At 46.4% G+C, this 144,179-nt stretch overlaps 1 protein-coding gene across 1 annotated transcript; it reads right to left on the reverse strand.

The window, feature by feature from the left end:
- Nucleotides 1-6,822: 6,822 nt before the first annotated feature.
- On the reverse strand, nt 6,823-90,337 carry TP63 (tumor protein p63). Its single transcript, XM_037407541.1, has 12 exons — nt 90,170-90,337; nt 59,576-59,830; nt 29,834-30,020; nt 27,973-28,088; nt 27,537-27,646; nt 27,119-27,255; nt 25,998-26,080; nt 24,890-25,026; nt 13,190-13,347; nt 12,117-12,261; nt 11,130-11,223; nt 6,823-9,880 (listed from the first exon to the last, which is right to left on the reverse strand). The coding sequence occupies exons 1-12, from the start codon at nt 90,179-90,181 to the stop codon at nt 9,584-9,586; spliced, it is 1,731 nt and encodes a 576-aa protein (XP_037263438.1). The 5' UTR covers nt 90,182-90,337; the 3' UTR covers nt 6,823-9,583.
- Nucleotides 90,338-144,179: the final 53,842 nt, after the last annotated feature.

The raw sequence follows: 144,179 nt of genomic DNA on the forward strand, positions 1-144,179 counted from the left end.
CTTCAATGCACAGAACAAACCCGCCTGCTGATACCTCCTAAACACTGACATCCTTCTGTTGAAGTCACTAATTAAGCAGCAATAAAGGCTAGAATATAAACTATAATAGAAGTAACTGTCTTGCTACCCATCACACTTCAAGCTGGAAGAAAACTTTTTTTATAGGGAGGGCAAACCGAGATCTGCATCCTCCAGCTATCACTTTCAGCGGCAGGCACGCACCGTCACAGGCTGCTCCTCTAGAAAACAGGAGCCCTGCTCAGGACTTTCAAAGGATTTTGCTGGTTTGAGGCTCAGTCCAGAGCCTAAATGCCAGAAGGGAAGGGACGAGCTCACACGGGCTGATGCTCAGGGCTGGGTATTTTGGGTATTTGCTCAGCATGCAGGAGCTCTGCATTAGCCTTCAGAGGGCCAAATACTGGCCTGGGGGAAGGGTGCTGGACACGGCTCTGGGGCCCAGCTTTGTACACAGAGGCATTACAGCCCCTTCTAGGCACATCGTGCTGGAGGTGACCTGTTGCCTCCACCTCCGTGAAAATACTTGTGTTCACCTTCAGGTTGGTAACTCTCTCCAGGTTGAATGTGGGCTACTTGACCATGTCCTTGGAATAAGAAATTGATGCATTCATCTCACATTTCACCATGGCGCGTGGAGAATTTGATGCAATTGTGTAGCCACCCACACCTTTAATTAATCAGAGTTTTTCACACAGCACTGTGCAATATTTTGTTTCCTAACACCCCTGCTACAGAGTATTAGGATCTGTTGTAATATTTCTTACCCAATTCCAGCACCAAGGGCTACACAGCCAAGAAAAAGATGGATTGCATGTGTAGAAATCTTGAGCATTGTCTCCAGAGGCGATTTCCAAGGAATCAGAAGCTGAATCAATCAGACACTCACAGAGGGATTTTGGAAAACAAAACTAAACTAAAAAAGAACCAGCCAACAAACAAAAACAATCTCAGGAAGAAAACAGCAAGAAGTCAGCATGTTCACCGGGGTGCCATTTACGAAGCTCAGGAAAAACCGGAGGAAAATCAGAGGCTGTTCTAGAAAACTAGGAAACCTCTTGCCAGAATTCACTGTTCTAGAACAGAGCTGAAATTCCCTTCCTAGGGACCAAGGGGTCATCCCCACATCTTTCCCTCCAAAACTGCTCTTGCCCAGCTTCATGTTGCAGCTACTGATGGGGGAAAGCAAAGTGCAAGCAAAGACCGTAGATGGCCAGGTAGGGGAGCGCTTGGAAACGCTTCAGCTGAATGCTAAATACCTGAAAAGAAATGCCTGACAAACACTTGTCCACACCTGAGAGCCGAGCACCCAGTGAACACCTCTGTGTGCTAAGAGTGCTTTGGGCACTCTCCCCTCTGGGCTCCCTGGAGACCATGGTGACCACAGCCAGGAAAGCTGGGCTGGGACCTGGAGGCCAGGGCAGGGGTGAGCAACCAGGGCACCTCGCTGTCAAGCAGCCCGTGTGGGCAGAGCACAGCCCTGGAGCCCAAATCTCACGCGAGCACTGCCCATGGCTGCCAGCGTGGCCCACCCCTCCCCACCTGCCAGCCAAGGTGGGTGCCATCCTCTCCAGCTTCTGCTTGGGAGCCGCAAACTGCCTCCGTGGCACAGCCCTGAACTGCAGTGGGTACCTGCCTGGTGCTGGGGGCTGCTCTCATGTTTGGCCTCCCCTGGGGCAGAACCACATGTGGGCCAAACGAGCAGGGCGAGCTTTTAAAAGCATGCACCAGCAAACTGAGCTGGAGCCAGCTCATGGCATTGGAGCCAACAGCCCACGGGGAGCCCCAGGGGAGACCCCCCCCGCCGAATGCAGCGCCCAGCAGAGCTGCGCAGGTGCACAGCAGGGTGCTGGGTGCTGCAGGCGGGTCGGTCCTGGCAGGGTGCCGGGCTCCCCACCCAGACTGGCTGAGCTGGCTGCCCTCACGGCGTGGGAGCCCGGAGCCGGCCGCCGGTGCTCCAGCCAGGTGCTGCTGTGGGAGTTCCTGGCTGCGGTGTGTGCTCCCTGCAAAATACCTGGTGGTATTTTCTCAGCTGGAAGAAGAGATGCGTATCGCTTTGGCAGCGAGGGCTTTCACAGCCAAGGCTCTGTGTGTGTGTGGAGGGAAGGTGGAGCACCTCTCATGCCCTTGGGCAGGGCACGCACGGTGCTGGCAGCCCGCGGTGCTGCTGCACGCCGGCTGTGGCTGCAGGGTGTTGCTGCACAGGGTAACCGTGCAGGGCTCCTTGCCTCCAATGCACCTCCAACCAGCCTCCTGGGGCAGGGAGGTTCTGGCTCTGGGGACATCTCTGGGCAAAAGTTCACCAAGTGAAGGCACGGCTTCAGGCTTTTTGCACCCAAGAGCTGCTTGGGGTGAGAGCAGTTGTCTTTCCTGGTTTGGCAGGTGACGGGTTTTGTTCTTCTTCTGAATTCCTCATTTGCACTGGTGTTGGTTGTCATGGGCATGGCACAGGATTCCCTGGGTGCACAGAGAGCAGCAGCTTTCCCAAGAGGCAGCTACAGCACAAGTTGCTCTAAAACACCAATAGGTCACTTGCTTATTCACCTCATGCAAAACAAACAAGAGCCGCTTGCCGCAGCTCTTGCATGCGGGATGCGAGGGGAACGGCGTTGAAAAAGGCAGTTTTATAAAACTCACGCGCACGCTGCGGGCACGGGAGCCGTTTGCGGGGCTGAGGGGGACGCAGGCTCAGCAATCCAGGTGGCGCCCACCTGTGCAGGCGGAGGGCTGGCCGGCACCGTGAGCCTTCACCCGCAGCCCCCCGGTCTGCAGCGAGCCCGGACCCCCCGCGCCAGGCCCCGCTAGAGGGCAGCGGCTGCCCGGGCAGCGCCGCACGGCTCCGGCCGCGCCGCTCCGCTGCGCTGGGCCGGGGGCGCTGGGCCGGGGGCGCCGCTGCACCGCGGGGTTTGCTCTTCTTTCTGTTTTACCGCGACAGCAATACAAATCCCCTTGACAGAGGAACCATCGCGCGTGGAGAAGATAAACTCGGAAGCGCCTTGGCTTTAGTGCAGCCAGACCTCCCGTTGCCTCAACTTCTAATTCTATTTTTTTTTTTAATGCCAGCTTGCATTTGTACATTCTTTCTTCCTCCCTTTCCTTTCTTCTTTTTATGCTGCTGCTAGACACTCATTTTGAGAGTAATGGCCATTAAAACAGAAAAGGAAAAGCACCAGCTCTTCCCCAGATCTGCCGAATTTTTGTTTCCATTTTCCCCTTTTACTCTGCAGACCCTGCATGAGTTTCTTTGCTGCGCGCAGAGCTCTGCAGCTGGATTCACATGGCTGTGCCATGAGACTGTCTTTCACAGTGTGGCCACAAGCCTTAGGAACTCATCAAAGCTGATCGCATGGACAGGGCTGTCCTGCTTAATAGTAACAAACAAGCTTAGTCTTCCCTTGGCCTTGATGAAGGCAATAATGAGACCACATCTTCCAGGGCATGATTCAGAGTGGGAAGCTAATATGCTTTGAATGGCTCCCCAGGGACTTTCTTGCCACTGATGATGCAGAGAGCCTAATCTCCTACCCTAGGCAGTTGGGAGAGACAATGTAAGCATCTCCCTTGCATGCTGTAATGGTTGGTATCAGCCCAGCTGCCTGTGAGTAATTGCTGAGCATGCCAGAAGGCACCCACCTCCTGTTGGAGCACGTATCCCCATCGTCTAGAGAAGTGGCACAGCCAAAAAAGCCACCGGCTGCCATGCTCACATTATCACTGCATGCAAAGGCAGTGCACTGCAATGGCTGTGAGAAAAGCAGCTGAATGGTGCATGGAGACCCTCACTAAACACCCAATCTCAAAGCTATCGAGCTGAAATCCAGTTGCCCACAGGCCTGTGTCTGATGTTGCTGGGGGAGCAGAGCAAGGTGTGGTACTGCTATGACTGCAGCCACCAAGGCAGAAACATGCTGGGTATAAGCAACATCCTCAGGTGCAGTTGGGACCTTTCAGCCCTTGGCTTCAATGCTCAAGGCATAGTCACTGCATGCTGTCCCCAAAGATGCCCCTTGGTGCTTGCCCGTGCTCTGGGGCTGCAGCCTCCTTGTCCCACCCCAAATCCTCTGTCTCCTGCTCCCCCAATCCCACATAGCCTTGCCTTTACTCACCGGTGGTCCCAGGCATCTGGCTTGCTTCATGAAGGTAGGGCTGATGATTCCTAAGAACAAAACATATGACATTGTAGGAGTGTTTACAAGGAAGCCAAAGCATTTAACAAAACCATCTGATCCTCCCACCTCACCAAAAAAGGACTTTGACCAGTTTAAGCCAAGGGAGCACACGGTCACACTCACCCAGCAGCAGGGCATGGCTGCAATGAGTAGCCCTGCAACAGACAGGCAGATGGAGTGGGCTGCAGAGGGGCTCTGACTCCTCCCTGACTGAAAGGCACCTACCAATAGTAATACACATACAAAACTACAAACACCTGGTTCCACAGCACTGGTGTTAAGACCTTGTGCTGAAGGGTTGGTATATACAGCTGGGAGAGGCTGGGCATATATAGAAAAGGGATCAGTCTGTGGGGCCCAGATCAGGAGAGCAAAGCTGTAGCAAAGGGCAGCTGCCATATACCTCTGAGTAAAATTTTGGCTCCTTCATCTTAGGGAAGCAAGCTGGCAGAAAGTTACAGCCAGTCCTTGCCAACAGAGCATAAAGATTAGCTTCCTCCAAGTTTATTTGACCTCCATGGCCAGTGTATCCAAGAATCAACAATAAGGCTCCAAAACTCCAGCCTCCACCCTTTGCTATACGCCCAGGAAGACAATTCACTGCTGTCATGGGTTGCAGAGAGCCAGAACATCTCGGGACCCAGAAACCACCAGGCTGAGCCTGGCAGAGAGGTGAGGCTGTTTGCCAGACCTACCTGGTGAAGCCCACGCTCCACGTGTGGGTAGTGGCTGTGCACTGGTGCCCCACAGAGCAGACCACGCAGGGAGCTCTGCATGGCCTGGCATAGCTCCTCGCTAACCTTCACACAGCGGCTGATGTAAGCTACACATTTTATAGCTCAGTACATCAGGGTCAAACAGCCCTAGGTCCACTTGGTGCTAGGGCTGGGCTGCCCGCATGGTTTTCCCACTGAGAAACAACTTGCAAAGAGGCAGACGGGGAGGCCGGGTCCTGCAGTCCTCCCACCACAGTGCAGGCAGCCACTTTGCCATCAGGGAGGAAGGGGTTTCTGCTAAGCCATAAAGGACAGGAAGAACGTGATGAGCAGAACACCCTTCACAGGCTCCACTCGGATGTTTGCCAAGTTTTGTTGTGTCCGCATAAGTTTCATTCCAGGGAACTGCTAGGTTCAGCACACTTAAAACCAACAGCATGGAAGGGCATGCACGTCTTCAGAGGTCCACCCAGGCTTGCAAAGCCTGGAAGCTTGTGATGGATCCCTGCCCTGAAAACTTCATGCCTGCATATGAAGCATCCCAATATCCAAAGACAAAATTCCAATGGGTACGGGCGGAGGGCAAAAGGGAGCGTGCCAGTTTGGGATTCCTCAGCACTGAAACCCTTGCTGTAACATAAGCAATGAAGAAGTTCCCTGTGCCTGCAGTGGATCACAGCGGATAGCAACTGCAACCATCAGCAAACTTATTTCAAGCCTACCTACTTAATGGAAACTGAAATTCTATTTTACATGATCCAATTTGCTCGTCTAGAGGCAAAGAGTCCATAAGCTGAAAACAGCAAATTCTTGCAGCCATTGTAGTAGCATGTCTCTCTTTGAGGGCAACATGCTAGTTTTTAACACCACATTCAAGCAATCCCTGACTGCCAGAGTGCAACCAGGGGACTGATGCCTCTGGATATTGATATCCAGAGACAACTGCTTCTCTAATCCTTCAGCAAAAGGGAAGAGAAACAGCGACCAGAATCAAAGAAATCAGGCAGGCATTCCCTGCCCTAATGGCAAATGTGAAAGTTCACTTCTACAGAAAGTCATGGCCTTTTCTTCTTACGAGATCTTTGTGGGGTTTTTTTGGACACTCGCTCTTCCTGAGCATCCTCCCCCAAGCATAACCCAGGAAACCTGTAGGAGACAGGGACCCCACATAGAAGCAACTGATGAAGTTGGGCTATTAATGTGGTGGTCCATGGATAGACTGAAGCCCCCAGCTGATGGAAGCCACTCCGCCACTTTCGGAACAGCTACCCCACTGGCTCTGAGCTGCTCTTCTTTCAAATCCTTGGAAGAACTGAGATGCAAAAGAAAAGAAAAAAGGTTTTGGTAGGAGAGAGGGTGTATGAGGTGATGCAGAAAAATTTTGGTGCGAGTTAAATAAGAAGGACAACCCCCCCAAGCTCTGAGGTGAATGGCGGAGGTGGCCATGCAAGGCTATTTCACAAGTGTGGAGGTGGGAGAGGGCAGCACTGACCATGCACTTTGAGCAGGCAGATTCCCTCCCCCCAGCTAGTGCATATAGCAGTCACAGCCCCGTTGTGTTTGAGCAGGACACTGAACACGGGGCATGTCCCAGTGTCCTGCTCAGAGACAGAATAAAGAAGCCCGATGAAAGGCCAAAAAAAGAGCCATGCAAATGATGCAAAACCCAGAAGATCTCGCAGTTCAGCAAGAGGCTTACAGGAGCTAACCCATTTGATCTGGCAGAAAGAAGGCAGATGGGTGCATGATGGCACCTTATAACACATGGATGGCGTGGGGATGAGAAAACTGCACATGTGGGCAAAGGCGACACTAAGCCCCATCTGCTCAGAGGAGGAAGCAGTAGAAAAGACTCCTGCTCATTTCCAAGAAGGCGCACAGGCAAGAAAATTTGTTTGGGAATTCAGTGTCATTTTCAGTTTGGCTTTTATTTTCATTGACTTCAACAACAAGGTGTTCCAAAACACACACAGGTCTTGGTGCAGGCAACACTGTCATTGCTACAAGCATTGGCAGATTCTCAGCTCAATTAACCCACATGCTTTGATGTATCAAAACAAGACAAAACAAAACAAAACAAAAAATCACAGCTCTACAGGGGAGGGTAAAAGCTACAGCAGTTCAAACTCACTTGAAGATTCCAGTTATACAGAAGTGGGCTCCACAGTGGTATACAGTAGAAAGAAGGTTTTCACAGCATATATTTTAAATCATTAGTGATACAGCAGAAAAGCTCCATCTCACTGCTGAACTGAAAAGCAGATACTGAAGCTCTTGCACCCAGACTCTGGGCACAGCATTAACTGCATTAACCTTTATAGTCAGAAGCTTTCTAGTTCCTAAAATGACGGTATTTTTTGCATCAATATTTGTACAATACTGAAGCAGCTCAGAAGGATTACACAATGGAGATGCAAAACCTTGGAGGTGAGAAGGGAACAGCCTAATTCACCTCCAGGAATTTGCAAAGTACCTGCACTAACACTTTCCCCGCACTAACGCTGCCCCGCTGAATTAATTCTTGCATCGAGTCAAGAGCAGGATGACTCGCTTCTTTTGTAGCATATAGGAAAAAAAAAAGAAGAAGAAAAAAAAAAAAAGACATGTAAGTTTTCACACTGAGCATGTTAAATACTTTGAAATCTAGGACACTGCTCTTTGAAGTGTTACAAAATAAAATGATAAAACAGGCTTTCAGTACCAGCCCCCTCCCCCCTCAACTGCAAAGTAACACCAGGATCTCAGTATGAAAAATACAAATATATTTGTCCAGTGGTGACTCATTTGTTACAAGGTATACTGTAAGCATTCTGCATAAAAATAATAATTAAAAAAAACCAGAAAAACAAACAACATTTTATTGTGGTTCTGTCAGACCCGGTAGCCCAAGAAGAAATAAAAATTGGCATGTTATGCTGTAGGAAACAAAAATTACACATACAAAAAAATATGTATATACATACACTTTACAGGGTAACCATCTTGCAGTACCATTTAGAGCTATCCAGAAGAGGCTTGCACAGTTAACGGAAGGCAGTCTTTGAATGCAACATAGACCTGGCGCAACAGACAGATGGAGGAAGATGCTAACAATATAGGACCCTAAATGAAATACGTGGCACACAGCAGGGCCCAGAAAACAGCCGCTGCATTGAAACAAGATTATTTGGTTGTAGCAAGGTAGAACGACAACTCATTTAAGCTGCTTTTTTTCATTTTTCTCCAGCCAAGGAAAAAAAAAAAAAAAAAAAGTCAGGCTTACTGTTAAAATGAGCAAGCCAACTTGAAAGCAGCTGTGCTGAGCCGAGCTCCTCAGTTTAGGTTTGTTTTGTATACGTTGAAGTCTCACTACCCTGGCCAAGATAAATGTGAAAACACACACTCTGTTCAGTTACTTGTCCACAGGATCACTGGCAGTCAGAGGAAATGCCTCAGAGCACAGCTGCTGTAGAACCAATAAAGAAAAAACAGAGAAAAATCAATTTCTCATGTAAACATGACTTATTACCAGGAACTGGTCCTTGTTCCAAGGCAATTGGAAATTTCTTTCTTTTTTTTACTCCCCACTTCTAGTTGCTCATCACTTAGTCTGTAGTCACCAGCAAGAAACTCCTACAGGCTCCAGCCTATTACAGGTATATCTAAAGACAGTTCTAGAAACCAGTCTAGCATGGTCTAAATAAAAGATTGTCTGGGTTTAGGATAACTGAATCCCTACAAATCAGTGTGCATCTCTCAGTCGGTCCTCTGTTCAACTGGAGGCTAGGCAGGCAAATCCTTGTGCTAAACTAACCAGGCTGCATATGTGGCAAAGCCTAATTCTCTAGCTTAAATGTCAGTAGTAGAACAGAACGGCTAAAGGTTGGGTGGGGGGCAGAATTCAGGAGTGACCAGTGGCTGTATTTATGTTTATATAATGAAACAAGCAAACCAGGACATACACATGAATGTAAATTCAGAACAAGAAGAGACAGCAGGCTTGGTTTTTCCCAGAGAAGGTGAGGGAGAAGGAAAAAAGTGGGTTGCAGGTGACCCTAAGCGCTGGCCTGCCCAGCAAAGTGCATGTGCTGTCTCCGCTGGAGAGTATTACACATGAACAGAGCACTCAGCTCCGTGGGAAGAGGCTGTTTTAAGTGCAACGTTCAGCAGACCGATTCCCATTTATTTTTCAGATGAATTGCCAGTTCAGGGTTTGGTAGCTTTGGGGTTTTTTGCATATGGTTTTGGAGTTAGGGGTTTTTTTGGCTGTTTGTTTTTTTTTTTTTTTCTTTTTAAACATTTATTTTAACCTTCCTGCTTTTCAAAGCAGAATCGCTAGATGAGAGAAACAAATTTACAGGTCAGGACACCCACAAGGTGTGTGAGGATTCAAAAGTCAAGAAAAGAAGCCCTCTCCCCAAAGGAAAATACGAAACAAGAACGCCTTCTTGAGAAGGTCAACGGCTTTCAAGGAAATACCACCCGCTTTCCCCCTTTGCTCAGCTCTTCCCCTTGCAAGAGCTGGGGTGGAGGTCGTGTGGTCCAGGAGTATGACCTAGACAGCATCAAGGGCAAAACCTAGCATGGGTGAGCAAGAAGGTTCCCTCTGCCCTTCGTCCAGGGGTGCAGTACCAAGCAGAAGGCAGGCAAATGAGGGGCTGAGCAGTTTGTGGCCGAGGCGGGGTGGAGCAGGGTCCGCAGGGCTCACTCCCCTTCCTCCTTGATGCGTTGCTGTTTGTTGCGCCGGGCATCCATGTCGAAGTTGAAGTCGTTCCACTCGTCACGGGGAGGGAAGGAAATGGTCTGCCGGAGTGTGAAGCGGACCGCGTCGATGACCCGCTCCCCCCGGGTTTCACTGGAGCCCACGCTGACGGTGGAAGCGCCGCTGGGGGTGCGCAGGAGGTGGGGAGGGGAGGAGAAGTCATGGAGCTGCCGGTGGTCCAGGATGCCCTTCCAGATGGCATGGCGGAACTGCTCCGGGATCTTGAGGCTCACCAGATCCTGCAAGGCAAGGTAGAGGGCTTAACAGGCAAGCCCCTGGGCAAGCTGGGCTCTAGGAGTAGAAGCAGCTTCTGGGTCACCCTGCCAATGCCTATTAACCAACAAAGCTGCCAAAATCCAGGTGGCCATGACGCACTGTAGAAGACAAGCTACTAATGCTGAACAAGCATGTGTAGCCATGAGGCAGCAAGGACTAATGACACAAGGGGTGTTTTGAAGTTACACAAAACACACATCCATGCGTAAGATATGGTGACCTAAAGCTAGATGTTTAACTGGACTGCAAGACCTCCAAGACAACCTCAGGGAGATCTGATTGTCTGTGGTGGGGGATGCTGGGTGGCAGAAGTTCAACAGCTTTGAAAATTCCTGTGTTTATTTCAAAGCCTGCAAAAGGATTTTAGTATCCAAGTCTGAGCTCCAGTATTCAAAGGTCTGGGTTTGACTCTGTAGGAACTGCCTTAATTACTTGAACACAACCAAAATTTAAGAACAGACACATAACCTTAGAAAACTTGGACTTTGAGGCCCCATCATCTCTGGAACAGAATCTGAGGGTAGCATTACCTAAATTCTGGGAAATGCAATATCAGCTTCTGAAAAAATCAGCAACCAGCTTTGGTTAATTTGGGTCAGCTTTTCTAATCAGAGCAGCAGCAGAAGGAAGGCAGCCCACGCTAGGAAGCAAAGGCACCACAGCCTTGCAAAGTCTCGGGGCAAAAAAAATGGGACAGCCAGCTCAGAGGAGAGCAATGGTGCAGGAGAGGAAGCAGCAACCCTGCAGCAAAAGCCATGCAAAAGAAAAAAAACCACCCCAAATAGGGCTGAGATACCAATGGCAAGGGAAGATCATTAAGGTAAGGCCAGAAAACAGAAGCAGGGGGGGAGGGGGGGGGGGCCGGGAAATGCAGACCACTTCTGGACAGCCTACTTGCCTGCAGGCGAGTAAGGTGTTTCAGAGCAGTGTAAACTGAAACTAAGCCTGCGGAATTAGCAGGCGTGCCACTTTGGGGGTTAAAACACCGTGGTGGTGAGGGGAAGACAGTCTTGCTCTGTACCAGGCAAGGCAGTTATGATGCTGGCCCTGCATCTAGCCTCTCTTCACCTCACAACGAGTCTTCTTTGTGTGCAACAGCCTTAAATCAAACTAATCATACAAAAATAAAAATATATTGAGTCTGGGATTTCTGACCCATTCCTAAAGCAGGGCCAGGAGTGCAAACAAAGGAAATGGTGAGGAGTTACTTACATCCATGGAGTAATGCTCAATCTGATAGATGGTGGTCAGCCCCTGGGTCGTGAAATAATCCACACAGGATGAGCAGCCCAACCTCGCTAAGAAGCTGCAGAGGAGGAAGGAAGGAAGGAGAGAGAAAAAAGGATCACCCTGGCTGCAACAGCCCAAACCACAGAAAAACCAAACACTCAGCCAACCTACAGCAACAGGAAACAAAGCTTTCACCCTTGGCTTGACCTTCTCCAAGACATTCCAGGCCAGCAAGCCACATCACTGCCACATCAAACAAGTGAGGGAGTCCTTTAGCTCAGCACCTAGCAGACAACCCTTGTGGCAGCACCTTGCTTTAGTCAAAAGCTGGTGCTACACAGCCTGGATCTTGGGGCAGAAAGGCTCACATGGACCCTCCTGCCAGGTCACTTCACCCAGAAGGTGGCTGAGCTCATGGCAGCCTGCTGCATGGACAGAGGGCGTCAGCAAGGCAGTGGGTCTGGGGCTCAGAAATATGCACACAAAATACTTCAAATCAGCACATTCCTCCCTAAACGTAAAGGATTCTTCTTTTATGGGCAGCATCTTTCAACCTATTTGACCTCACGGAGGGCAGAAGGACTTCTGACCCCAGCCATGGGTTGTTGAGTGACCAAAGGGGAAAAAACCACAACAAACCAAAGAAAAAAAAAAACAACCAACCAGAAAAAAAGAGACAAGAAATGTTTGCAAGAGTGCCTGGCACCCTCAGCTCCACCAGTCCAACAGATGCTGCATCCCCTGGCTTTCTTGCAGTCCTAATGTCCCTATTTCTCTCAGCTGCTCAGAGGTGGGGGTTTGAGGCTCAGTGCCCAGAGGGTGCCAGCCCTAGGACTGCCAAGACCCACTGGGATCCAGTGCTCCAGGAGAACGGGGCAAGGGACCTGGCAGGACCCTTCAGGCTCCCAGCATGAGGTCTCCACTCCCTGTGGGTGGGAAACGTGCGCCAGGCAGCCTGCTCCAGCTCACCTGACGATGCTGCAGTCTGTGGGGTACGGAGGAGGGGGGGTGCAGTGGGACGTTGAAGGCATGGAGAGGGGAGGAGGCAGCGCCTGCGTGGGGCTGAGGCCATTCATGTCACCCGTCATGGCCATGTGGGTGCCCATCATGGGAACTGGAGGAGAGAAGAAGGAGGAGTACATTGTTACCCAGGCATCCCCAGACCCCCGCTTCGCCCCCAGCATGGCACTGAAGGACAGCACCCGCAGCTGAAGCAGCCTTCAACCCCCTGCAAAGCCCTGCATGGAGCAAGCTCACGGGGAATTTCAGGCAGGGCTGCAATGACTGCACAAGGACCAGATGACAGACAGTCCTCCAGGCGCTCTCCCCTTACTGGAGCAACTGTCGGCAGCGCCACCGCGTCACCTTCCTTTACAGACAGGCTCGGTAGAAACCTAAGCAAGCCTCGTCTCTGCTTTCCCTGCCACGGGAGAGCAGGAGGACAGAGCCAGCAGAGTAACCCAATACAGAAGCCAAACAGCTTTGTTTTCAGAGACACCGAGAACACCCGAAGGGGATCAGCAACAGGTGTGGGCAAAAGTCCAGTGCTTTTGAAATAATAAAAAAAAAAAAAACCAACCAAAAAAAGAAAACCAACAAAACTCAGCCCCAGAACCATGTCTGTCATCCTGGATTTACAGGGCTGCTGGGCACTCTTCAGGAAGCAGGTTACAGAGCTGTGAGGTGCAGATATTTCCTTTGAAACTAAGAAGTGTCTTAATTGAACGGAGGGAAAAAAAACTTTGCCAACATTTGCATCTCCTCTGCTGGGAAAGGAAGAAGAAACAAATCTTGAAAGACAGATGACAGTGCAGCCAGCCAGACCAGCAGCAAGAAGTAGCTCTGTTCACCCCTCTGAGCTCAGAGCAGGATGCTGAAGCCTTGCCCCATGGCACAGCAGTGAGCAATATTCAGTTCTGCAGCCAGCAAATGACTCCGGGCTCCTCAGCCTAACACTAGCCACTTGGTGATGCCAAGTCTCCTTGCCTAGACTAGCGGGGAGCACACATGGAAGAGGAGAAGAAGGAGCAAGGGTTTCTTACTGTTAGTTCCCATGCCGTCAGGGATGGTGGTTGGGGTCAGGGCATTGCGCTGCTGAGGGTTAATTAGCTGGCTGACCGAGGGCAGCTTGTTCATGCTGTTCATTTTGCTGAGAGGTGGAGAGTTGGAGCCGTAGGATGACTGTGACTGCATGGAGGTCCTGCAAACCAAAGAGATGTTAGGACAGTAATCATAGCAATTGGTTATTAAGAGTTAAGCATCCAAGGAACTATGTTTTCTGCTTGTGGTAGTGGTGAGCTACTGCTAGTGAAATCACTGATGCCATGGGAGCATCACAGATAAAAGTTCACTGGAGAGAGAGTCAACAGGAAGTAAGACGTTTCCCAGATATTCTGGGCATTTAAAAAAACAAATGGTGAAATACCAGTAAGAGGAAGCTTCACTTTTGGTTCAAATGCTTTATTTACGGAAAAGTTTCTATGTACGTTTTCAGTTGAAAAGAACATACACAAAGCCAGCAAACAGCTGCCAAAACTCAAAAGGAGTATTTTTAAGTTAAGCTCTCCTTGTGGTCAAAGACTTTTTTCATAAGAACAAGAACTGAGGAAGCTCTCTCAAACCATCTTAACTACTTCTAAAACCTGACTGCAGAAACAATTTCCAGATCAGGTCATACTTACGACCTTGGTTTCTCAAAAATTCCTGGTTACTCATATAATCAGGTTATCATCAGGTGTATATATAATAGCCAGAGGCTCTTTGCTCCAGACAGACTCCGTACACCTTAGGGACCAGTACTACTGAGATGGACAGAGCTGCCTGCGACGCCGACATGCAGCTCTTGCTGGTGTTAAGAAGAACCTGGTATCCAAACCCCGCAGGCCACTTGCAAAGAGTATCAGATTCCTACTACCACTTGACAGCAACACTAGCCTCCCTCAAGTCCAGACAGCCCCAAACTCCATCCAACATATCCATGAACTGGGCCAGAGAAGCTTGCTGGTGAGCTCCCCCCTGCCCAGCCCCAAGGGTCCCAGCTGCAACCCTGCCTCGTAAGTGATCCAGTGTGCGAAGACCAGACCGCTTCTGAACAGCAGCCCAGTTCTCAGATCGAGTTACGGCTGTGGCATCCCATCTGGAGTGGGGTCTTATTTGGGATATGCAGAAAATGATCATTAAAGTGGGTCCAACAGCACAATTGGCAGAGCACCGCCATGCCACGAGACAGCAGGTTTTTCTCTCTCTGACACCAGGAGGATTTGCAAGACTGGGCAAAGGCGCTGGGGAAGCGGGCATGCTTCCCGGACACAACGTACCCTCGCAAGCCATGCTCGGCCAGCAGAGTGAGCAGAGGTTGCCTGGCTTGCCACGGAGCCTGGCACTCGTTTGGCCATATCATGGTGACCCCACAGTGAATGTGTAAGGGCACATTCCCACCTTATTTCCCATTGGGAAACTTGTTAGTCTGGGTATAACTGGTCACACCAATTCCCGGGAACTGGCTTTCCTTCTATGCAAAGAGAATAGTTATTACTTCAAATAAGCAAAGTGTAAAAGGAAAGAAAAGGCTTATTCCTAGATAATTTATTAAAACCTTCAGCACTCAAGGTCAAGTTTCATACAATTACATTGTCTCCAGCTTCCTGCACTTTTAAGACTTGCAGTGCTGGGTGGAGAAAACATCTATGCTAACAGGCTAGAGTATCTAAGGCCCCGAAGAAATGTTACCTAATTACACAATTACAGGAGGTACAGAAGGGTGTGAACTGTCCTTTGGCAGTGAAGGTGCAGGACAAGATCCAGCAAACTTCATAGACTCAAGGAAGTGGAAAGCACAAGAAGCTTCACAAATTAATATTAACGATGGCAGCAACTCCCAAGGGGAAGTGAAACCGAGCCATGAAGCTCAGACCCAACTTTGCAGGGTGAAGGGAATGATTCAGACCTGAGGTTTCAATTCACCAATTATGAAAGTTGAGGTCAGCCATGAAATTCAAGTCAGGTTGACACCACCCTTAACTTAAAGAGGCTTCTGGGTTTAGGACCAAAATTAATGTTTCTACTTTACAGGTTTGGGCACCTATCTTAACTAAGCCTCAGCTGAAATTAATACACGTTATTAAGACTGAGTAGTCTTTTAGGGCAAAATCTGCACAATTTGCAAGTGAGTAGGCCACCACATACACAATGAAATTCCAAATGAAATCAGCAAAGACTTCCCCAAGAAGATTTAGTTGCATTGTTTAAGCCCACGACAGATTTTGTTAAAAACTCATGACTTTCAACTTATTTTTAAAAGGATGACCGTTGCTATGAAACAAGGGTCTCCGAGGAGGTCAGTAGTGGGCCTAACTTTGCCCTCTCCACCACCAACAGTGATCTCAGCAAAGGTAGTTAGGAGAATACAAAATACTTCAGGGATTAAAGAAAAAAAAAGCAGCAAGCAAACACAAGCCAACCCAAAGCAACCTACATTATAGAAAACAAATGCAAACTTTAACATATAGCTTAAGGACTCCATTCTTATCTCATTCATACAAGAATCAAGACTAAGACAATCAAGCTCAAGTGAATAAAACAGGAAACAAAAGTATTTTTCTTCATACCCATAGCTCTTTCAACTAAACTATTCCATCACATGAGTGGATTTATAAAAGGTCTAGAGAAAGTCATCTAGCCAAAGAAAAGTCCCAAGATAAACGAAGATGCAAAATTTTATTGAAAATTAATGTCACACATCAACATAGCCACAGCCTCAGAAACACAAGAAAATGGTTTTGGTATTAAACACACAGACTACATGGTTTTTGAGGATTCATTTAAAATATATTGCTTTTTTTCTCATTTTTTTTAAAAAACAGGTATAAGAGTGTCATGCACAGTGGTTTTCATTAAAATTATATTTACTATGTCTCAAGAAAGATTAGAAGTAGGAGCATTAACATTTCTTTGATATCAATGCCAATGAAATGCATTTTAATATCAAGGTATAAGGACTTCAATTAAGAGACTATTATACTTCTTGGAACAGTCTGATATGAAAGGCACTGAGTCACATTCTGCAACTGATTTTTCTCTCTTCAAGAGACTATGTAATTATTTAGCCAATAACATCTGTAGTTATGCAAGCTCAGATGAGGGCAATCACCTCTCATGCTTCAAGGCATATACTGATCATCTGAGGAGGTCAGGAAGGAACTTCCTTCCTCTCCCACATATGAAGCACAGTTCAGGTCACAGGTTACCTTGTATAAATTCCGTGCTTTCCCAGCTCGCTGGGTATCAGCCCTTCACCAGAGGTAGGAAACTGCTTGGATAGACCAATTACCTGATTCAGTAGACAAGTCCCAGAGTCCTCATTCACATTAGATGAGCACACCGTCATGTAAGCAGCCTTAATGCAAATGACATCAAAGGTTCATTAAGTGCAAGAATAGGGCAGCTCAGGCTCAGAGAGTTTTAGATTGCACCCAAGCCCTTTGCACCGACATTTTGCTATCCCTGAATACTCCCTAGAGCTAGTCACAATGCAGAGACCCGGTGGAATCAAAGCCATCCAGTTCCGGGCTGCCTTTCCTTACTGTAGCCACAGCAAGTGCAGCAAGGATACATCCCAAGTTCACACATGGTCAGCGTGCCCATTGGCAATGTTTTTTCAGTTAAGGTTGCCCACTGGGCTGCATAACACTGAGATGTCACTGATGTAGTCTAGTAATGGCACACAAATGACATAGATGATGCTCAGTTGCACTCATCCACTTTGAAGGCCCATGAAGTGGGACACTAAATAGCAGAGAGATACCCTTGCTCTCCATATCTCAAAGAGCTGCTATTCTATAGCAAGCAATAGTGCATCTTCTCAACCACAGAAATGGTATGTAGGCTTGGTAACTAACTGGGAGCAGGGAAAGGGGAAGCTCTGACAGGCATGAGGCAGACAGCAACTACAGCACGGGGATAAGGATGGCAATAACAACTCCCCTTAGATTTCAGGTATGGGAATTTCCCAAGGCACGCAGTGGATGCAATCTGCTCTCCAGGGAATGGAGCTATAATATGGCAAGTGGATATACATGAACTAGTTGACATAGATTGATATGACCTGACTGATAAGGCTCAATTAGTCCACCCGGTATTCCTTGAAAGGAAAAGGCTTACTTTGAAGCCCCAGAGATGACAAAGAAGCAATCAAAAGACAGCTGGAAAAAGGTTTTCTTCTTTTATCTGCAGAGGATAGGCTATGAAGCAGCTCAAATTGCTTCCAGCTCTAAGTTATTTGATAAAAAAATAAGAATATGCACCTTATAGCTGAAGAGCAAACCAAGTGACCATTAAAGACCAGTTTCACAATCATCATCCTCTTACAGGTAAGGAGGACAAACAGGAAAGCCTTTCCAGAGGACAGCTGGATCCAAATAATTTATATTCTTGTTTGGTGGAAGTCCCAGGTGCTGCATTGCCCATCACAGTACAAGAGATTTCTTAGAGGTTGGACCAGTTGACCAACTGTAGCATGGGCTGGAATCTCCCAGTGCAGGCTGCCGATGTCTTGTATTATCTGGTGGGCTGCCTCCTCAAACTTGCTCGTGAATAGGCCCTGAAGCAGAGCTCTAGACACAGATTAGTGTGTCCCAGTATTGCCATCCACAAGGAGACAAGACCAAGATCCAGGAATAAACCTTCACTGGAAGGACAGACTGACAGCGCAAAGTATAATCCTGTGCCTGGGCTGCCTTTGCAGTTTCAGATGCCCACCTCTCAGAGGGAAAGAAATAGCATTGCCTTTCTTCTCCCAAATAAGGTGGCACAGAGCAATAGTTGTCTGCTTTGTGATCTCCAAGTGCTTCCTGAAATTTCCAGGCAAAGTAAAGAGGCACTTGATTTGGTTAGCTTTACACAAGGAATGATGGTAGAGCTGCAACTGTATGAAATAGTTACTGCTAGCATTTAATTAGCTATTATTTATACTTAATCACAATTTTGGGGGCTCTTTTCCATCAGTCCTCCCCCATACTGCTATGGTAGAACAAGTCTTGCTAAGACAATGAAGGAGATATCCAGCGATGGGATACGGCTCTTAAAGGAGATGTTAGTACAAGTCATCACCTGCTCGGATCGCAGCTCTGCTGCCTGGAAGCGGATGGTGTGATGTTCAGAGATAAGAGTCTTCTCCCACTGCATCAGGCTTTTATCCTTGGTGGGTGGCCAGGAGGCCCGCTCTGCATTTGGGAGGCAGCGTCTCTTCAGGCTGTGCCTAACCACAAGTGTGTCAGAGCTGGGTATGTACCTGCCCCAGATAAATCCAGCATGGACTGCACTGCAGGCACACAGGTCCCCATCAGTACTGATCCAACCCCCTGTGTCTCTTGGGGGCTGCTGATCACTGGCATTTGCCATCGAGCTCTGCTCCCCAACCATGGCTGATATGGGCAGACACCAGCCCTCAGGGAGCAGCATTCCTGACGGACCTTCAGTAATTCCTTCACATTTCTGTTTCTTGCAGCCATCGACATCAGAGGGTTCCTCGGGAGAGATGACACTGCCTGAGGGCATAGGTTGCAAGACACTTCTCTACCAGTATTAGGGGCTGTTCTTCATGTAAGGATGTTTGGGCACCTCTCAGTGGGAAGAGCCACAGCAGGCATCATGCCCACCCTCAACTGGCTCCTCCCTCATTACCAGTATCCACACCCAGTGCCATGTTCAGCAATGCCAGGTTAATTCCACAGCATGTTACTTGCCTGTTCCTCCTCTGTGCTGGTCTGGGCTTGACACTTAGAGATGAACTTTCCAAACGATTCAAATCCTCCTTGTCAAGCCCCATACAAATGGCTTTCAGAGGTAGCGTTTGATAGAAGTAGTGTAAGGATTTACAAGTCCTTGCTAAGAAAATCTTCTGTGCAGGAATTGCTAAGCCAGGATGCGCTTCATGGACACAATAAGCAAAAGCCACTGGTCGCAGGATTAATGGACAAGGTGGGCATGGCCTGAGGCCACTTGGCCAAGTCAACTGCAACATATGCTGGCACTGCTGTCCTTTGAACTATGAGGTTTGGAGTGATGGGCTAAAACGTAGTAGGGCTGATGAAAACTCTAAGGCAACATCTAATAACTGCTAAACATCTGCAAGGAAAGGAGCAAGCTCTGACCCCTTTCCACAGGCTGGGCAATGAGCAGTTTTGTACACTCTGGCCTTTACAAGCTCAGCTGCAAAGGGATAGGGATACTGAGCACACACGGATGTCATTATACAGAAAGACTTCAACCTCACATTCAACTTGTGCAGCTCAGCCCACCATTTAGATCAAGCCCACAGTCAGGAAGGACCTTCGTAAGTTCAGCAAAACTGGATTAATGCCAGCGGTGCTGGTGCAAAGTCAGAGTCACCCCGTCTTTCCTACAATTTTAGATGTATTTTTGGATCAGACCCTTTAAGATTAAAAATGAGGGGAAACAATTCATGAAGCCAAATTAGTGGGCACTTCTACAGAAAAAAATAAAATCGACTTCTTACCAGTGCCAATTGATATAATTATTACCTCCCTCTGTCCAGCAGTACAAATACTTCAGCTACTTGCACTATTGCTGCATGACCAGCATTCAACAGGCCAAATTTACTATCACATACTCTTTAAACACCCCCTTTCATCCCTCCCAGCCCATGAACACGTTTTAATTTAAACAAGACAAGAAGCATTTTAAAATTGAGACCTGCTCAGAGAAACCCTGCTGATTTTCACACATACAGAAGAGGAAAGAGTATCAACATGTTACAAAAACAGGAAGAAAATGTTACACCAAAACGGACGACATCATGGTTCCCAACCTCCCAATGCTACGGGCTATGGTTAAGAGGTCTGTTGAAGTGTCTGTTGTTTTTGCAAAGTTTGAGTCCCTTCGGAAGATTACTCTCACTATTTACTCTGTCGCTATCAGGCTGTATATTTGCCCCACTGTTCCTAGTCCCGCCAGCTGGACAAAGTGACCCCACCAGCTCTGTTTATGGATATACTGATGGGTTTGGGGGGCTGGAATGTTTTAGGATGGCATCGGTCTGTTTGGGAGGGTCTCTCCTTGAGTCCGTGAGTTCACTCCTGAAGCAGGCCGAAAGGAGACTGTAGAGAAGGAACCAGAGAAAAGAAAAAGATGAATGTACAGGACCCTGTGCCAACCACCGAGAGAGAAACAGTCACTTTCCACCTTCATGATCACAGTATGGGCTTTGAAAGAGGGGAAAAGCAGATGTCTTAGCACCTACAGTGAGGTTATGTGACAGGAGATTTAGAAAGCTGGAAAGCTTGAGGAACAAGCAAGTGCTTGGCAAGGAAGAGAAAACAACTAGGTGGGAATAAAATCTGATTTCTATGTTCCAGTCTCATACTGCAAATGGTGCCCCAATACTGTTTCCAGTGGCAAATACAAGAGGAAATAAAATAAAGCACCCAGTTAAAAGGGGAAAAGGAGAGAAGCAGCTTCCACTGACCCCGCTTCAAACTTCAGTTATTTAAAACCCAGAAGCTGGTGTTAGGGAGAAGGGATGGTGCCTACTGTGAAAGGGCCATAATAGTTACATCTCAACTACTCCCCTTTTCATAGCCGGGGGACCCTCTGCACTAAAGCAGAGGGGTCCCTGGGGCTGCCAGCTGATGCAGAAGGCACTGCACCCTTGCAGCCAGCGAAGCCAATGCAGCACATCTTCACATACCTAATCCCACTTGTTTTCTCACTTACTTTCACGTCGGCCATTCTCTGGTGAGAACTCTATCCAAGTGCCTGGAGCTCACAACACATGCAAGCAAGCGCTACAGAGCCAAACCAAGCCATGCAATAGTCTAGCTTCCACACCAAAAATGAGAAAAACTAGGTGGATGTATGAAGAATACCTTCCCCCCCAGCCCCCTACCCACGACAGCAAGCATAGGGATCCTTGCAATTCCCATCTCAGCTGGAGCACTCCAGGCACTGGATAGTTTGGCTCTGTCATACATCACTTACGGGGTTAATTCCTTCTCATTTGGATAAAGAGCTGTGCTGCTCACTAGTTTGAGAAAGGCAGCCAGTGGGCTGGTAGGCTGCAGCCCTGCTGATGTGAGAGGAACATTTGTTGAGATAAGATACTGCTCGAACACAAAAGTCCTCTTCTTGCTAGCCATTGAAAGACTTTGTGAAAATCCTTCAGTCATGGGAGTTGGACTCTATGATTCTTATGGGTCCTTTCCAACTTGAGATATTCTGTGATTCTATGCTACGTCCAATTGAAAAAAGACTGTTCTGAAAACAGTGCTCAGCAGGGTGAAACCCACCACAGGAAATTTTGCTGAACTTGAAAACCTGTTTTCTAGTGAAACCCTTAAAGACCGTGCAGATACTCCCTGGGAATGTTGATGGTAAAAGTATTGCACAGCAGAGTATCAAAGAAACCTTCCCTCCTAAACAAAGCACAGGCTACCTCTGGTATCCCTGGCAGCAGGGGTCTTCTGGCAAATCCATGTTCTAAATGGTGACAGACCACAAAAAGGAAGTATTCTTAATAAATTTGTGTTCTGCTGGTCAAATATAGACCCCAGGATCTGGCAGTGAAAAAGGAAGAATAGAAAATGCAGCACCCCCACCCCACCCCCCCCACTTCCCACCTGTGATCATGAAGGTATTTGGCATAACAGTAAATAAGAGAAAACCATGCACAAAGGAGCAAACAGAGAGGAGATGAGACAGAGAAAGATTGTGGTCTGGCACAACGTGGAGCATTGCAGTATTTTAGTCATCTTGTGGGACACACAGCTTTCTGATTGTCACCAGATTTGTCCTTTTTATTCCAGAACAGTAAGGCAGTTACCTCTGCTGGCCTACCAAATGCAATGCTGGTCTGTATGTGCACAAAGAGTAACTATACAGTTTTTTTCCAAAATGACAGATTTATATTTTTAAAACCACCTTTCACCATGCTAATCTCATCCTTGCTTTTCCTACTCTTCAAAAAAAAGCTGAAGCTTTCCATGTTGGAGGAATGAAAGGAAAACTTCTTCCCACACACCTAGATAGCTTTTCTATGTTAGCCATTGCTCAGGCAAGTAAACTGTAAAATCAAGCAATTCCTCTACCAAGGCTTGACTGTGGAGCACATATGGATGATGCAGCTCTACTTTGAGAAGAGAGAGCCAAAGGCAACTCACCAACACTCCAGCTCCACAGAGCCCTGCTGGGACCCTACAGCTTCCTGCACATTCGAACTTGGTCACTGCATATGCACTTTCCTAGCTCCCGGTTTTAACATATACTTTGAACAAAAGCAGAGACAGAGTTTTGAAAGTACATCCCTACCTTACAAAGTTAAAGGCATTTTCTTTTAAAGCCAGAACAGACTCGCAAAGGAGTCACAGTGCTGCTGAGTTTGGACAGCCTGACAAGGGAGCAGTGGCAGGACATCCCCCAGCAACCTACCCACCTGGCAAGGCTGCTTTTACCCAAACCAGCTCCTACAAATTCTCACATTGAGACCTGAAGCTCAAGACCATTGAGCTCCTTTACAATTTTTTGGGGTGCAATTGCATCTATGGTCTTTTCAGCCTAAATGCCCCTTTGCCCTGAACACATTCCTTCAGGAATTAAGTCATACCCTGGATTACTGAGGAAAAAGCACCAGAACCCAACTGCACCTAAGAAACTATTGCCTGACCACACGTTTCAGCACAGAGGACACCCTGTGGATGGCAGGCTGTCGGCAGAGACAACTGCAGCAGCTCTGGACAAACACTGTAAGTTATTTTTCTCCCTGCTCCTGGTATCCTTGAAAGTTCCTAATCTTTCTCCTCAGTATCTGAGCACACTCAGCAGCTGAGAAAAATGAGTTTATAACTGGAAAAGCGCCATGAGACATGCCAAAAGAAGTTTCATTAAATTAAATGGCCGGACTTATACATGCTGGTCTTAAAGGTAACACAAATACCAACCTCAGTTGCCAGGAACCCATCCTATTGATATAGGAAGAATGAAAACAGTAATTATGGCAAAGCAACTGTCAGCACCAAGTGAAAGCTGTCATCTGCTGCCGTCCATTTCTGCTTACAAAACCATTTCTCAACTGAAATGGCTGTAGTTCAGGTGGAGCTTTGAAGACACGCAGCTGAATGCACAAAGACCGCAAAGCCTAGGAGCTAGTAAATACAAGCTATAGTATATACAAACAGTGTAGATGACTGATAAAAATAAATAGTAATAATAATGAGAATTTTAAGTGCCCTCCAAAAGAGTCCGGAGCCCCTGGATGCTCCAGCCATTTTGGCACAAGGCTTCTTTCACACCTCCACAAGACTCCAGCTGACACTAAAAACACACAAGTTGAAATGTGAACACATGCAGAGATCTGGCAAAAAGCCACGGTATTGCAGAAGTCCTGAGACAAGGCCAAGGCACCGAAATAAATCCCTACAGGCTCAAGTGGGACTTATGTGGTGCCTTGGCCTCGTGCTAACCTCTGCAGAGGAATGAGTTATACCAGCAGCCTCTTGATGCGTGAGCTTACCAGCAGGAACGCGTGAGATCCTAAGCACTACCGCTGGTGGCTACCTACAGCCCGGGGGGCTATTTTCTGTCACCCGATACAGCAGGTGAAGCAATGCATGCCCATGAATGACACCGCTTACACTCCGTCTGGGAAGTCAAGCTCTGACTCAGTCCCTGTTACTGCAAAGCTTTGGGAACAGAGGGGAAAATGGAAACCAGACACTTATTTGGCCCTTCTTCTCCTCGTCCTCCTGGCACTTACACCACCCAAAGCAATCCTGGCACAGCCCTGCCAGCTGAGTTCAGATAGGGACTATGCCTGCCCAGATGGAAAGTTTCTTGTGTGCAATGTGGAGAGTCAGTGACAAAGTACAGATTTTAAAAACACTTTAAAAGGGCAGGCATAGAGTCTGTCTTTGAAGCACCCACTGGTCACAAAGGAATTCTTACTTGTTTCATCTTCACTCATGACTTTCATCTTCACGTTTTAAAGCTGTGGAACCTATGGTATTTATATCCCACTGAAACACCAGCCTTCCAACAGCACCAGAGATGCGCAGTAGTAGAGTCTAAGCACTTGGTTGAGCTGGTGCTGACAGCCCCAGCTCCACAAGTTCTTGACAAGATGCTCAGATGGATACCCTGGAGAAGGCAGAAGGCATGGAGATGGCTCCACGCTTGCTGCCCTTCCCACAGAGCAGAGGGGAGCAGAGCGCACCCACCCTGTGGCCCCCAGGTCGGGCACGCACATGCAGCAGGTTTCTGCCTGCAGGCTGTGCAATGGCACTGCCTGGCTGCGCTACGCCCTGGGCTCCGGCTGGAAGTCAGAAACAAGGGACCGAGCCTGTCCTCATTCATCCTCTGAGGCCAAAAGGTGAACTGTGTGAGATGAGGGGGACCTTGCAAGCAGTCAGGACGTGTGCTTGGCGAAGGACTGCTTTGTCCCATTGCACAGGTCATGAAATGTGGATCTCAAACTCAAGAGTCTTTCAAGTTCTGTACAGAAACTTGGCTGTGGCCAAACTCCTGACATCGATTTCTGCCAGCTTTGACCATGGGGTCAAACAGGTGCGCTGTTGGAAAGGATTTTGCCAATGCAGTACTCTACAAGTGCTTGGCTCTTGGTTGAGCACCATATCCCTATGAACAACTGTGCAGAAGCCTTCTGTGTCTCTCTCCTCTCTCCCCTTCCCCATCATCCTCACTGCACAGGTCGCTGCAAGCATACTCATACTCACTGCTTCTGGAGCAAGTGCTGGTGCTGCTGCTGCTGCTGCTGCCGGTAGGTCTCAATTGTGTGCTGGGGAAGGTACTGCATCAGTTCCAGGGACTCTTTGATCTTTAGTAGCATTTCATACGTCTCCCGTCCCCTCACCTGGATCATGGGAAGAGGGGGAAAAGAAAAGCCTTAAAGAACTGCTTCTATGGTCCTTAGTGACGGCCACCTTAGCAACTTTTAGATAAAGTAAATGACCTGAGTAGCATGTAAATGCTCTGTTTATACACTGCATATGCAATAAAACGGCTAAGCCTTGTGCTAGAGGTACAGCAGATAATGTTAAAGAGCAATAATCTGACACTGCAGGCTAGTGAACATCTTGAGGTTGTCATCTGGCTCGATGTAAATCTCTGCCAGCCAAAAGCAATATTCTGATCCAATCTGTTAGACAGGCAATGGCATTATCTGCCTCTGAATAAGCAGATCTGGTGCTGAATCTTACATGCCTTGGGTGGAGGGTGGCGGGAGGGGCAAGGACTAAAAAGAGTACTTAAATTTGGGTGTTAGGTTTGGATCTCCCTTCTCCTCTAGAGCACACCATGGTTTGTGATTTATTCAGCTAAGTGTGGCTCATGGGGAAGCAGCTAAATGGCCAGTTATGGATACTTCTTGCCCTTTCTAATCCAAACACTTAATACAGTGTATATCACTTCTATCACTACATTACACTGGTAATACATCTAAAAGCCACAGGAGCATCCACCTTTGTCAGTAAGGCAACACCCATTATCTCCAGAGAAAGCTAAAGTGCCACAGGCCCAGAAATGACAGACGAGGGAAACTCAGTCTCCAGGACAACATTTCCACCAGGACAGACAGATCCCTTGGGATATTCTCATGTGCCTTGCACAAGCCACTCTCAGTCAGCAGCTAATGGGATATTTCATATTTTCCCTCTGCAATTTGTATTTAAAATAGGTAGCTCTGGGGATTAAAAAAATAAAAAAATAAAAAATCCCACATCCCATCCCCAGGTCTCTCTGAGGTCTAGGTGAGCAGCTGACTTGCCTCAAGTCATGGAAGAAGATACTAAACATAAGGTAAATGCAAAGATGGAGAAAACTCACCGGCAAGTATAAGAGCTCATCATCTGGGGAACGTCTTTTTTTGATAGATGTCATCTGTATGCCATGCGTTCCTTGTCGAAAAGCTAGAAGAGAAATCCCAAAAGCATCCCATTAAAAAATAAAAAGGTGGGGGGGTGGTGTGTGTGCGAGTGGAAGAAAGAAAAATAAGAAAAAAAGAGATACACACAGAGACATGAAGTGCATGGCCAGCTCAGCTCATATCTGCAGCGCTCTGAAAGGGTCTGTGCCTGAGCCCCTCCAGAACTGTGCTTGCAGCTCCTGGCTCCACAAGGCAGACATGACTCTGCAGATGTTGTGTGGCCATACTGCTTGGGGAAACACATCAGCCGAGGAGTGCTGGATATACGGCACAACCCCAACAAATTCTGTACCTAGAATCAGCACCGGCTTTTTGCAGGGAAGATTGAGAGCTTTAGTTTAACAGTGCTCACGAGCTGTTGGTGGATCAGTGATCCAGGAAGGCAAGGCAAGAGGCAGGGAGCGTGCAGAATTCACTGCAAAAATGAAGCTCCGTTACAATCTGCCTCCTGTTGAAACCTGCTTCCCTGCTGCTCAGCCTTGTGCCATCACTGAGTGTACGGGGGAAACGAATGCTGGGTTTCCACATCTTGCATATCTGATGAGTACACTGCGCTCTTTAGAGCACAGAGAGAGGCTACCTGTCAGAGTACCTCCGATGCACAGCAGGATCTATGTGCACTCTTAATCTAGATTCCCCGTAGCTGGAAGACATATGCCACAGCCCAAGACACTGGCTATAAGGAGCAGAGAATGACAGCGCAGTCCTAACCAAGCAGTAAAGGTTCAAAAAGTGGTTACAGAGTCCCAGACATGTACCTTGAGGATGGCAAGTAAACACCCCCTCCAGCCAGGCAAGGCTAATCAACACAGGCAGCACTGCAAGGGAGCCCACAAACCCAGCTTGTGAACACCAGCTCATTTTTGAGGCTCATTCACCCTGGGAGAACAAACGTCTAAGGCCCTTCTGCCTCCAAGCCCATGCACAGCACCGCTCGGTCCCCATGGCACAAGCGGTGGGGTCACACCTGCGCCCTGTGACAGCACAATTTGCAATCTGCCCAGCTCTGCCAGCTACTTACGGCGCTTCGTACCATCACCATTCTTTGTGCTGTCAGACACTTGCTGCTTGCGGATGCTGTCCTCATCTGCTTTGCGATCTCTGCCTGGGCAAGCACAAATGCGGGCTTCAAAACATCGGCGGCCCAAGACTTGCCCACTGGGAAGAGAGGTGAGAGGAAGTGTCAGCTGGCAGCTCAGATGTGGGTCAGCAGCATCCCTCAGCTTCACACCAGACCATGCACAGACAGACTCAAACCTCCCATTTCCCAGTCAAGATGTCCCAGATGTTGGGAAACTCCCAACTGCAACGATTTGAAAAACATTCTGTGGCCCCTTAGATCAAACTGTCCCTAAGGATATGCAATGCTGCCCTGAGCAGAAGAGGGGCCAGAAGGCCACCTCTCAAGCAAAGGGCTACACTCATGATGTGCTACTTACTCTCTGGTTTCCAGTGTCACAATGATGAGGATTGGGCGACGGTTCATCCCTCCCACGCAGCTACTGTTACACATGAAGTTGTACAAGACTGTTGTGAACTCCGTACCAACCTGGATGAGACAAAGGGGATGAACAGAGGAGATGGTGGATGGAAAGCTCTGCTTTTTCCAGGCTCCCTTCTTGTACTTCTACAGCTGTGCTGCAATCAGTCTAGCACGACATAGGCCCCAGCACAAGGCTTCCTTAAAAGACATGAAGAACTCCTGCTCTCATGGGATAAAGAGGGTGTTTAAAAGCTCATATCTGACAAAGAGGAAGAAAGGATTCATTGTGATGAGGATGGGGAAAGCACAAGACCCTGACTCCTTTGACTAGGGTTACACAATCCCAATCCCTTTGTGTGCTGGGATGCCACCACCCTGAGTTCACAACGTACCTGGGGTGGCTCGTAGGGGACCAGCACACTCTGCCTCCCAGTGATGGGGTCTTCTACATACTGAGCATGGCTGTTCCCTTCCACCCTGATCAGATGGCTGGGAGGCGCAATCTGCCCTGCGAGGAAAAAGAGGCAAAAAGCAAGAGACACCATTCAGTGAAGCAAGGTCACACACAGGGCAGCAAGATCTTCCACCAAGGAAAACCCCTGCACATAGCCCCAGAGGTCTATCAGAGCACACATGTGCCTCCCAGCCCTCAAAGCATCCCCTTTCCAAGGTCCCTGCTGCCAGACACCAAAGGCAACACAGACTTCCTTAAGCTCATGCTGGACACCTGTGAGTAAACTTGAACACGGGCTTCCCAAGATCCCAGACTAAATGAGCCCAAATGTGAGCTTAATCGCAGTTCACAGTAACTCTTCCAGCAGGTAACCCCACGCGGATTTTCACAGCAGCTGAAAGCCTTTCTTTTCCTCCCCCTAATGCATACACAAAGTGAATTCCTTGAGGTCTCAATTGCTACTCTTCCCTATCAGTTGCTAGTCCTCTTCTGTTCCCTCCCATCAATCTTGATCCTACAGAGCTAAAAAAGATTCAAGCAGCAAAAGAAATATGCATTTAATTAATGGTCAACTTGAAAAATCATGCTTGCTTGCCGCAGCAGCAGAACGGAACATATCTTCTTTGTTTCTAGGACCCTTCCCAATAATTAATAAAAAAAATAATAGTTTCCTTCCTGCAAATTTTCTTCAGCGTTTCTAGAACATACAACTAAGTTCTGAGAAAAGCAGCCTGTAATGGATTCATCTCAAGAGTTTGTTTTGTGTTTGAACTGTTAATTTCTTATGAATATGATATTCATATTCTTATGAATACACTCAAAGTATTGTGTACTTCTTATTCTGAAATAATTATTTTTCTAGAACTTACACTTTTAGGTTTTTGTTACTTAAAATGCCACTATTGAACCAGGTAACAACCCTAAAAAAAATCCAGTTCTGTCAGAAAAGCACCTTCTGATACAAAAAACTATTCTGAAGAACTGTCTCACTTCACTCCGAGTCCTTCCTTATTTTTGGGCTTGTCTAGCCGGGTACACTGCAACCAGCAAAGGGATCCAGCTCCTAAGACATCCTGATAACTGACACCAATCGGGTTTTTTTACAGTAGGAGATAAATAATGCACGTAGAATAAAACAGATGCTCATGTGAACTTATGTGAACTTAAGTGGCCAAGGCAAAATGGAGCCCAGCCCATGAGTTTGCAGAAAACTCCAGGACATTTCTAAAACAGCTGCCACTTCACTAACATGAGGAGAAGCAAGTAAAAGATTAAAACATTAATACTGAACTGATAGCATTAAATGTACAGGAAGGCTGCCTACAGCTGATGCTGGCACTTAGTGTTATCCTGCTAGAGATAAACAGCCTCTCCGTCTTTGAGGCACGGATTAAGGACTGGAGATGATATTGCATCCTGTTACTAGATCCCTGTCCCAGCGACGTGGAAGCTCATTCCTGAGCACAAGGACAGCTGCTTCGCATCACAGGAGCAAAAGTAGAGTGGGGAAATGCTGCCAGCAGGGCACTGCCTGCCATGGGGACACATATCCATCCAGCCTGGGCAGGCGTGAAGTTTATTTCAGTACTGTCTTCCCAAGGACGTGCTTGCACAGGGACAGTTAAGGTATAGTATGAAGCTTCCTGCTAAGCATGGGAAATAAAAAGCTGGACAAGATGTTGCAGGGAGGTCTGCTTCTAGCAGGTTTGCTGTGAAGCTGCCACCAAATCCCTGCACTGGCCACCCATCTGCCTGGCAGCTTCAGAGAGGGACTGCCAGCAAACCACTGCCCTCCTTACCCTCGTTGAACTCCCGGCTCAGCTCGTGGTTCGGGCAGCGCTTGACCACTTCGGTGACATGTTCAGCTTTCTTGTAGACTGGCATAGCCCTGATGACAGCTCCCTGAGGTGGTGGGGTCATCACTTTAATCTGGATGGGACATGTCTTGGCGATCTGGCAGTACAGCTTTTTCAGTTCAGTGGAATACTGGATGGGGAAAAAGAGCAAGAGAGAGTCAGGATGTTCAGCTAGAAATGGAGGCATGAGGAGGACAGAGATGGGTTTGCACATGTAACTGAATGCACCAGCTCCAGCATGCGCATTGCATTTGTTGATGCAGCAGCCACACTTCCACACAAGCAGCAAAACCCCTAGACCTTTACTGTTTTAAAATAGCAGAGTATAAATCTACATTTTAGCTTTCCCAAAGGCAAAAATCTTTAGATAAAGAGTACTGCTTTTACAAGAACAAATACAGCCTTTATTTCTCCTGGGCACACACCCCCTCTTCCAAGGGGTGCATATTACCCACCTAACAAAACAGACACTATTCTTTTCAAAGCACTCTATAATCCTGGAAGCTACACACGTAAAGTGTTTCATCCTGTTTTGTAAGAAGCCCTCCTACCTTTGCAGAGGGATGAAATAAAAGCATGAGCTTTGGAATTGAACAGTAATTGAAAGCAAGACCCTAACCTGTTTGGGAGTTGTACCAAATCTGACACTTCAGTTATCTTTTAAAAGCATCTCACACCTCTGCTGACCACCTCTGCAGCAATCTCCACACTTCTAAATGCAAAGGGTTACATCCATGATAGAGGTAAAAAATAGTATATATATAAAAAAAATAATCAAAGGTCAGAAGCACCGAACAGCCCAAAAAGCAGGTCCATGATGACACCTAGAGCACAACCCAGCAGCTGATTCTAAAAAGGGAGAGTGTGACTGTGCAATGAACACCTGGAGCAGAACAAGATGCTCTTATTCACTGTGCTAATTTGGAGCATATTAGATCTCCTCTTTTAAGATGTTCCCTACTAAAACAGTAACACTGGTGAAGCATTTTCCTGAAGAGCGTTCCCATCTGGAAACCTTTCCTCAGCAAAACACCAAGGTGTTGGTTTCTGTTTAAAAATCCTCACTAAAATAAGGACATGTGCTTAGCAGGAGTGGTGCAAGGAAACTCTTACGTAGTTCAGTGCAGTATAACCTGAATCTATTTTTCTGGATGTCCCCCATGAAGGAGACTCTCCAGCCTCCTCTGCTGCACAAGGTTGTTCTAAAATACAGCAGTTTTTGTCAGCACCCCGCTCCGGAGGCATCCAGTTTTCTCCTGGTGCTCAGACATTCACAAGCGCAGAGCTCTCCCAGTAACTCTAACCACGCAACCCACAGGAATTACTGGCATTTCCCCACTTCCATCTCTTTGGTTCTTGCAGAGAAAGAAAAGTGAAAGCCCCAAGGTGGTTGTTTTCCTCAAAAAAAAAAAGTCTCCAGCAGCCGTGGCTGATACCGCCCCAGTCCCAAGTGTTCAAACAAGGCACAGAGACAGGTCCATACTGGTCGAGAGCACAACATGGCCATCCACCCCGCTGGGATGGGAAGAGCTGGCACATGCATGGGTGGGTGGAGGGTGACGTGGCAGCATAAGGATTAGCCAGTGATATTTGGGGATTATTTGCATTTTGAAGCATACACATTGCTAACACAGGAAAAACCAAAGTTGGGAGAGACACTTGGGAGGAGAGAGGGATTAAAAATAAGCCAAGCCAGTCCCTTCCCTCCTCACTCAACGCCACCCTGCCACATGGCAGAGAAAATGCTACAGGTATTTAAGCTAAGGTGGGGGGGAAAAATCATCTTTAAAATGCAAAGGCCAAGTTGTGCAATGTATTTTATGTGCCTGCAGGCTAGAGATTAAACCCACAAAGGATTTACCCAGCCCGCGGAAACGGGGAACATGCCAAACAATTACAAAAAAAAAAAGTTGCGAAAGATCTAGATGGTGATTTATATCATACATCTCTTTAACCTGAAATTCCTTATTGTTTTTTAATTAAAAAGCAATTCCTTAGTGAAGGTAAGAGTGAGCTCACTATGTTGTCTTTTCATCTCAAGAGGCAGGAAAAGAATCACTTCTATGTGAAGAGGAAGAAAATTTAGAAAGCATTGTTTCCTTCAACACAACGGTTTGCTAATAGCATTGTGAAGGTTTCAAGGACAGAAAACCTTAAATATCTCAAAAAGCCAACTAATTGCTTGGATGCCTTAACATCATTGAAGCATAAAGAAATTGGGCACCCAAAGACGATGGGCTGAAATGAAAGCATAAATATGGAAGCGCAATGGCGCAGAGAGGGCACAGCACACGCCAGAAGCCAACGTGTCCGGTGTCTGCAGGCATTCGGAGAATTGAACAAATGGAAGGAGATATACGCCCCGTGGTCACGGATCAGAAGTGTTGGTGTTGACTGTAATTTTATGTGTAATAGCTTCAAAGACAGAAAGATGGGGTTACAAGAAGGAAAAAAATATTGAAAACATTAAAAAATCACTGCTTTCAGAAGAACAGGAGAGGTGCCTGACACCAGCACGAATACCAAGGCTCCAGGTCAACCAGCATGGCCCTCCTGCCAGCAAAGGAAGGGATCGGCTCCTCACCCACCCTTCAGCACCCCAACTGCCAGAAGCCTTTGACTACAACCAGCAAGGCAGGCACTGGGCCTGCAGCTGAAGTTCATAGAAAGCAAACAGCCACGGGCTAACGGGTTATGATGAACAAGCCTGTCCAACAAAGAAATACAAATATAACGTCCCCAAAACACAGGGCAGACTCAAGAGCTCCAGAGACTAGCCAACACCTTGAACCTGGCTTGTTGGAGAAGGAGGGTGATCAGGAGCCCACCTCTGCTTCAGGACACGGTCAGGGCACAGGCAGGCAAGCAGCAGCACTCAGCACAGAGGCAGACGAGACGGCAAAAGGGCTCTGCTGCCTTTTTGTTGTCAAGTTGCAAGAGGAGTTCAGTCCTCACAGGCAATACACAGGGCTCAGGGACATGGCACGCAGCCACGATTTCACATCTACCCCAGGCACAGCCGCCCGTGAGCGTGTAATCACTGAGCGGCTGGTCATTTAACACCGGTGTAAATCTGTCCACGGGGTACCTGCTGTCAGACAGTAAGGGGCTTGAGTTTCCCACCCTGCCAACTTTGCTGCAACCATGGGTAACCTGACGCCCGGCCATCTATTGGCATAAATAGATGCAAACAACTAGGTCATGGTGACTGGGTACTGGATCAGTGATAATAGCTATATCCACAGAGCAAGACAGGATATTGTATATAGATTTCAAAGCAAATAAGCCTCAGGAAAAAGTTCTGAGGAAGGAGCTGTCTGTGTTCAGAGAGTGCCTGCAAGCAAGGTGCCTCTCCCCAGCGGTCCCCAAATGACCCCACCTTGCAGGGGTCACAGTCCCCCTGCCCACCATTCTGCTATGGGAACTGACAGACGCCCACTGTATGAGGGGTCAGACCACAGGGTGAGCAATTCCCGGAAATGCAGAGCATGACTGTTAATCAGTGTGCTTCTGTTACCTGCTTGAGGAAGAAAACTAAATTAAGAGCAAAAAAAACCAAAAATGAGCTTGGCCCAGTCAACAAGCCTATCACTTAGCAAGACTACGAATCACCTAGCAGCAGGCACAGAAGTTGTGCCAACAGCCCGAGAAGCACAAACACTGCTTCTACCAGATGTATGGACCAGAAAGTTATTTAAAACAAGACAGTAGAGCTGGCAACGTGTTACCCATTCAAGAGGGTGAGGAAAGAGCTTTAGCTCTGACTTTTCTTCGGGGTTCAAGTGCTGCATGTAGCACTTCATAAGTAGACTTCAAGAGATTAAGTACAACAGTGAATTTAGCTTTTTGCTTAATAATACGTTTTAAAAGGAAAGAAGAAAACATTCCAGTGCCTGCAGCTCTGCCCTCCCCACCTGCCTGTGCAGACATACCGTATTACCCACTCTTGGCACCCTGGCTGGTAATTCAGTATCACAATACACACACGCCAGCTACCATCAGGCAACACCTGTCTGATTTCTTAGCAAGCCTCTTCTCCGGAAGGTGTGTCAACAAAGGGTTTAAAGGACAAAACAAAACACTTTTTAACCTCTCAAATGGAGAATTTTTGTTAGAAAGGACAGAAGTCTCCTGGAAATAAGTGTTCCGTGCAATACAAGCTGCAATGGTTTTTCACTGAGAATTCAATTCCCCTGCAAAATACCGATACAGCAAAATCCCCCAAACACTACGTTGGAAATCTACCTCTAATATCTGTTTTACCATCTGATCTAGCTGAGGGATTATGGTCCCAAAGTCTTTAAAAGGAGCGGGGTTTGGTGAGCTCTACGAATGCTGATGGATGTCAATTTGAAGGTGATCCCAGAGGTTGGCTTATAGCATGACAGCTCCCTGAGCCCCTTCTGCTCAGATCAACAGGTCTTTCAAATCTTTCGCAAATTTCTTTCAAGTAGTCATGTTTTAGTCAACTCAGTTACATTACATTCATTTTCAAAAGCTGTTGGCCTGCTATGCTTTCTCCCCTACTTAAGTAACTCCAAGAAGGGGAAAAAAAGAACAGCTTAGCAGAGCAGGAAAGCAACATTTACTTGCACCAAAGTATTCACAGATGAGAACAAGCAGACTCACAAAGAAATAGAAAAATCACCTGCATAAGCTTTATTCATTTAAGAGGGGAAAAAAAAAAAAAAAAAAAGCTAGTGGAAGGAAAGGAAGGTACCTACTAAAAATAAAAATCAAGATTTATGCATGTACCTTAAATGTCTCTGCTTTGATGAACAGTGATTTAAATTTTCATTCAAGAAAAATCCCACAACTGCTGGGGGCATGGGGGACACACACCAGATAAGAGTGTGTGTGCATATACGCACACACACACACACACTTTTGGAACTAGTGTGTACCCAGAGGATGCTCACAGCAGGGAAGTGCAAGAAGAGCTCTTCCCAGAGCGCTGCAGACATGGATGTCTCCTGCTAGATTTAACTTTAATCAGCGTAACCTTAACCCCACTGCTCACTAGCTGACATGTTGCAGCTCCAGTTTGAGGTTCTCTGTCTCACCAGGCTCCAGAGAAAAGCAGAAATCTTGCTGCTAGCAGACGTAGCTGACGTTCAACCCGTGGGCACAACTGACAGGTCAGCGATAGATCAGGCCCTACAGATCCACCACAGGCGACGACAGCCCCCAGACTCGCAGCCCACTGCACCAGTGAGACACACCTGCGAGCATCACCCATCTGCAGGAGAAACCACTGTGCTACGGCCAGAGAGGATGGGAGCAGAGGGGATGCTGACACAGCCCTCACCAGTGCTTTGCAGACATCTACCAAACTTCTCCACCCCGGGGCAAAGGAAAAACCACATCGCCCTGTTTTTCCTCCTGAGGATGGGCAGCGATTCATGCAAGGGCGTCTGTCTTTGCAGGGACTTAAAGTTCACGTTCCCCTTGAGCCCCTCTGCCCCTGCCCGCGCCCCGCACGCAGGGTGCCGATGAGCCATTAAAACCCTTCCTCCCAGCGCTTCTCCCCGGGAGCCGCAGCCAAAGGCCGCCTGTTGCCACCTGTCAGTCGCAGGGATTAATTACCTGTGCCGGGCTGGGAGCGGCACATTCCTCCCCGGCCTCACCCTCCGAGATGTTGACATCAGGCAGGTGGGCCCCGCGTCCCCCGGCCGGCAGCGCGCAGGGGACGGCGCAGGGGCGTGGGGACGGGCAGCGCCGCCGCAACCGCAGGAGCGAGGGGAGAAGCGTGTCGGAGCGTGTGGGCGCAGCCCCGGGGCAGGCGGCACCCCCCCGCCCGCCGCTGGTGCCGGCCTCGGAAACCGTAGTGGGGGAAAAAAATTAATAAACGAATACCTATACGTGCGTTGAGCTGCTTAGGTAAACGGGGAAGAGGAGGGGTGGCAGGGAGGGGAAGGGAGAAACGTAGCCCGCGGGCAAGGATTCAGCGGGACGGTGCCTGGCGCGCCCGGTCCCCTGCGTGCGGGCCGTGGGGTGGGCTGCCCCCTGCCCACCGCCCCCCGGCTCAGCCCAGGGGCAGGGACCCGGGGAAAGCAGCGCTGCCCACATGCCGGTGGCAAGGGATGCTTGCGCTCGGCCGCGCTGTCGCACGATGCGCGGACAGAAGCCGCTTCCCCGCCCCCCCCCCCCCCCCCGGGCAGATGCGGAGCTGCGTGCTCAGCCACCTACTCACCGCGGCACAGAGCGCCGGCTGCGTGCTCCCCCCTCCACGTAGAACCCCCTGCGATTTCCTCCACGCTGCACCCCCGGCCAGCCCCCCCCTACCACCGCCCTGCAAACACCCAGCCACGCACCCCATCTCGGAGGGCGGCGCTGAAGCAGGCCAAAAAGTCTGCGCAGGGACAGGCGCAAGTGGTCATGCTGTAGGACACCCCCCTGAAAATCCCCAAATCATTGCATCTGGAGCATCTGCTGGGTTCTCCCATCTTTAGGAAAATGAGATCATTCATTCATGTGACAATACTTCAGCACCTCCCTTGAGGCTCCCCAGAGATTTTAATTCAAAATTACCTTGATCAGGATGTACTATCTGCTTTAGGAATACTCCTACCTAACACTGCCAGCAAAGTCATAATGATAACAGAAATAACACTGATGTTTTCGCATATTACCTTTGCACTGTGAAACAGCTGTAAATTAGAAAACTTTACATTCAAGGGCTTTTACATTGCAGTTTCATATCTACAGAACTATTTCATCAACAAATGAAGACCTCGAGGTTTGGCTTGAAAACACTTTAAACGAACAACAAATAAAAAATTAATTGAAAAGTATCCTGTTTCAAGAGGAAAAAAACCCCAACCAACCCAAAACTGATGGAAAACTTCAGAGGCAAGCTGGGAAATATTTTACATATGTTTTCTGATACAAACTGACGGCTGTGAAGCAAGGCTTCACTATTTTATTTTGCTAGTTCTCTTCCTTTGCTGTTCTATTTTTTTAAAAATCTTTTTGAAATAACTTCTTTTAAAACTAAAATAGTAAGTCTCCTGCAGTCAAATGACCTTACCTTGCATACCCAGCTCACACTCTACTTGTGTATCATATCCAGTTTCTAAAGTGAAACTTCAGCAGTACCAAATAAGCTTCGGATGCTAAAAATGTCTAGTAATTTGCATTTCTGACAGACTACTTTGCACTAGAAATTTTGCAAGTGAGGTGGAGGTATGAAATAATAGAAAATGTGCTGAAAAGCCAAAGCTGAGCCAATGCTTAACAACACCTTCCCCCGTGGGTCGCAGTAAGCGCGCACTGATGGCGAGATCCCACGTTACAAAACATGGACATTTTCAGTGAATGGAGTAGCTTCCACAGGAAGCATTTTATTTTATGTTATTCCCCAAAGCCTGAGGTACACTCTCAGATACCTTCTTGCAAACACAATTTTACACAAATGCACAAAACACCTGAGAATTATCCTGCCTGCAGCACGGTTCCCTCTGATGCAACAGAACTGGCCAAAGCACACGGACTTTGAAACTGTACCGGGCTCCAGATGCTGTGCTGATTTCACTGATCGGATCAGTGTCTCCCGCATGTCCCTGTGATGCTATTTTCATAGGCTCTGCATTGCCAATTTACAGGTCACCAGTAAAACACTGTGTGGTATTTTCTTCCTCAAAGGACTTTTCTTTAGGATAATTTCACAAATAAATCTTCCCATGCATGGGGCCACATGCTGCATTGTTACGCTTAAAGCACTGGGGTCTGGGTGGTAGGGGTTTTTTTTGTTTTGGTGGGGGTTTTTTTGTGTGCTGGTTTTGGTTTGATTTTTGTCTGTAAGGGCTGGGCACAGGCTCTGTTTATACTGTTCAACTCTTAGCCTCTCAAACTGATACCTAATTCTCCCAGTGACTCCTGTATTACAAATGCACAACATAAGCAACCTGTTTAATTACCAAAGAAGATGCAACACTAAGAAACATACACTGCAAGAAGCCCACTCTCACATTACCCAATCTCACTTAAAGGCTATGAAGTGTTAAAATTTGGCAGAATAGTGAGGAGCAAAAAAAGTTAGGTTAAAAAATTAGTTAAAATTGGATTTGAAAAACATGCCCTTCAATTACTGAATGTTAATTGGTAAACCAATAAAACTTGACAGCAAGATTTCTTATCATTACAGTGAATGCAGAAGGTGGTCCATGAATGACTCCATTGCATTTCTTCCCTCCTCTCAGAGCTCCACTATCCTGAGACACCTGGCTGCTTCACACCCTCCTAGCAGGACGGGAACCCACTGCAAACAAAGTGCTACACTGAAGTTACAAGTATTTGCACCTATACAAGATACACACACCTGCTTGCAGGTAATCCAAGCGAGTGTACAGTATATATATGACCATGTGTTTGCTTACATGAAACTAAGTTGATTAGTATGACACCAAGTGTCACACCAGCTAGAAACTGTGACAGTGACATAACCAGCAATAGTCCTTCCAAGCAATTGTACTCATTACACCAGAATGTATACCCCAAAGCTGCAGGTAAAAAGCCTTGATTTAGCAAGAAAACTTCAGTACATGCTTAACTTCTGGCAGTGCTTTAACCACCTCCTGCCTAAGTCGGTATGCCTCTGCATAAGGGCATTTATGAAGCCAAACCTAGACCTAAGGTGGTCTGATTCAATTTGTATTTTAAAGCAAGTGAAGATTTTCTTGTAAAGGACTCCAAAAATGAACTGGAAAGAACATATTCAGGCTCCTGAGAGCAAACCCACCCCACCACCATACTGATTCTGACTCATGTGCCTCAGCCTCAGATACTGAGCACCAGAACCTGTTCTGTTCATGCACTGCTTTAAGGAAAGCCCAGGCTGGCCATTTCAAACCTCCTCCTAGCTTGGCGTGGGGGATTAAACCTTCTTACAATCATCTGTCTTGGGTTCAGCCAAAGAGGAAGGCTGTTGTTTGTTTCCTATTAGCCTCCCAGATCTCACTTGTTTCAAGTCCGCATGTTCCAGCATGCTTCATCCTACCAGTCAAACTCCAAGAACTCTAACCAGCCAGAGGAAACATTGCCTGGAATAATCAGATGCCAGCTTTTAATGCATGTTCCAGTCACTTTTGTCCCCTGCTGGAAGTCAAAGGGTGATTAACTCGGCCATAAGGAGGGAAGAACCAAAGCAGCACATAAAGGTTGTCACTACTGATTGTTCCTGTGCATGCTCAATTATAAAAAGCAAACAGCCAAAAGCAAAACAAAATCCTAAAGCTCTCCAAAATAAGCCTGCTCCCACCGAATCTAACCTGGTTTCATCAACATGAGTCATTTGTAAGAGTCCCAGACAAGCAGGTCAAGCCTTGCAGCCCCCTACAGAGTAGACATAGGCTTTGGATCCTCAGCAATGCAGGATATAGTCACAGGTTCAGATAGCTCCACACCAGCTGAAGATCAACAGGATGAAGCACGGTACAAGGTAATGCCAAGTGTAAGACCTAACTCCAAAACTCTTTTTAGTTCCCTCATCTGCAAATCAGGGGTTTTCATAAATATCTCAGAGGGAAGTAAATGAGTCATTAGTATAGTATCTGCTACAGCAGAGGGGAAGCCATGGTGGACAAGAGAACACATTTAAAAACAGAAACAAACAAACAAAAAACACGCACAAAAAAATGAAACAAAAAAACCCAACCCAAAACAAAATGAAAAAAACCAAGCCACCATACAATGAAGTTGTTCTGGCAACATAGTCTTTTCAATCAGCAACATCCCAAGACTGTGATTTAGGGGCAGAATCATGCCCAGAGGTATCGGGCACTCTGCTACAGACTGCACCAGCTATTCAACACCCTAGAAAGCAGGACACTTTGCTAGATGGTGACATGGTTCCACTACAATTCTGGCTCATGTCAAAGGGCTGACCTACTTGTAAAATGCTACAGGGTCAGTATATTGCAAGGGTAAGAGTTTGAGTGTCAAATATGGGCACATCTTCCTAGCTGGGTCACTGACAGGTTCAGAGGAGATGCAAGCTGGTTGCCTTTACACACTCTTATACTGATAGGTGGCTAAAGGAGAGAAAACTCCAGCAATTCAAAGCTAAAACCAAGTTTAATGTCTTATTGTAGAGGAATGAAGGCAGTGGGTTGATTAGCATTGATAACGTGCAGCTGTGGCCTTGCCTCAGAGGCAGTGGGTTGATTGACATGGACGATGTGCAGCTGTAGCTCGTTCCCACTAAGTGGTTAAATAGCCCCGAGGATGGTGGGAGAGGGGGTTGGATGGAGGAGGAGCAGTGTGGTCTGACCTCTGGAGGAAGGAGATACAGCACAGACAGTAGAATCTGACCAACAGTAAAGCCTTGTTGCAGCCTGCTGGTTTGTTTGTGCTGCAACATCTTCTGACCTCTCATACGTAATTCCTTTGCCCAGACACATTTTCTTCCCTGTTCACTCTTTCTTGACTTAGGGTTTAGAATCAATGGACTCTACTTAGAGGACAAATAACCCCTGATGAAATTCACGTAGGGATGATTTGTACTTTTTCCTTGCCTTCCTAAAGTGTTACTGAAGACATAGTTGGACTTCTGTTACCTGCTAAGCCTCGTGCAAATGACCCTAAGAGATTCCTCTTCCATTCCTCCCACAACCCACATGGAGGATCAGCTTCCCTACCCATTCCAGATGGCCCCACAACAGCCCTCCTGCTGGCAAGTGCGTTACTGACACAAGCTGCAGGACATCTCCACATAGTGTAGTTCAGTGCAAGCGAGGGATGCCAGATTTATTTCAGAGGGGGCAGCTTTCAGCAACATTCTTCCAGAGGGAAAGCTGGCAGGTCTGGATGAACACTCCTGCCTCCTCAGATAGTGCAACACACCTCCAAGATCCTGCATTTCTGCATGTGACAGCTCAGGGCTCTCCCACAGCAGCCCTCCGTAGCTCTTCATCCAAAGCTTCCATCCAAAGAGACAGGTCAGACACAGCCAGTGCAAGAGCTCTGTGACACCACAGCCCAGACAAGCACAGAAAACACAAAAACCTTTGAGACAAACCCCATGTTTCACAGGGGGTGATTACCTATACTGAAATCCACAGGCAAAACACATTAGGTCTTTCCTGAGCAGAGGGCAGGACACCTCTGCCTCTACAGCCGACTAAGCAGCTTGAGCAGGTTGATGACTGTGTGGGTGTTTTCTTGGCTGGGCAAGCCTACTTCAATGCCATGCTGTGACTAAGTGCAGGAATGGTCCCTGGCTGTCTCCCGAGCAGAGAACCAGCCACTGGACCCCACGGAGCAGGGCTGGTAGCTAACTGGGAGTCCAAGGATCTCAGCTCTGAACCAGAGTGCTGCAACAGAACCAGGGGCCACCAGCCAAGTCAGTCAGTGAGCACTCTTCCATATGCGTGCTCTCAACAAAGACTGAATGGCTCCAATGGAGAAAGGCAACCCCCTTTCTCTCCTACTTGCCTTCCTTCCCCCCTCTCCGTTTGTTCCACCTGAGGGGAAGTACAGATACCTCTCCACTTCATCCTTCTAATAAAGTAATAATCGCACCTATGGGAGGCGATGGAAGGAAAGACAGAAAGTATTAAATCTGACAGGCTCTCAAAGCGGCAGTGCCAGTGAAATGCATCATTAAGGTGAGTAATTTTCCTGTTTACTTCATAGGCTCTAAGCCCCCCCCCCTCCTTCCTCTCCACCTAAGATGTGGGCAGGACCCATCAAGGCAAAGCTTTGGAAGCAAGCAGCAGCGTCCCCAATTTCTACATAAATGCTGCAGGCCAAAGAGCAAAGGCAAGTTCCAACTGAGCCCTTGACAGTAATCAAGCATTGCGGCGCCTCTGGTCTTGTCTTGTGCATACCTTGCAAGTAGCATCATGTCTTCCCGCTGAGATTTCACTGGCAGTGCACACAAGTGCCTTGTTCCTTGGCTTCTATCTCAGAAAAAGAAAGTCCTGAACACACACACACACACACGCCCCTGCCTTTCTGCTCTGAGGGAGACCATTTCCCTCTAAATCTTCAGCATACTGTGAGCAGCCCTTTCAGAACAGATTTCTGAATCTGCAAAAAATCTCTTTTGTTCCTGTGCAGAAGGTGAGCACCAGTCCCTTGCCAAAAGGGCACTGAGTTTTCTCTATTAACATCCAGGAAACTTTCCTGAGTCAGATCTTATTACATTTGAAACAAAGTGCAGGTACCAGCAAGTCTCTTCCATGATAACAGCCAGGGCCTGTCCCATTTCCTGATCACATTACGCTCAATTTCCAGAATTACATCTATGCAAATATTGTTCCCCTGCTTGCAGAGCATTTCATTGATAATTAAAGTGAAAAGCCAGCAAAGCTCTTCTGGCCAGGATGCCAAGTGAGGCAACAAACTAACCCACAGGCAAATATTCTTCCTCTGTATGAAGACCACCTGATAAAGGCCCTCTCCTACTCCTAAAGGACCAAACCATTTCTATAAAAGTCCCTCTGTCTTCTGGATTTACTGACCCAACGAGGCCATTCTCTAGTTCTGAGTCACAGAGAGAACGTAAGGATTAGGAAAGACAAAAATCACACCTAACTGAGCAAGTAGTAGTTTTACTGAGGACATAAAGATGTAGTAACTCAGCGCTAAGCTAGATCAATAAAGCGTGACAGCAGCTCCAGCATACTTAGGATGAATGGTGACTAAGTCAAACCTTTAAACCTTTTATTCATACAATTAAGCTTTGGGGATGAATAGCAAGAAAGTCAGACAAGAACATCATCACTAGCTATTACCAGCATTTGCAAGGTTCTTGGATCTGTATTTTACCCAGATCTTCCCCTTTCTCAGCGCTCTCCTTCCATCCTCAATGACTTAGCTAAGCACAGTCCTTGAGTCAACTCATGTGGTTTCTCCTGAGCCTACTTTCAAAGTCAAGACATGATTCAGCAAGGTGTTTAAGCAGATGCCTACCTTTAAGGATGGGAGCAGCCTTGCTGACTCCAACAGAACCAATAGATTTCACAGGGAATATTCACGTGCTAGAGGTTATGCACTCACTCAAGCGCCTTACTGAACAGAGACCTTGATTTTCCTACATACCGTGGGAAACAGCTTGTCAAGAACTACACTGAGGAATGCAGCAGCATTGCTGCTGCAGCCATCAGGCCATTGAGACATCCCCAAGTCCAGAACGCAGCACCTCACCCCCAGGCAGATAGCGAAGTCAATCCTGTGGCATCTTCTTTGCTAGGAAGTGCAACAAGCCCATCCCAGGCTAGGGGTATTCCTCCAGCTTTTCGTTATGCTCTCCAGCAGCCCCGAAGCTATGCAACTGCAGCAGCTAAGGGAAGACAGCCATTCTGCAGGGCAGGATTTAGAAAGGGCTTGCAATGGGGAATGTTAGCAGCAGTCCTTCCTATCCCTCTTAAAGAAATCAAAATCTTCAGTTTCGCATCTCCTGCCCTCCAAGAGAAGAATGAAAAACCACATCCCAGTTGGTATGCAGGCCAAAGGAAGATGTGCAGTAATACGTCACATGAGAAATGGAAGGCTTGAACACAGCATAGTTCACACCTGATTTAGCCAATATCTTGTTGCTTGATAATCTCAGCAAGAATGTGCAAGTGCATAAAGCAAGCTTGCATAGACCTGGATGCACTTTACACGCAAATCTAGAAGCCTGCTAGGTAAACTCATCAGGAATAATTGTCCAAATGCTCTATGACATAGTTACAGATCTATAAATTATTGAAAACAGATTACAGCAAATCTCTCAATACCCAGCAATTTATTTCACTGTGTAAATGAAAGGTAATAATGTCATCTGCATGACCTAACTGGAAACTTAACAGGAACGAATGTGGATTTAGATGCAAATCCTCATGACCACAATTTGAAGATGGCTTTCCAAGAAAAACACCAAACAGCTCTTTGTCCCTGCAGACCTCCTACCTCTGTACTGCTCCATTTGCAAACTGCAACTTCTGAAGACCCCAAGCCATGGATGCTTTGTGAGAAGACCTACCCCATTCAAAGCAAGACTGCTTTCCCAAACAAAAAGCAGTCTTTGTTACTGAATAACAATGAGAACAGGAATAGTTCCCTGGGAAACATAATTTTAAAGTCAGATTTCCTAACTAACCACACCCAATTAGTAAGTAATGCCATGTTTCTGAGCAATTATGGAATCCCTGCAGATTTTTCACTAGTTGCAAGTTTGCGATTTCCTCCATCTTCCCAACAAAAAAGGCAAAGACAACACCCACCCACCCCCTCATATAGATAGGAGGTAATTAAAGGCAAGCTCCTTTCTCCCTAAAAAGAAATAAAACAAAAAGGATCAAAACAAGACAGCGTTGCAACATCAGAAGTTATTGGCTCACACTGTCCGGCACTCCCGTTTTCCTTACAGCTCATACACGATGCATCAGAGAAAGGCGCAAAACCTCTATGGACAGAATGTGCTGTTACCCTGTGCGATGCTCTGCAGGTGAATTCCTGCCCTTGCAACAAGCAAGCTTCATCCTGAGACAGCTACCACGGGTCTCATAAGCTTGCACCACTGCAAGTGCTATCAAAGGTAAGACTTAAAACCAGCCCCTTAGCAGCTCTGAATCAAACGCTATCCAAAATGAGAAGACAGAGAGAGGGCTGGGACTAACGCTGGTAAGCCATTTGCAAGCGTAGCCTATTGAAGACAATCAGCTGGCACCAAAGAAAGCAAGGACTTCAAAACTGCAGAAGCTAACTACCCCTCCAGAATTTTATCAGCCACCACTATGCAGAGAAAGACACCATTAAACTATCAGTATAACCCCAAAAACCTCTTTCCATTGACCAGCATCACAACTGAATAACAGAAAAGGCCCCATAGGAAAACAAGTATTCATCTCTCCAGTTGCAGACAGCAAAGTGCCAGGATGCAACCCCCCCTCTAAATAGGATCAGAGATATGACAAAACACACTACAAGGATACAACCATGCTACTGCTATGATGGACAGCAAGATCATTATTATTTAAGGTGGCTCGCAAGGCTCCTTTGCACAAAACACCAGGTGAGAAGAAATAAACTGGGTTTTACAAAGCATGGAGGCAACAGATTGACACAACCCAGAGGGAGGCACTTTGGAAGAAGCAAACTGGTGAGGGAGAAGAAACCCTCGTCACAACACACCAGCTACCTGGTCCTGGAGGACAGCAAACGATAGAGGCCTAGCTAGACTGTAACTGTTGCCACATATTTCTTATTTAAATGCAATTTGTTTAATCTCAAGTTGGATTCAACCATCAAAGGCTCTCTTCTGTAGCACACTGACAGTTCACTCTAAATCTCTGCACCTTTAATCCTTTAATTAGCCAAGAAAAATGTGATCTCAACTCTTCCACCAGCCTAAGCTAATTTTCTGCATGGAGCTTCCAACTCCTGTAGGTTACAGGTTTTAGCTGCTCATATAGCCAAGGGGAAAAAACAAAACAAAACACTGCCGCCCTCCCCCCCCCCCCCCCCCCCCCCATTCCCACACAGGCTGATGTATGCTTCTCCATGTGCTGCCTCTCCAAAGAGCAAGGTCCTGAAAAGTCCTTGCAAGAGGGACCCATTTTCACATTGCAGTAGTGGGCTGAGAGGCTTAATTACATCACAAAATTCAGAGAAAGAGTGAGAAGAGGTTTTGATGTGTGGTACCAGAGTGGCTGGAGGGATTTGGGGACAAGGCAAAGTTTGTACAGGAGAGACATAAAACCTGAAAGTTAAGCCAGCACTTGAAGAAGAGAGTGTCATTCCCACCATGTGGCTCTGGCCACCTTCCTCAATGATTTTGAGATGGGAGCTCTAAAACAAGGAAACAAACCCCTGAATAGCCAACCATTCTGGAAGCTCTCTCCAAAAAAAAAGATTTCTCCAGAGATGAGCTCTGCTATTGCTCAAGAACTTCACAGCAACCCAGCTCTGAAGGCAGAAAAGAAAGACTGCATGAGTCACCAGCGCATCGGGACAGACATCCATTCGGGTAGCTTGAATTACGCATCAGGCTTTTCATGCAGTCCAGCAGAGCAAACTCAAGGAAGGATGAGAGAGCCACCTAAAGCCCTCTTGACTGAAAGCCCTAAGCAGAGGGAGTGAGGTACAACCTGCACCTGAACACAGCTCTGACTACCTCTCTAGGTCAGGATGCCTCCTGCAGGGCAAGACAAAAGCAACCAGTGTTCTTGCTCAATGCCTGCTAAAGGCATGCCCATAGTGCAGCTGCGGGGACTGCTGGCTTGCCACATGCTAACTCAGTGTGTGACAGGCAGGAGGAGTTCAGCCATGGCCAAGTCATCTCGGCAGAGCCCCCAGAATGTCACACTCAAGTTGCAACGTGCCAGAGGTAATGAACCTGACCCATTTCTGCAGCACCACACAGACACAGCAGCTCTCTTTCTAGGCACAGCATGACGAGTCCATGCAGCATGGCATGGAGCCTAAGGCTATCCCTAGCATGGGTGTCTACCTGCTGAGAACGGACAAGCTGTAGGAGGCCTTCCTGGTAGCTGGCCAGGGAACACAGTCACTAGGGACTTGACAAATGCATAAAAACACAAGAGTAAGAAGAGTAACCTCACTCTGATGAGCAAGTGCGCAATGGAAGAGCCCTGTCTACATCAAAGGCAGAGGACAGGCATTTCTGCATCTTGCACTTCCATAATTCACTTGTGTGTTGGGGCCTTGAAGAATGTTAGCACATGACCAGGGCTGCCTCACTTCGGCAAGCACTTTTGGTAAAGTCACAGCAGAATCTGGTGCGTGGCAAAGGGAGAAAAAAAGAAAAAAACAAACCCAAGAAAAAAAAAATTATAGCCTGCTGATCTTAAGCACTGGCAAAATACTACCCAAGTAGTATTACAACTCCATCTATGTAGAACAAAGCACTTTGAATGCACGCCCCTTTCCTCTGGTAGGATTTTAGAGGCAGTGTGTTCACATTCTTCACCTTATTCAGCCCAAATTAGTTACCCCCAGCTTTCCAGAAAGGAATCTAGCCCACAAGACAAGGAAAAAAAAGATCTGAGCAACAGTAGCTATACTCCACCGGTAATAGATTCTAGTCACACAGTTTGCACATTCAAAACTCACATTAATTTTATGTGCAAACCAGAAATATAGCTGCACGTGCATCTCGGGGGTCAGCTTAAAAAATAATAAATAAAACTGCAAATCTCAGTATGATAATGAGAACCCATCAGTGTGATGATATGAGAACCTCTATTACCAGCCTCACCACTTCAGCTGCTCCTGAGTCATATAACTGTTCTACACTGCCACAGGCCTAGAGAAAGAGGCATTTCAAGGTACAATTAAAGGCAGGCAAACGAGCTCTGCAAACTGCAGTTGGTAGATGTTCATTCCACATTCGGCTCTTACAGAACAAAGAGGATGGGAGTAGCTGGCAAGGAGCACTTGACTGGGAAGCTGTATTCTGGTGTCCAGGCAGTCAGCCTGGTAACTGGATCTCTGCACACTCTTTGATCGATGTATTAAAGAACATCCTTCCACCGACAGTCCTCAGGGTGGGTACACAAAGGTAGCGAACGCTTACCAGATTTGCTCCAGGCCAGAAAGCAAGCTCATTTTGCAGCACTAAGATGAGTAGTGTTTTTTCCTCTTTTCTTTTAAGAAAGAAAGAAAAAAAGGGGGGATTCTACAGTGCTCTGAAAACAGCTAATCAAATCATTAAAGTGCTTAAAAGTTTAATGAAGAAATCAAAGCTATTAAGCAAACATTCAGCTTGATGTCTCTTTCCCTTCTTACCCACCCTTCCTCAATGCATTCAAAACCTCTTTTTGCTGTGCTAAAACATGTTTGAACAGGTACTGAGATACAAACAAGTCTTGGCCCCATCTCATACAGAATGGATTGGTTGCAGATGTTCTCCTGCAAGCTACATCTTGTCTCCTGCAAGAGCATTCATCTCCAAAACACATCATTTCACCTACTTTGCCTGAAGCCAAAACTCAAAGGTTATTTAATTTTTAATATTTTTTTTTTATTAACTCTAACATACCTACAGCTGTGCAAGCAAAACCCCATCTGGTTTTTCAAGGCACAAAGAGGCAAGCGACTAAGTTTAGATAAATGTAACAAAGTTGGGGCAGTCATCTTTCTGTTCACCTCTGCAGCAGCCAACAGCAATGTCAGGGGTGCAATAAAACAAAAACCTGATATATTTCAGAGAAGCCTGACATATTTCACTATCTTCCTAGGACAAGTCAGACATGAGCTCATACAGTGGCAGGTGAGTCAGTGACGAGTCAGACAAGAGCCTCTTAATTAAGCTTTAGGGGTAGATGATCCCTGGAAGGTGTAATCAGATTGGTATGGCCAGTGGAAAAAGAAGAAAGAAAAAAAAAAAGCAAAAAAAAGCTGAGTGAACTGTTACACCCTTGCTGAGCCATGCCAGGCAGGCTGAAGGCAGCACGCTGCAGAGAGTTGGAGAGCCCCCAGCACACAGGAATACCTGACCATCCTGCACCACTCCCTGGCAGGCAGCGCCTGCTTGCGTGCTCAGCCCTGCTTCTCCTGGAGTAGAGAAATGCTGACTTCCCCAGTGAGCAGGTTATGCTGGGGTCATACTGTGGACTCTGCATGATCTGGGGGGTCCAGGGTAAGGTGCACCCCAGGAGTTCAAGTTTCAGAGGCAAGGGGACAGTTGGCAACAGCTCAGACCTGCATGGTGGAGAGGGAAGTGATCATTCCCAATCCATAACCAACAGAGTCAATCTTGGCCATGTGCATTATCAACCTTTAGAATGCTACCAAGCCACCCCACTTAAGAGAAAGACCCTGCGAGTTCTGCGTTTAGGAAGCTTCCCTGAAATAAGCTGCAAAACATGCATCAGAATATCAGTGTACTGAAACAAAACAGCCCCATTAAACAGATAGCGATCAGCAGGGTGACTAACAGCGTCAGAGCGTTTTTGTGCTCATGAAGTCAGATGTGCAGCATAGAAACTGTTTTCTTGCAACGTGTGTCCCTACAAATTCAACCTGGAACCTGGTTTGCCCACAGAGCTGCTCTTCCCGCCGGCCAGGGACCGTGCTATGGTGCTCCCTCTGAACACCAGCTGCACCAGTGCAACCCAGTTCTCCCCATCTTTATCTTGCATGGATCAGTCTGCCAAAAAACAAACCCAGAAAGACTCCAACCTCTGTAGCTTTTTGGAGAGGCTTGACAAAGGCAGGCAAAAATGACTCATCAGAGAAGTCACACACAAAGGGGATGCCAAATAAAGGCCAAATTCATTAATTCTGTATAGAAACTGTATGGCAAAACAAGTGGTCCACATGCTTTGTCTTTGTTAAATCTTACAGAACTAAATTGGGACTCTTCTGAAGCTTTTCCTAGGGGTCTCTTGCTTTGTGACTGCCAGTACTGTATGAAATTTTAGTAGGATATCTAGAAATGCACAGACTGTTTTTTGTTGGAGTCCCCTTTCCGCATACGCCTACAAGAACACAACCAAGGATGGGTCAAATAAAAAAAAAAAAGTGACTAAGAATGAGTAATATGAGCGGTCTGCAGCCAAAGAGACAGGAGACAAGGAACTCATCAGAAAACCAGCCACCACCTCGCTGATTAATGAACAGGTGTCATTCAGTGCTCAGCCACCTGACAAACATCTCACAGGAAGACTTTTTCTCTCCCACCCATGGTGATGCTGACACTCAAATGCAAGCGGAGCAGGTGGGCTGCCTGCCCTGCAAACACCCTCCAGGCTGGGCACCGAGGCCAGCAGCACTGCTCCTGTCCCTTCCCTGTGGGCACCCCCTCCAGCCCCACATTTTAAACCGTGTCCAAGGAACTGTGGGTGCAGGTTTCATTGCAAACCTGGGCTCTCTCTGGTTCCATTGCAAGGTCAGGAGCAAGTCAGCTCCCAGCCATGGCTCACGTGGATGAACTAATAAGCCCTGACAAGTGGCAGGGTGAGTTTGCCAAGGCTCTGCACCACAGCTAACACAGCAGTGCTGCTATAGCATCATGCTCTGGCTACATAACAGGAAGAGGCTTTCCCTCGTGCTGTAGCCCTCAAATGGCCTCTGCAGCAGTAATTTTCACACCTGGCAGGCCTGATGCTGGTAAAGCTGGAGATCTCAAGCAGGGGAAGCAATAAGCCAACTAACACCCAGGTAGTTTCAAGCTTTAGCCTGGAGATATGCTTTGGTTCCTTCAAAATTTAGTTTGTAAAAAGGCTGATGTCCTGTAAACAAGTCAAAATAAGAGGCTTGAAAGCTAAGTCTAGTGATACCAGACACACAGCAAGCAGCAGTCCCCCGCTGTCCCCCCGGGCATTTCGCATCAGGGGTCTAAGCGCTTTACAACACAGCATCATGGTGACACAGTCCCAAAGTTGAGGATGGGTATGTGGAAAGGGGGAAGAGAAGGGAACAGAGGCAGAGGGATGACTTGCACAACATCACCCTGATTACATCTAAATCACAGAGCAGGAGCAGCTCTCAGGCTGGGCTCGAGCCAAATCTGCTGCTCGTCCATGCTGCTCCCTAAGCACGGCATCTGCGGGCGGCACGGCTTCTCTGCCCAGGAGGGGAGCGTGGGGCACCCCGGGGCACACAGCAGGCAGGGGGGAGAGCCCCAATACAGCCATCGTGGCCAATGGGGAAAACAGCAGAGCCACAAAGTTTAAACCCAAGTCCCACCTCATTTGTTCAGGAAATACAGGTCAGCCTCGAGTGCTGCTTTCCTGCATTTTTCAGCTTTCTGTAAAGCTGAATTTAGATTAATTTCAGCAGGTAACATATATCAGCAGATAGTAAACCACTCCTTTTTATCAGACAAGTAATATTTTGCTCTCCTCAAAGAAAACGCTCTTCTAAAATACAGGGAGAAGTAGCACTCTCCTCCAGTGGCTCCACCGAGTTTTGCTCCGATGTTTAAGTGTTATCTTTAACAACTGGAAATGATAAAGTTTGTATCAATACTCGGTTATGTTTGCAAGAGGATCTAAGCTCTTATTTGGGTAACTATCCTACTGTGTTTACAATATCAAATCTGACACACCTGCACATAGTAAAACCTCATGAAAAGATTTCCATTGCATAATAAAGTTCATGCTCTGTCTATACAGAAGCCATCCCTACCCAGCACACTACTTTTTTAAACAAAGTAGGAATTTCTTCACAGCGTATGATCTGCCAAGCACTGGAGCTGAACCCTCAGCATACAGAGCACCACACACACAACACACACAATATTCTGCTTGCTTCAGCACGCTGCCAAACTGCTGCTTGTTCTGTATCAATTTGGCAGGGAAAGAGTATTTATGACAATTGCCGTACTTCAGCCGACCTGGGGAAAAGGAATGATCAGCTCCAAGGTCAGTCTGTCTGCAAGGTGAGCAATATCTCTTGCACCAGTCTACCTGAAAACCTTTACCCAAAAGTAACTTAAACCAGTTATTGGTATATTTTCTGCACAAATTTTTGTACTATTGAAATATCTTTTAACAGTGCTCAGTTGATACAGTTTAAAGTTACGCGGCTTAATGGTATGGGGGAAACTGGCAACCTTTGTAGGAAACCCTCCTTGCCCCAGAGCAGGCTGCCTTCCTTCTGGCCCAGCTTGCCATGACCCTTGGAGAGGTAAGGAGGTGACTCCGCTGATGCCTCATTCAAGCTCTGCCGGGCGGCTTTGTATGCTTAGCACTTGTGAAACCCAGGAGAGCACAGCAGCTTTCACAAGGCAGCCTAGAGGCAGTCCCCATGCTGAACACTACAAAAAACCCAAAGCATCCAAAAAAACCCCCCCCCCCAACAAAAACCCAACCACCACGCAAAAAACCTCAGAAAGGCAAACACCTCACTCCAAAAAAAACTACTAGTTGGAAAACTCTGGCACTTCTGGTGCTTTGGTTTCCCTTCTCTAAAATGGCGACTACACTCCTGATTTGCCTAGCAAGCAAAGGTGTTTGCCGATGAGGAAAGTAATGTTTGTGCAGCACTTTGAAGATTTAAAGTACTACATTAATCCTACATGTTGTTCTTAGTAGAAGCCAATTTTCAACTAAGAGGAAAGGGGGGGAAGGGTAATTTAAATAGTGACCCTCCCCTACTTCAAGATGTTCACTCATCTCCCAACATCAGCTATTCTTATCTGTAAATGTTTTTTTAACCCTTCCTTCTCATAGTTCTCAGAAACCACAAGTCTCATTCAGCTTTTATTTGAAAAATGGCTTCTTTCCAGGCTGTGGCTGTTTCTTGTAAAGTTAATTCCTTTGGTAATATTGCTGGAGGCGCATTGGTATGTTTGGTGTGTGTATATACACATATATATTTTCCCCCTTTTCATACGGTGTTGTTTTTATATATGTGTAGTGAAAGATACCTAATCCAGGATTATGATTCTCTTTATTCCTTTCTCATGAAAGTAGGTGGGGCTTTTTTGTGCAAGTTGCGTTGATGAAAATTATGTTTAATTAACACTTTTTTCTCTCCACATAGACAAAAAAAAAATTCTCATTAAAAACCAAAGAAAGTTTCTTGCACTTAATTCTCCTCTGAATTTTTCTTCAAAAATAACTAAAACCTTAAAGCACATTTTCTAAAGGGGGGGGGAGGGGGAAGTGTGATGCACATACAACTAGAAATTGCTTGTGTGAAACAGCTGAGGGATCTTCTGCCCCTGTGGAGGACACGACCCCTCCCAATGACTTTCCTCTCCATCCTCCTGTGTCTGATCCTAATGTCTCAGTGTTTTTCACTTACAGATCCTGGGGCACCTGTAGCAAGCTCTAACTGGTTTCCTGTTACACTGGGAGAGAATCAGCTGCTAACAGCAACCAAGAGGCTAAATCTTAGTTGAAAGAGAGGGACATCCATACCATCTGAAGCCTGCTGGGTGCCCAACACCAACTATGTGAAGAGCAAAGCACATGCCATTGCAAGGCAGGAGACCCAAGTTTTCCATTCCCAGTGCTGGCAGATAGCAATTCATACAATAAGTAAATAACTTCCCTTCTCATCCCTCCTGGGCATCGCTAGCTGCATGGGGTACAGGCTGCCCCCCACTGCGCGGTCTTACACCACAGCGCAGCTCTGTCATCATGGAAGGCACTGGTCTAATAGGGAGCATATGGCAAATACCCAGTTCATGTAGGGAGGCTATATTCCCTTGGTAGGATTTACAAAACAATACCGGATACAAAAAGGAAAATGAAAAAACGAACCAAGACAGCTCATATCGTAAGACATTTTCTGGAAACTATTATACAGATCTCTATGGCTGCTTGTAAAGAGTAACAGAAGAAGATAACTGCTCATAAAAACAAATATACATGACAATGATATTAAGGGGAAAAAGCACAATTACATTCTAATGGGAACCTAATGCACTCAGATCTCCTTTTACTCAAGCATAAAAACCCAAACAGAAGCCAGCAGGCCCCTCCTGGCTGGTTCTCACAGGTGAACTGGTTCTTCCCAGCTTCGCTAGCTTGAAAACACCTCCCTGCCGTGAGAAAGGAACCTCCTTCAAAGACAAGCCCGACTCCTCTGTTTCCAGGTAGATGACACCTAGGACAAGTTACATATGCCTCAGCAACCTTAGCGTTAGGCTTTGTAATGTCAGAGAGGGAAACACAATTCACAAGCTGTTCAAGCAGGGAAGCGTGATCACAACCTCCCTGTGCAGGAGAACAATGGTGGCAATCAACACCCTCCCTGCCTCCCTGGCTGCTCTGGGCCAGGAGGCAGCACACGATGATGGAAACAGCCTCTCCAGGCAGGCAGGCTGCAGGAAGCTTGAGGAAGCCAAACCTTAACCCTTCTCACCCGAGACAAATGCCCAAATACAGAAGCCTCCTGCTTTGCCACCAGCAGCCACCAGCCAGGCTCTGAGCTCACACCATTGCATCAGCTCCCCCAGCCCCCAGTGTGCACATCCACTGACTGCAACCCCATCTCCTCCTCCACTGCCTTCTCCTTCCAGATCGCTTCTCTCCCTTTGGATTACCCCTTTGGCTTTCCCTTCCTCACTCCTGCTGTAACAAGTGGTGTCATCACCAGCACAATCAGTTTTGCTGGGCAACGCTGGGCTGAAGAGAAAGCCTACGTTTAGAGGCATGAGAAGGTTAGCAGAGTGGCCGGCAGGCTCCCAATTTCAGTGCTCGGTGAAGACTCCAGACCCTCTGCACAAATGAGTTTCTTAGAAGGACCCTTCTCAGCTGCCCAGTGAATACCGCTAAAGCCTACATCATTGCTGACTGGGAGCCTCTGAGGGCAGGGAAATTCAAAATCCTGTAACAAGACCACTTCCACTCCCTTTCTCCTGACAGCTTTAAACATAACATTGAAGGGTGAAACTGGAAAGCTCTGATTGCACTGACCAACACATCACCATGGAGTAAGAAAGCAAAGATTTCACATGAACACTTAGCACAGCCCCACAAGCGTGTTCACTGGGAGAGTCACCAGCCTTCAAATAAAAAGTTCTCATGTATGATGCAGAAAGATAATCAACAGCCAGGACAATAGTGGACATTACCAGTTCTATTAAAGCAATGCACTGTTTGAACAGATTATTTAAGAGAACACTGAACACCTAATTAAGGGCTGTTGAGTCAAGGCGGTGCGCACATCTAATTACCCTCTCACTACTTCACTATGCTTGTGCATGGTCCTCTAATTCATTTTATAGAGATTAGGAAAAAAATTCCCAATTTTACCAGGTGGTTCAGGACACAGAATATATATATAAAATGGAATAAATCAATCTGAAATAAAAAGGCTGAGATAGCCCAGCCAAGGAATCTGTACTCTCAACCACAGAAACCTGTTATTGCTCGCGTGGACTAATTTAAGTGCATTCCTTTCACCTTCCTTAAAATGCAGCTTTTCCAAATAAACTAACCCCAGCCAGCACAATCCTTTACTTGCTTTCATGCATGTTGCACAGGCTGTTATCCAGCTTTGCTAGCAAAAAGAGTCCAAAATTTGAGCATTTTCTTATAGCTGTAGGTACAGTAGAGTTTATTGAGAACAAGGAGCCTGGCTGGAGCACAGGTTGCAGCTTTGCAGAGCTCTGTGTTTCATAACAAAGCCCTGAAAGGACCAACCCAGCTTAGCTTCAGCCTACTGCAGGGCATGAGAATAAACTGGAAAACTCTGGTATTGCCAACACCTGAATTATGCAAGTCTTGCAGGGCTGGGTGTCTGTCTTCAGCAGAATCAAAAATTTGCAAGTAAATTTCAGTTTTCATTTAAAAACTTAAAGCAATTTCTACCTCCTTTTTCCTTAACCCTCGTGACTACCAAGAAAAGCTTGGAAAAGATTTAGTAGATGCACCCTAAAGGTTCAAAAACCTGGGGGAGAATAAGAAGAACCTGTTTGTCTTTTTAAAAGTCTCATGACTTATAAGGTGGTATCTTGCTTATGGGGATGGGTGGATCCGATTCATTTTTTGATAGCTTGCATTTGGCAGTACTGTTAACTTTTACTTACCTTGACATACAATTTTAATTTTTACTTTCCTACTGCAATCATGTTCTTCCCCATGTAACAGGTTCTGCTAGTGACAGGTGATTGCCAAATCTTTTTTTGGGGGGGAAGCCAGTGCAGTTGTTTGTTTATTTATTTGTGCTCAGAGTGGGTGGGGAAGATTGGCACACAACTTACTTCCACAAAAAAAAAAAAAAAAAAAAAAAATCTGAGGTGGCACACTTTTGAAATGCCTTGTTTTCTTCTGCTGCAGAAACAGGAGGAGATATTGCAGGCATGGGAATATGGGAATTCTTGCAGGGGAAATATCCCGCAATAAATGAGACACAGTTGTGCATAAGGTCTTACTGCACCCAATTCATAGGGCTTCTCGCTCATCCTCAACAACCTACTCTCTATCTCAGCATTACAAACGATAACTGCTTGTTCCTTTGTAGCATGGTTTTCAAGGTTTTATCATACTATGAGTATGCATGTGAGAAACTTTGTTCAATTTAGACTACTATGGCTTTTGTTTTTAAACACTTCAGTAGAATTTCCATTGTTAAAGATTTTCCTTCTGAAAAGACTGATTAACCTGCTTATATTCTTTCTTGTGTTCTCAGGTCATTAATTAAAAAAAATAATCAAGGATGCTTATAAAGTCCTCTGCAATCCAATCTCAATTTGTCATCATTAATTAGTTCAACATTGCATACAAATGAAGACCTAACCTGATTAGACAGCATGTTTTACTGGAATTCCTACTTAAGGTCATGAAAGACTTCAGAGAGAAAAATCTGTAATATTTTCAAAGTGAACTGCTCATACATATGAAATCGTCCTCTCACCTAGCAGCAGCTAGTGTTTCTCTCTGAAATTTTTGGGCATTTACTTTTCTCTCCCCACCCCCCCTTTAATCAGGAGCCCATCGTGAACCTAAGCAAAGAAGTAGTCCTGATGTTAGACTCATCTCCCTCCCAGCCTACCCTATACAAATCCTGATGATTTGGCACTGTCCTAGGACAATAAACCTGCCCCATAGAAGAGTCTGCAGAACTTGAAGGGAGGAGCAGAGATAGTTTTAGGAAAAAATATGATTCCAGGGCTGTTTTCAGAGACGTGGCATTTACGTACGCTGCGAGTACCCTCTCTCCTTTCCCCCACTTCCAACAGAAGTAACCTTTGGATTCACACATGGTTCCAGATTATTGCCTCCAAACCACTCAGATTGGGAGCTAAATGCACAAAGTGGCTGAGAAACCTGGAGGAGCATCTTCACAGGTCTCTCGTCCTCCCATGAAAGCAGCTCTAGCTTTTTAAAGAAATAACCCAGTCCTCTTACCAAGCCCACAGCCTTCACTCCCATGACCTAATCTGACATGACTCAACCCAGAAGCTCAGAGGAGCTCCAGTGAAATGCACTGTCAGCCAGGACAGCAGGTCCCCTGCTGTCACCACCAAGCTTTCCCAGCAGGGCAAGGTGGGTCAGCCTGGCTCATCCTCCCCCAAACAGGGGAAAGTGCGATACAATGGATTTCTTTACTTAATACTGTTACCCTGGGGAACAGCAAGAGGGGAAAAAAAAGAACTAAGAAACAAGGCTTTCAAGTTTTGGACTCTTAATAAGGGTGGGGCCACCAAGTAATTAAACTTTTAATAGGTCACTGCAGTGGAAGAAACTCTTCCAGTTGGGTAAGTTCCTAATCCATCATTAAAAAAAAAAAAGACGACAGGCATTAATCAAAGCACATGAAGTCACATGGGGGGGATGAGCAACTCCGAGAACTTGCTCTTGCTAAGAGGATGGGGCAATCACTCCTCCTTTCATCAACATTTCATGCATGTTTCCACATTTCTCAGGATGGCAGCGGGAAAGAGAGCCTTCACGTCCTTCCCCACCCACCCCACTGATAAAGCTGTCGAACGCATATTACCAACCACTCAAGAGCCCATGTGAAATGAGTTGGTGGATTAATTAGCAGAAGGGCAGAGCTCCGAAGATGGAAAGATGCTCTACTGTAAAAGGCGTATTGATTGAAGGTCCCCAGCCACCACCGCAAGACCGTCATCATCCACTGTGAACATACAGTACACTGCCAGCTCCTGCACAAGCAGCTAAAACTAGGTCACTTGGCTCAGCACAGGGACACCTGGACCACACTCAGTCTTCCCTGATCAGAGAGCTGTTTGGATGCCCATTCCTCTAGGAAAATATAAGGACTTACACCTAGACAGACTGCAACAGTTACGGGGAGCACACCTTCATCTGTTGATAGTGTGGTCCACAAAAGGGCAAAAGAAAAGGAGGGGAGGCTAAACATGCCTTCTCCCAGGCTGCACATGTTTGGTGACTGTAGTCACCAAGGAGTAATTTTATTTATCTTTTAAAGCCAGCATGTAATCTGACCTTTAACTGCTACCCAGATCCACTTCAAAACCCAGCTTCCACTTCTACCCTAGAAAGCCACTATCACTGCAGGGAAACATCTCAAGTGCTGGCTTAACTTTAAGCTTGTGAGTAGTTCGCTCGTCTTCAGCTCTGCCAACAGCCTACTCCACACATTCAAACCGCATTTCAAAAGACCGCTTTTAGTAGTGGAAAGGACAGCATCAAACACTTTGCTTCCCTCCAGCTGCACTAGATGATTCTTTGTACCATAGGTAACAAAACAGAATGTCTTTTCATAGCTCCTTTAAAGGACCCTCTCCAGAACAGCCTGCAAAAATCCAAGGGTAGAATTTGCTTGCTCTGAGAAACAGAAAGTAGAGCTAACCAATGGTTTCCTTACCTGAAGGGAAGTGAAAATAAATAGTGTGTGTAGTGTAAGAGGAGAAACCTGGACATGAACACAAGTGTAAACTACAGCAGGGCATCACTCCCAGTGCAGATAAGGAAAGGTGCGATTTCGACCTCACTTAAAAACCCTTCACTCTTTTATACATAAACAAATGAGAAGTGCAGTTTTGAGCAGAGATATCACATTTTAACTCCCTTTATCATAATACTCTGAACAAAGTTTTTCTTATGAGTTTTAGAGAAATTTTACTGGGAAAGGCTTTTAAAATATAAGTATGTGAAGTTACTGTGATTTATTGTTACATGGCATCTTTTTCTAGAGTGGAGCACACTGGCTCTACTGCTTTGCTGGCAGGAGTTTGTTAGTTGCAATTCCAGCTAGATTGTATTTAAATTTGAGATTGAAGTAGTTAATCAGATTAAAAAGGATTAAAAAGGAAAAAAACCCCACACTATTTTAATGGTCTTAGCTTTAGGTAAAAAGTGTATCTGTTTTGCTTAAAAAAAACCCCAAAACATCCCAACGAAAATTGAGTCCCTGCTTCTATTCAGGTATCATGGAATAGGACATTATTCAGTGCACCTACTCCAAGTGCTTGAAGGAGAGGAAGGCAAATATAGAACAACTTTAAGACAGCAATATTCTCCACGGCAAACATCTCTGCTCCAGAGCCCTGAACCACAGCAGATGTACATCTCCAGCAGTTCTGTGTCCTGGGCTACAAAGATTCCAGAGCTTGAACAATCAAGCCAGCTCCACCAAAAATCAAGTTTGGTTTCAAGCTCCATCCATCAGGTTTGGGTTTTGTTTGGGTTTGGAGTGTTTTGGGTTTGTTTGTTTTTGGTTTTTTCCTTTTATAAGAAGAAAGGTACTATTCTGACAGCAAGAATAAAAACGTTAAGTAAAAAAATTAAAATAATATACACACAAACAAGCCAAGTACTTCAGGGCTGACCTGAGCTGGTGACGCTGGGGTTCCCACATCAGCTCCAAGAAGGGAAGGACATAGACAAGAAGAAAGCCCTGCACTCCATGGGTCGGAGCAAGCAGAACCATCTCTGTGCTGCTGGCATGGCCCTGCATGCCAAACCTCACATGAACCCATGGATGCTGAAGCCAGCCCGGGGAAGTGCTGAAGACATACTTATGCCCACCCCATGCTTTACACCAGTGTACCTGCTCGACCCAAGTGGAGAGCCACTGTTTTATCACACGTGGTCTTTAGGCGACTGGTTTTTTTGCAAGGCATTTTATTCATTTGGGATTTAGTGATATTATTGAGGGTTAAATTCCCACCACACCCTCCCAGAGCAGCCAAGATAAATTTCTCCCTCTTGTGTGACATGTCATGCACTGAAGAGGACACAGGTCACACTGCTCTTGCACAAGCCTGGGTATGTATCATATGAATAATGTTACTACTGGCATTGGGACAGAAGCCAGAGGAGCAAAGCAATGCTGCGTCCTTACCGTCCACGTTGCTGACTTTGCTGTGCTGGACTGCTGAAATGATACATCAAAGCTGTGAGGTCCTGGGTAGTCTGTGTTGGAAGGGATGGCTGGGGAGGGCGAGAGGGCGTCAAAAGTTGAGCTGGGCTGGGCATAAGGCGAGGGGGCTGTGACGCTGTTCTGCGCGTGCTCCGTGTTGTAGGGGCTGGTGGAGGAAGAGCCATTCTGGATCTGCTGGTCCATGCTGTTCAGGAGCCCCAGGTTCGTGTACTGCGGCTAGAGGCAAAGAGATGCACAGGAATGTTACAGAAGCAACATTAGCACAGGCTGGCTAGCCACAGCATAGCCTTCATGATCGGGGATGCACAGCATGACCTCAGCACACGTGTCACACCAGAAGGAAAGAGATTTGTGAAGAATAGACCCCTTCACATTGGTGACTGAAACCGAAAGAAGCTTCTCAGTCATATAGTAGATCAACAGCCGAGCTGGGAAGAAGACCTTACACATAACAAGGATGTGATTCACAGGGTGGCAAGCTGTCTCGAAGAGACAGGCTGCCTATGTCTAGAACACCCAGACCTAGACCTTTTTAGAAGGGCTGCTATAACCCGATAAAAATCACCAGGTTCACAACAGTGCAACTGGCTCTAACTTGCCCAAGGCTGCATCGTCTCTGACGGTCTCCTGTTCTACACAAAGACTGCTCCTCTTTTTGTGGATCTGACCCTGCTATGCACAGTGCCATTTAGGACCTCTAACTCAAGTAGTAACTGCACTGAAGTGTGTGATTCACTGGAGAAAAGGTTCATAGCACTGAACAGGTTGCACCATGCACTCAATTCCCAGTGACCAGTCACAGGCAGTAACAGAGAGGAATTAAAGGTCTCCTCAAGTAGCATGGAAGGCTTTTCCACATACTTTAGAAAGCAGCAATTGCCACAGTGTGCAGCACTTAAATTAGCAGATGTCACTGTGCCCCAAAAGTAGCCTCCAGGTACAAACAATGTGAAAAAATTGAAGATATCAAAAATGAAGGCTAAGGAATGGAGCACAGAAAGGCTAGGATTAGGCATATGGTTTTTTCTGCTAACCTCTCCCTAATCTAATGTCCTGAATTCTATGTGTAGCCCTGGTCCCCTGCCTCAAAGAGATGAGAGGGGAACAAAGTTCAGAGAAAGGTGACAAGAGCGAGCAAACCCTTTCAGTGTCTTCCTGTAATACAGCAGTAGCTGACTACTTTTCAGCCTGGACAAAAAGACAATGAGGAGAGAGATGGAACTCAGTATGACAGAAGTGGATAAATTCCTAAGTTACATGGAAAAAAAAAAAAGGAAACAGGACATTAATTTTCATGATCTCTTAATAGAGAAGCTGGGGAACAACAAAACATCTCGAGCAGAATTTTGGTTTAACACACACAGAGTGGTTCTTCACAAAGCCCACAAATAATCATGGATTTTTCTGCCACAAAATGGTGCGGATACTAAAAGTTTACATATGTTCCAAAAGGCATCAGACAAGTTCTGCTGGAGAAAAATCCATCAAGGCAAGCGTATCTGATTTTAAAATTCTGAACCACAAATAGTTGTAAGCTGGGAAAGTACTCTGGGGAAAGACAATTGCACAACTACCCCACTCTTTTAAACCTCCAAAGGACCCAGCACTGGCCACAGAGACAGGGCAGCAGGTGAGCGGTACACGGGGTTCAGCCAGGCACACGTAGCCTGATCCTTGTGTATGTCCAAAGGGCATTGTTTGTGCCCAGCTTAGGCAGAGCAGCATCCAACAGGTTTGTGGTACCCACCCCCAGCAGCTCTGGGAACAACAATGAACACGCAGCAATACATGCACCTGGTTTTACTGTTATGGCAGAATGCCCTCAGGCTCTTCTCCTTGTCCAAGGGTCCGAGCACCTCACATCCCTGCACATCCTATAGCTTCAATCCCACCCAGAACCATCAAGCTCACATATCTCTCAGTATTTCAGCCAGTCTGCTCCCAGCTTCCCTCTTCTTTCCAACAGCTGCTCCCTTTTCCAGAGACAACTTGGTGTTATCGGCCAAACAGCAAAGATTCCCTGAGTCAGAGCACCAATGGCAAGACCCATAACAAAAAGCTTTCCCAATACTGGGAATCCCACCAGTCCTACTGAAGTTTGGAGCAGCACATTGTCACTCCTCAAAGGACCTGAAAGGGAATGGCACAAGCTATCTGCTGAGCTTCCCAGGGACTTTGGACAAGCCATTTAACACCCAGCTTTGCCAGTCATTTCAGCTATGGAGGAAAATGGCTGGTCCCTTTGCAAAGATAAAGTGCCCTCCCTATACCCAAACACTTTATGCTCTCAGCTGTCCTTCCAGGAGGGGAGGAAGTAGAGAGATTTAAACCATCAATTAGAGCTCTTCCTTAGGTTTCTGTTTCACTGGAAGAGGCCGATATTTTATGGGGGTTTAATTAAAAACTCCAGGTGAGGCTGGTGCTCTGGGGTCTTCAGTGACGCACATGGGACCTCCCAGAGATGGATCAGGTTGCTACTGCGAGCTGCGCTGGGAAGAAGAAGGTCCGGTGGAGAACAGCACAGGGACTTCATTGTGGGAGCTGGGATGGTCTGCAGGGAGAAGGGAGAGCTGTTTCCCTCCCTTGCACTGTCAGAAAGGTGCTGCATCCGTGGGCAAGCCACCTCGCATCCCCCTCCCAGCCTCAGCCTACTTCAGGCAGCAAGGTCTGCAGGGCAAGGATTGCCCTCACTGTAAAAAGCACTCTGCTTAATGGGCCGCTGTTTTGTCTGAGGCCTTCAGGCAGCAGAGTAATAAAAGCAATTACATATTGAGTCCTAATCCTGGGTGAACCAGTGACTCTCCTCATTGCCTCAGGTTAGGCATTTGCCCTCCCTGCCTCAGTTTCCCCATCTACAGCAGCAGGGAACGTTATAGATGCCCAGCACCCCTGTTAGATGGGCAAGCAAGTATCTGCAATTGGACTCAAAGCTCGCTAAATAGTTGACGCAGGAGAAAGCAATCCAGACTGGTTCTTCTTCTCCAAAAGGAGATTGCAGCTTTGGCAATACAGATGACAGTTATGTCTCATCTCCTGCGGGCTATTCAGCCAGTCAAGACCTATTTAACGGACTTTTGGTACATGTTTTCCCTTAAGGCTCATTCTGTATGGCAAGAGCCAGAATGCTGATGTACTGCACCCAGGGACAGTCTTTTTCCTGTTCAATACTTTTGTATTTAATCAAAGAACAAACCTCCCTGCCCTCCTGCCCCAAAACTAAGTCCTGAAGATGTCTCAAAAATGTAGGAGTATCATTCAGTTGTTTAATTTCTCATGGAGATTACCATCAGACACACTCCCTAACCAACAAATGATGAAAAGACGGCTGTGATGAAAACAGTCTCCTAAACCAGCTCAGACATACAGACAGCAAAACAATAGTGTTTCAGCTTTCACTTAAAAACTATTCCCTCTAATCCTGGGCTACTTAAAGATGACGGAGAAAGATGGCCAAGCAGTCAGTTGATGTTAACAAGACAGCACAGTCTGGAAGTGCTGAAGGTGCTGCCTGAGAGTCAACTGGGGGGGGGGGGGGGGGGGGGGGGGGGGAAGAAAAAAAGAAAAATAATAAGTGCCCCATTAAAATTTAAGATATCCTTAAGAGAATCAAAGATCCTTTTCATTCCTTTCAGTCCAGGGACCATCTGTCTAAATGTTACTAGTGGAGCAGCCATTCCACCACATTTATACACTCACATGCCACAGCCGAATGCCATGTCCCCATTTGCTCTTTAAATAACTATTAATCTCCTTGCACTTACCCTCGTGCTGACACAAGCAGCTGTTGGACTCCCCTTCTCCCCCTCTGAGTCCCACCAGCCTTTCACCTTCCCTGGCCCCTTGCTCCCTCCCCAGGCAGGTGCTCCATCCACAGGGACAAAGCCAGCGCAGGGTTTGCACACACACACCCCTGCACTAAAGCTGGTCTCGCAGCTATGCCCCAAGGCAGGCGGAGAGCTGTTTGTGCTCAAGGGGTCAACATCTGAATTGCTTGCAAGGCTTTTGGAGGAATCAGATAAGGCTTTCCGAGGCACACGCCTTCTGACAACACAACAATTAGAGGGGCAGCAGGCCCGGGGAAGTCGGGCGCAGGAATTCACCCTCCACCGCAATAAAACCCCTTGGCCTCAGCCACGCTGTGGATGGAGAGAACAAAGGAAGCAAGGGGCTGTGGACACGTCTGCAAGGCATCGCCCTCCAGGAGGGGTCCGCAGGGTGTGTGCTTGCACACACAGAGCCTCCTTTCACCACTTACCAAGAGAAAAACAGCGTTTCACTCGGCAATGAGCTCTTGCCAGGGTGGTAGCCCAGAATGCAGCACATGCTTATGTTTTGCTGCGGCGCTGTTCTAAACAACTGCAGGACGTAGTCCCACCGCCAATTCCTGGCGGAAGAATGCTATTCGGTGGCAAGAAGAGAAATGCATGCAAAGCTGGGAGAAAGGATTATCTAATTTTCAGTGCCTTTGTTCTCTATTTTGTTCCCTCCACCAAGCTTCTGAAATTATTAATATCACTGAGGCATTGTAAAAACCTTCCAATGAGTTTAACTGCAAATAGAGTGCTACAATTAAATCTTAGGCTATGTATTTTGGCACATCGTTTCAATAATGTATTTTGAATGATCGGTTTCGCTTCCTACACCCCATCAGCTTCACTTTCAGGTTTTCATGCTAACTCACGCTTCCAGATTAGAAGAGCCATGATTTCACTGGAGAGGCTGCTGAATTAAAAACCTGCCTGAAAGCTGCAGAATTGTTTCATCACGGTTCTGCTGCCGGGAGGACAGATCTCCCCACCGAATCCTCCTGACCCCAGTGGCTCCGGGGCATGTGCCACAAGAGGGCAATGCAAATGCTCCAGAGCCGATTGCTAGGGCAGAGCCCCCAACCCACTCAAAGAGGGGCCCTTCTCACCCTACCCTGCAGCAAGAAACGCCCCCCACCCCACCCCCCCCCACATTCTGCTGCCACAGCCTGCTTCTAAGCTCATTGTGTTAATTGATAAGGTTATGAGACAGATCTGCAAAGAGACCCCCAGAATGAAAGTAGGAGGGAAGTAATGCAAATAAAGTTCTCAAGGGGACTTCCACACCAAAAATCCCCTAAAATACACGGATTGAGCTATTAACTCCCCAGTTATCGACCTTTCAGAGAAAGCTCTGAGAGTTTCTCCGCTTGGGAAAATGAAGGTAGAGTTACCATCTCCAGGTGTAGAACACACAGACGCCTTCCACCCCCATCAAAACCCTTCCCTGTATCTCCAAAAGAATATGCATGTGTCATGCACACATACCAACAAAATCTTAATTTTCATTGCTGAATCTATGCAGCTCAAGAGCATTGTCCAGCTACTCAGAAGGCCTTGCAAAACATCACCACCGGTGCTTATTCTCCCAAGATAAGAGATTATGAAACTAATACACTACCGTGGGTTGCCAGCAACAAGATTTTGCAAGGCACTTTGCTAATTCTGTACTTTGTCCTTAACTGCACCACAGCCGATGCACTAGGGCTAAACAGTTGCAGGGCTGGTAGGGAGCACCTTACAGCAATACTTCAGCACTGGGCCAGGTAAAGACTCAGATTCCTGTTGGAAAACAGTTCTCAAGAGCAGCAGGATAAATGTTTTCCAGAGTGCTCAATGCCTATCCAAATCAGCAGACAGACACCTCAAATGTATCAGGAAAGATTTAAATCAGCCTAGTTTTTCACACCTTCCTAGCAAAGGATTTTGGTAGGTGGAAGTAAAGCACTTAAGCCCAACAGAAGTGCTCCTACCATAATTATTATCAAGTTATTGCTGACTGCAAGACTGTACAGCTTTGCCAGTTGCTCTGAAGGCAGCTGATACCCGATGCAGGCACACTGCCTGTGCCATTACAAAGAAGTGCCAAGAAATAAAAGGCTCCACCCACCCCTTCAGCTAAGATCAGGGCTGGAACTGAAAGAGATATCTAACTCACTCATCGCAATGATTTGGTTTGCATCTTTAGCCTCTTTTGTCATTAAATCAAAAAAAAAAAAAAAAAAAAAAAAGACTGAAAAACTTACTTAATGCATCAGACTTTCCACTCAGGTCACATACATCCTTCAGGAAGATGTTCCATCCTTTCAGGAGGAACAAGCTCAAGTTTGGACATTGCTCTGGTCCCCTCCAAGCCACGAGGGGAAGATGCATACAGTCTTTTCCACACCAGCTCAGACCCAAATCCCCACAGAATGCCAGGGTGCTAGCGGCAGGTCTCACAGACTCTGCACTCCCTCCAGCTCTATTTCTAAAATGGAAACAAACCCCATAAATCTAGTTTGAAGAGCTTTTCCCTCAGAGCTACTGTGCAGCTAAATACATCAAACACTCGAAAGCCCACAGACAGAATGATGATGTGCACCATATACTCAATGTGTAGAGCGAAGGACCAAATAGCTTTGGTTGAACCAAAGACATCAACAGTTACCAAGATAGGTTCCCAGGCACTATAGCTCTTAAGTCCTAATTACCATGTGTCATGGCTTTTAGCGCTGTAACAAATCTGTGTGAGTAACCTTACTGTTGGGTCATTGCTTTTTCCAGGAAAAGAGGAGACTATTTCACATCCCAGTAGCATTACAGGTTCCCAGTTTGATGGAGTGCATTGGACTAGAAGAGGTCCTGGAGTCAGTAACTCTTGTCCTGGCTACCAGACCTGCTACAGCATAACCAATGACTCCTCAACTCAATCCCACCTGTAAGCACACTATCTCCTGCACTATTTAGAAGGGGATCTATCTGAGATCCATAGGGCTGTGCAATAAGCACCACCACATTAATTTTAAGAAACTAAATGCAAGAACAATAAAGAAGAAAATATTCTTCTTCCAAAAGGGACGAGCCTCCTGTAAGAAAGGCAGAGAGACAGATTCTCTTCTCCACCCCATGCAAACGTCCTGCACAGTTATTTCATGTTAAGTAGGAAGATAACCCCAGCAGGTTGCCTGGGTAGCTTCCAACACCAACTAGACAGGTAATGCACAACCTAAAGAAAACAGAGTCCTTCATTTCACGGGGCAGGGGGCAAGAAAGAAACAAAAATCAACAACTCCCCCTGCCAAAACCAAACAAAACCAAAAAACCCAACTAAACTGCAGCATGCCTTCCCTTCCAGAAACCACCAATCAGCCCCTCGGCCACAGCCAGCTTGGTAGCCAACACCCTACATACACTAAACAGGAGAAATTGGTGCACATCAATAATTTGCAAACACACACCATCACACTTGAAAAATGCTATGTTCTGTTTGCTGGGGGAGGGAGGAAAGCCTGGGTGATTTTTGCTGGGATTAGCTATTCCACTCTGCATATCATGCCACATCTACATCCTTTAGGTTTACATAGACAGCACAATTTTAAGAGCCATACCCTGTAAGGCTGCAGCCTACTTGTTTCCACCTAGACACAGTTCTGTGGAACTCAGCAGAACTTCTTGTTCAAGTTAAAGTCCACATATGCAGGTATTCACAGGCTTGGAGAATAAGATAAATCCATGAAAAAGCAATGTGAGGGCAAGTTTCTACTCACCCATAAAGGCTGTAAGCTTTGGAGTTGTTTTACTCCCCCCAGCTGTAATTGTTTTCCTTTTTACCTAAACTTTGAGTTTTGCCCCTTGGTTAATTCATTTAACTCAGCAAGAAGTATTTTTCAGCCAGAAGCAGGGTGCCTTTTAAACAAGCACAGCCCAAAGCAGGAATGCCTGCAATTCCTGACTCCTACCACCTGCCACAGGTTCACCTAAAAGAGCTTGTCTAATTTGGTGATTATCAGAATGACAGCACATCCCACTTCACACAAATATTAAGTCTGGATATCCTACATTTTGTAAATATTTCTAAGTATTTTCCAATGCACATAAAAATAGTATCACTGACTTCCCTAGAGCTGTAATTTAGGTTTTAATCAAGAAAAAAAAAAAAAGGAAAAAAGTTTCTGAATTGCACTCTTGAAAAAAAGTTCTTCTTACATAGAAAACAACTTCATTTCCAAAAGTCAGACCACTTTATGTAAGCTTTCATTAGAGTATCTAGGCTATGCTTAGTTATTTTGAAAATTCAGACAGTTTAAACCAGGAAAAAGTCCAAGATCCACCCCCCCTGCACACAGTCGTTTCTTTACTCTGAGCTTGTGCACAGCAATTTGACATGTAATAGGAAAATATATAAACAAAAAAAAGAGGTGGTGAAAAAAAAAAATCATACAATATTACCTCCATGACATGCAACAAATCATGAGACATCAGAACTCCATAATCTTTAATCAATTTGATTAATAACCCAAACACTCAGCTTCCTAGAATTAAAACAGAGACCAAGAGTTTCTTATGTTCTCCTATTACCAGCTGGACAACATAATGTCAACAAGGATCTGAAGAGCCATGAAGTATGGATGATTTACAAAGGCACCCTCTCACACTCCCAAGAGATGTAAACATAACTGAAGACAAAGACCTACATCAGGAAAACCAGAGAAAGACTGCAAGATTTCAGCAAGGCTTTTTTTTCGCCTGATTTCAGTGGCTGAGAAGAACTGTAGGATTTCTGGGCACCTGGCTGAGCTGTGATCCTATGTGCTGAGTTTGTACAGCAACGTTGAAAAGTTGGATAAAAAATAAGAATTTTTAAATATAAGAGGAACTAATTAAAATACAAAGGGGGAGGTGAAGCAGGGGCTGAAGAGGAAAACTCCAGTAGCTGATTAAAGCTGCTTTGTTTCTTGAGCTTTTACTGGACGGTAACCATTGATGGTTATCAGTCATTTCAGACATGCAGCATTTTATTGTGTTGAGAGGGCAGCATTAGGCTGGACATGATATCTGTGTGTCATCCACAGTGAAAGGCTGCAGACACTGTAACCACCAAAGTATGGCCATAGGGCACAAGGACAATGAATAATCAGGTCAGAATAGCACCAGGGCCTGAGGTTAACTCCAAAATTCATCATTATGCTCAATAAGATCTGACTATGCCAGATTTCAGACACCAAGGTAAAATACTCCAGTTAGGTAACATTTTAGTCAGAACAAGAAATTCAGATCATCTGCAAGTTAAAATAAGCCAAGCAGTTAAACATACACAAAAAAAGGAGAAAGAAAAAAAAAAAAAAGCAGCCACACATAAATCCCCCACACCCACTCTTTGAAGCGTGGTGCTACTACAGAATATAAGAATTCGCAAGAAGAGTTATAGGAGGGCAAAGGGCAAATTAAAACAAGTTAGAGCAAGCAAAGGAAAAAGGTTACACTGCAGCACGAGAGTCCCTATAGATTAAAAGGAAGATCTACTGGATTTTCTATTGTATTTGGCCATTTCATCCATCCAAATGAGATGAGAACACTCCTGGATGATGTTCTCAAAAGCCTGAGACACCAAACAGCAGACTGAGAGGCTTTCAAGGTTGAGCAGGGAGTCGAAAGGACTGGCTGCCAAATTCTGATTATGCCCCAACTACAGAGAACAAAAGGAGGCAGGGCTTTGCCTTCCAACACTTTATTTTGTATATTAAAGCAGCTCCTGACCTGCACCAAGCTGGCATTGCCTGCACCCAAGGTTGGGTCTGTTGGGGTTCAGTACAGCAGCACACACAAAGCTGGGGGACAACCCTAACCGCCCCTCCCTCTGCGGTACATGTCAGGAACACCGCTTCACATCACTGCTGCAACCTACTCCTAAGACACCAGCAGGAGCTTTACATGGTGTTTTCCAAAGATGCCAGCTGTGCATGCACCAGACCCACAAGCTGGTCTTTGCGGGGTGTATGTGTTTAGGCAGACACAACATGCATGCCAACTCAGTGCTTCTTCCACAGTGACTTCACCCTATCGGCTTTACAACCATGAAGAATATTTTCCCCAATGATTTAAATCATGTTAACACATATTCTGCACACCCAGGATTTCCACAGGGCTCTCTGGTATGTGCCCCCCAATGTCTAACAGCACAATCAAACCCACTTCTCAGTACTTCCCTCTCTGTCCAATCCTGCTGACTTCGGCAAACACCGAGACACCTGGTGCCAGGGTCACTTACACAAGTCATGGCTTCAGAGATCTACATTTGATGTGCTCATCTGGACAGACCTTTCACTGTCCAAACTGAGATGTTAATAGATTTATTCGGAATGGAATCGCTCACATTAACAGAAAGACAGGAACATTTTCTGCTTAGATTTTCCTAATTTTAGTGGCTGCTTGCAATAAGCAAGTTAGCTAAGCTAACTGCAAGGAATTTCTAGTTGCTTGCCCCCCAATGCATGTGATTTCAATAGCCAAAGACAGAGAGGGGGTCTTCCAGATCTCTTGAGAAACAATGTACCTACCAATTTCCATCCAATACCACATTAAACTCCTTACCCCTCCAACTGAAACATTCACAGTTGCTTTCAGACACACAGCACAGTGGACTGACAAAGGCTCATCTCTACAGCTTTCCCACCTCAGTATTCAAGTAGTAGTTCCCTGTTTGCAAAATATTAGAACACACCTAGCCAGTGTATGTTCTAGTTTCCTTTTTAAGAACTTGCACGCTTATCTGCTGCTGAAAGAGGGTGGAGGGAAATTCACTCATCTACTTAGCGCTGGTCAGTCACCACCAGCACTCCTGAGAGAGTAAATTCTTATGCTACAGATCAAATGCAGACTAAAACGGCAGCAGTGATAAATCACAGTAAAGGCTCGCAGAGGCTATTGAGGGTCTCTCAGAGACACAACATAAATCTGAAGAATCCAGATTTTACAGAGCAGTCAGGCAGAATTTTATTCTTTTCTTTGAGCAATCACACCCCAAAAAAGTATTTCATGATGCATAAAGATGTCATAACGTTACCTAAAAAAGGCAAAAAACCAAACCCAAGCAAAATGACTAAATACTTGAAGTCATTTCCCATGCAGCAGAGAGATCCACTTTGCTGACTTGACACTTTTGCTGGCAGCATGCTTCAGTCCTCTGCAGCTGCAGGCTGAGAGGGCACATCCACCTATTCCTAGTGTTCTGTTCACCCCCGCTCCCCAGACGCCGCGCACCAGCCCCGCACACCAGCCCCCGTACGCCCCTAGACTGCGGCTCTGTGGCATGGGGATCTTTGCCTCAGCGCACAGCCAAAAAGCCCAGCACTGCTCCTCCTCCCCTCTCCCCGTTCCCAGAAGTCGGCAAGTTTCTTTGTATTTACTTCCTAGATCTGGATTAAAACTGAAAGATTCATATCTGCCCAGACACAATCTATCCCTTTCATTCCCAGACACTACCCCACCATAAAATATTTCCCCTTCCCTCCCTAAACTGGGCGTTTCCTCCCACTCTCTTGCCCTTGGTAAAAACATTCATCTTCTTGCCATCTTGAGGAAGTTGGATTCGTCTCAAATTTCACCAGGTCCCCTTGTATACCACTTCCCAAAGTCCTTGGGGGGAAGTTTAATCCGGATCCAAACTCTGGAATCAATCCCAAGAGGCTGCTGGGATCCAATCAATGCATTAATTTTCAAGCATGCTCAGCCTTGCCGCTTGGGTCCACTTCCAACCAGAGCGGACGGCTGAGCCCAAGCCCAGAAATACATCACACCTCTAGCCATCTATTCTAGTTATTAACAGGCACATCCTGGTGAAAACACTGCTGCTTTAGTTGTACCATTAAGACTCCGGGTGAAACAGCAGTGGCAGGGGATTTGCAAAAATACAAGATATCATTGAGTCTTCCTGGATCAACTCCAAATCAGTCAAACATAGCACAAACTAAAAGAAAAACATACAAATAAAAACCCAACAACACCACTTCACCACCCCCTAAAAAACCCACCAACACCGCCCCCAAAACACCACCATGAACACATATTTAATGTCTTTGTTGCTTCCTTGTGCATGGAGCTTATAACAATAGTCAGTAATTTCAAACAAAATCATCAAGTTTAGATTCAAGTTCCCAAAGAGGATTCAAGTTTACTTTGCCAATGCCAAGGAACTAAAACTTCCACGCTTCTTTCTGAGACTTCCTGAACAGTCATTTCTTACTGATTTTACACCTTATATTAGAAATCTTACAGAAATAAAAGCCCAGTCATCTTAAATCTCATCCTGCTCTATTTGTTCTTTGCTCAAGGTAATGGCAAGCAACTAAGCTAAACCTGGAAAGCCTCTCAGGCTTTTCATTAGAAGAAAGCTGGGACTCTCCGCAGGAGCCAGTCTGCTTATAGGAAATAGGTTCACCCCTGCATTTCACTGCTCTTCCTTCTCAGTAGCTTACAGTCAAATCACAACATGCAGACTCCTGTTTCTCCTGGGCTTGGCTGCTAAGGCTTTAGCCCATGGTTTGCCCCTACTGAAAAGCAGCTCCAAATCCCCACAATGGTTACAGCATCTTCTCCCAGCATATCAAACGTCTGGTGAGAAGCTCCATTTGGGAGACTACAGATTGGAAGATTCCTCAGAAAGAATTTAATACTATAACTAAAGAAATAATAAAAAAAAACCAGGAAGTTTTATTCACTTGGAAAGACCCACTCGCATGCCCAACCATGGCTGAGCTCATGTATCTCTCTAAAGATCACAGCCTTGGTTAGTTGTCACAGGATTGCAAAGTGGCTTTGCATGGCGCTGAGACAGCAGAGAATCTAGAAAACGTGTACAAGTGAAAAAAAAAGTTGAACCTCAACACCCTCGGAGAGAAATTATTTTCCTCTTAATTCCACTTGATACCAAAATTGACTTGACACTAATCCAGGCCAAGTGGCACAAAGAGCTTGAGCTCACTTCTCTGCTGGAGAGGATGGAGTGGAGTGTTTCTGTTGGTATATGAGAAGCTCCTCTCCTTTCTGATGATTTATGCAACCTCACTTTAAAAGAGTTGCATTCATTTTATTGCCTACTCTGCACATTCTCAAGAGGCGTTGGAGGCAGTGCCAGAAAAATAACAGGGTTTAACAGTGTCTAGCACAAATCCATGGGTGCAAGAGCTCCTTTCTGAAGCGTTTCCAGATATTTTTTTTTCCCCTCAGTGGGAACATTTTGTAAATAGAATTTAAAATTTGCCTTGAGCCAGGCAACACCCGCTTTTATTCAGCCCTTCACGATAATGGAATAAGTAGTTTCTCCACCGGTTATAGCCAACGTCTTCCAGAGGAAAGAAAGAGCAAAGCACATGGTTTACACCCTCTCACATCCCACATCCACAGCTTTCCTGTTGCAGATGCCATGTCTTCCTCATTGAACTAGTGAAGCTTCTGTCTCACAGAGAACAGCTGCAATTGGAAATAAACCCTTCTACTGGGCAGAACTTGGCAGATGCAGCCCGAAAGGTCACCACCAGATGGGTTGAAACACACAAGGCAGACAAAGCTTCCTTCTGTTGTTTCTGTATGCTCAGGGACAGGGAGAGAAGAAAAACGATTCCACTTGATTTAAAACCATTACTTCATTATTAGAAAAAGACAAAGTAAAAAGAAAAAACAACAGCTCCTGAGGGAGCTAGGCAGTAGCATAAGTGAGCCTGTGTTGGGGAAAAAAAAAAAAAGAGAATTCAGGTGTTGGTGACATTGTGGAAGATTCAAATAATCAGACTGATATGAATAAACCAGTCAAAACAGCAGTTCATGTATTCCCCAAGAAATAATCCTGAACAGAAAGTATACAGATAGCCTCAGTTGAGACAGGATGAAATTAATTTACAGCAAACAAAAATGGATCATCAGTTACAACCAACAGCTCAAGATGTAAAATGCCCTCACTGCACTGCAATGGCAGCTCTTTTCCATCTCTCACAGTAAAAACCTTTTCACTGTAGAAAATATCTAGTATTAGTTTCTTGACAAAGGAAGCATGCTAAAAATTTGCCAACAACTAAGAAGATCCTCGTCCCTGATTTCATACTGCTTATTAAGACTAGTTTTGAGCACGGAAAATTGTAAAACAGATGTAATTTCCAATCTGATGTCCAGTGTAATTAAATTACTGTGCAAACCACAAAACGTGTTACTGAGCAGTAATGACACTTTACACACAGAAGAACTATCCTGATTGCTGCAGAAGTATTGCACACACACAGAGAAGGTAAAGTAGTGCAGGCGGACGGAATATCATCAGGTTTCATTTTTGTCTATTAAGGGATATATTCATTCTTTCCACCCACATGCAGGTTACAATCACTTATTTCTGGGCTACACCCACAGCCTCAGACTGCCGAGGTCCAGTCCCTCCATCTAAAGCAAGGAGAGGATTTCTCCAGGTAACATCCCCAATTCACTGCTCAACCTGGGGGTCACGTTACCTCTACTATCAAGACTGATATCACCAAAAATTTTTAGTACTCTATTATGAAACAACAGAAGGCCATCCACGGCAGGACAAACCTGCTCCAGCAAGTGGTTGGACCCTCATCAGAAACACACTCAACTCTTGCCCTTGTCTGCATTTCTCCCCCAGAGTAGTCCTCTCGTTTCAGGTGGGAGAGAGATGGGAGCACATGGCAAGAGGCAGGTCCCAGCTTACCGCTGCCCATCTCTCTAGACTACTTCAGTCTCTTCATTGGCACACACAAACAGGGCAGCAGCATCCGCTCAGTCTCTCCAAACAAAAGATTTGGGCATACCTAACCTTACACTTTTCTATCTCAGGAAAAATTGCAGTCCAGTTGTAAAGGTTTAAAAACCCCTCAGAGAGCCTCTACATCCTTGCAGAAGACCTTTGTAGCCCAAGGATAAGACATATGCCTCACAAACCTGCACAGAAGATACATGACAAAAACTTTAGCCCCTTGAGTGCAATTACAGCAAAAATGAAGGATGAATACACAAAAAGCGTAGCTGGAATTGCAGCTGGACACCATCAAGGACTACAACCCCCAATGCACCTCCCTATTTCTTGCTCTTAATGAGAGACTGTGTCCGAACCTGTAGGGCTTTGATACCATTTCAATAAACAGAGGCCACTGAAAGGCAAAGCCCTCGTACCTGAGTCCTGCACAGCTCAGGGAGAGATTTCCTCCCAGGGACTGAAAGTTGCCTGCCTACTCCGAGCCAGCGGAACTCTGAGACATCATCACAATTAATAGGAGGAAGGACCAGGACAGAGGTTCAGGTTTAGCCAAAACCTTCCTTGAGAAACTCGTTAGGTTTCACATAGTGTCTATCCAAGTGCTTTCATCTTGCAGTAGGACAAGCTGTGGGGTGCAGAGGGTACTGCACAGATGGGTCTTTCTCCCTCGCCTCTCCAGACTGGAGGAAGGCAGCAGGTGAGCTGCTCTCCTGGGCAGCGACCGGGCAGTGTCCTTCAGAGACCGCTTCCTTCGCCCCAGGTTTGGCTGAGAGCCACAGAGAAGACGCAGCAGGAGGGAAAGACCCTTTGCCAAATGCAGTCAGGGTGACCTCTGCCACGTGGCGAAACCAGCCAAAGAAAGGAGCACCAGAGGGGCCATGGCTTTGTTCTCTTTGGTAGTTCACAGCCAAATCAAGGCTGACAGCAAGGATAATAAACCCCAGTCATGCTTTTACTGCACACCAATGAAGCTGATGCTCAAAAATGAATTGCAGCTCGGTTCCCTTAACCTTAAACTAATGTTAGCTGAACCAACATCCCAAGATAGGTGCAAGAAATGTTCCTTTCACTGAGGAGATCCATCTCCCTCAGGACATCCTTCCAGACCACCCCAGAGACCCACATGTCTGCTCCTGCAAAAAGGAAGGCCTCGCATCTCGGGCACTAGAGGTCAAGCACATGCATCTGAACAGTTATTTTAAAAAGCTAAGAGGGAAAAGAAAAACAAAAAAAGCACCCTTCTGAACAGGCTATCCTAACCCTCAAAGGTATTCACAGCAATCTGTATACAATTTTTCTTAATCTGCAGTGTGAAGGAATGCTGCCAAAAAGCCATAAAGCAGAGCATAAGACTTTTTAGCATAAAACCAGTTTTCCCCACTCCCCTCCCAAAACTATGATAAAAATCTTAACGGAAAGAGATTCTTTAATTTGTGTCTCTCCCACAAAGAGCAGGAAGGTGCTTGGGAAGGCTGAGGGATATAATAAAAATCACAGCACGCATTTCTTATCAGTGTTTGAACAAGAGGTGTTTATCCTTTTGGCAATGCCTTAATTTGATTTCAGCAAACACTCCAACTTCTGCATCATTGTCTCAGCCAAACGGCAGAAGAATCCAGAGTCTCCAAAGGGAATCTCTAGTGCTCTCATCCTCGCTTCCCAGTACTCAGGAAACTTGGACAAGAATGGACAAACTTGCAGATACACTCTTCACACCCAATTTTGGGCACGTTCCTCTGCAAGCATTTGTGCACAACACCTAAAATTCCAGATGCGGAGACGCGGTAGGAAGACACAGTGAGATCCAAAAGGTTCCTGCACATCAGCACCTCATCATCCCATTATAACCGCCCCAACGTCTCTCTCCTCTTCACATCTCCTACTCATAAACACACAGAAACGGATCTCCAGGGTCATCAAGTCCGGTGCTCTGCCAACAAAGGGCTTAATTGTTCTTATAGTCAACCCAGATCAAATGCTGGGTTAGATTAAGCTGCAAAAGTGGTTGGGGCAGGTTCCATCTCCAGCCTTTCAGGGCTGTGATTCACTTCAACACCCTTCTCCCCTCTTTCAGCTTTTCACAACCAGAATTTTCCTATTTGGGAAGAATTCCTCATCCCACCGCAGCATTCGGCACCACGCTTGCGGGCATGGGTGCTGTAGGGCTGTGGGCGATGGTGCAAGCTCACCGCCCTGGCCACGCAGCTTGCGCTGGGGCTTGTGCAAGGGCCAGTTCCCAGGCTGTGTGCTGGCACAGAGAGCAGAGCTCGGCATCTGCAAGCAGGCAGCGAGCGTCCTGGGGCAGCTGGGCCAAGCACCCCAAGAAACGAGCTTTGGGGAGGAGGGGACTCCCTGCTTTCCATTTTAAAATTTGACATAAATTGGAGGGGAAAAAAAAATTACTCCTCCCCTTCAAATGAATTCTTTTGTCTGTTTTTAAACCCAAACTATAGTCTACAGCAAGTTTTTAATGAGTTGGTATGGCCGCCTTCTGCACAATCCAGCAACAGCTCTAAAATCTAAACTCTAGCAAGCACCAATTGCAACAAATCATTACTTCTATTTCTACGCTGAGAACTATTATCATTTTTTTCTTTTTTAAGGAAACCATGCCAAAGCCTACACCTGGTTTTCAAGCTTAGGCTGAGCAAGGTTCATCATCACCAATAGGTTTTAATTGAGCATTAACGAGTCTCCCTCTCTTTTGAGAGGAGTCATTGGAAAGGCTGCTCTTCCTCAGAAATACAGCCAAGTCAATGCTAATCAGGTTTGCCTTCCCCAGCGTGCAATGCTTCACTGGCTGAACAAAGTCAGTGCACCATGTTCAAATCCAAGAAGGGGAAAGGAGGAGGGGTGGGAGGGGTTGGTGATGGGGAGAGGAAAAAAAAAAAAAAATCAGAGCTAAAGCCTTTTAAAAAACTTCCCCTGACAGCAACGGTGATTAGCAGCATTTAAGCGGAGCGAGAACGCTCCTGAGCGCATAGCTTCTGACAGATGAGCCCAGCAAGTCAACCATAGGGACTCCACAGCCCCACTGCTGCTATTCAGCGAAAGTTGATCAGATAGCAGCAGACAAATAATGCCAAGCAAACACTGTGAGAAGTGCTCTCTCCACATTTAAGAGTTTATAATTAACCTGGGGAGGGTGGAAAAGAGTCACCAATTCGGGTCTTCTGCCTGGCGGCAGCAGGTAAAACCCACATGCACACTGGGCGTCTGCACTCCCCGCAGGAGAGGGGATGGGGAAAGCACACCGGTTTCAATTTACCCCTTGCTCCCCCCGAGTCGCAAACCTGCCATCCCAGGTGTGCAAGCCCCAAGTCTACTTTTAACTGGTTTTTCCTCGCCAGCTATTGCATCTTCTAGCTGTGCTGCCGGCCTTGCAATTCCTATTTTGTTTTCTTTTCCAAGTGGCTGAGCTTCCGTCTGCTTCAAGTCTCGTACCCCATGCCCTCCACTTCAAGCATTTTCACCAGGAACACACACACACATGCGCGCGCACACTCACACACACGCACAGAGGAGCTTTTGCTGCATTGCCATTCTGACGAGTGTCAACACAGCTGCTGTCTTTGCTGGAATGTAAACCAATATCGTCGCTAGATCTCCCTCAACCCCAGGTAACTTCCTCAAAGATTTCAACAGTGTGTGGCAATTCTCTCCACTACCACCTCACAAAACATTGGCCCAGTTGGTTAAAAGTGATTAAATACATTTTAAAAAATAATAATAATAATTAAAAAAAATAAAGCTTCATCTGAAGTTTGCATTCCACTCACATCCACGCGGTAGAAAGGGCTGTAGAAAGCAAAATGCATCCATTGTACACACATTCATGCTCGTATGTTTAGACAAACACCTTGTATAAAATATCTTGCTGCTGCAAGTCATAAGGAAAGGTATTAACAGCACTGAGTAAAAGAGTTATTGGTGTGGACGCTAATGCAACACTTGCAGCAGAGAAGCTTTGTCTTTATATTATTTTACTTTAAAAGGTAACCTAAGAAGGCATTTATAATGCATTTCTAGTTATTTCCTAGATACTATCCTCTTCTAACAATGAGCAGCAATTTGGGCAATAAAAGACTAGTAAATGAGTTATAATGCAGTCAACACCGATACTGTTCGGACTGCTACAGGAACACAACCTGTACACATTGCCTGCAGTAAGCGACTGCTTTGCCTTGCTTCTCGAAGGGAAGGAAGCTATGTTTGACTGATCAAGGTTCCCCAAACAAATTCACGGTCCCAAATTCAAAGACTCAAAGTTCACTCTCCTTCAGGTATTTAGCCCAGCAAACTCCACTGCCCATTGTAAAGTGCAAAAGTTTCAGAAAAGAAGTGTATATTCTACACGTAATTTCAGGACTACAAGGGTGAAGAAATCGCATGCATTCACTAAAAATATACTGAAGATATTATAGCTCAAACCTAGAGTCCTTACCTCGCTATACTGGGACTGGGCATTGTTTTCCAGGTACAACATGTTAGCCGTCAAATTGATCAGTGCTGCTGTTCTTTCTTCTGGCTCCAGGATTTTGACAAACACCTCCCACCCCCTAGAAGACCCTAAAAATATGTGATGCTACTTGGAAGATAACAGGACTCGGAGTGTGCCTTTCTGCATAATTGAAGTTTCCCTTATATACCTAACTATAGGCAAGGAGGAGGAGGTGGGGCTCTCCTACCTTACCTGTCCAATCTGTCAAAGTGCCACCTGGAGTCCTCCACTCCAATGGAGAGAGGCCTCTCCCAGCTCATTAAGTAGTTAGAATTCCTTATCACCAATCTCTAAAAAGCAAGCGAAGGGAAGGGGGGGAAATGACACACCAGAAGAGAGAGAGGGAGGGAGAAAGAAAAGGAGAGAGAGCAGAAGAAAGAAGAAAGGAAATTATAACTTTCCCTTGTCACTTTCCTACAATTTTGGGAACTCAAAAGAGAGGCACAGAGTTGCTCCAAAGGAGCTGCTCCAAGAAACTTATCGTGTTTATTTGTTTTCTGAGAATACTCCAGGGTGTTTTTTCAGGCACAGGCTTTGCCTTTGCCAAAGCCCAAAATGTTCGGGAAGAGACTGAGATGCAGCACTCAAGACGGGTGGTGCAGTAACACAGCCGAGCTCTGGCTGCTGCAGCACGCAGGTCTGGGACAAAACCCACAGGGAGCTCTCCGAGAAGCAATCGCTGTTACATGCGCCGTGATCCAGCTACGTTCTCAGTCATCTGTGTGCTCTCGCCCATGCTCACAGCCAACAGGTCCTGTGTTTGCAGGACATCACTCCAGCTACATTTTTTTCCCCTCCTTTGCAATTACTTCTAACTCACGCCACAGTAATAAATCTTAAAATAATCTCTCTTAAACCAGGAAATGTTAAAAAAAAATAATAAAGTAGTAAAAAAGGTAACTCATCCAAAGGGACTTGCAATTTTGAATTAATATATGGGAGAAGTTGTTTGAGTACTGCTCAGGAAAAACCACCTGGACACCGTGCCCACAGCAAACTAAAGATTTTGGAAAGAAAGATGGGAAAAGCACTTAGCTGAGACAGCCTCTGGGAGAACAGAGCGAGCGGACAGGCAGATCAGAACAGCCCCAGTGATTTCACTCTGAACAAGCAGAGTCCCCCATCCTGTCCCAGTGTCCTGAGCGGAGATGCCCAAGCATGCCAGTGGTGCGAGGTCTGGGCTGTGCCAGGGGCAGCACCAGCTGCCCTCCCGGAGCGGGGTTGGCTTGTCCCTCTGGAAGGGGTCCAGGGGTCCGCTGCTGCCGTCCCACCGAGCCAGCGGGGTGCACAGTGAGAACAAAAGGCGGCTCGCTTTGCCTGCTCCCGAAGAGCAGGGTAAAGTGCCATCAAGAAAAGGGAAACAAAACACCTCTTTAAAGGAGTGGGGAGGGGGAAAGAGAGGAAACCAAACATCCAGATCAGAGCTTGGCCTGCCCTCCCAGCCTAATGACAGAGCTCTTATTTGAGGACCTGTTGTCAAGCAGACTGGTGCCTAATTGCCGAGTACCCGCACGAACAGCGCTGCATCGAACACCAAACCTCCCGCTGCGGGTGGTGAGCGACCCGCCCACGGGGGCTTTGCAGCGGGGAGAGGGGTCCCAGCAGGGCTGGAACCCACCCACGGACCCAGCGCCTCTGTGCAGCCTCTGCCTAGGAGCTGCTGCTCCCTGCCATGCCAGCTCCCTCACCTCCAGGCACTGTTTAACCCCAGCTTCTCTGGGCACACAGGGAGGGGAGTCCACATTCACAGGAGATGCGAGTAAGCCAGCTGTGCTGCTCAAGGTGCTAATGGCTCTCTACTCTGCCTTCCCCAGTGTACGGCAGCAGCAGGAGCCACCAGTTCCTGCCAATCTGCAAATTAAAGGTCACTGCAAGCTCGCGCCAGCCTCTTACCAGGCTAGAGATGGACAGCATGTTCATAAGACTGCTGCTGCTAATAAAACGGGCCAAAACCATCTTCAGGTAGGAACCAACATAAGAGCAAACACAGAGAACTGCAGTGCCTCCCCACTCTGCAAAAGCTCCTTGCCACGAGAAGCAGGGTAGGTACCTCCTTTAGCTCTAACCCTGTGAGCACAGCTCAGTGGAGGACTGCTGGGCCCAAAAGCAAAAGGTTTCGAGTACGTCCCGCACACCTTCCCAATTTCTCCTTCACCGAGGACTATGCAAGGAGGTGCTTTCAAGAATGGGCTGCAGAGAGGAGCACTGAGCACTCCCCAGCCAAGGGAGGTCCCTACCTACCACCACCAGCAACATCCCAGCTTCAGCTGGGGCCGCACACACCTTCAGCACTCCTGAACTGCCAACAAGAGCCTGCTGAGCACACGGCAGGTTTCCTACATCACAGGAATAACTCAACAGACCACTGCCACAGCCCCTTCCCCTCCTCTCCATCCACCCCAGCACTGCCTGACACCAGGGGCTACAGCTTGTGCACTTTCCTGATCTCACCCGAGATGGGTACAAGCCAAAAAAGCCGCACAAGCACTAATCTGGAGATACAGGCAAGGTTTGCAGGGAGCAGCCACAGCACCATTTGCCAAACAGGTCACTTCATAGCACCACTGCAAAGCTTGCACAGAGCTGGACATCAAGGTAGAAGTCACCTGTGGATTTTCTTCTGTCTAATAGCAAGGAAAAGTTCTGCTCTGCTCAGAGGACCATTTTGACCCCTGAACGCTGTCAAGGTTTTGGTACCAGCCCATAAGTCCAAAAGATATTGAAGGGAAGGAAAGAGGAGCAGAAGGTACATACATAGATCTCCCAACCTCAGTGAGTCATTGCAAAAAACCTCTTTTACTAGCTGTGCTATGAAACCCAGAAGATCCTCCTTTTCCAAGTCATTAATGCAGCACTGTTGTGTTAGGTATCTGCTATCTTCTGTCCCACAGGTGGCTGGAGGTGGCTGTGGGTGAAGCAACACCCAGATGCACTACAGAGAGATATGTGGAAGTTTATCCAAAGAGATCTGCATGTCAAACATGAGGAGAAGGGTATATAGCATGAATAAATTGACATGTCAGCACAAATCCCTGCCCTCTGTACACACAGCCCCAACCTGGCTCAGGGTTTCAGAGGCATTAGCCTGTGCAGTCACCTTGAAGTGGATGCTGGACAAGTGTTTTTTTTTGCAAATCAGTCATACACAAGCAACACAAAGGAGGCCACAACCACCGTGACAGGGGCAGCAGGAGGTAACAGAGCATGTACCAGACACTACGGCCACCAGCACTGCTGCAACCCAGGCACAAGTGCACCGCTCTCATCACCCCAGGGCTCCAAACCTTATTTCACTGGATTCAGACCTAAATGCACCCTCCTCATAAGATGCTTCCCCCAGCCCACAGGCTGCTGTCATGCCTTAACTATTCATACCAACACCAATGGCACAAGGGAAGAGTAAAGGCTTGATCACTTGCCTGTCTGCCTTATATTATGAGTAAAGGAAGCTCCTAGGGTCTCATTTGATTCCCTCCTTTTGCAAACGCAAAGATTTCCCACAGATGAGTCTCCAACAACCTAAAAGCAGCAAGGCAGCATCTCTTCGAGGCTCTCAGAGGGAAACCTGACAGCCCAAAATAGCTTGTGCTCCAACGGCTGAGTCACAAAACCAAAGGGACACCTCCCACCTCCTCAGCCTGCACACTCGCTTCCTAGCAATGGGACAGCGATAGTTATCATTTATCTGAGCCTTCTGGACAGACCTCCAAGGGAAACCAACATCAGTCCTTTTGCAACTGTGATGGTCGAAAAGCCATGGCAAGACAATCTTTGCAGGTAGCGATTATACCTTATGATACCGATTAGCCTAGTCAGAAAAAGCAAACAGATCTGGGTAAAGGCCCTCCTTTCACATTTTGAAAAGAATTACTTCATACTGAGGCCAGATGAACAAGGTTTAACTTTATTCTTCTTGTCCAAAAAGCTCCCCCCTATGCCAAAGAGAAAAATAACAAACTAGAAAATAAAGAAATCAACCCAAAGCATCAGGGGTTGAATGCTTAGTTGGATTTAACTTAAAAAAACCAAACAAACAAAAAACAAAAAAAAAACCCACAGAGCTGCTCATCCTTGGGAAAGGAAGTCTTTTTAAAACAATTTACCTCCAATACTATAGGAAACTAAAAGCAGTAATTGCTAGTTAGATTTGAAAGTTTCAGCTGTGTCCCTCCCAGGTGTGACTCAGATGTTTTAGAAAACTTCTGGAAATGCTTTGTGGCTACTGCAGGTATGTCGAAGAACAAAATAATATGCAAACAAGACCCCTAAGTTTCCAAAATGAGGCATCAGCCAAGTCAAACTGCTGATTCAAATGCTTTCTTTGAATGCACTTTCCCCATGCTGTTATATGGTTTGTCTCAGCCTCTCTCACTGGTACCACTCACAAGTTCTTAATAACCCTTCCTGGATGCAACATAAGTGCCCTAAATCACAATGACTAAAATAGCATTGCCACAACTGTAGCGTTAATTGGAGACTGAAATTTCTTGTACAAGGGGTGTGTGTGTGCACACCTGCCTGCATGTTAGGCGGTTCATGCAGAATTTCCTGCAGATCAAAGAAAAAAAAATAACCTGCTCAGTCCTCTCCACTCTTATAAAAATAGCATCTGGATCAACTGCATCACCACAGACTGTGACATTCGCTCAGCTCAGAAGTGTTTACAAATTAGGACTGAGATAACAGGAGGAGAGAAAAAAATAGAATGTAGGATTTGGGTTTTTTTGCTGTTTGTTACATCTGAATAACTGCTGAATGCTCAAAAACCAAGGCTCTGTCACTTGGCTTTGGAAATCTTTCTGTGAAGACTTTACAGGGACAGATGTGATAGACTGCAATAGCAGGCAGCCAGAGCAAAAAGAAAATACATTTTTGAAAGTAAAAGTCACCCTCTGCCTTTGAAAACTCATGCAGAGCTTCATTGCTCAAACCACAAAGAGAAGAAAAAGAACCCAGCACATACTGAAACAGGGACTTCCCCCTTTTTTTTGTTTAAAAAAAAAAAAGTAATCTATGGGAAGACAAAATAAATAAACCCAATAAAAATAAAAGAAAAATATGTTGCTGAAAGGCAGCATCCTGCCTGCTGTTGACTGGTTACAGCCTTGTGCACATTCCCGGCTGGCTGCTCCCAGCACTGCATGTGAGGTGCACCCATAGGCAGGAGAGGGATGAGCACCCCCAGCTCCTGTAGGTTTAACTGCTCTGCTGCACCCACAAGAAGATCTGATGCCCTCCTGGCTTCCCCATCACTGACCCAGGGACAGGTCTGATGCCCAGAACTTCCTTTAGAAAGCACTCAAGCGTGAGCCTTCAAGCTAGAAATATGCCCTGGCTGCAAGTCCTTGGTGCTGAGAATCAATCCTTTCTTCCAAGAAGTTCCAATTGCACTTTCCTCCATCACACCCTCCCCAGTTTTTAAAACTGCAAGGTAAAGAGATGGACTGGCTGTGGGCAGGAGGAAAGCCCAGCTCCTGGCTCTGCCCATGCACAGGTTGGCTTCTCCTTCCCCCAGGAGCGAGCCCTCCCCAAGGCAATTGCCTGTCACAACAGCCCTGCCCTCCGACCCTGGGTAAACATCTGCACGCTGCTATTTGAGCTCCTATAGCCTCGTTATCTCCCCCAGAACACCCCTAGGGCTAATTAGAGAGTTAATGGCATCATGTCAGGAGATAACGCTACATGGGGGGAAGCAGGGAGAGGGAAGGTGGAAAGGAGTTGTGAAACAAAACCAGTTCCCTTCACAACCGCTGTGCAATATTGGTTTAGGAAGGGTGCACGCAGCCCCCAGGGACTCTGCCCTCCAGCTGCTGAGCTCCACCTAATAAGAGCAAGACACTCCTTTGGAGAGATTCAGCCCTCCAGCCAAGATGATGCAAGGTCCCTACGCCTTCCCCACCGTCTGCACAGCCAAAAATCCCTCTAACCCCATCAAAGGCAGGTCATTCCCACCAAAGTGCCAGCAGGGACACGCTTCCCACAGTTGGTATACAATGCAGGGCACCAAGCATACAGATGATTTATCAAAAGGTGTGTTTATTCCTGGTTCTCCTTTAGTATCATTTTCCTACTTCTTTTTGTACCCTGGTAACTGTCTTCTTTAAAAAGATTTGCTTTCACTAAAAATGCTTAGAGATAAAAGGAAACAACCACCTGGACACAGAGATCTTTGCAAGGCAGCTGATAAGCCTGCAAACCCGCTGGCCAGCAGACACTTGAGCAGGCACTTTTGCACAGATGGGTGCAAAAACACGGGTCGGTGGACACTCACGGATGGAGACATGACAAGGGGACTTTGGGGGTTCAAGCCTCCGCTATCAGCAGCTCTTTTGTCATATTAAAAATCATCAACATTCAAACTGCATTTTTGCCTGAGGAAGATCTTCAGATGCTCAGCACAGCATGATTGACAACCCTCCCCCCATATTTATAAAATATTTTGCAAAAGCAAGAGGGAGAAAGCGACACAAGAAAATTAATGAGAATTGCTCCTGAGCAGCATGAACAGCCCCATCCCTCCAGCTGGAGGTGGGACTGGGTCATGGCACAAGCCCGCATCCCAGAGACAGAGTGCTCTGGCCAGGGAAAGGGAAAAAACAGGAGATAGCGACAGATTAGAGTCTTTGTTTTTAATTACCAGAGAGGAGCAACTGTTGACAGACCAGGGTTGTTGCACAAGCAGCTGAGGGGAAAGTGTTATTCTTCCCTTATCTTATATAAACTACAGATTGCTCTCGGGAAACACACCAGTGTTCATAAACACAGCCACAGCAGCTCTTTCCAGCTGCCCTCTGCTATGCTGCCAGCTCCTTCCTACCCAAGCCCTTGTACCATAACCCAGTATTAAAAAAAAAGTTATCGCTTCGCAATACTTCAAGAACAGTCTCCCAAATCTCTGGTTAAACCCTAACCCTGCAATCAATGGCCATTCCTGCTTCTCATGTGAGCACATCACCACCCTGTATTGCCCTGGTGGGTTGGGCCACAACATACACCCAGGGGCAGCCAGGGAGCCCAGCTGTTCCTCATTTCCTATGCAGAAGTGTATTTTGCAGTGCTGGTCTTTGTCTGGGTGCCCTCTGTCCGCTCTCACGTGCCATGTCCACCACCACTATGGCAGCAGCCATAGGGTGAACAGGTTCAGTTATCTGGGCAGAGACCTTCCCAAAAAGATTGATTGCTTTAGTTCCTGACTTTAATTTTAATCCAGTATGGACATCACCATCAGACCCACTGTACCCATCCATGCCCTCAAAGAGGAGTGCTTCAGGGTATCTTTTCCTTCTATTTAAGCAGGCTGAAGATAAAACCCCGTGCTTTTGGAGTGACATTTACACTCATTACTGAAAACTCCTTTGATTTTTCATTAATCTCTGCAAATTCAAATGCTGATTAGCAGAGTTCATTCAGTAGTGAACAAACTAACCCAGGCCACAAACCACTCCTTAATCTATGCTTCACAGAGATAGATTTAATTTTCTGTGACTGCTTGACAATTCACTCCCTCATTAATTTCAATGCTATCAAATCAGTGACAGTGAGGTAGAAAGTAGATGGTAGAGACATTCAGAATAAAGCATTACCTAGCCCAAAAGTCTCCTCGTGAAATGTTGGAGGAAAAAATAATAGTCATTAACAGGACTGTGGGCAGGATCTGCAGAACCACAAAGCAACATATGTAGTGAGACTTTGGATGCATAAGACTCTTCAAAGCAAGAATCCCAATTAATGCAAGAGAGGACTTTAAAAACAAAAGCTACACCCCACAGCTCACTGCAGCACAAACGCTTTGGCTGTGTTGGACAAGGAAGAGGAGTGGGACGCTCCCAGGGCTGCGCTCCAGGTTTGTCTTAGCATGAAAGGACCACCTTGTGAGCCTGGCCACCCCTCCCAGGCACGGCCAGCACTGCAGCTTGCAACTGCACTGTGATGTCCTCTCCATCGCTCTCACCCTACAAAGGGGGTGCTACAAAGCTTGGCAAAGTTATCATTTGGCTGGATGTGGAAAGCTCAATTCATCACTCCGTCTCCAGCTAACAAGAAGAAAAAAACCTCATTTCCCTCCTTTCAGCAATTTGTTTAAAAAAAAAAAAAAACCACACAAAATCAAACAACAAAAAACCAAAACAAACAAAGTCCAGAGGAAGGTGAACTTTGGGGATGGCCGCTCCACTCCTGTTGGTGTTCAAGCTGCTCTCCGTAGCTTGCTGAAACTCCAGCTGCCCAAAGGTTTTACCAAGTATGGGCTCTAACCCAATCAAAGTGCTCCCAACAAATATGAGAATTATGTTTATAGTTTACAGAAAGAGAAGGAAAAAAAAAGGGGGTGGGGTGGAAAATCCTATCAACTAGATAGAAACATACAGTGAAATTCACACCAAGACATCATAAATCTTAAACTTGCTTGGGAGGCAAAAGTGCCTACGATCTGTTGCTCCAAGATCAAGATGTGTTTTGATTAAGCTTGTGCAGACCTTTTAAAGACGTAAAAGAAGTTCCAACACATTATTGCTCCATATTTAAGCAAGCAGCATGTGCAGCACCATGGAAACCTTTGGAGGCAGGCCTAGCTGCTTGGGGATGGTGTTTTCTGAATTGACTGCTGCTTTTGTTCAGAGATATTTGCATGTAGGCAGATGACAGGACTTGCAACACTTCCACCTCAGGTGCTTGTAGGAGCTGGGGAGTTAAAGCCAGCCCTCCACAGAGGCCAGCCCAGAACCAATGCAAAATGCCCTGTCTCACAGACTGCTCTCTTCCAGCAGGTTTGCTCTTTTCAGCTTAGAATTAGTTTATTCCTTCCCAAGATGAATCTAAAGCAAGATACTGAAAGGGCAAAAGTGTTAAAGGAATTTTAAATACAGTACTAAAGTGATTTATAGCACAGCAGACGGATCACCCATTGGTTTTCTTCAATACCATTGAAAATTCAGGGAATTGGCATTAAAACACTTGATGTAACAACACTCATCAACCGCCTGCACTCCTACAAAAAGAAATGCAGCCAGCCCTGGTCTGCAGCCAGAACCAGGGCGAAAAAGCGCAGGAAAAGGAGCTGGTGAAAAATTATTTTAAAGAAACATGAATATGTCTTTACTACAGGCAGAACGAGAGAAGTCTTCAGGCTTTGGCCAAACTGAATGTACAAATGCATTCTCTATGTGCATCCTTTATCTGAAAGGACTGACCAGTTCTGGATTCGGACCTACAGCTTTAAGTGTGATGATTAGATTGTTTGGAGGGACCTACGCTGCAGATGGTAATTCTGCTGAATGTTTAAAGCCAAGCCTAAATTAGGAGAGCTTATGAGTTCAACTGCAAACAAGAGGTGCTGGAGGGGAACTTCCAACAGAATAATGCATTTGCTCATTATGGAAATGCTTTTGCATAATTTCAACTTTCTTTGCACAGCTATGGAACGAACAAATACCCACAAAGAAGAGAAACTTGGCAAGCCTCAAACTCTCTCAAGCACAAACCAGACAGTAATAAAAGCTTTGATCACATCCCTGTGCTGTACAAAGACCTTCCTTCCTTTCCACGATCAATCTGGGAACACTTAGGCATGGAAACCGATGGCCACACAACCCACTTTGCTGCATCTCCTTATCAAATTGGCCTTATCCTCCAGGTGCAAAGCCATTTCCCAACAAAATGCAGGGCTGCAGCACCTGCCAGAGCCCTGGGAAGCATGCACCATGCGTTAGTCAGTCCCTGCACCAAGACACTCGCCCTGCACTACCCAACCACACTGCACCTGCCACACCAACTCCCTGCCTCGCTGTCAGTACACAGGGATGTCCTCCCTGTCCTGCAGTCCCACTACCCTTTAACCAGTTTTCATTTGCTTCCTCAACCATTACCTTGCAACAAGAAAAGTTCTCTTCTCCTGACACAGAAAGACACTTTTAAAGCAAGCAATTAAAAGTTAAAGATCAGAGCCTGTGCTTTAATATTGAGTCATTGGATAGGATGCAACGGACATCCTTCTGGACAGTGGGTTGGGTTTTTTTATGTCTGTCCATCATATTGTTGCACACCTGATCCTGACCACAGTTCCCAGGTGAGGGGCTCCTGGGGGCCCAGGAATTCGTTGTATGGTCACCAGAAATGAATTATTGAACCGATTTACACTGTGCTAAGGCTGAGAGCATGCAGAAGAGAGCCAGCAGCCACCTGGGGCCAGAGTAGCTCTGCAGGGGCCTCAACCTCACTCCTCTCCAGCTTGCTGGGCTGCTTCAGCACATGGAGGTGCATAAGGTGGCACCTCCATGAGCCTACAGCTGGTTAAGACTGGGAGAGGTTTCTTGTTTCCATTGGGAAGCATCAAATACCAACTCTGAGATTTGTCATTGGTGCAAGAGCTGAGGCCCTCAACACCTCTGTATGGGCCTCATCCAGTCTCCCCTACAACCTACTTTCATCTCCACCTCTGTGTATAAAGCAGAACAGCAAAGTTACAGAGCTGGAGCTTTCATTTTTAGAACTATAAAATACATGATGCAACTTCAAAATTTCTGTAGCCACCAGACTTGGGACACCCACAGCCTGTGAAGCTGAGGACCCAAACCCAAAAGGACACAGCCCTGTCTGAAGCACCCACAGCAGCATCCCCAGGGCACAAACCCACCCCACAGAGTGCCTACAAGCCACATACAGCAAATCCCCACCATTATTTGCAGAAGATGAGGAAGGACAAATAAAACAAAGCAAAAAAAAAAAATGGCAAGGAATTCTCTCTCCCTTTTATGGGGAGGGACAGATCCAGGTTAAGAAAACTCTGACCACAGCGACTGTCTGGGGAAAAGGCATTCCACTGAACTGGTTAGGCAAGGGGCTGTGGGACGACGGCTTGCTCAGGGGCATGAAAGGAAAGTATGTACAGGGGGAGGGGGATGAGCTGCTCCATCACTGGGGACAGCACTCCTGCTCCTGCCAGAGAGGTCCCTGAAGCCCTGGACATGCTGCTGGGATGGTGGCAGAAAAATTTCAGACTCTGCAAGCCCTTAAAAAACCAATTTTACCTGGATATTGCCCACTGAAGTCCTTAGCCCAAACCAGCTTTGCTTGGGCCCAGACCAGCATCTCTTAGCATTGGCGAGCAGTTTAAAGGACTTCTGAGGGATGGTAAGAAAAGCAGTTTTACACCTGGTACGGCAGGCTGACAGCACACCAGGAGGGCTCCAAGGCAATGCAGGGGTTATTGCGCTGCCACACAAGTTCTTCGAGTGGTCTCCAGACCCGTCCTGCCTGTAGCTCCAGGGCATTTAGTCAGCCAAGGGGAAAAAAAAATAAAAAATATTCCTATAAGTTTAGCTGGTTTCTAGCACTGGAGGATACAGCTTTTGAGACCAGTGTTCCTCTTGAATGCAGAGAGCTGGCCACCACCCCATCACAGACCCCACAGCTGGTAGCCGCATCCTTGCTCAGGGAAGGGGCTGGGGACCACCTTCATTGGCAGGCCTAACAAACGGTACGTAGCCCACAGGGACGCACAATCAACTTACCTTCCTGGCCATCTGCAGCTCCTTCCTGTGCCAGGGCCATGGCAGAGACTGAATGTTCTCCACACCCACAGGGACCACCAGCCCCTCACTCCAGTTATGCAAAAAGGCAGATCTCTGCTGGGATTTCCCAGCCTGCCTGTGGTTAAAGCCATGGGAGAGCAAGGGGCACAGCAGCAGCCTCACAGATGGGCCACCCAGGACATTGTGAAAGAGCCGGTCACAAGGCACACAGCCTGGAAAGGCTGCTGACTGTCTAATGTTACACCAGACCCACAAACCCTCTTCCTGTCCCCTCCAGCTCTTTTAATGCCAAGGTAGTGGTGATGACCAGTTTCTCTTGCCCCTTTCTTATATGGGACACAGGAAGAACATTCCTTCCTCAAAAACAAGAGTGCAAGAACTGAAAAGTCTTGGCTCAGCAAGAGACACAGCTGTAGCTCAGACAATAGAGATTTCTTTGTCACCCGACCTTCTTCTCCAGCTCTCTCCCCAAAAAGCGTTCGTTGCTTTGAAATGCAGCCACTGATGGGTGTTTAGCAGGGCAGGACTCAGGCTCATTTTCCAGCCCACCTGTGGCCACTGCTCCACTGTAGCTCCTTCCCCCCTGCCAGCTCTGTTGTGAACAAGCAACTGTATCCCCCCCAAATTAAATAATAATAATAATTAAAAGAAAAAACCCCACAGCTCTTGCCAACACAACTCTTGGGATCAAGGCCAGACATCTTTTTAAGGCTGAAAGTTTCATTTTTCAGCCATAAGTTGCAAGAAGGTACAGAGCTTATTTTAGAGGCTGCCTGGGATTGCCTTAAAGTCCACATAAGGACAGTTGCTTTAAATAAACCAGTCTTAATTGCTTTGCACTTATTTAAATCTCACGTGGTGGTACATTTTGGATAAAAGGTGGCCTCGCTCTTTTCCTAAGACAAATCTAATAATAAAAAGCACTCTGCCTTCATCTCACTGTTCATCTCCCAGGGCCCCTCTGTTTCTGCTGCATTCCTTTGTGTTTATCTGCCCTCTTCAACTCTTTGCTGCAATCAGCTGCGTGCAGCACCTCGTGTCTGGAAGTGACATGGCTGAGGTTACAGAAGAGACAGGTGCAAGGGGAGCTTTTGCCCCGAAGCTATCCAGAGGAAAAAAGAAGCTGGAGGGGAAGAGGGTTGTAAGGTATTTCAGATTAAAGCCGACAAACAGCAAACACCTTGCCCCAGGCTACACATTCTCCGCCAATGCAAGCTGCAGCGGCTACGAGCCCCAGAAACAGCAAAGCAAACACGGACTCCTCTGCAAGGGGGAGTTGTCACCTGTCAGGGACGTTTGCAAATTTATAGGGAGGTGGTGGTGGTGGTAAGGGGAGTAAAAAGAGCTTTCCTCATTTAAAAAGACGGGCTGTTTGCACAGGTTTGCGATGCATATTTTGCTTTGTAAAGTCTTTTGTCCGGCATTCAACTGAGAGAAGGTGCTGTCTTCCACTGAAGACAAACTGGAACATTTATTAATGTACATACATTAGTGTACTCTGAGCCGCTGCCTTACAGTAAGGGTGAGGATGGGATGGAATTTCCCCACTCCCCCTTTGGCTTGTCATGTCAGTGGAAAACACTTCTTAAAAGAAGTCACCGTGCAGCTCAGCCTCTCCAGAAATGCCTCCTGCAAGGCTGGGATCAAACCCATTATAAGCAAGAGGTAACTGCGTAGCAAAAGCTGCCTGCCCTCCTCTCCTGGCCCCAGCGCTCACCTGAGCAGTGCTCAGAGAGGACAAGAGGAGGGCATTTTCCATTCATATTTCACTGCACCACAGGCAGGAGAGGGACACTCAGAACAAGGGTTTCAAGTAAGCCTGCCAGCTACCACAGTGCTCTGCAGAGAGTTCACGGAAGATCTGGAGACGGGGAAGCTTTGCTAGCACTCAGTGCAGCAAGTTCAGTTTTGAGCATGGAAAAGACAAAGTTTCTGCTGATGACCTTTAAACTGTTGGGGATTGTTTTCTTTAAGAGGACATAGTTAGTTCAAACAGAACATTACCACTCACTTTGAAAACTAGGAGCCCCTCTAAACACAGACTGGAGCTGTGCTATGGTGTTGGAAAAAGCCGAGATCCAGATGCTGACTGAAGGCTTGCACACCACGCCTCTGTGCCCAACCCAAATGCAGAATCAAAGAGATAACCAGACTTGATGTCAGTCACTTCTCTTTGTGTGCGTGGATTAACTTCACCACGTTAGCCAAGCGCATACCCAACTTCAAAGAGGCTTTTTTTACCTTTTGCAATCTTGCAAGGAAATAGAAGAGCACAGCAGTCTCCTCAGCAGTCACACCAGAGCAGCAGTAACAGGTCAAGCCTTCTGTCACTGGGGACTGCAATCAGTGTGACCTGGAAGCTCTGTCCTTGCAGATGCAATCCTTCAGGTTACAAACACTGCCAGGATGTAGGCTGCTAACACACCATCATTGGGCACGTTAAAAATGGTGATTAATTAGCCAGGGAATTAATTGACACAGTTTCTCAGGATGAAAATACAGAGGAACAAGAAAATTTGCAGATACCAACACAGACTTAAAACTACGTGTGATTTTTACCCCTAGGTATATAAAACCCAGGAAGAACAGAAACAGGACACAAACAGCTCACACTCTTGCAGGCTGGAGCAGGAGGGATTTCAGGAGAGTGCAGTACCTGGCTTCTTCATCAGAACTGTTGTTAAGAGCTGGTCAGTTTGTGCCAAAGGCGATGAACCAGCAACCACCAGTGCCTCATCTGCATTCCTGTCTTGAGCCATACTGGTAAGACACTGATGGCCAAGACCTGTTACAAACACTCTCTAGCTTTGCCTGTCTGGAGACACAAGAGGCAAAAAACCCAACCACGGTTTGAAACCAAGCTTTCATTCACATCTGACCTTCAAGAGAAGAAAAACTGGCGAAGAACCCCTGCCCTTGGTCAGCAAAATTGCAGCTGTGCCTAGAATACCAACTATTTCAACCCTAAGGCTACACAAACTAGCTCTAAGCAGGGAGAGACCAGAGACAGCTGAGCAGCCAGGCAAGTGCAAAAGACTCCTCAGCTCTTCTGTCCGTTCAGATGCTTCATCCCTCTCCTGCCATTGCTGCTGCAGGAGAGGAGCAAGCAGCAGGTAAGGAGCCAGCCTGCTCACCCTTGCAGCCCCGGAGAAGCACAGAGGAGCGATGCCTCACTGCGGGTAACACACCATCCAGTTTAGCCACACGTACAGAACTGCTGTTCACCACCAGGGTCACTCAGCAGAGCCATGCTCCCAGCCAGCCTCTGTGGGTGGGCACAACAGGCCAAGGGAGGAGGAACTTCCTCAGTCACAGACAGCTGCCACAGCTCCTCCACCAAGAGGGGGAAGATGGCCCCAGGGCAATGCAGAAAGAAATCATAGAATCATTTAGGTTGGAAAAGACCTTTGAGATCATCACGTCCAACCATCAACCCAGAACTGCCAAATCCACCACTAAACCACGTCATTAAGCACCACATCTATGTGTTTCTTAAATGCCTTCCAGGGATGGTGATTCTGCCACCTCTGTGGGCAGCCTGTTTCAATGCTTGACCACCCTTTCAGTGAAGAAGTTTTCCTAATACCCAGTCTAAGCCTCCCCTTGTAATTTGAGGTCATTTCCTCTTGTCCTCTCACTAGTTATCTGGGAGAAGAGACCTAATGAACCCATCTGTCCCCAAAAGTGAAGGAAATTCTTCTCTATACTCACCCACATTGGGTCATTCAGCTCCGTGTCCTGCACCCGGACACAGTCCATGCTAATTTCAATTTTGTTTGTAGGGCCATTTTCAGATGGGCTGTCAACGAAGTTTAAATCGATCGGCTGAACCGAGCATATTGGCCTGAGAAGAACAGAGTAATACAGTTAAAATTGGCCAAAATCTGTTCTTTGCTCACCCCTCCACTCCCCAGCTAGGGTGTCATCCAGGACTTAGGCATGACCACAAACCAGTTGCAATAATTACTAATGAACAACTACCTCATTACCCGCTATGCTAACAGCCCCTGAACAGGACAGGGCCTGGAGGGGCGTTTCACTTGCTTGACCAGAAAAATGAGGTAAGAGTTAAATCACTGAAAGACAGAACTCTTGGAGGATTTATAGCAGTAACTGTCTCAACATCAGTCATGGCAAGTCAGGAATGGGAACAGAGTCTTATTTCCTTCAGTGGACCTGACAGGGTGAACTCTGCACTATCTCCACCTCCTCTCCTTCCCTGGCATCAGCAAAAGGGGAAAACGTGCAGCCTGGACACAGAGTAATGACCTCACTTTCTTAGAGGAAAATGACAGTCCTCCACCTTAAGTGACCGCATGCTGGAAATCAGTCAGCTCAGCATCCAAAGATCTTGAGGAGAGTCAGTGTCACTGATGATCTCTGTATCTGTTCCCCGTAGCCTGGATGCAGAACCTCTTGAGAGCTCAACAGCCGTCAGTCATCATAGACTCACACTCGCCTCTTCTAATCGAGATGTGCAGAAGGCTCCAATACCCCCAGCACCAGTCCCCTGAGCAGCCTAATTACAGAGGCCTCCTGCCCCAAAACACCTCCTTCCACAGGTTCCATGTAAAGGCTACTTACTGTTCCAGGAAGTCCCAGATATGTTGGAGCACCTCTGGGCTGAGGAATTCCCTGGGCTGTGAACTCTGGGACATGGCTGATCGGTAGTAACTCTCCTTCCAGGAGAAGTGGCTCGGAGTTTCTACAAACCTTAAAAAACAAACGCAAAAAAAAAAAAAAAAAAAAAGACAGCAAGAAAAAAAAAAAAACCAAAAAAAAAAAACAAACAAAAGAAAAACACAGAGAGATACGTTGAATGCATGAGGCCGAGTTGAAGAAAACCCAGAAATAGAAGCTATTGTGTGAAAAAGGAGACACGACACTGAATGCCTGGAACATTCACAGCTGTATAACAGACATTCCACACTGCTGCAGATGCTGTATTTAGACGGGAGAGAATTTGGCCACCCTTCCAATAAGTTAAATACCTCTCAGAGTCCACTGGGATGCTGCATCATAAGAATCCCAGAAGAAAGAAGATAACCACCTTCCATTTTACCCCCAAATAACCAACTTTCTGCATAAAGCGGGTAGTCTTTGCAGCAGGTGAAACACCTCAGCAGTGTGCTATTCCACTGCTCCCAGCTGGTTGCCTCTCTAGATTGCATCCCCTTGGATGATTTAGGTGACTTCTCCTATACCTAGCCACTGCAGCTGAGGTCTTAGACTGAAATAAGCATTTTGGAGAAAAAAAATACAATTGAACATTAACAATAATAAAAAAATCATTTTGCTTTATTTTCTTCAAAAGTAAGTTCCGTCACATCAGGTTATATCTACTTGTCTACTGCCTTCTCAACTCCAATAATTTCTGAGCCTGACTGGCTGATTTCCACCAGATTTGCTAATTACCTTGGCCATTTTTATCCCCTTAAGCTCTCACAAGCCTCACAGAAATAGGTGGGCCCAAGAGGAGCAGTGACGAAGCTGGAGCACTCGCGCCTTCCACAGCTGCACATTCTCATCCCACTGGCCAATTTCTAAATTCAAACGCAGCAGCTTTTACACCAGTGTCAAAATACTCAACGGCTGCAGGGATGTAAGGCGGGGGGTGGGGGTGCAGAAAAACTTTCTCAAGTATATTTAGTTGGCAAAAAGTCTCAGTTCAACTTTAATTAGAGTATGAGGCAGGTGACCGCCTTTCCTGCTACAAGGACAGGGCACCCTGCAAAATTCTCATATAGAAGAGCTGTTTCGGCACGACGCAAGTGAAAGGCTGTGCTCCCTGCCAGGGAAACGGCTGTGGCAGGAGCCAGGGCTATAAACGGATTCCAAAGAGAATTGGACTAACATTTAGCTTGGCACATTTTGGTGCTGTTTGACACAATGGTCTAAACAAATTGTACGGAAGACACCAATTTATTAAACTGTCAAAATTAAGAAAGTGTTTCTGAAGGAGGATCACACTACAGTTGTTCTTCTGCTCTACTTTTCCCTGAAGCATCTGACTGCTGCCAGAGAGGGATCTGGTTCTCTTTACTGAATTTGTATGGCCTCTTATGTTTTAAGGATGCAAAAGTCAGGACTTTCCTCACCTCTGCTGCCCAAAGAACTGCACACTCTTTGAGAAGAGCGGACAGTCTTCCTAAGCTAACAGAAATTAAAGCAGTTTCAGCCCCCAGAACCATAGCTCAGCTTGCCTCAAAACAGGTGAAAGTATCACTTCTGTTGCTCATCCTTTTTGTGATGAACAAAAAAACCCCAACATCCTTTAAAAGTTCATGAATAGCCAGAGACAAAAATAAAATTCAGAAGTGTCGTAGCTAATAACTCTGCCTCAGATGTGAGCACATGCCCACGCTACATGTGAATAAATAATCACAAATCCTCAGAGAACAGCAGTTATCCCACAAAGTACCAGAAATTACTCCTTTCAAGCTTTCAGTCTGGTAAGGCACTTTCAGGAGTGCCATACCGAAACCCAGAAGAACAGATCTGGCCTCAAGCCTGCTATATAAGCTGCAAATCAACACTACCACGAGCTTTGGAGGAGAGCAATGGGGCATGCACGGTCCCTAACCTGCACTGCCTCTAAACCCGCAGACCCCAGGCACTGCTTGATACCACACACCCGCTCCTGACCTCTAAGGAACATGCAGACAAACCCTACAACATGTTCTCCAAAGCCACTGAAGTGCTCACTTTTAACAATTACTTACCGCTTCTCACAACTGCCCTTGACTTGAACACTGAAAACCACTTTTTAGGAATTCATTACCAAGGCAGCAACAACAACCATTGACATGAACTCTTTACTACGGACACAGGGAACAACTTCACCAAAAAGAGCTGTTACAAAACAGACCTTTCTCAGGGACCTTCTTTCCTTCAGAAAGTCTCAGTGCAATGAGGTTCCTACATGCCATGACATGCCCAAGCTCTGGTTCACAGCTGAACAAAGTCCTAGGTCTCAAGGAGGCAAAGCAACCCAGCTGAGCCCTGCCTGCTCTGGCCCTTGTGGTCCCATTCAGGAGGAAAGTAGAAGTTGCTCATCATAAGCAAGCACTATTTACAATGTCCACAACCTGCAGCGCAGGAGAGGAAGGACACATGAGCTGCACAGACTGATAAAGCCAGGTTTGTTATTCTGCGCCTCTGAAGCTAACAGAGCTGTTGGAAAGAGTCAGATCAGTTTAAGGACACAGCTGGTGCATCTCTGTGCTAAACACAACTCCAAATTTCTCCAGCTCTCATCTTTACCTCTTGTACCCAACCAAGCTCCTGGCTTACTGTTTCAAAGAAAAGCATTATCGGATTTCACCTGGTGGCTAAAAAATGCACATATCCCTACACCAAGCAAAAGAAGCTCCCTTGTTAATGCTTTCACAGAAACTAAATTTGACAGACTCCTTCAACGCTCTCTGTAACACTTTTGCTGCCTGTAGAGCTCTATTTCCAAATGGTGGCGCAGGAATAAGTGGCCAGCCTTGGCACGGCACCTGTGAGAAGGCTACAGCATTACAGAGGGAGTGAGCGTGGCTTTTTATTACATTCGGTGCATTCTGCTCTCAGGTGGGAAAGAGCTGTCAAGCAGCAAGAAAACCAACTTCAGTTCAGCACAAAACTCCATGCAAGCTGAACTGCCTCCTTCCCTGTGTTCTTAGCAAGATCTAAGCCATTTTCCTTAACAAATGGCCTTCAACATAAAGGAGCAGCCTCAATCTACTAAACAGCATACGCAAGCGCCCAAATTTGCTCTTTCACAAGAAAAGAACAGCTAAAGCCTAAGCAAGATCTATGCATAAGTTTCACTACTTTAGTCAATTATGTTTTACCACATCAGCAAACACTTTAGTTTAAGTAAAATAACCCCCAAGTGCCTAAAGTTAATCACAAGGTAACAGGAGTTTGCATTGTTCAAATTACTCTTACCAGCTGCTTTTTTTATTAGCAGACATTTAAACAACATCCCTTTTACCCACAACCACTCATCCCAAAGTGCATCTAGGATATAACACTACCAAACACAGTCTGTTACACTAAGCTACTGACTATGACAGGACAAAGCATAGTAGAAAGTCTTGTCTAGCTTGCCCTCTGCTTTATGTCTACAAGCTAATTCCCTGCATTACCTGCTGAAATAGTTGGCAGGCAGCTTGCCACATGCAGAGAGTACTAACTGCACCACGCTGGAACTACAGAGGCATTTACAGCCCCCATCAAACTGCAAGCTGAATAAGACATTGCATCCACAAGCCCCTCCTTTAAAAACCACCAGGGGATTATTAATCAACAGAAATAACAGGTTTAAATCTCTAAGAAGCAGCACCTCACCAAGAGCACAGGGTTTCCTGGTACAGTGCTAGGACACTGCTCCTGAACCACTGAATCCCAGGACAAGTTCCAGCCAGCAATGCACTTGCACTGATATCTAGCTCAGCTCCATCCTATTTATTTTGCTGAAGCAAGAGTGGCTCAGACCCCAGGTGAAAGCACTTTTCCATATTCACTTAGTGGGCTGAAGTCCTGGGCACACTGGTTGTTTTGCTGCCTCCTGATCATTGCCCCAGAAGTGCTGTGTTACAGCCCACTGGAGTGGGACTGCATCCCAGCTGATTCAGTTTACCATCATGCTGATAAGTGAGATCTCTGCAAAACATGGCAATGAGAGCAACGTGCCCTTGTAGCTGTGCCCACACAGCACTCAATTTCAGAGTCTCCCAGAAGACTGGGAATGTTAAACTTAAAAAAAAAAAAACCAAAAACAACAACACCAAAACCCAAAACAAAAAACAACAAACCAAACACAAACCTCACCCCACCAAAACCCAGCAACCAAACAAAAAGAACCCCTGGCAAGCACAGCATTTGCCTTTCATAAGCCTTTAGCCCATCTGCACTGCTATTACCTTTCCATGGAGCCAATGATCCCAACACTGGCAGAAACAAAGCCCTGCCTGCTTGGCCCAGCACGACATAAACTGGTGGCAAACCAGAAAGAAAACAAGACATTTCTGCTCCCACCGGCTCACTCTAAGCACATGCTTCCACTCTTCACCACATTTCCCCCTTCCTACTTTCACATCAAAGACATTAAAGAAAAGCAACAGAAAACCCCAAAACAACCCAAGCCACTTTCCACACGAGAAAACAATGACAGCTATTAAAATCAACTGTTGCCACATGACAACACTTCTCACCCAAAAAGCCACCTTTCACTGCAGACAACCTTTCTTAGAAAGGTCTAAACCCAGTACACCAAGGCTTGACTTACTGCTAGGGAGAAGGCACAAGCTCCTGAGGAAAACAAGACCTAGGTTTGATATGGAGTATGCCCTGCCCCTCCTCTGTAGCTTTAACCTTAAAGGCAGATGCCACCTGCTTTCACTGCTATAGGGTTGGATCTGATGCAGGGTGCAGCTCAAGCACTGCTAGGGTACATGTTGTAAGGAGGGCTAGTAACCTCCTCCCAAAAATAAGACAGACTGTTTCAACCAAGAGACAGCACGGCTTTGTTTTTTTCATCCAAAAAGGTTTAGAGCTTCACTCTGAAATACCCCTGGGTTAATACTGAAGTTTATGGGGAAACCAGAAATTAATAACATATCTCAGTGAAGCTGCTGTGTTGGGTTTCAAGAGATCCAAGCACCTTCAGTTCTCCTTAGCTTCCCTCATAAGCTGGAGCTCTGGTATGGTATAGTATGCAAAGCCCTGGAAACTATTAGTGTGGTCCGTAGATTCTCAACTTTGTGGCTTGATAATGGTGTAAAGCCACAGTGTAAAATCTTGTGAGAAGAAATCTTTCACAGTAGGGATAAGCAAAATGATTTGGAGCTTTTTTCTGTTTGCTGCCAAAGTTACAGGATGATGCTTTCTGCTTTCCCCACTAAATGTCTATCAGTAGTGTATGATTTTCTGTTGCTGGGTCTGTAATCCTCAGCTGGTGGACAAGCAGATGGGCCAAAGAAGTACTTCTTTGTAAGCTGCAGATTTTGCTGGTTTTTTTTTCCCACAAGATATGTTCCTCTAAAGGGCCTGCTAGAGAAGCAACCTTGATGCAAAGAGAAGAACATCTACTCTTCTAAAGAAAGCACTTCCACATTATACAAATGCACCCAAAGAATAATTAATAATGCCTAAATAATGATATCTAATATGGCTCATTTTATTCATAGCTCTCAAAGTACTCTACAAAGGAAGACAGTGTAATTACTCCCATTCTACCTGTGGGAAAACTAAGGCACCAGGAGGTCATAGGACTACTCATCATTACTCAGCAAGCCAGTTGTGCAGCCAGAAATACAACCTTGGTCACCTAAGTCCCAGTCTGGTGCTGCTCAAAAAGGAACTAGTGATCTTGGGTGTATAGATAGAGAAATTCAAAGAGGCCTTAATTTCTCCATGTAGAGTGTACACTGCACTTCCTAGAGCAAGAAACCCCCAAACTTCATTTATTTTCAGGCACCAAAATGCCGATGGCCCAGGAATGAAAATCAAGGCTACAGAAATGCTATGACCAGCTTTAAATCACATTTGGAGTTCAGGGTGGAAGTGGAATTCAAACCCAGATGCCCAGACTAAAAACTAATCTTTCTTCCTGAGTGCTTACAGTAGTTAACCACTTAACAGCCCTTAATTCATGCATAGATTAATATATATTAGCCCTCAACTATCACGGGATGTGGGCCAGATAGAGAAGTAAGTCACAGAGCAGAGAAGCTGGCAGCTCCAGCAACTCCAGCCCACATGCTGGTCCCTGCCTTCTCTGGTTACACCTTGAAGTGCATCAAAAGCAACGGTAAACAAATGATTTAAAGTTCACGAGCACTATGGTTAATTACCTGAATCTTGGTGTTAGTTGTATTTTTGGTTCTTGAGCGGGGAGGGGGCTCCTTTTCGGGCTGCACTGTTAAAAACTCTAGGAACTTGGCAGCCCTCATCCTGCTGGAATTCCCCCCACTCCGCATTTTAACACTGCAGTGATTTGTAGACCTCGCTACCTAATGAAGCTCACAGCTGTGCAAGAGGAGAAGGAAGCGGGGTCTGGCAGCACGGGACAAGCGTGTGCCTGGCAGGCAGTGTCAGCTGGAATTCCCCGAAGCACGGAGCACGCTTGTCCCCCACGGCCGCAACAGCCACCCTCCGTGGCAAAGCACAGCCTGGGAGCACCCGTTAGAGACCTCTGGTAGTCATAACAGGGTGGGGGCAAAGTGAAAGCCAAGCGGTAGGCAGGCTGGCTCTCAGCCCCCTCAGAGGAGACTGCTGCTGAACTTCAGGGACCTGTATTGCCCCTCTGCCTTTGCCGCTTTCTGTGTCTGCTTCACCAACAAGCAGCCCCCCTTCCCACTACGAACCACACTGTACTGTGCAATTTCCTTTTCCTTTCTCTGCCTGATGCCGTATTCTGAGGGCTTGGCCCAAAAGAGACTGTCCCATCCCAGCAGGGGCAGGTCCTGCTGAACTGCACTCACAAGTACTTATTCTCCTTTAGACTTCCAGCCCAGCTTCCAGATTCAGCTTTATAAAATCTAAACTTCCAGCAACTTCTTTAAATCATTTACTTTCCTTCTGTTTAGCACTGCTCCTATGTGTTGGTCCTAGAAAATATCTCTGAAAGAAGAATGACAGATGTGTGAGTTTGGAAGGGTGAATGTAAGAAAGAACTAACACCGACACGCAGGATTTCTTTGAGACAGAATATAACTTTCATCTATGGTTTAAGTGCCCATTCTTTTTTCCCAGATCCCACGTTTTTCAGCTATTTCCCATATCTGGTATCTCACTAAAAAACATGTGGCCAGCAGCATGGGTTATGGGGAGGGGCAGCTGAGAGAAAAGTGGTCCAGTGGCACAGAAGACATGCATTAGAAAATGAAAGCGGCTAACTGCCCAAAGGGTGAATCCTGATCTCAAAAGGAGCCGCCAACCAAGAATATATGGGGAAAGCAAGAAGGAACCAGGAGTGACAGTGGCAAGGGGCTCTGTGGCACTGCTGGTGTCCTACCACATCTGCTGAGGACAGCCTAAGGAGGACAGACTTAGCTTCTTCCTATTCTCTAGGCAAACAACACTTGTATTGTGCACGCCCTGTTTCAGCTGTGAGATACATGATATTTTAGAGGAATTAAAGCAATTCTGTCTCAGAGCAATGATGATTGCGCTGCTTATAAAAACTCCGTGGTCTGCTGGAGTCTGCTGTAACAGCACATCCTGATCTCTTTTGATTCCTCTTTTGGAAGCATATATGTGTGAGCTGAATGGAAAGGGGTAGGAAGGGATGGTTCAGCTTTCTGGCTGCTCTTTACTAGAGCCTTCAGTGCACGGGCAAGACTGACCTATATCAGAGAAAGCGAAACCGGCTGCACAGAACGATCTTCCTAATACACCATGCCGCAAAACACAAGGGGGATTTTTTTCCCATTCATCATCTTCTTTCAGTTAGAGTCATCTTGAGTAAGACTATGCCTGCAGCAGGTGCAGCGTTTGCAGTGGCCCATCAAAACACATTGTACCACAGCAGCCTCGGGCCCACGCTGGCAGCAGAGCTCCTTCGGGAGAAAAAGGCTCCCTCTGTGTTCCCATTGCTACTGTGCTGAGGGGCTCCCAGCCTGGGCACTGCATAGCCTGCTCTCTGCAAACTGATGGGAATGGCTTCTGGAAGCAGAACGAGTTCAAAGTGCTATCAGTAACCCCTACAGCCCGGGAACCCACTGCATCTCCTATCTACATCTTGTCACATCTGCTATCTACATGTCATCGTTATCAGCCTGACAACAGTGACCATGTCTACATTACAGAGGCATTTCTCTGTCCTCAGGGTTTCAGGCAGCAAACCACTTCACCAGTGCTAAAGGAACCATCCCCTAATTGTTGGAGCAGGTAAGTTTTTTTCCTCTAAGGATTCCTTCAGCATCCTGTAAACTTTCACAGACCTCTCTTATCTCCCACCCTACCTTGGACACCCCCTTCTCCACCCTCCCTTTCTCACCCATCCTTGGAAATTACCTCCCCACCCAGGTGCGGACATCCCCTCCCCTCCTGCTCAGCCCTGGCACCCACTCCCGTTCTCAGCAGGGGGGTGAGACGCTAGAGAGAGAGACGGAGCTCTGGCCAAGGTGAAAGCACTGCCACAGCAGCTCCTCCACCTGCCCACTGCAATTCTCTGGGGTGCAGAGCCCTCGAAACTTCCAGGAGCCTGAGGAACCCTGTTGGAAATCCCAGAGTTAGAGTGCAAGCCTGGAGCTCAGGACAACCAGCTCATCCCCTGGCCCCTGGGTGGCCTGTCCATCTGTGCCCTTCCATTCCTGAGGCACAGGAGTACCACAGACTTTGTAAAGCATACAGAGACCATCAGTACAGACATGTAGTCCCAAGACTTTCCAAATTTAAAGAATAAAAGAAAATTTAAATCTCCATCCATTTTTAAAAAGTGTTAACACCAAACCCAATTAAAAAGCAGATGCAATTGTATTATTTTGTAACTCACTTTTCAATCCCTTCCCCAAACCTATTTGCAGTGATGGTTAAGAGCAGTGCCCATCTGGAGAGGAAGGAGTCAGAGCTGCTGGGCAGAGGTGAGAGCTTTTACTGCAGAAAGTGAGAAAGTCTTCTCAAAAGCAACAGGAGCGGAAAATCCAGGCCCAGCCCTCAAAATTCTGAGGTATTTTTGAGCCGAGTCCAAAAATAAATATTGTAAGATAAACTTTACAGGCAAACCGTTCAGAAGCCACAAAACATTTTCAAGTCCATTTAAAAAAAATAAAAAAATCCCTTTGGTCTAAACAATAGACATCGTTTGCTCAGTTTTAGATACCCAGCTGAGAACATGCATTTGGGTCTGCCTTTCAAAGTTTACACAAGACTTCTCGCAGCCAGCCAGCCCCGATAGTTTTACAGCAGGACAAACAGTGATGCCTCCTCCCTTCATGCAGGAGAGTGTGAGCGCAGATCTCTGCTGAGAAGTCTCCTGCTAGGTCAGTGCTGCCTCCAGCCCTGCTGACACATGCCAACCTCTGCTGCCCAGCTGCAGCTACAATTAAAGACAACAGAGACCATCTTTTGTGCCTCTGAGGGGTCTGCCTAACCCCAAATCAGCCCATGACCCACCCATCCACCATTGGTAGTGGTCTGCAGCAGGCGCCTGGGGGCACATCCGTGAGCTACCAGGGGAGAAGGAGACTCTGATATCGGCTGTTGGGTTCTGCTGCACAGTATGGGGAGACCCTTCATCTTTTCATCTTCAGGCGGGAAGCCGGTGTTAAATGTCCAAAGCAGCCTAAAACAGCTAACCATGTCCTGCATCAAGACCTCTGCAGCATCAAGAAATATTAAAAGAAAAGAAAGCAACAACCCCAGGAATAAAAGCATGCGAGGTCATTTTTGAGAGATGACAGCCATGACAAAATACAGCTATTACAGGCCTTCACTATTCTTCTGTAGTGACTTTAGGTACATAATAAGGAAAACTGAAAAGTTCTGAAAAATGATGGCCAGAAATCCAACCTTCCTGAGGCTTCCTGAATCAAATTCCCCCTTTTCAGCTTTGCTCATCAGTATTTTTCCTGTAAGCACAGCATTTACCCAGTAACAATATCAACGGCAGTTCATTATTATTATCTTTTACAAGGAGCTTGATTTTAGTATTTCCCACAGGAAACAGGGTGCTTTTAAGTATTGTCTGCTGAAATTTTGCAGCGTTGAATGCAGCCAGCATCTCTCAAGTTTCACTCTTCTACCTCCACCACACCAATACAGAGACCACAACACAGAACAGAGAAATTACTTTATTCATACAGATAGTAAAATAATTCAGCCAAGCGCATCAGAGCTTCAGAAAGGCCGTTGGGGTGTCAGGAACTGGCTCTCATTAGGTACTACAAGGCTCCGAAAGAGGCCAGAGATGAGGGTGGGGGGAACCAAAACCAACCAAACCCAACAGAGGAGTTCCACTTGCAGCTAGGGTACGGCAGTAAGGAAAGACCTCTGTTATATCCACACCACTGGTCTGGCCCGTGTTCATGGTCTGGTTTGCCTGTTATCCCTTGCCTACATGCAAGCATGTTTTTCAGATGTGGCCCTGGCCTGAGCTCTGGGCTGTCTGGAGAGGAAATGACTGTGAGCACTGTTGAGCTCAGCCTCCCATTTTATGTAGCATGAACAAGTTAGGCATGGTCTAGACTGAGCTTCCTACAGTCCACTCCATCACCAAAAAGTCCTGAGCTCATCTTTTCCTAAGGATTGTGCTCCACCAGAGCAAGTGCCAATGGCAGCACATCACCAAGCAAACCTAAGAGAAACCCCCGGATCAAGGGTTTGCCATGAGCACGGCTGGTCCCCCAAACAAGGGACATGTACTGTGCTGGGCAGCTGCCAGGGAGATTTCCCTGGGTTCCTGACTGGCTTGCTTATTCACATAATTGCATTTTTATTATGTGATGCAAAGAGCAACTGTTACAGTCTTAAGGAGCAAGGCAAGAGCAGTATTTCTCCCAAAGAGCAACAAGGTTAAATCAGAAAAAAATCATCTCATGTTAATTTGTACCTCTTTTAAAAGATACGGTCAGAACCCAACATCATTGCATATGCAACACATGCCTGCAGAGATGAAATCAGGCTCAGTGCTTCTCCCAGGGAGTGCAAGGATGAAGCATCATCTGTGGAACTCTCACAAGGCTGATTACATTTTCCAGACCATGGCATACATACAGGAAGCACCCAGCTAAGCAGATAATAGGTCATTTCAAACACAGTATTCTCTATATAGCGACAGATAAACACAGAAGTATAGTGTATGGGAACTGACGGAGTGACTCTACTATTAGATATGGTGCATTTATGTGGAATCCTTCCAAGGTGGCTCCATGAAAGCTGTGAAGAGTCGGCGCAGCATGCAGCCACTCCTGACCACAAGATGTGCGTGCCTTGTTCCGCCTGATGCTGCAAGGCGTAGTGGAAAAAGAGGAGAATTTCACAGCATGTCACCGTGGAATTCAGAAAACCAATAAGCCCAGCTCAAATTTCCAGGTGTCTGGTAAATTGAATGCTTGTCCTCACACTCCTGCACCAAACACCATTTCTGGGGTGTTTCCAGCCAGCAGGAGAGAAAGGAGCTTCTCCCTCTCTTCTGTGTTGTAAGGAAGCTTCAGTCCCCTCTAAAACTTTCCCAAGCACTGATGCTATCAAAACCCTCCAAAGACAAACAAAATGAGATGCAGGATGCAGCTCCCTCCCTCCCTCTACCAGAACTGCATCCACTGAACCGAGTGCGCTTTTTGACCCCAGCCAACAGGAATACCCAGATCCTGTGGCACAGTAGAAGCACACATAGCATGGGCTTTTCTGGCTGTGCTTGCAGCCCCAGTTGCTCATGCTGGGTTTGCAGCCCTGCAACATGCTGTGAGCTCTGTTTAAAGCCTGGCCTAGGTTTCCTGCTGGCAGCCTCTTTCCCACTTGTGCCATTTCACTATCAGTAGCATTAAGGGCACGCACTCTTGCCAAGAATAGTTTCTTTTAAACTTGCGGAGATTTGAACCTTTTTGGTGTGTGGAGGAATCAGACGCTTTCTCTGCCAGGGTCACCCCAACAGCTCCTGAGGTTTGTTTGCCCAAGTGCTGGGTGAGCTGTAGCTGCAACCCTGAGGGAAGGTGCTGGGCACCCCTGTACACCAAGCTGCAGGCACAGAGTTGCTGGCTGTCCCTGTTCATACAGGACAGGCGTTCCCCAAATTTGGCCATCATGAGGAGGTGATGAGGTGAAGCTGGTGAGGGGACATGCCACATGGGTCTCAACATGGCCCTCCACCGGGAAGAAGCAAAGCAAGAGAAATCATGCAGCCCACACCGATTTTCAGCCCTGGGATATTATGCGTAGCAGGGCATGTAGTCATATAAATACAGCCAGAGAGGAGAGGGACAGAGACCATGAAATACGTGATACTTTTTTAGGACATAAAGGTCTGAGACTGTCTACTGCATGACATTTTGAGTTGAGCCAGGTAAGACTCTTGGCTCCCCTAAGGCACCTACTCTTACGAAAGCTGCTTCAGTCTTCAGTTACACAAATTCTTTTCTCTGTGAACGGCTCAGGAGATCTAAAGTCCCTCTCAAACTCTTTCAAGTAGGTAGAATTTCACAAAAATATAAAATAAATCATCATGATAATACAGAAAGTCCCCAGAACTCTTTAGAAGCATGAAACTGTAAACACCAGCATCCGGTGTTTCAGTAAATAATTAACATGCAAAACAGAAATGCCAGCAAAGCAGATGTTAGGTGCAGATTCCCGTCATATGAATTTGGTTAAAGTTACAGCCAACCTGCTAAATCGGATGTTTTTGGGATGACAAGCAATAACTTCTGTTCTCCACCCCAGTGATACTCATATAGGAAAATAAAGTCTCCTGCTAAATACTGTGCTGGCAGCATTTTACAGCACAACTCTGTGGCAGGCCAGCTATTGCTAAGCCTAAGGGCAGAGAAGAATTCTCTCAAAAGTAAGAGCACTTGCAAAAATCTTTCTCTGTCACAAAATAGCTGGAAGAAAAGGCAGATGAAGGACAAAGACTTAAGGGCAGTTACTAATCCTGGAAGACAGGAACAAATGAACTGTTTATCAGAAGCACTGCTGGTGTGTAAGGGAACGTTACCTGGAGTGCTCACAGGATCTTCGCTTTTGCAACTATGCCTGGTGCTAAGAAATTACAGGGTTGCCCCCCCTATAATTTCATCAATACATTGCCGCATCTAATGTGATTTATGATTTTTGCTTGTGATTATCTTAAAGCAGTAGCTCCTAGAGTGCTATGAATACATCAGTCTCCTGTTCCGTCAAAACCAGGAATGTTGTTTCCAAGCCTGTATATTCTAAGAGGAAAATTCACAAATATGAACAACAGAACTTGGAAGACAGTGAAAAGGAATTTTGTTGTTCAACATTAAGATTTTTCATTCTGCAATATTTGACTACCTAATGCTCATGTTTAACTCTCAGAGACGGCTGAACTACAGTTTCACACCTCACAGACCCCATTGACAACAAGCACATCAATCCCACCGTTTTGCCTCACCAGCTCTGGCTCCTACTTCTGTGTGCAGAGGCAGATGCTGCTGGCAACACGCAGCTGAGCAGCTGCTGCTCGCAGTGCCCGGCTCACCAGCACACTACAAGCTTCTTTCCCACATGCATTGGCTTAGGTGTATATCAGCATTACTGAACTAGATGGGTGTGGAACCTCCCAGGGCAAGATTTTGTAAGTGGACTTATTTTTATGTTGTAAAGAGCCTAACGAACCCCTGAACACTTACTGCAGGGTTTCCCCCTTCTCACTCTTGGAGGTGGTTGTTCTCTTTATACCTCCATACACTAACCAAATTCCCCTTGCTTATGTGCATCAGTATTTATCACATCAGGCCACCTGCAGTATTCAAACACCTGATTAGAGATGACTCAGCAGCAAATCCTGCTGCGAAATGCTCTGCTACACAGTAGGAAGTGATTACACACAGGCACCAAAACCTCCCAAGCGAGCCCAGGAACACATACAGATGTTTTCATGAAAGTAAACAGATGGAAGGATATTATCTATCTATTACCAGCAGACCTAGTCAAACAGACCTCAGAAATCTATCATAGCAAAACATTTTCCTTCTGATTATTTCAGTTTTGATCATGGGTTGCAACATTTTAAATAGAAGTCAAAATTTGTACAGCAGTATAACCATTGGCTTGCACCACAATCCCCATGTTCCCATCAAGGTTTTCACATAAGTGCAAAACTAGCATAAACCCAGGAACCAAATTAAAAGCTAAGTTTCCTTGATTTCTTCTTCAACCAAGACTTCTCCTTCCTCCCCCATGCTTTGAGACACCTATAGACCCTTTTTTTTTTTTTTTTTTTTAAGGGTTCAGTACTCCTTTGGCTACTTGTTAGATGTCTGAAGGTTTTATTTTTCCAAAAATTGAAGTTGAGCCCTTCTAATCTGTATCAGGCTAGAAACCCTTGTGGTTGTTGAGAGGAGCCACTGTAAATTAGCTTGGAGCACAAGGTACCACACAAATCAGCTGGGGATTATAATTTGCAACATGTACCATAAACACCCTAAACATCTCTATTATGATCAATAGATGAGCTATTGAGAACATGTTTCTTTTATTTCTTCCATATTTTTTGAAGTTGAACAAGAATTAGGTATTGTCTCCTCATAGTAAGAAGGGCCACATGAAAGACTTCTCATATCCCCCTTACAGTCCTTTGAGATCTGGGAAAAAAACAGAAAACAGTCAATTTGGTTCCACTTTAACCCTTTAAGCAGCACTAGAAGGACCTCTAAGCAGACTAATATTTTCCTGTGACACTTGAGGGGCCTATACAGTTTTGAAGAGAGAAAAAGTGCTGTCTTTGGGAATGACTGTGAAGGGGTTGCAACATCCTCAGCACAACGATGCCTCTCTTGACACAGAGCAAAAAGCAGGGACAAAACAGAGGGTGGCAGCAGGAACGAGCAGACTGCAAGGACTTTACCAGGAAGAAAGAACTGGAGAGGATTTGACACGCTCTTGAGCAGTATTTTGCAAAGATCCTATCTTCTAATCCCATCTTCTGATGAGACTGCAGTGTAAGAACAGGAGAGCTACTAAAGAACAGACCTCAGAGAGGAGAGAAATACTCTCCCTTCTGCACCACCACCACTGCATGGCCTTAGCAAGGTGCTGGGGGGCAGCTGAGAGGTCCCACACTAGCAGTATGTCCTCCCTGCACAGCTGCTCTGCAAAGCCCTCTTGCCCATGAGGCCACCCCGCTACAGTGGGGTTTGGCACACTGCATGCTGTCCCCTTGCGTGCATCTGGCTCCAGCTGGGGACCCTCCCCTCTGGGATTTCTACCAGGGGTGACAGCACAGCCATAAAGGTGGTCACCACCTTACAGGAGAGCTCACTGAGGGAAAAAAAAAAAAAAAAAAAAAGCGCGAACCTCTCTGGCTGCTCTCCACCTTTCCTTGCTGCATGGAGCCAATTCTGCTCCTCCAGAAGTCACCAGCTCTTCTCAACTGCACCACACCACAAGCTTCTCAGAACAGTTTCTGGCCCCTCTCTGAGTCTTTGGAAAGTACCTGCTGTATCACTGGCTGTTTCTGCAAATAGATCTATACCAAGTCATGTGGCTTTCCTTACTCGGCTTCAGGTCTTTCTGCCAACATGGCAGATTTGGGCTCCCATCTCAAAGGCGAAGGCAGACAAGATTTGTTCACCCTGTCCTAGCAGTTCAGTTATTCTTCAGCAAAGGGTAGTATGAGGAAAGAGAAAAAGCATGCAGTTGCCCAAATGCAGGGATTCTGCAGAGCCTGCACGTGGGATAAAACACTCCTGTAAGACATTACCCTGTAACAGCTTAAGCAAAGCTCTGTCACAATGTCACCCAGCTAATACCCAAGCAGAAGGAGAATTGCTTACACCAGCACCAACCCATGACCACGAAGGGGCACAACACACTGCTGCCTGTGATGAGGAGGGGTAGCCAGCACGTTTTGCTTGAATGTGCCCCCTTCCAACCCAAAGGGAGGAAACCTGCCATTTCATTACTGCCTATTAGTGATGATGAGCACTGGGTACAGCGAGTTTTTCACCTTTGTGCTGCACTGCAAGCATCATCATTGGCGAGACTCCTATCTGATAATCGCAATCTGTTTAGCAGCCCTGTTTGATATGTGTGGGAATCAATGAAAAAAGGTGAAGGGGCACATGCAATGCTCCTGACAAAAGATCCCTATGAACCCAGGACCTCTGGCTGGCTGGAAGCAGACGCTGCTCACTAAAATCTACCCAGATATAGTACCCAATAGATACTACCATGCCCCATGCCCTCCCCTCCCTTCCATGCCCCGACTCATTTCTGACAGTTTCCCCTCATCCTCTTCCAAAACCAGAATTTTTCCTACATAACTTGTTGGGAGTTTTTTGTTTGATGACTTTTTTTTTTTTAGCAACCCCCCTCAGAAACCAGGTTTCCAGCACAGATGCTACAGAGACCAGAGGATTTCAGGGTTGTTCCTCAAGCCTCTGTTATTAGTGAGATTTGGAAGGCTGTGCCGTATCACGTTGTCCTGAGAATACAAAGCCAGAAATGAAAGAGGAAAGAGCAGCCTGTGTGAGAGGCCTTTCATCCAAAAGGGAGGAGTGGGCCACAGTGAACGCCTCCAACACATCAACGATGCGAAATCCTGAGGCCACCAATTAGCCTGGGCATGGGGAGAGGGGCGAGCAGGCAGGACTGTATTCCAGTGCACCAGCAGGTGCATTCCCAACAGCCCTAGAAGAAGAGAGCTTCTGGGTGAAACAGCCTAATGACCATTATTTCCAAGAACACAAGTAACTTATCTGTAAACATCACTCCCCCAACCAGGCATTAACTGGGGAAAAGGAAAAAAAAAAAAAAAAAAAAGAAAAGAAAAGAAAAGGGGCTTTGGGGAGAGAGACTAATTACATAGCTCCCAACAGCTGGACTTTGATCATAATTACAGTGCCTTCTTCATCTCACATTAGTGGCTTTCAACTGCAGCTAGGTGGGCACTTCTTGGAAGGTGGAAATCCTGTCCATTTCAGAACGTTAGCTCATTTTATGACTCAGAGCTAGCTTGGGTTTTCTGCAGCACAGGACAAGGTCCCACAGTACCACTCAAATAAGTAACTCAGGGGGTCAGTGACCTGGCACTTCATTGCAGATGCCTCTATCCTTCCAACCTTCCCAGGCCCGGGAGCCAGAGCATTGAGCCTGCTCTATCACTGATTTCAAGCGTTTCATGCAAATCCCTTTATAAGGGAAGCAGAAGTAGAAAAACTTTGTTTTTTGCTCAAGTCTGTTATTGCAGAATTTTAACATCTCTTAGATCTTTCTGTTTAAGAAGGAGAAAACAGCTACACTCGGGACATACCTTTTCAACCTCAACTTAGACATTCACATTCTACATTTGCATCCCTCACTTACGTACAGGGATGTATGTCCCTGTCCGTGCCCAGTGCCCCTCACGGCTGGGCTGCAACTCCAGCACTGAACTCCAGTGCCCACAGCAATAAGTGGGGTTGTGAAGGAGGCAGCTGCCTATCCTGTACCCCAGTTGAGTCATCTGCACTTTTGCATGATGCAGAGGGTGTTTTTCTTTGATACCCACATTTACAAAGAAATAAATAGCCTAAACAAGAGAGCTGGGCTGTTTGAGACAGAGGCTGGAGTGGCGTGAACAATAACACACAGCACTAAGAGTCTGGTCACCCAGTTATATTTCCTCATCTGTGGCGCTGAATTACTGCACTGTTTGGATATACCACAGCAGCAGCAGATAGTTTCACTGCTGTGAGATGACAGGCAGTGAGTACACAAGCATTATAACGGCACATTAGTTAATGCTCCTAAGCGTGATCTGTGTTCACCTTGACAGAGGAAGTGTTTTAGCTGGCTCCCACATTGTCTGCCTGCTGGGCACCCACAAAGTGAAAAGACTAACAGATGAAGCACCGGCAGAGGGTAAATCCAAGCTACAAATCTTAGAGCTAACTGGGATTTATAACTGCTTTCCCCCTCTACAGTGACCTACAGGGAAATCTGTGTGGTACCCACCCCCCACCTCTCCATTTTAACAGGTTTTCAAATACTTTTCACTCTTGTTATTTTGTCAGCATGCCTCAGCTGAACATTATTAGTTTGCTATTTAGATTCCTACTAGATGTAATTTTAAAGTTTCAAAGAAGCACACTGATATTAGCTAAATAAAGTACTCTGACCACATCAAAGCAAAAGTGTTTCAAACTGTGTAAAATAAATGCAATTCTGAAACTATTCAATTTTGTTAAATCAGTCAGATGAATGTCACCCAGCACATCATGACTATCTAACCAACGGAGCTTAAAGCTGGAGACCATCTATATTCTCAGACTTAGAAAAATACCTCTGGGGCAAGCTTTCAGCTGATTTTGACCTGTGGCAGAACACAGCCACTAATGACCAGACAAATCACAGAATCATAGAACAGTTCGGGTTAGAAGGGACCTTAAAGATCATCTGGTTCCAACCACCCTGACATGGGCAGGGACACCTTCCACTAGACCAAATGCCACTCTCAGCTCATGTAAACAGACACACACAACAGCTGAGACACATTATTACTCTAAGCTACATCTCGATCAGGTTTTATGACTGAGGACTATCACAATTCTGTCTCAAGCTTCCCACACCGCAATGGTCACTTAAAAACTCATCACGATGCTAAGGCATGTGGCAAGGAGCAGCACTGCTAGTAACTTGCTGGAGGATGCAGATTTGAAGGGGAGAAAGGCCCATTTCAAAACTTACAGAATATAGCCAAGGACTTTTTATCCTCCCCTCCCCCCCCCCCCCCCCCCCCCCCCAATTCCTGCTCCATCAGGGTTTTTTTGCCTGAGCCACAGCACGCCTTTTATGAACCTGTTCTTTGACACAGGGTGGGATGCGACTGGTGGGATTTCACTGGGGCTGGGAAGCTGTCTCAGAGCTTAGGTACGCTTCCCAGTGCATCTTTACACTTTCCAATATTTTTGTATTTTTTTTTTTTTTTTTTTAATTTTCTGTTTGGGAATTTGATTCACCTACTAAAGACCTCCCTGCTGCCAGCCTGACCCTGCCTTCCCGCACGGGCACCACTCTCGTACTGCTCTCCTGGACACACACATCCCTGCCGGGGTCAGCGGGACTGGGTGGATTTGCAGGAGATCAGAGCGTGGCTGCATGTGCCTGGCCAGCCCTGGGGCTCGTGTTGTGGAGGGTCTCGCCAGGGAAACCAATACCCCTGGCTTCATTCCATGTTCCTCTGCCACGGCAGCACGGCCAAGGACCGCACGCTATTTCCCAGCTCCCCTCCTCGCCCTCCCCTCCGCTGGCCCCAAATGCAGCCCCTCCTCGCTGCCAGGTCTCCATACAGCAGTGGCACCCAGCACCCAGCGGATTAAGGAGGGATAAACCCCCCCCCCAAAACATTGCAACAAATTAGGATTGGGGGGCAAGAAGAGATCACAAGACTGCCTGTAATGCTGTGGGCTGGGTGACAGTGGCCAAGCCCTTTCTTCAACAGAGAGCTATGCCACACAAGCAGCCTTCCCCAGCACCCTGCAGAGGATGCAGTTAATAGTTAACCCTTCTAGGGATCCAATGCCTTTGGGAGACACCAGCCAGAGCTTTTTCAAACCCCAGCCAGAAACAAGCCTTAAAGTAGCTCGACAAGCGACTATGCTCAGAGGATTTCACCTCTCCGAACTTTATGACTGGAAAAATACCACCTACATTCATTTACATGCTTAAATATAGTATCTTCTATTGGGAGAAACAAACAAACTGACAATGTGATACTGTGATACCTCATGCGGACATGCTCTTTTATCTGCTGGGAAGTTACAAAACTCAGCGTAACAACAAAGCTAAAATAAGAGTGGTTGTCAGGCTCTGAGGCTGGCTGTTAGACAGAGCGAAAAAATATTCTTGAAGAAGTACTGTCTCTCAGAAGGCAGGTTTTTCTTCTCTGAATCTTTTCAATGATTAAATGCTATCCTTTAAATTCTAAAATCTCAGAACTTAATAGTTAAGCTCATATTTTTTTCCAGGAGCTTTTTCATTTAAAGGAACAAATAAACACACTATAGAAAGCTGCACTACCCAAAGCACAGAGTAACCTTCTGCTCCAAAACACAGGGAAAAGATACTATCAGCTTTCATGTTATTTATCACATTTTTTTTCCCCTCTAATGCCAAAGAGGAAAAGGGAGATATCTTAAACGGATGCCTATAATTAAACAGTACCTGTTAGAAAGCCAAAAACAATAATAAGCTCCACCGAGCATGAAGAGAGCGGCACATTTTTTCCACGTGCAGCCCAGCTGCCACTGGACGATAACAGAAAAGTTAACAATTACACAAGTCGCTCAGATCAAACCTGCGATAGGAGAGAGTTACGTCACACGCCAAGACTCACCGCTGGATGCAGGGATCAGGGTAGTACTGCAAGGTGGTGAAAGGTGCTGGTTCAAAATTCATTTCCTTCGAGCCCCTCTTTGGGCGCCAACCAAAATCAAATAAATAAATAGATATAAAGCCAGCAGGCTAAAAGCAATAAGGTCAAGTGTTACATGAGGTACAACTTTAGAGATTTATTTTACACTTGCAAATGGGTGGGATCTCCCAGGGGCTTGGCCAATGGGATTCATCAAGTGACCTGAGCATCACCACCAGTCCCTCCTCGCCAGCTGGGCATCTTCTGCATGGATATTTTCCCCTCCTCTCAACATCCTTAATAAACGTTGGTGTACACCGGCCACACTTGTTGTTGGGAGCTCATCTGGGGCATCTCTGAACTTCTGATCTCGCCTGTCATTGGTTGCCTTCCTGCCTGACTTCACAGTTTAATTTTGGCAGCTCTTGCAATTTTGCAAACTGCTGTGGCTGCTGGTCATCTTCGTCTCCAGATGGCCGGAGTTTCCTCTGCTGGGTGCAGCTCCCGTGCTGAATTTCATCGTACTTTAAAAGCTTTCCTTGTCAGCTCTGTGGCTAGTACCTGTGTAAAGCTGCCTGGGGAAATTTTCAGTCTTTCTCATGCCACAGTTCAAACAGTCTGTTGTGGTCACAGTTTCAAAAGCTGAATGACAAAACATGGGGAAATTCCTCAATTAAAATTAACTCTGAACTTTTGCTCCTTTTCTTCCCCTTCCTGCCCTCCTCCCCCCAAGAAAAATATCATACGCAATTGTTAAAGTTTCCCTCTATATCTTTTGACCTTTTTTTCAAAAGGAATTGAGATGATATAGAAATCTTTCACTGTTTTGGTGTTCTGTAAATAATATACCTTTTCCACATGAAAAACAACAATATTTCCAGACATCTTGAGGAGAAATGAAGGGTAAGAAAAGAAGAAAACAGAAATGATATCTTTTTTAGGCCACTATAGCCTAAAGGAACAAAAGCAAAGTAAAGTTCACCAAAACAAACTACCAAAGATGAAAAGCAGATTGAATTTTCCTGAAGGAAAATAAAAGCCAGGAACAAAGGATTCAATTCCCACCCCCTTGGGGTTTTTTTTCCTTTTTTTTTTCTTTCCTTTTTTTTTAAATTTTTTTAATTTTTTTTTTTGTTTGACATACAGACAATCATTCAGGAAAGCAACCTGTTTGGTCCCCTGTTTTTCCCCCTCCATGGCTCATCCAAATAGTACAGGCTGTAAACCTATCCTGGTTTTGTGGTTTTAGAGAATGAATGAAATATGAATCAGGAGCTAAATTAAAATGGATTCCAGCAGGAAAAAATAGCATCCATGTATCTATGCACCAGTGGGATTGCATCTTCAAGTAGATGTATATGTTTGTGTGTAGGAAGAGAGGGGAAGGGGCTGCCCTATAGCTCACCTACAGTGCATCTTTTGTGCTGATGTCAGCACAACACCTACCTCCCCAGCAAAAGCCAGGAGCCCTCTGAGATGGCAGTGATTGCCTCTTATTTTTCCCCTCTGTGTTTTCCTTGTAGGAAATTTTGGTTCTAAGAATGTCATGTGGAAACATTTTCTTTGCTGCCTGTGCCAGGGTGGCAGGGGAGCTATTTCAGACTTGACATTCTCCACCCACACTCAGCCTGATAGTTCCTAACATCTGTGAATTGTGAATCCTGTAAACTCGCAGGGCTGATCCCTGGCCAAGTTCAAGCAGCTTTCGCTACGATAAGTGGCATTTGCCAAGGAAGAGAGGCTGGAAGCAAAGGATGTATTTATTAACTGCACTTAAGGGCTCCCTCACTGCTGGACACTGCTTCCCCTGCCTGGCCTGTGGAGGAGTAGGAATACAGAACAACTTTCTTCTCTTAGTGTAAGCCATGGAGAAACACCAAAACTTGTGGTTTTGCCTGCATCATTGGGAAAGAAGCATGGAAATATCCAAACCAGGCTTTGCTGGGGAGGGAAGAGGGGAAAATCGCACCAGGGCATGTGTACCCATGATGCAGCCATGGCTGCAGAGCGGTTGCATCCCTTTCTGCTGCTGAGATCAGGGCTGTGCTTACCCCTGTGTAGCCTCCTCTCCTGATGCGGCAGATACCTCCAGGGAATGGGCAACGGGGTCCAGCAGCCAGCTCAAACTTGCGGCCCACACTGCTGGCCAGGCTCTGAACATCCACCTTTAACCAAAGACATGGCAGGCAAGTCCTCTCCCTGCAGAAACCGTTCGAGCAAGAGCTTAGGTTCATGCTCTTCAGCCTGCACCTGTAGGCGTGCGTACGGATAACCAGCCTGGCTGGGGAGGTGTCGCAGGCACCAGGCGGAGCTGCGGCTACGCTGCTGAGACCTTGTGCTTGCTCCTCGAGACACTCCAGAAGCTTGTTGGATTTCTCCTGCCCAGCCCGCGGGGTGGGACTAGCTGTTCCCTCTGCAGGTCTGGCTTCACAGAAGAGTGGTCATGCATTGTGTGCTCTCCCAACAGCCTGGAAGAGTTTGTCTTTCCTGATAGATTTCAACCTAAAAGGCATGAACCTCATGCAAAAGAAAGACCTTGTGAAAATGGCTGTTCCTGTGAAATCTTGCTGCTCCCTAGGAGCCGGAGAAGAGTCTTTCCCAGCACAGCCTAGGTGCCAGGGCCAACGCATTGGGAACAAGGGAAGGCTGAACAATTCTCACCCGGAGACTCAGACCTGCTCTCCTGGTTTTGGCCAGTCTCCTCACCTGGCACGCACACAGATACTGCTGCGTGGCCAGATCACACATCCCAAGGGCTTTGGTGAAGTACTACAGGCAGCTCTTGGAACTGATGCTGTCGGGCTGGTCTCTGCTTCTAAGGGTGAACCTGACCTCTGGCTACTTAACCTTAACTCTGCACAGCCGAGTACCCCGTGGTACCTCAGGCACATGAAATACAAGTCTGTTACGGCCCAAACTACCAGTCCTGTGATTCTTGCTTTTAGTGCTGAACACATCTAGCAGCATTACAGTCAAGAAGAGGGAGACAGTCTCTAGTTTGCAGTTCACACCAAAAGAATAACTTCTGAAAAAACATATTAATTTAAAAAAGAAGCACCACCACATAATTGTAATGTGAAGTACTTGCTTGGAACAGGGCTCTCTTCTCACTCACAAGGCACTGATGGGTGTCTAGCAAGGACATTTCCATAAAAACTTCAAAAGGGGCCACCAACTGCCCAAGGTCCTTACCATCCCTCATGCCTGGAGCTGGGCAAATGCAAATCACTCACATTTTGGCTCGTTTTGGCAGCACACACAGCACGTGGTGCTTTTCCCAGAGAGCTGGACATTTTCAGCCTTCCACAGAGATCTGGACGTGTGCTGAAGTAACTCTGAAGGTCTATCTTTCACTTTTTCCAGCTGGAGAACAAAGCCATGGAAACCCACTGGTGACAGTGCACAGAAAACACCCGCAAAAGCCAGCAAGTCTCCCGGATTTCTCTCTCCCGACCTCAGCTTCCTTCCTCCTCCCCTACTCACAGCCAGCATTTAGCTGTGGGTTCATACACCGTGGAGTTAGGCAGAGATATCTACCATTGCAGCTAACCCGTGTCGAACTCCTCCTGGGTGTAAGGCGCTCATAGCACAGCCTGCAGTGGAAACACAAGCCACGGGGTGTGCGCGCCTGTGAAGTGCCGGTACCCCATGCATAGCTGGGGGGCTCCCAAGGCTTAATGGTATTTGGGCAACCTTATCGGCACTGCCTTGAAGAAAAGCTGGGAGATGGAGCCCAAGACACTCAAGAGCTGAAGATTTCAGAAGGGGCCTGAGCGGGTAACATGAGGACTAGCAAACTTCACCATGGCAGCCTGGGAGTGCAGACAAGGGGGACTTCTTGCAGCAGCAGACCTCAAAGGGAGTCAACTCAAAAGGAAAAGGGGCTTGTGATATCCTCAGTGTTCACTGCCCTTCCTAGGAGGGTGTGTTGCTGGTAGTGAGGGTGATGCCAATCTCACAGCAGCAGGCACGTGTCCTGCAGAAGCAGGGTGGAAGCCAGGGTGTCAGGGATCTGTCTGGCTAGCGGATTTACAGCCGAGCCTCTAGTGCTTGCGGTAAGCAGACAGCACGGGGATATGCGGAGGAAGCATGTGTGTAGGTGGGCAAGAATGCAGGGCATCGCTCCGCCACTGCTGCTTTCATGTCTGGGAGAGAAAAACAGCCAGAGAAACAGCTGTGGACTACTCTCCCATTACCCCTCCACGTACCCTCTCTACAGCTTCAATTTAAGCTGCCGTTGAAATGACCACGAGATTATGTTTTAGCAGAGGAAAACATTTATATCCTCAGGAGGAGACTGCTGGGGATTTACAATGGTTTCTCCACCGCCACCCAAACTCGGTGCCAGGATGCCGGCATGGCAGCTCCCGTCCTAAACAAGGGTGAAAGGGAGAGATGGTTTCCTGACATCTCTGTGGCTCCAGTCCTGATCTAGGTCGGAGGACCTCTGAATGGCTGTGAGCTCAGGTAGGGAAGGGGAGAAGCCAGCTTTGCTCTGAGCCACCTTTGCAACTGCTGGCTTCAGGATTTGCTTGGAATCAGCTCCACCCTTTACGCCAGGGGATGAAACGTTTCATTCACAGCTTGGGGTTTCTAGGGGAGTGGTTGTGGTCGTTTTGTTTGGGGTTTTTGGTGGTGGGTGGGTTTTTTTTGGTTATTGTTTTTTATTTTGTTTGGCTGTTTTTAGTTTGGGGTTTTTTTAAGTTAAAATTAATTTCTTTTAAGAGCAAGGAGTCTGTGGGATATTTGGGGATTTTTTGTTAGAAAAAGTTGAAGAGGGAAATAATTCCCCCCACCAACAATAAAACATCTTTAGCTTGGCTGTCCAAGGGAACAGAAATACACAATGGCAGTGTCCCTTGCGAGCATATTTTCCAACTTCAACTAAATATTGCAGATGTTTAAAGGTCACAAAGACTTTCAGGTTTTAGGAGTTTCATGAACAAAAGCAAGCAGAGGAAAGATAACTTTTCAGCAACTCCTGTGAAAGGAAAGAGGCAACAGGACTATAACCCTCACAGGCTTTGGAGGGTCTACTTGAACACTACAATGATGGGAAAAGCTTCCATAACAATTCACATTTTGCCTCCAGCCCACCTCTTCATCCCACTGCTCCCGAAGTGTCAGATTTCTGGCTTGTGGCTCACACAACCCTTTTCCCCCACCCTCATTACTGTGAGACAAGGGACAGGGAAAACAGCAAACTTCAATAAATAAATTAATAATAAAAATACTACAATTCAACATACAATCTTCCCTGTTCCCCCAGCACCTTTTGTGCCTAGTGCAAGCATAAACCAGTAAAAATGGGTACTCATACCCCAGCCCCTCCATGCTGGCACTGCCCTGCGCGAGGAACCCAGTGTTGCTGGTAGGGGCATGAAGGGCTGAGCCCGAGCAGCAGCTCTGAGACAGTGCTGTGCAGCTGCAACATCTGTGGTCCGGGACATGTTTGGTCACCCATAGTCAAGTCTGAGCTTGGGACTGGTGACAACTCAGTGAGCGAGCAGTCCAACACAACCCTAGGCACACCTAAAAAGAAACTGAGAAAGGTGTCACGTACGGCTCCCACATCATCATCCTCCTCCAGCTAAATCTGAACGTATCGGTGCTAACAACCGTGAGCTTTAAAATGCACACCAGATTCAAACTGCTGTTTGTATGTGATACCACGCACCCAGAGCTCTGCACTAGCCTCATGTTGGCATCAACTCTTGCACAGAGCTAGAAAGAAACAAATGAGATAGCACTGTTCCAGCCCTCCTCCCCAGGACAATATGAACTACTTTTAGAGCTGACTGGTTGCCTTTGGTGTCTCCTCTGTCACATCCATAGTATCAGAGCACCATCCACTTGCAGTAAAGGACAGTATAGTTTAGTGTTTCCTTTTGCAGGGATAACTAGTGGTTTCATGAGGCACAAACTACTTCTTGAGCGTTTGTCCCCAGGATCTTATATCAGCAGGGACTCAAATGACAGGGACTACGAGACTGACTACCCCACAGTAGAAAAGTTGAAGTCTTCCATGTTCTACCCCCTACCCATCACCTATTTCATAGTCTTTGTCTGGTAGGACGTGCCACAGTCCTCTGCTTGAGCAACCCTGAAACTATTAATACCTCCAAGTCACCCAGAACAACTACAACAGCAGTTTCCCACTGCTACCCTTTCTACTCTGACCCCACAGCTTCCAGCAAAGCACTTTTTACTCTTCTCCAGTTGTCCTACACATTTACGGAGACTTCCAGCTCCCACGGGACAGTTAGTGGCTTCCCTCGTTCCCTCCAGGCTTTCCTGTCTCCCAGGTCCCATGGCAGAGGCTGGTGCTAGGAACAAGCCCAAAGCACCCATCTCAGCAGGCTAGTTGGGACTGTGCTCTGGGCCTCCCACAAGTGCAAGCTCTGCTTGTTTCCTTGGGCTCACTCTGAGCCAAAGAGCCTGCCCTGAGGCTTCGCTTCTAATGCACCAGCCTTCCTATTTCAGTGACCCCCCACCAAGATCCCCAGAGATGTAGTTTCCTACATCACAGTCTGATGGCAAAACCTCAGTACAGCTATGGATGTCCCCTCTCTGGAGACAATCCCACCACTGAGGGCCACAGGCCACATTAGGGGTTTTTTGGGGTTTGGGTTTTTTTTTTTTTCTTTCTCCTTCTTTTCTCCAGAAGTGAGGGCAGTGGGAATTTTGCCCTTTGTTTTCACACAGCCAGAAGGAGATGGTGTGAAAACAGGCTTGAAGCTGAACATGCATTTTGGAAGCTGTAGTTTCAATTTTTTCAATATTGAGGAGTCTAACAAAATTAACCGTAAGGGCAATAACATCAGTGTAGAGCAGATAAGGACACCAGAGGCATTCCTTTTAGTTGTTACTAAGCACCAGGGCTCTTCTCTCTATGAAGAGGGAGCAAAAGGAACCAGGTCCAAGACCAACACCAGGACACTAACACTCCAAACTGGAATTTTGCTCCATCGCCCTGGCATGCCACTGAAAAGAAAAAGGTATTTGTGCAGATGTGAAGAAAATAAGAGCCAGAGAGCAGCGACTATAGTGATAAAGCAGAATGAAGGCCAAAAGGAGGTCCCCTCCCACGGCCAGCTCCCCAGCAGGGCTCTGGTCCCAGCAGGGCCTGGAGACCTGGCAGGACACCATGGGACTCCCACGGGAAACTCCGGCCACCCGAGGCGGGAGGGAGCGACAGACCGGCTGGGCAGAGGGAATTTCCCTCCCTGACGTCAGTGCAGCTGTGCCACCATCTCCAGGCGCTGGAGACACAGCGGGGCCACAGCCTGGGCTAAAGCTGGGCTGGAGGCCGGAGCGCCCCGGGACAGGTGGCAACACCCTGCCGTGGGGTTGGGATTGCATATCAAAGGGGTGGCAGGAGCTGTGTAGGTGGAAGGCTTGGCCTCCCCGTACAGCTGGCACGCGACATGTCTGGCATTCTGGCGAGAACTGTGCCGCAAATACACACTGTGTCATTGCGCCCTGCAGGGTCAAGCCCGGGTTGGGGGCAGAAGCCCCTGGGACCACATCCTTATGGGTGAAGGTCTGCCCGGCCCTGCTGTGCACTGGGGAGGGCAGAACCAGGAGCTCCTTGCAGTTTCCCTTCATTTTGCTCGCACAGGCTCACACTCATCCTCTCACCACAGACCCACCCCAGAATTTTCTCACACTCTGCTGCCATCTCCCAGGCTTTCACAGAGGGTTGTGCATGGGTGTTGAGGAGATCAGCTTTGGAAGAGCTCACGATAGCCAGAAGCACGTGAAACAAGAGGCTTGTTCTACGTGAAACAAGGCAAAAGCTTTCAGCTAGTTGCCTGCATGGAGAGGTTCACTCAGAGAAAGTCACTAGCAAGGATGCCATTTATTGTCAGCCTTGACAGGCCATAGAAATGCACTAGACTGACTATTGCTGCATCACTCGTCTTTCAATCTGACTTTTCCTTGCGAGTCAGAGCTGAGCTGAATTGTAGCAATGTCTTGTTGCTACTATCATCCCCTGCTGTTTTGCATCACCTGCATACCCCACACAAGCAGAAACGTCTCTGTTCTTTTGGCAGCTTCAGAAAATAAATCCTCCATGCAAAAGCATTGGTCTCAAAAGAATTTCTCATTTCCAAACAGGATACAACAAAAACTCACTGCTTGGCTGGCAGAGCTGTAGTTCCCAGCATTAAGGCTATGCCTCTCTTGCAGTCTGAGGTGCTGAGGTGCAAGCACAGCTCCTGCAGGCATACCCAAACTAATAGGATTAAAGCCAGTTTGAGAACCAGTAACAATTAAAACAAAAATCCCCAAAGCATAAACCACTAGCAATGGAAGCCCTGGTTGCAAACCTGCACATCCTCTGCTGAAGCCTGCACTTCCACACCTCCCCAGCCAGCAGTACACAGCTCACCCAAATTACCATTAACATGGGTGTGTTCACACAAGTAATAATTGCCCTTCTGACTGCTCTGGTCTGTAGGTACAGCCTGAGAACACCTGCATTTAGGGGCATCGGTGTCCTTTTCAAGGCTTGCAGTTTGAAAAACAGTAAGGACAGGACATGCTCAGCTCTGCTGGTCAGGCTATCATCCTCAGGATAGACTGCAAAATCCACTTAATCAGTGACAGTAAAGTACGTGGGCATAAAGTAAGAGTTTGGTGCCATTGAAGTAACATGTGAAAATTAATAAAACCTTTTTTCCCCTTTCAGAGCAAAGCTCAGGAAAGCCAAAGAACCACTGTTTCATGTCTTTATGGAGAAGGTAAGGGCTTAAGAAGAGTCTCTTGCATTACTCCCATCCTTGCACTTTGACATTAATAGCCCATATATGCATTCGGGGGGGGGGGGGAGGACACCCCCTCCCCCCTCCCCCCCCAAAAAAATATCAAAAGAACAAAACCCACAAAGAAAACCCCTAGAAAACCAAAACTTTGTATGTGATATTGATCAAAACTTCATACTTAACTTTTTCCAAAGTGAAACAATTTCTGCTGTGACTTAGCCTAAGCATGTCATACCTTGCACCCTTGTAGCAGACAAAAGATTAACCCTCTATCCCAAGCTCTCAACTCAGCCTTCAGCTTCTCAAACCATGGTAATTCCCCCCTTGCCATGGGACGGCAGAAGCCAGCACTGCTTTTCACTGGGAAGCGGACCTGCCAGAAGGGATGCTCCAAGCTGGGCAGTGCCAGCTGAACAAGAGGTACCCAACACACAAGCGATGGATCCTACAGCGCTGGAAACCCTCTGGGGGCTCGAGCCTCCCCTGAGCAGCAGCACCAGTACAAGCTGCAGCACGCAGCGGGCAGATTGATAACCGACAGTTGATTTCCAAGAATCAGCCTCCTCAAACGCTCAGCAGGTTCCGGGGCAGCGGGCATATGCCGTGCGGGAGGCCAGGGCACTAACAGTGCCACCCGGTAAGCCCCGCCACCGCGCTGGGCGGCCACCCAGACCACCCGGCACTGGGGGACTGGCACCCCGGTGTTCAACAGGAACTTCGGGGCAAAGTCTCGCTGCTGTCGTCTCATGGAGCAGCGGGTCAGAAATGCTCGATCTGGGAGGAGGGATAAGGGTGAGGCATTGCTTTTTCCCCCTACCAGCTTTCCTGAAAAGTCCTGCAAGCATGAGTTTTAGCAAAACTGATCTGGGTCCCTCCATTCTCCATCCTATGGCCATCCATCAAAAGGCTGAATGAGCCAAATCTTGCCTTCCACAGTGTCTCTGCAGCCCCCTGACTCTCCATACCGTTCTCCCAGGGACTGTTCCACATAAGGACCATAGTCTCTGTGGGTGTGAAAGCAGAGGTCAGCTCTGTCTTGCAGGGTTGCACTACCCCGTGAGAACAAGGGTATTTTAGCCCTTAGAACCACATGTGAGACAAATGCAGAGCTGGAAAGCATTCCTATTTTTTTTTTGGTTGGTTTGTTTGGGGGTTTTTTGGTTTTGTTTTGTGGGTTTTTTTGTCACCCTACTTATGGATTAGGGCTCCAAGACACGGTACAAGTTGCTTAAGCTCAAACAGCATCAGTTCAGAAACCTTAATGCTGCCTGCCTCCTGCTCAAGGATTCCCAGGCAGCATCCACAGTCTGCATTAACTCTGCTAAAAGTAGCAGCTTTTGCAAGTCCTGTGCAGCCCACCTACCATACACACGACTCCTGTGCCCAGATCTGCTGCAGCTTAAGAAAACACCAGAGGGACAACGAAAATTCGTGGGATGCTGTCACACATTAGCCACTGAGAGCAGTTGCAGGCTGCCTGTGTGCCTATAATCCACAATAAACATGAGTTAATTGGTGTTCCCTTCACACTCACTACGCAAGAGGTGCCACCCAAGTCCTTCTGGGACAGGTCCTGGAACAGCAGGAGCCACCCAAGGCTGATCTCAGCTTTGAGAAAAACCTGCCACTTAACACAGCTCTTTCCAGCCTGCTGGAAAGGAAGGAAGGGACACCTCTGAAACCTCCCAGGCAGCTGTAGCTCTGGCAAGCGCATTGCTAATCTACTAATAGATGTCCCAATATCCCAAGTAGATAGAGCTGAATCTTTTCAGTAAGTGATCTGAGAAGATAGGGAAGTGGAATGCCCATAATAACATTTTCTCTTGTGTTTTCTCAGTGTCCAGGAATGGTCCAGGACTATGCTTGTTCTCCTCCTGGGAGAGCTAACATCAAATACCTTTAGCAGATTGATTGCAAACCTCTCTCTGCTCTAAATACGAGTAGAGGAAAACACCCTGAAACATAAAACCCCCCATTTCTGCAGCCTGCCAAACTCACAGTAACACCTCTCCATGTTTTTTTGCTGATGCTAACTCCTAGCCACGTCTCCTGCCTCCCAGACATGAGAAGTTTATTCAATTGCTTCCAGTTCTGATCTCGTGAGGTCTCTAATAATCTGTATTTCAAAGTGTTGTTAAATATGAATAAATTACTGATAACCCAATTTAGAACAGCTTTTATAAATAAAGTGTGTTCCTATCTAAGAGCACCTAATTAACGCCTTTTTCCAAATAACTTATCCTAAAGCATTAGCAATCAATTACTAGGCAGACAGGCTTTAAAAAAAGTGTAAGTATCTTCTAAAACAGATTGCAACATGCAGATTCTGTGTTGTTAAAACAATTCACATGCCTTTTTCACACATGATTTCAAGTTACTAAGGTAAGCAAGACCACACAATATAACTTAATACATAGCAATCAAAAATTTCCACACAATGCTTTAATATAGAGCCATGTCCCTACGTAATAAGGGGTGCAACAGACTTTCCCTGAAGTCCCAATTCTTGCAATAGAAGCTTAAGCCCAAAGAAAGAATTAAAATTCTTTGGTTGCCTCTGAATCACTGGCTGCATTGGGTTATTTTACTGTGCATTAGGCTTTAATTATAACTAAGCTCTAACCATCTGTTCTACTTGCTAATTATAGATGCAACAAATATTTCACAATTCCAACTGTTAAAGAAATTTAAGAGAGCTCAGTCTATAGTGTGCAAGGCTAGCTCCATTGGGACCCTTTGCACTCTTGCTTAAAGCACTAGGGAAGAGGAAAGAATACTCTGTACATGAAGCCCACTGTTCTTATTAGTCCCAAAAGGCCTTTGTTGCATCAGCTTTCACACCTCTTGGAAGGACTACAAACTTCCATCTACCAGGGCACAGAGGGTAACACTAGTGCTACCTGCTGGTGGCCTCTAACCCAGATTTGCTGGTACCGTAAGAGCTGGAGAGAGGGATGAGCAATTCAGATCACCTGCTAAAGGCTAATACCCTGAAGCATCACCAGTTACAGCATTTGCTGTGGAGGCTAAAGAGATGCTTCCGTGCATAGCTGCCCACCTGCCTCCTCTTGCTGGGGCTGCTGTCCCACCATACACATCCTACTAGGACATGTCCCTGAAAGTGCTTCAGCTGTACCACTTCATGGACCCAGCATCTCATCAATGTGAAGGAAGGTGGGACTCTTTAGATGTCATATTGTGAAAAACACCAGGTAAAGACAAAGCCCCCATCCTGTCTTCTTCATGCCTGCTGCAGCAATAATCACCTCAGCACGATGGCCAGGCAGGGAAGAAGGGGCTGGACGAAGATGCAATAGCACCCTAACCAGCCAGAGCTACCATGCGGCATGATGTGCTCACTGTGAGCAGTTACCAACTCTCCCCGCAAAGCTGTGGCTGGCTGTCCTTGCCCATAGGCTGGTGAGCTTGCTGAGGATTCTGGAGGTTCTCTGTCACCTTCCCAATAGCTCTACACACTGTCACGGGACACAGCTGTAGCTGCCTGACTCTGCCGCCGCCACCACCTCCATCCCCTGTCCACAGCACTGCCCAGTCCAGACCTCCAAGCACACTTATAGCTATAGGGTGTGCTTGCGTCTACACAAACCACCTGGACAACCGCCCAGTGTTTTGCAATTATGCACACCACCACTGACCCAGGCAATCCCTGGACCAGTTAACAGTAAGATGCCCAGTGAGCTCCAGAGCAGTTATTCATCGCAAAAAGATTTTGATTCACAGCAGGCATCTGCAACTGCATTTGTACCCAGGTGTGGAGAGGAAGGTACCCCCTTTTCAGATGTATGCCATGGGCACATGTGTGTGTAGGAAGTGGATGGGGAAAAAAAAAGTTGCATTCACAGAGCTGAAGTTTGAATGTTTATATTTTTGTAGTGCACCAGGAAAAATAGAGCTTTGTAGACAAAAGAAGCTAAGGATAGAGTAACCCAGAAGCACATACAGTTTTCATGGTGGGATTTCACACAGTTATAGTTTAAATTATCTCGTCTCTTACATCCACAGTAAGTTTTCACACGAAATGCAGTGGTTTCTTACCACAATCATATGCAAGACCCTCTTTACATCTCAGTTCATTTAGGTATATGCCCAGACTTTCACTCTGAAGTAATGTTAAAATGAATTTAAAAAAAAAAAAAAGTAATCAACCAACACTCCTCTTCTGTGCTTTGACAAGGACCCAAACCCACCACGTTTCTTGTGGTTTTCTTCTAAAATCATTATGACAGAGTTGAGTGGAATCACGAGGCTTATTTGCTGAGTGGTTTCGTTCTAAGAATATAATAGAGTCCAGAGTCAAGGAGTTTATCTCTGGCATCAGGGCAAGGGATCACAGTGTTTCTGTGGGTACTCACAACCATGTGCTTGCATGTCCTAGCCTCTGGGTGATTATATATCACACAAGGTGATAACATGCACACTGAGAATAACTCTGCAAGAGACACCATGCATGGAAAGAAGCGACTTTCCATGATTTCCTTGAAGTTAGTCCCAGAGCTAAAGCCAGAAAGCCCTGCTCTGTCATTCTAGTTCAATTTTAACCCATAAGGAAAGCAACAGAAGAATAGTATCAGTTGCTTCCACATCAAGGAAGAAGCAGATCAAAGTCTAACACTTTCCAAAGACCTCCTACAGCTTTCCAGAACCATATGTAGAGTTCACTTTGTCCTCAGGCAAGCCACAGTCTTTCTTATCTCTGCAAAGGTCCTGGTAACTGGTGGCTTCCCTTTCTGCCACAGATGCATGTTTGGTTTAGACTTTGATGTCACATTCAGTAGTCATCTGAGAAGTGACCAGAGCCAGCTCCCACAAGGGCAACCCATGGATGAGAGTGCAGCCTGAAGTTCAAATCCCACATATAAGCAGAGGTTCACATGGCACAAAAAGCAATATTAACAGGACACATGGGATCCAGATCTGGGCTTAAACTATCCTTACTCCACTCACAACAGAATTCTCGCGGACTTAAGTAAGGTTTTTGCCACTGGGATATTACTTTCAGTTTAATTAACAGGCTACAGCTGTATCTTTCCCCTTTCGGTACTTTTCCACTTTCCATGCCCTGCGGAGTGCTCAGCAAGCAAGCAGCCTGGGGAACAGGTACACAGAAATCCATCTTAGCACAGGAGTCAGCATTGTGAGCAACTTTCCCTGTGCTAAAAGGCTGACACAGATACTGTGAGCAAATGCCTGCGAGGAAGCTAGACTAGGGGATCTGCTTAAGGAGATTAAATAATTCACTGTGGCATTTTTCAAGAGCTCATTTAAAAGGGAAACAATCTCTTCATTTAAATGATCCCTCCTCTTACATAAAAGGATAAAAAACTTTTTTCTTCTCTTTCCACTAATGATCCGTTTTATTCAATATGATTTTTGTTTCTGATGTCCCTTTTCTTCACCCAGTCAGTTTCTGCATCCCCCCAGATCAACACTGTAAGCACAGAGAAAGGAGGAAAGCAGCACAGTGAAAGACTGCAGTCCAAATGGGAGCCATTTGCTTTGAGTCAGCACATCAGATGTGTGCTTTTACTCACAGATGTAGTAAAAATCTGAATCAAAAGCCAGGATTTTCCCCACCCACCACTCTATATTCACTGAACATCGCCAAGCAATAAATTCAACACGTCGCACTGGGAGATTAAGTTATGCTCCCTGCATAGCAAGGACAGCTGCAGTGCAGCAAGGAGACACTAACAATGTAGAATTTTATTCATTTTGGCTGATCTCAATGCTGTTGACCTCAAGACGTGTGTTGCTAGATGAAGATTAATGGTGAGGAATCTGGATGGGATTGACTACTTGTTTCTGTAGACACATTTGGCACGTCTGTGGGATAAGTACGTTGAGTTGTTCTGCCTTACTCTTCTGAGCAGGCACATAGCAAGCTCTACCCTGACCAGATAAGATTCAGATCAGGACCAAGAGCCATGCAGTTATGTGAGCCTGGCTGAAAGCTCAGGCCAATATACCCAGCACCAACATAGCCACGGCTGCAGGTCTCAGACCAGCACTGGCTTTTGTCCAGACCAGACAGGGGCTCACATCTGTCAGCAAACACTGCAATGCCATCCTCTCCATGCAGCAAGGTCTGACCTTGCAAGGCTCTGTGCTCAGGCTGTGCCTCACCCCTCATGATGCACCCAGCGTCATCTCAGGTCAGACCATCCATAAACTGCAAGAGAACCTCTTGCATTTCATAGTAGCCAAGAACTGCAAAATCAGGCTGGGAAAGGCATTCAGCAGATTCAGGCTGTCCTTAGATGATGCAGCTGACCCAAAAAGCAAGTGATTTGCAGGTGATTGGGTAGTAGTAAATAAGTCATCCTGCCTGCAGGGGCAGAAAGCATCACAAATATGCAAGTTACAGTAAACTTTCCAGAAAAAGAGAGGGAAGAATAAGTGGAGACCTGCTCTGAGATGAGTAACTGGATGGAGTCATCTGCCCTAACCACGGTGCACCTGCTCTTAGGCTCCCTTGCTTCAGCCCTCAGCACCCTCACCTCACCTTCCCTGCGCTGCCACATCAAGGGGAGCATGAAGCACCTCTCCATGCCTGAGGCAGCTCAAGAATTCCCAGAAGTGCAGGAACATGAGCAGGGAGACAGGCAGAGCTAGGATAGGGAGCTGGGAAGGGTAAGAGAAAGGGTGAAGAGCCCTGCAGTCACTGCTTCTGATGCCAAATGGAAAGGATCTCAAAGAGAGCAACAGCCCCTTTATGAAAATATACCCTGCCCAGCAAGAGCCATATGGGCCAAGGTTTCCCCCTCAGCAGGCACACAACTGGGGTGGCCACCAGCATGGCTTTCCAGGGCTCCAGTCACAATGAAACTGAGAACAAATCTTGCCAGGACTGCCTTGTCATTTTGGCAGCCAGCTGACATAGGCAAGTGCCTACGGTTAGAGGACCCTAGAGGTAAGGACACCAGCAAGCCTCTTGCTAGGAGTTTCTGAAGAAAATCAGAGAGGTTTGGACCATCTGAAAGGTGTAGAAAGAGGTGTGCAAGAGTAGGAAAAAATTAATGACTCTGTCAGGGAATAGGAAAGCAGCCCTGAAGCAATGAAAGATAGGAAAGCATGTTTATAGCAGAGATTACATCCAGCATAGACAGACCCCAGCAGAGAGGATAGGCTGGAGTCCCAGAGTTAAGGCTGTAGGGACTCTGAAGACATGTTTCAGCACAGGTCTCCTCCAAAGTTGAATATGTAGATACCGGGGCTGGCAGAAAGCGATCAACGGTGCATTCCCTGTTTGCACAACAGGTCTGAAACATGCACCATTCTGCAATAGCCCTCTGAAAATGGCTTTTACTGTCATCATAGAAAGACATCAGAGCATGAGAATGGATCTCCAAAGATATGGATGGGAAGAAAAGCAAAGAAAAAAAAAAAAAAAAATCAATCTAGGGATGGGGCAGGGAAGTATCCTGACAGGGACACACTACTATTGCCCTGGCTTTTATCCATTTTCAGTATAAACTATTTTTTTTCCAATAAGGTTGGGTCACACAAGAAGTTATAGTTTTCATTGGTTTTGGATTAATGGGCCAAGTGCTGCTGTGTTGTAAGTTTTAGTACATGTGCTATATCAGTGACAAACTGGTCATACAACCATGCTTTCATAGCAACCCATGACCTTCAAAGAATGAGCTTTTGCAACAGGCTTCACCACAGAAAGCACATGGAAGTCTTGTAGGTGTCACATGGTTTCCTTACAGACTCATACAGATGCACCCACAGGTATAAATGCATGTACATAAGAAAGCGGTGGGGGAACACAGAGAACACATGAAATATGCAAAGTAAGAAGGTCCTGAGAAAAATCATGGAGAAAGATCTTCTCAGCTGTGCGCTAACTCAGATGCCAGGCACCATGAAGCTCTCCGAATTGAACTTTGCAAATTAAAAAGATTCATCTAGAACATCCTAAAGAAATGCTGGGCTCAAACACCAAGTTTGCTTTCTAATGGAAATGACCTGCTGCATATTGAACATTGTGGGTTAATTGCTGGTGCCAATGAGGAACAAGTCGCACAAGACAACTCCAGAAACATCACAACTCAAAATATTAATTCATGGCTCGCAAACGAATGTCACTTCAATTAATGAGATGCTGAGTTGTGTTTGCAAATGTTGGAGCCCCAGAGGCCTTTATGGGAGTGAGGAACAAAACAGCCAAGCTGTTCTGATCCAGCACAGCACAGTGGTGCACACCGGCCCACTACAAACAAAGAACAGACAAAATCTCCTCCTGCCAGAGACAGCCAGCTAAACATTGTGGTGACACCGTAGTGCTCTGGCAGAGCAAGCTGAGGATAAGCCACATGAAAGCTAGCTTGTCTACACTGGAAAACCAACTGAAGTTGGTATTGTGAAATGCTGTCACCTACCACTTCAGTGGCTCCCACTCAGTCACTCTGTTCCTGCACAGAAGTAGCTTTAGCTCCGAGCAGCTCAGAGACAACTTATTATCCCTGGGCAGCTCATCTTCTGTCTTGTCCCAGTGAACACATTGCAGCACGGTTCTGGTCTGACTGGTGTCCTCTGGTAGACAAAGCCCTGGTACTTGGACAAAGTCTACCGTTCTAAAGTAAGATAATTATACCCAACACATCATTAGCAACAAAACAATTAATTCCTAATTCCAAAGTGCTTATACAAATAAGATGGAGATAAGAAAGAGAACTCGCCCTTTGCAAAGGCAGCAGAACATTGGGTGTCTGTGTATGCCTCAATTACCTATTCAAAATGAACAAAGCATCTTTCATACTGTGACTCCAAAAATTAATTAGTCTCAGTTCTCATTAAATAATGATCCAGTTCAGCTCTAATTAAATTAGGCTGCCTTTGACAGTCAGCTGCAGCCTAGCTATTGACAGTAACTAGCTACTTTTCCCTGTGCTTCTCCCAAGTGTCACAGAGGCAGGGATGCTGGCAGCATCCTGCAGCCCCAGCCCTGCCACAGAGCATGGCCAGGATGCCCACAGGCCCTGGGAGCACCTGGCATGCTTGAAACCTCCTGAACTTCAGGTCTTCTGTCACAAGAAGTCATGCCTCAGGGAGAACTAACTTCTTTGCAGCGAGACTACATGCATTCAGCATTGTATTTCAGCATGATCTGGTTTTTGTCACTACATTCAACCCCAAGTAATCCACATCCCCCTGTAAACTCCCTTTCTCTGGCTGCAGAGGAGACTCAACCTGACTCAGCATTCGTCCTTTTCAAGGTTTCTCAAGGGCAAGCCAAAGACCCCCTGCTCTGGGCTTCAGCTAGAGTATGAAGGACATTGAGGTTCTGCCCAGTCAGCTACAGCTTCCTTAAAAATAAAAGGGGGTGGGGGGAGGCGGGGGCTGGCCCAAAAAATCTGCCCTATGAGGCCTCAACCTAGCCTTCAACATGGGTTCCCTTTGCATGGCCACCGAAGGATGGCGGGATCTCAGTCACGCAGTATCTTTCGTATTGAGCTGGTGCCTTGGAAAGCCCATTATCCTGTAGATGAAACAGAACAATTCACCTCCCGTGTTTTCTGCTCTTCTGTCTGACCCCAAACAGAAGCTTAAGGAAGAGGGACCAAGCACATCCTTGGGTTAAAGGAGCGGGTTGCAGCACACGAGGCTCACCAGATCCCTGCCTGCAGCACTTCACCAAGCTTCAATGTTTTTCAGCTCTGGGAGACCCCTAAGCCAGAGATGTTCACGTTGCATTTAGTAGCCCAGTCACCTATCTTTCGTCAGTTATCTGATTTTAAACTGGAAGAAGCTTTTTGTATCCACAGCTTCTGCTTGTAGTAAGCTACACAATGTAACTGCTCAGTGTGCCAGGGGGAACACCTCAAACAGGAGGAAAGAACATGCCCACCTGCAAGTTTCAGACAGTCTCCTTTGAGCTGCTCTGTGCTTGGCAGCCACCAGTCTACTTTTATACTCCAGCTCCTGAGAGTAAGTGAGCATGAAGGATCTAGATAACCTTCACCGTGCCACTCACTAGTTTCTTGACTGCTAACATACTTCCCCTCTCCCTCACTTTTTTGGGGGCTGGAACTCTCTACCTGCACAGTGATTTCTTTTATGGGAACTGCTTCACATCATTGCTCATCCATCAATTGTTTTGAAGTTTGAGTGGATTACCAGAGACTCAAACACTTCCCCTAAAATTATCACTAGGAAATAGAACATGCAAGGAACCCAGGATGGGGAACCACCACACCAAAACAGCTTTTTCTCCTGTAGCATTTTACACCTTCCAAGAGAAGGAAAAGATATAAAGGCAGGGAGATCATAACTGTTTATAGATCAGCAGTGTCAAACCACAGATAAGCATTTCGGAAAGTTTGCATAATAATCTGTGTGTCAATGTGCCACCAATAAAAACATGACTGAATAGTAACCTTGTAAAATGAAGTCTAACTGTCCAGCAAATACCTACACCAGCTTTCACAGATGGCATCAATAGTCAGTCCAATTTGAAATGTCACCTTTGCAGATGAGTACATGTCCATCTTCCTGGCACATTTGCACCTTTATTTCTCCAAGCCAGCTGTTAGGTTCCAGCCAATGCCTTTATAATTTAGTAAATGCCTGCTCTAGAAGAAAGGCAAACAGACCTGTTACCTCCCCAGGCGAGTACCGCAGCTCCAAACCCCACCAAACCTCCATGCTCAGATCTGTGGAAACTTGCAGTGTTCCAACAAGTTAAAATTACCCTGAACTCCCTGCAATCCGAGAGCTCCCGAAGTGCCCCCACATTAAGGAGATTACATAAAAATGTGAAATGCTCAAGTCATTTGAAATTGCCATGTGATCAGCACAGAGTAAAGGGACATTACTGGACTACTTTGGATGGTTCTGTAAAGCCTTGTAGCTCGGGATTCAAGCAGCGCTAGGAGATGTACACACTTCCTTAAGAAGTATCAGACAGAGATGGAAAGAGGCAAAGAATAGGTGTAGTAGGGAGAGACTCCTTGGCTCAGGTAAGGTCTGTATGCCAGCTGCATGCAGATGCTGTGGCTCTTCTTACTTGGTAAGACTTCCTCAGAATCAGTAAATGGAAACCATTCTGTATGAGATCTATATGTGGTGGTGCTAGTTAGGAGTGAGAGAACAGGACAGGAAGCATAAGCCACTAAAGAGAGTCAGACCTGCAATAACTGAGCCATTTTCTCAAGCATAAGTGAAAAGAAGTATGTGTTCCCACTCACACACTTCCCTATAGCACACGTACCAAAACCTCCAGAGAGCTGTTTAGATGCTTTTCTTTAGGGTCTGGTTCACTGTAACAGCACCTGAATGCTGCGTTCCCATCTCTCCTTACAGCGGTTCCAGTAGAAGGTGGTACTGGCTTTGCAAGAAAGCTTTTAAGAAGACTTTGATGGCATGCTTTTCCTCCTCTCCCTCTACAACATCCACACACTCTTGGTTTTTGGAACTCACCGGTTCCCACCGCTGCTGACAGACGCCCAGAAAAATACTCAATTCCTACAGGTTTTATGCCACCTGGTGGCCAGGTAGATAGAAAACACAGATGCCCTGTGCTCTTTGAAGGGTAGGCTGCAAGAAGTGGTCCAGCTTTTACCAGATTTAAGAGAATCTTAATAAGAGCATTTATAAAACTAAAAGGTAGGAGAGGTACCAATGGGGGAGACTATTTTATTAGACAGCAGGGAATCCTTTCCCCCCATCAGGGGATCTCTCTGTTGAGCATTTTTCCTAAAAGGTAGGAGAGGTACCAATGGGGGAGACTATTTTATTAGACAGCAGGGAATCCTTTACCCCCATCACGGGATCTCTCTGTTGAGCATTTGTCATGCTTATTGTTGCATCGCAGCCTCAATATAATGCAGTAGGGGAAAAAATTCTGGCAAAACGAAACAACAAACAACCCAAACCTGCATTAACTACCAGACAAAGCCCTAGGAAATCCGACTTCACTGTCTGCCAATCACAGAACCCATTTGCCTGTTAAAACTGAAAAAGCTCACAGTCTGTCCCAATAGGGAAGGAAGAGACCCTGGGAATGCACTCATTTTACAAGCTTTTCTTCCTGCTTGCATGAGAGGGAAACAATTATTTGTCTACAGAAGGAAGCAACTCTGGGTTCATACCCCAAAGCCCATGCTGCAAGGACAGAGCTGGCTTGGTGGCACGCAGAGCAGATGAGTTTTGCAGGGCTTTCCCTGTGTATGCACAAGTGACACAAGGTGGTTTATAGCTGCTCTGCAGCTCCAGTTGCAGCCCTTTGCTCATCACTGCCTGCCAGAGCTGGGCTTTTGGAGGGACACACATCTGAACAGGAGCTGAACATCGCCCTGTGCTCCAGGGAATGGTCACAAAGATGTACACCATGGCCCCAGGGACACCCACCCTGTCAGGGAAGAGAGTCATCAGTGGGCAGGCTGTAGGATTAGTTGCTTTAAAGATGTAAATTTGGATGACCTACGGTATGGATGTGGTTTTTTGGATGCCAAGTGTCTTTCTAAGGTAATATCATTTCTTAGTGTTGCATTAAAGGGAAGAGGCAGGGGAAGGAGACCGAATTCCTCAGCTGAAGTAGAAATACAGCTTCTCAAGCTGCAAAATGAAGAGGTGTGCAGCAAGCAGATCCTAAATTTAGGGTGGGTTATGGGGAGCATTGCTCCACACTGAAAGCTCCTATTTGAGTGGGGTGGGAGACGCACAGCAGACTTCTCTCTTGGCCCACAAGTCAGAGAAAGACCATGTTGCCAAATAAACCAGCACACAGCAGAAGCCTTTTTCCCTAAGAGCAGCTCTTAGATCCAAAGCCTTTTCAAAACCAGTGAAAGAAGTACAGAGAGCTCACATTTATGCAGCGATAACAAGTTGCAGAAGGATTCCATTTCTTACATTGTACATATGAGGATTTCAAGGGCTTTTGACTTTGTCTATTCAAAAACCATTTTCAACTATAACATTCAAAGACTTTTTATGAAATCAAGATAGTTTCTTTGCCAATTTTTCTCTGGGTAAGCTATTGTTCCTCACGTGCCAAGTTGAGTAAAAAGAAAGAGTAACAAGTTTTAACATTTTTCTCTGCTATTAGTCAGAGAGGAGAGTTAAACCACTGAGGCTTAAGTTTTCCACAAAAAGTCAGCCTAATTACAAAGAAAAAAAAAAAACCATTGGAAATTTTACCAGGGTGCCTGAAAACAGGAACAGAGGATAGAAAAGCTAAGACAACTCAAAAGAAGTCAGGGTCCTATTGTCTCCTAAAGCAGGTTATGTCTCCACGATTGAGGTGTGGATTTCACAGAGGTTCAGTCTGAGCTGCAGGCTTCACAGAGTTCCCACACAGCAGAAACAAAAGCAAAAAAATCTCTCACACTGCTTGTGAACGTTTCTGCAAGGCAGTGCCTCACCCAGTTCTTAACAGGAAGCTTCCCATTAACAATAAGAGAAAGATGACAAATGAATGCTTACACACTTTCCAAACCCATTCACTCCTAATTGTTTTATGCTATAAACCTTGCTAGTCACACAAGTGTTCCAGGAAACTTGTATGTTCAAAATGAGCAAAAATGGTTCTGCAGCCTATCTTGTCCCTGCACTGTAGGCATGCTGCACAAATTTATTTGCAGACAATCTTAAGATGATGCTCTGGCTATTGCAAACAGCCTACACATGCACCGTGAAAGCTCAAGAATAGATCTATCTGCATCCCATAGCTCCCCTTTTCACACAGTTTGTGTCAGGCATCGATAGGAAGGGGGGGGGGGGAAATGATCACTTTTCTGTTTTGTAGAGGTGAATGCAAAGTCACATCTGATATGCTGTGACTAGCCCCCCAAAAAGCAACCCTACACTGAGGAGCTTGTAGGAATTTCCCACTGACCACCTGCTCTTGAAACTGCAGGGGGAAATCCCACATGCTCTGGGATTGAAGGGAGTTCAGCTAAAAACAGCCCTTAACAATTACAGCTGCAGGTTATTTTTAATTGAATTCAGATGATGAATGTGAAATAGATGATTTCAAGTGAGATAAGCAGGGAGATTCTTACTCTTGTCAAGAAGGTACAGAGCACACTCTCCCCAGCCAGCCTAGAGAGGAACTTTTTAATCACCGATAGAAAAATTACAGGTCCAAACTATTGAGGTCTTCAGTGCTCAAAACAGCCCTAGGGCAAGTCAGCAGGAGGTGCAGGTTCTTGTCTCTGGACAGACCCAGAGGGCCCTGGGAAGCATTGCCCCTCAGCTCTGGAAGAGGGAGCTGGGGGGGGATGTTCTCACGCGTGCTGTAGTTCAGAGCTGGCTGCAGACTCCTCACAGAGGCTCAGATGCATTGCTGGAACTGTCTGGGCAATCGTTTCCCCACCATAAAAATCAGGGACAAGACTTCTTTTTCCCCCACTCTTGGTCTTGTCCATTTAGATAAGTCCTTTTACATGTAAAGGATGCTGTGAAACAAGGAGGCAGCCAGAGGTTTTGGTAACATATGGGTACCAGTAACTAAACTATGGCTTCAGTCCTGCAGTACTGCCAACTGCTTTTCACTTGTCACTGTGCGTTTGGATGGGTAATTGGATGCTGAAACAGAAGCTTTGTAAGCACAATGGATGCCCCTCAGCGTTGACAGAGGAAAAGAATAAGTTAGATAAGTTTTGGATATATTCCACAGAGGCTGACAAAAACATTCATTAAACTAGAGATGCCGATGTCAAGCTAAATACCAACAGAGCAACGTGGACATGTGCACAAACTACTAGGGTGGACATCTCCCTACACCACAACATCTTTTATTTAGATTCCGAGTTCATTTTATCTATGCACATGGTAGAACTGTAAAAAAAAACAAAAAACAAAACACAAAAAAACCCCAAAAAGTCTTTTCTAGGCTGTTGTTACATGGAAATACAAATAAATTCACTCCAGCAGAACTTGATCAACACTTATTTCTAATGTAATGAAAAGAGCAAACACGGAGCTCCTTGCTTTCCCTCAACCCCAGACCTTTGTGGGACATTATTTCCATTAGAAAAAATGAACTGTAAACACATGTGTGCAAAAGAAAGGCATGAACAGAGCTGAGGGGGGGGGGGGGGGCGGGAAATCATGCCTAATTGCAGAACAGAAAGCAGAGCAGCGCCAGATAAACACAGACAGCCTGCACTACATTCTCATGACCATCTCAAGAGCATTTTAAGGCAAAGGGAAACGGAGTCGAGACATTTCTACTGAGCCATTCCCCAGTATCTCAAAGATGACTAAAAATATAAATTAGAGTAAAAGCACTACTGAGTAGGTACAGGTCTTGCACACACTGTACACGTTCAACATCAATGCCTGTAAACTTGGAGCAAGTCAACTCAGCACAGGATGGAACCAACCTCCTTAAATGCACTCCACAGCTGCCACACGGCAACCCCCCTCCCAGTTATGACTCGGCTAGGTGGGATTTGGGCTGACAAGCCCCTGGCAAACACTTTCACAAACCTTCACTGCAGCCTGCCCTACCATTCTCTCTGTGTAAAGGGATCCAAGTTAGCTGAATGAGTTTTATAAAATCATGCCAAAAGGAGTAAAGGAAATCCAGCAGCTACCTGCCACAATTTAAAAGCAAAGTAAATTTCAGGAAGCTACTGTCCAAAGAACCAGAGGAAAAGACATCCTGAAATAGTGCATCCCACGGAGTGTCCCCCCAGCCCAGCTTATCTGTTGGGCAGGTGGTTCACCTGCCTAGAGGGAACATCACTGTGCTCCACCCTGGCTTAGCCCCAGGCTGCAAGCAGCTGATCACTGTGAGCTTCCCAGGACCCTTTCAGAAGTAGCAAGCACTGCACTTCTACCTGGAGTGTAGGCTGATTTGTTAACGAGCTATTGAAATTAGTAATCCTCAGTTGAGTCAACAGTTAGGCAGTTGCTTATATCACCTTACAAGGAAAAAAATATTGACACTCTTATACTGTCAACAGATCTAGAAGTAGGCAAATATAGACAGAGATAGAGTATTCAGATAACCTGCCAACCCCTGCCAGTTGCAAGCAAAAATATAAACAGAAGGCTTTCTGATTTATGAAGATTTGCAACAGGGTAGCAGCTACATGAGGAGCCCTAGAAGCATCTTCTGAGCTGAATTTAAGGCCAGAAGAACACTGTTTTTGCTGTCTCAAGGATTTTTCTGCTCAGAAGAGCTGCTGATGTTACAGGCTTGAGCAACTAGAATGCAGTGCCCCTATCCCCTTTGGCTGAGGCAGCAGGGGTTTACAGATTCAACTGCAGTTTCCAGATAACCCAACAGAACTGGAACAGTCTAAATTTTGAACCACTTTAAACCAACATTCCTGATTTGATTTAAAACAAATCTCAATGTTGTCCTGCTCATTGTGGCGTATTGACAAAATGGACACAGATATCCTCCGTCTAAAGCCCATCCCAGATTTCAGGGATTTAGTACACATCCCTCCTCTTCATCACTCACCATTTGCACCTAAGACTGATAAATGTCAGAAGATGCTGGGCCAGCAAATGCCCCAGATTATCCTGCCTGAAGCTGCTTCTCTCCTCTGCAACTTCTCCCATTGCTCTGTCTCCCGTAGCCCTTCCTTCCACATATATCCTAGAAGTCTTTGTTCAGCTTCTTCCCCAGAGGGTCACTTCCTTGCACGTAGCTCTTTATCACTGGGCCATCTTATGGTCCCTGTACCACATGACCTGGGAGGGACTGATGTTTTAACAAGTGACTCCTGTGAAAGTACCTCTCAGAAGGTCAAACGTCCTTTTACAAAATCACATTAATTGTTCTTCCTCCTAGTGCAGCTGGGATAAGGACTGGGTGAGTAGCTGCTAACCCTTTCAGCAGTGAGTTGCGGCTGTTACAACTGAAAATGGTAGAGCTCCTTTGTCGTGCAAAGACCTATTCTTTACGGAGCTATCATTGCCAAGATTGCCTGAAGGGTGAAAAGAAACCCCTCCATCTCTGCACTCAGTCCCTTGCTCTATGTTTTCTGAGTCAACTCAGAGGAAGACTATTCAATCCCTTCCTTCCCTCATAAAAACCACATAGACTCTCCAACAATGACAAGTGGCTGCTTAGGCTAACCACATGCATCCCCACAGCCCCTACTTTCTAACTCACTCTTGGCAAAGCCAAAGGGACACATTGGTTTGTGGTCCTGTGGGGAGTAAATCTCTGATGGAGGCCTGAAGCCCACACCAGGTTTAGTGCATATGAAGTAAATACTGGCTGATGTTCAAATAATGAACCTGGAGGGTAGAGGTAAAGACATGCAGGAGAAAGCCTTTAAGATATCAGCCATATTTTTCACAAGGTCTATGAAGGTTCAGCTCTGAGGACAGGCATGTTTCAGGTTTAGGTTTATGAGGTGGAAGACAACAAAATTTAGGCTCAGCCCATCAAAAAAAAAATGGGCTAAGGTTCAGTCTGAGCTGCTGTTTCTTCTACCTGAACCAGTTTGCCCAACCCTGGAGATGCTGCTCAAGATATTAGCTTTGCTGAGGTTCCCACCTGACATCTTTCAAGGAGGGCAGAAGGGCTCAGAGAACTCCAACTCCACCTTGGCTTATAAACCTGCCAAACATGTTTCTTGGCAAGGTAGCAGAGTCATACCCCCAAAGGCATGGCGGTTTTGCTTTGTCTTTTACCAGGTTCTAGCCATGTGGTGCTAGCAGTTGTCACTGGGAGACAATCCTAAACCAAGAAAGCAAATCAGAAAAAAAGTAAATAAATAAAAAACAACAAAAAACGTTAAGAGCACAACTACATACAGAAAGGACATGTTGAGCAGACAAAAGCCAAGACTGATGAAAAAAAATGACTCACTTTTGAAAAGTTTTTTGCTTATTCCAAAGTAAAAACAAATGGTCGAATAAGTAATTTCCATTGTGTTTAGCTGCTCTCTGTGGTTTTTACCAGTAGCCACAATTGTCTGTGTTGACTTAAGTATTATTTATAAGGTACAAGGAATGAGTTGTGGAAAAGTCAACCAGGGATTTGACAAACTGCAAGAAAGAGCTTGGAAGTTTTCCTGGTCTTTACTGTGCCTGACCCTCACCACCACTGGTCTTTTTCTGTCTCTTCCCATTTTCTTCCCTGGATAAGAGGTTTTTCCATTTCTCCCTCTTCTGTACTACAGGCTGAGAATACCTCTGCAGGAATACGTGCAACACCAGCAGTGACACACACTCTTTCAGCGACAAAAAGGAAAATGCTGCCACCTCACTTGAGAAAACATTGGCAATGGAAGAAGAAAGAAGAACAATTGATTCTCTAGGAGGAGATCAACAACCATCCAGGCTTCAATGAGACCGTCATCCCCCCAGAACATAATAGACACATGTGTCAGTGCAATAGGTGCAAAGATGCCTAAGCAGGCTCTGCACATGGCAGCCTTGGATTGCCCGGATTGAAAAGGACAGCACAGATGCTTGTGTGCTGATGGTACACAACCAGCTTGAGCCTAGAAATGACCTGGCTGCATTTCCAGGCACTGTTGTACAAACCCAGTCACTTTCTTTCTGGACAGGAGTAACATGCTGAAATGGCACTTTTCTAGCCTGTACTTACTTACTGGCTCATATCTCCAGCTGACAGATCCCCATTTTATGGTCTACCATGGCAAAACCACCGGGTCCCCCTCTCCTCTCTCTTTCTCTTGCCTGTCTTAGCTCAAATGTAATTTGAATTGAAATATCTAAGCAAACATAAACTTTTCATTTTAAACCAACTTTTGAGAATTGCTTCAGAATACTTAATACCTGCAGGTACAGAAAAATATTGCACCTCAATTGCATATATTACAGGAGCATTATTCAATATTTCCAGGTCAACATACTGTGTACGGTTGCAAAAAACCTCCTCATTATTTCCTGAATATCCTGACACTATTTCTCCCTTTTAGGATGGATGCAAACACATCTTAGTGTTTCTCAAGGGGCAGAAATGTTCTGTCCTCTCCAGTTCTGCTCCATTAGCCACCTGCATACATTGGCTGCATATTGGGGCCTGGAGCTGATAACCTACTGGGAAAGTGGACACCTAGTTAAAAGGTGCTTCTCGTTAAAAATAGCAACAAGACGATCTGGGATGAAAACAGAGGAATGCAGTCAATGCCCTGTATAAACAAATGCTCTAAATCTGAGTATTACAACATGACAGGCTTGCAGAATTTGTAGGAACCTTTTCTGGTTTTGATTAGCACAAGATGCCCCAGCCGCTTTTCTTGACTCACCTCCTAATGTATTGATGTTGGTCTCAAATCAGGGCAGAAGTCAAATACAGGCAGCATGATTCATGTGCTTCTCACTTCAATCTACCCTCCTTTTCTTCACAAATGAATTGTCATTTGCTTTGGTTATATTTATTTCAAATTAGCTTTTATAGGAACTGTACCCTCCTTGCTGAGTTGTTTTGGCATGGGTTCTATTACTGTGGCAATCTCACTGCAGGATGCAGCAGGGTGGTGACAGGAAGAGCTTTCCTGCAGCAGGACCATGCTGTCCTTGTGCATTCAACGCACTTAGATTTTTATTATTTTTTTTTTTTTATACACACCACAGCAACTCTACAGGCACACAAGCAGGAACAGAGTCGGGCCCCAAACTTTGGCAAGCTTTTGACCTATGCAGCCTCGTGTGCTGTAGAAAGGTTGACTCTGGATGTCTTAAGACTAGGCTAAAGGCACCGCAAACTTGAATAACCACAGAATGATCCTTACCCTGTGTAAGAACTGTAGCTCATCTCACCTATTTTCAATTAAACAAGTAAAAGAGGTCCATTTCCAAAGTCAGAGAAATCTGAACTTGTTAAACACAGAAACTTCATATTTTTTTGTATCTTGCTCTGTCCATACTGATCCTTTCCCAAGTTGTCTTGGCAAGACTTCCCCAAGCTCAGTTTTAAGTACGTCTTTTGCTATTCTCTCTTTCTAAAGCAAGATGTCCTGCCCCTAGCTACTAGCCTCTTTGATTTGTACTGGTTCCTCATCAGAATCTAGTGAACTGTCGTCACATTCCCTGGCTTCCTCAAGCCAGCCTTTGGTATTACAAATCTTGGAGTTTTTGAAATTGCATATGAAATCTTCATTGGCTCAGCCATTCTTCAGCCATGATTAATAATCAAAATAATAAAATGTAAAAAGAAAAGTTAATTACACCCATGCTGGTAACTAAAGTGAGTAGATCTCTTGCACACAAAACAAATCCCTGTACATTAACTTCCTCTGAGTCA

Source organism: Falco rusticolus, chromosome 13 (genome assembly GCF_015220075.1).
Source record: "Falco rusticolus isolate bFalRus1 chromosome 13, bFalRus1.pri, whole genome shotgun sequence".
Classification (NCBI taxonomy): domain Eukaryota; kingdom Metazoa; phylum Chordata; class Aves; order Falconiformes; family Falconidae; genus Falco; species Falco rusticolus.

What these genes read in the sequence shown, in the direction of transcription:
- TP63 (XM_037407541.1), bottom strand. An exon ending in GAGCCGGGAGTTCAACGAGG is followed by an intron (nt 28,089 to 29,833) that starts GTAAGGAGGGCA and finishes TTTTCCTCGCAG; the next exon opens with GGCAGATTGCGCCTCCCAGC. An exon ending in TTGAGCATTACTCCATGGAT is followed by an intron (nt 9,881 to 11,129) that starts GTAAGTAACTCC and finishes CTTGCCTTGCAG; the next exon opens with GATCTGGTGAGCCTCAAGAT.